This window comes from Chiloscyllium plagiosum, unplaced genomic scaffold, assembly GCF_037043375.1.
Source record: "Chiloscyllium plagiosum isolate Xiang-an unplaced genomic scaffold, Cpla_swu_hap1 HiC_scaffold_53X, whole genome shotgun sequence".
Lineage (NCBI taxonomy): Eukaryota > Metazoa > Chordata > Chondrichthyes > Orectolobiformes > Hemiscylliidae > Chiloscyllium > Chiloscyllium plagiosum.
The window spans coordinates 18,988,251-19,096,607 of NW_028270191.1; the positions used below are offsets into that span (position 1 = coordinate 18,988,251).

The 108,357-nt window shown below is 43.5% G+C and overlaps 3 protein-coding genes across 3 annotated transcripts in view; 1 reads left to right on the forward strand and 2 right to left on the reverse strand.

Moving 5' to 3' along the window:
* The window catches only part of wnt10b (wingless-type MMTV integration site family, member 10b), a 13,441-nt gene extending 12,238 nt beyond the window's left edge, over nucleotides 1-1,203 (reverse strand). The window contains exon 1 of the mRNA XM_043681834.2: nucleotides 968-1,203. The gene's annotated coding sequence lies outside the window, so the exon portion shown is untranslated. The remainder of the gene's footprint in view (nucleotides 1-967) is intronic.
* Nucleotides 1,204-11,642: 10,439 nt separating this feature from the next.
* On the reverse strand, nucleotides 11,643-27,042 carry LOC122543424 (protein Wnt-6-like). The gene is made up of 4 exons (XM_043682139.2): nucleotides 26,817-27,042; nucleotides 23,508-23,728; nucleotides 21,161-21,462; nucleotides 11,643-12,769 (listed from the first exon to the last, which is right to left on the reverse strand). Exons 1-4 carry the CDS (start codon nucleotides 26,891-26,893, stop codon nucleotides 12,308-12,310), a joined length of 1,062 nt encoding a protein of 353 aa, XP_043538074.1. The 5' UTR covers nucleotides 26,894-27,042; the 3' UTR covers nucleotides 11,643-12,307.
* Nucleotides 27,043-33,014: 5,972 nt separating this feature from the next.
* Nucleotides 33,015-68,378, forward strand: wnt1 (wingless-type MMTV integration site family, member 1). The gene is made up of 4 exons (XM_087985632.1): nucleotides 33,015-33,106; nucleotides 33,333-33,586; nucleotides 37,975-38,240; nucleotides 67,890-68,378. The coding sequence occupies exons 1-4, from the start codon at nucleotides 33,015-33,017 to the stop codon at nucleotides 68,376-68,378; spliced, it is 1,101 nt and encodes a 366-aa protein (XP_087841758.1).
* Nucleotides 68,379-108,357: the final 39,979 nt, after the last annotated feature.

Here is a 108,357-nt window from a genome sequence, read left to right on the forward strand (position 1 = left end):
TCATCAGGTGGTTGTGGAACAGGACAGAATTCTGTGACATAAGTCACAGAATTTACAGCAAAAAATTGCAGTGTCAGCCAACTGAAACGATATATTGAACAAATCTAGGTTCAATAGGCTTGTTCAATATATCATTTCAGCTGCATGACGCTGTAATCTTTTGCTATAATTTCTGTGTCTTGTGGTCTGTTCCCCAACCACCTGATGAAGGAGCAGCTAGTGCTTCCAAATAAACCTGTTGGACTATAACATGTTGTTGCGTGGAGTCCAACACCGGGCTCCACAGCATCAATAAATTCCAGGTCACTGTCGCATTATACAATCCCAGAGATGTGTGTTGGGGGAGGGGGGTGTCGGTTTGTATATAAAAAGAACTCTTCTCCACAACCCCCTCCCCCCGACAGGAATACCATTGTCACTATGGACCATAATTCATCCAATCGCTCCCAAGCACCTTCACATCACACCTGCAATTTGTGCCAATGTTGACATGGGGTCGCTATCTCGCCTGGTCCGTTTATGCGCACCCCCACCCCCCCCCCCCCCCCCCCCCACCCCCGCCCCCCAACTCTGTTCCTCCATTCAACAGGATCATGGTCGATCATCCAACTCAATCCCCGTCCCTGCTTTCTCCCCCGTAGCCTTGAATCGCTTTAAGCCCTACGAACTATATCTAACGCGTTCTTGAAAGCATTCAATGTTTTGTCCTCAACTGCTTCCTGCGACAGACAACTCCACAGGCTCCCCACTCTCTGGGTAAAGACATTTCTCCACATCTCAGTCCTAAAGTGACCCATCCAGTATCCCGAGACTATGACCTCTGGTTCTGAGCAGAATTCTGGCTCCCCTTCTGAATCCAGGCTGAACTTGCCTCCTCTCCACCAACTCTGCTCCCCTGTCCTCACTGTCTCCCACTGGCGAATTATCAACTGCCAACTCCCTCTCTCTCCATACAGCTGGTGCTTACCTCTGCTCAGGATGACGGTGTCCTGCAGGACCTTGCCCCCGTCCTCCAGAGTCGAACAGTTCCACCTCTGGTCCAGAGTTGATGCTGACACTCGTGAATAGCGACTTGGATTCCCTGCACGGCAGCGGCGGTCACATCAGGGACTCCGGACACACAGGCCCAAACTGGCGCTTGCTGAGACCCGGCAGGGTCAGGCACACTGCGTTGGCCGTCAGGATGGGCTCCAGGGGATCTTCCAAGCCCAGAATCTCGTTCCCGGCACCCTGAAGCAAACGACAAGGACAAGAAATGAACACTCGAACTAGAAATGAGCAGCCTATCCCCCAAAGGAGAGGCACTTTGACATCTCCCTGGCAGAGCACAGGGTGCCCATGTGTAAAGGTGTAAGAACGGAACCGCATTATCGCTCCCTTACCGGACAGTGTGAGCGAGATGGCGAGGAGGAGAGGGACAGGTCTGGAGATTCTTGGAGCAGCCATGCTGGGGGGAGTGAACCGGCGCAGAACAGTTCGGGCCGATGAGCGGGTACGAACCCCCGCCCCTTGCCCCGGTGCCCTTCCGTCCTGTCCTCCCTTCTTCCCCCGGACCGAGCTCTCAGATCCGTGCTGAGTTACGGTGCGATGCCGTGCTCACCGGGTCATGTTTGAACGCCCCCGTTCGGCTGTGGTTCACTGCCGCCGAGTCCGTCAGGATTTAAAACAAAAATCCCACTCAGAGACAGAGGGAGGGAGGGAAGGGGGAGGGAGGCGGGGGGGGGGGGGGGGGGGAAGGTGGGGAATCCCCACCTCAGTTCAAAGGCAGATTGAACCAAGATAGATCAGTCAGTCTCAAGTTGCTGCGCCAGGGACGCTGCGAAGCGCTCTCTCTGGTTCTGTGCTTCACATTGGCCCTGACTCTCACGCCGTACCCCCTGTTTCTCACCAGCCCCCCAATACACACCCTGTCTATTCTCGATCTCTCTCTCTCTCTCCTCCCGCTCTCTCTCCTCCCTGCCCCCACCTCTACCCCACAATCTCGTTTGCTTCTCTCTCTCCCTCTCGCTCCTGGATCAAACACTGAACTCTGTTTGAAACCAAAGACTTTGATCATCATAAATACTCAAGTGAAATCTTTGAAAATTGAACTTCATTTGAAGTGCATCTGCTCAAGGAGGGAGCCAGTGTGATGCTAGTAGTTTTTTTTTGCAGTATGCGGAGAGAGAGAGAGAGACAGACAGAAAGAGAGGTGCGAGTCTGATTACTGCTCTCCTCCTGCACCTCAAGTTTTAAACGCACCTCTCTCTCTCTCTCTCTCTCCGAATCATCGAGACTATGATCTCTCTCTCTCTCTCTCCTGTAAACGAGCAGCCTTTAATTCAATCAGAGGCGCTGGGGCAGACAATAAAGGCACCAATGGAAACGCATGGAAAACTTGGGGGAAAATCAGGTCCCGTTAATGGGCCATTAATCCTCCTTCAGCCCCATCCAAAATTCCAGCCACTTCTTAAGGTAGCTCCTGAAGCTTTTTCTGAGCAATTTGACATTCACGCCATCCACTACCAGTAATAGTTTTTAATCATAATTAGTAAATATTGACGGATGATGTTGACATTAATGCAGCATTGTGTAGTTAAAGATTGCTCATTCTGATCCTGTGCTTCAACGTCCCCCCACCCCAACACAACACACACACACACATTCTGCTCTCTTTATACACATCCCATTACTGACCCTATTTCAGGGGCAGCGCATTTCAAAACGCGCACAAAAAAAAGTACAGGACAGCTGTGGTTTCCGTTGACAGCCTCTGCAAATCAAAGCGATTCATTGCAGCCGAAGCCCTTTGAGAGCTCTCCCAGAAACGTGACAACGCACATCCAAGCCTTTTATATCGCCATGTATATACAATGGAGACGCCGAGAGAGACTGAAAGGGGGGGGGGGGGGTAACAATCGGGAAGTTGGCCAAAGTCAGCCGCCCAGAAGCAAGGGAAGGTGTAATGTTCGAGGGGGGGAACGGGGACCGAGGCGCTTTGCAAACCGCGGAAGAGTCCCCGGGGCAAACAAGAACCCGCCGGCGAGTTCCGAAACGGCAGAAGGAATCAAAATGTACCAGATGCTTTGCTCCTGTCTGGACACCTCCAGTGTCACTTGCAGAGATATCTCTAGCTAACTTGCGGCTGTGTGCAATGACAGGGTTAGTGCAGCCTGGTCAGTATTTGGCACCACCCCCACCCACTTCCTGGCTCATTTCAGACCGAACCCACTGAAGTCGCCGCCAGACATGATAAAGTTATCGTTTCCTTCAATCCAGGTGAAAAAAAACACTTAGTTAATGCACTGAGACTGCGGTCGGTCTACAGAACAGTCTATCCCAGCTGGATGTGAAAAAGGACCAGACTGCTGGAGGCTTCATCTCTCTCTCTCTGCTCGCTCTCAGGAGTATGACCGTGACTTTCTTCAGTACCTGGACGACCACCGCTCACAGATTGGCGCCAGGAGGGGGAAGAGACTCCTCCGAAAGTTGGGGTTGGCCTGAGCACATTAGAGCTTCGCTATTCCCTGTTCCTGGTACTTACTTGATCCCGAGATCCCAATCACAGCGTTCACCATTCCCAGGAAAGGTAGATGCAAAGGTAAAATGAGGCGGGGAGTGGTGGGTGGCTGGAGGGTATTTTTTTAAATCATTGACCGCGTTAGTAGCGGCGCCCAAAAAGGTGCGATTTTGAGATTGTGGCCAGCAAGATATGCAAACAGGCGCGCTAAAGACTCCAATATTGCTCAGCGCAGTGATAACAACGGACAGAAGGGATGCAGCACTCTTTGATGTGAGGTGGACAAAATCAGCAATAGATTGTGGCGTTATTTTTGCGTCGGGAATAAGCAATGTCTGCGCACAGTTTAAGGATCGTTTTGGTGCTTAGTGTGCCCTCACCGGCTGCTGGGCCGAGCCAATAAGCTGCCAGATATGTCATGTTTCATGAAGATTTGAGCAGCTTCTTCAATGTCCTGCTGTTTGCCGGCTGCATCTCCGAAAAACCACGTGATATCTTGAGAGCTGGGGATACAAACGTTATTTCTGTTCTTTTGGAATCTATAGCTTTGTACCGTGAGTCATTTTCTTCCGTAAATGTCCTCAATTCGAACTTTCTAGTCTCAAAGCATCGCAATGGTAAGGGGTCAAAGGGCTCAAAGTGCCATGTAGCCAATTGTCCCGAACTGATTCACGACTGACTGAGTTGTCAAACCCGTTGATCCCAGTCTGTGTGCAGGAAGAGGACAGTGCATAAAACACACGCACACGTAGACACACAGCACATAAAACACACACACACACAAATGCAAACACAGATGTATACACATAGGCACACAGATGTATACACATACACATGCACGCCCAAATACACTCAGACACACAAATGTACACACAAGTTACGCACGTACACACACACAGACAGACACACACACACACATACAGCCCAACCTTGCACATGCACTTCAACAAACCTCTTTCTCCAACCCCACTCTGTCATCAGCATAAATTCCATCTTTCCCCAGTTTTCTTCAGTTCAGACGAAGGGTCACTGGATACAAACATCTGTACTCAGAAACAGAAACTCTGTTTCTGAGTACAGATGTCAGTTTCTGTTTTTGTTACCTGGGTCTCTAACCTGGTCGCTCGGCAGTAGAGTCGCAGACGCCTACAGCACAGAAAAAGATCCTTTGGTCCGTCGAGTCTGCGCTGGTCAAAACAACCCCTCAACTATTCAAATCCGAAGAGAATATCTACATACTTTTTAAAATGTGATAAGGATTTCTGCTTGTATCATCCTCACAGGCAGTGACTTCCACATTCCCACATTCCCACAAAAAACCTCCCCATATCGCCTCTCAACCTCCTGCCCTTAGACCTCAAATCTATGCCCCTTGGTCAGTGACTCTCCAACAAGGGGAAAATTTTCTATCCTGTCTATGCCCCACATAAATTTCATACCTCTCAATCATGGTCCCCCTCAGTCCCCTCTGCTTCAAGGAGAACAACCCCGTTCTTTCCAATTTCTTTTCATAACTAAAATTCTCCAATCCTGCCAACATCCTGGTAAATACCCTCCAAAGCTTATCCAGTGCAATCATATCAATTCTGTAACGTGGATTCCAAAACTGCACACAGTACTGCAGCTGTGGCTTACCAACGTTTTATACAGTTCCAGCACCATCTCCCTGCTCTTAAACTCTATGTCTCGGCTAGTAAAGACAATCATCCCAAATGTCTTCTTAATCACTTTATCTACCTATCCCTCTACCTTAAGGAACTGGTGGACCCGCACACCAAGGTCTCTGTGATCCTAGGTGCATCGCAGGGTCCTGCAGCTCATCATGTTCTCCCCTGCTTTGTTTGTCCTACTTAAGTGCGCTACTTCACATTTATCCACCCCGACACAACTCCACCTGTTCCCCAGTGCCAATTAAAAATGCTTTTGACAGTTATCTCTGAGCTCGCTTTATTGAAGATTCAGCAGGTGAAAGCATGCACCAAATTTTAGTTTGCATTGGAATGTTTGCAAGGTGCATGTTTAATAAATAGAAAACCAAAAAGTGTCAGAGGTGTTGAGAGGGTAAATCGAGTCTTAGAGATGTACAGCACGGAAACAGACCCTTCGGTCCAACCCGTCCATGCCGACCAGATATCCCAACCCAATCTAGTCCCACTGCCAGCACCCGGCCCATATCCCTCCAAACCCTTCCTATTCATATACCCATCCAAATGCCTTTTAAATGTTGCAATTGTACCGGCCTGCACCACTTCCTCTGGCAGCTCATTCTATACACGTACCACCCTCTGTGTGAAAAAGTTGCCACTTCGGTCTCTTTTATATCTTTCCCCTCTCACCCTAAACCTATGTCCTCTAGTTCTGCCCCCCCCCCCCCCCCCCAGGGAAAATACTTTGTCTATTTACCCTATCTATGCCCCTCATGATTTTATAAACCTCTATAAGGTCACCCCTCAGCCTCCGACGCTCCAGGGAAAACAGCCCCAGCCTGTTCAATCTCTCCCTGTAGCTCAGATCCTCCAACCCTGGCAACATTCTTGTAAATCTTTTCTGAACTCTTTCAAGTTTCACAACATCCTTCCGATAGGAAGGAAACCAGAGTTGCACGCAATATTCCAAAAGTGGCGTGGCCTAACCAATGTCCTATAGAGCCGCAATATGATCTCCCAACTCCTGTACTCAATACTCTGACCAATAAAGAAAAGCATACCAAACGCCTTTTTCACTGTGAGCCTCATTCCTGATGAAGGGCTTATGCCCGAAACATCGACTCTCCTGCTCCTCGGATGGTGCCTGACCTGCTGTGCTTTTCCAGCACAACACTCTCGACTCTGATCTTCAGCATCTGCAGTCCTCACTTTCTCCCTGTAATCCATCTTGTCCAATTTCCACGCAACATTCGGGAGAAGTGTGGAACGCGGGGCCAATCCGTCGCGAAACTACAAGAGCTTATAGGTTTTTACTAACTTGAAAGATGTTCTTGCAGATGAACACGGATCAGTTTATACACACCATGCACTTCCACAGGCTTCTCTACACAGATGCGAACACATGACCTATACATACAATGAAACGCCATACCAGCCTATAAACACCGCAGAGACAGCCACATACCCAACACCCCATTATTCGTCTCCGGTATACGCTTAACTGCCCCCCCCCCCCCCATTCATCCTCTCCCCGTCCAGCTTCCCCAGTTTACCTCCCCAAACCCCCTCCCTTAGATCTCCCACATACACGTAACCTATCCCATACAGCTCTATGTGTTGAGAGTTCTAAGACTGAGCGTTGAAGAGGCTCACACTTCCACACCCAGTGGAAACCATTTCCAACCAGTATTATTTTGTAAATTTCTTGGGTTGCCCCCAGGTGCAGACGATGGAAATTCCCCAGCAACTGACAGCCATCAGCGGGATAAGCTCTGAGCCAACAAGTTGTGAAGGTAACGCGTTTGCAAATGATTTCAGTTCTGTAATATTCTGCTGTTGCTCCGAGTTCAGCGTGTTGTCAGACGTGCTTTGGAATCGCAAGTGGGGGAAGGTAGTGCTGTAATATTAGTGTCACTAAGTCATCATCCCGAAACCCAGACCAATGCTTTTGTTTTTTTTGGGGCGGGGGAGGGGGCGTGAGGGAGGAGAGGCGGGTGTATGGGTCCAAATCCCACCATCATAATAAAATCTGCAGTTGAAAAGCTGTTCTGTTGATAGTCATCATTGTTTTTTTAAAGTCTGATTTATTAATACCCTTTAGGGAAGGAAATTTGCATTTTTTTTAACCTGGTCTGGCCTACATGTGACTTCAGATCAATAACAATGTGGTTGACACTTTAACTGCCCTCTGGACAATTCGAGAAGGGCCACCGAGCCAGCGGTGCCCAGATCCCCTGAATAAAAATAACACTGAACTGCACGTAGATCTCAAATTATAACACAGCAATTGTAGCACGTAGCAGATACCCAGACGAAAATAAACCGAGAGAAGATCCATTCTGTTCATTGTCGAACGAAGTTACTGTTAACAGTGTTTTTTGTTATGATGCAAATGTTTAACATACTTGTGTCAGGCTACTTTCTCCACTGTTTAAGTGGAAGCATATTATTTTAAACATGTTCAAGCTTCGATTAAAATAAAGGAGAGAAGAACTTGGTAACAGCCTTTTAACCATTGCACTGTAGAAAGGACTCATGGTCTGTCCATTTTTGCACAGGTTTTAGCATTGGTTATCAGCAAGTAATTCATTCCTGTATCACACACAAGCAGGAGGCAATGCTAACAAACATGTTTTTCCAAATTTAAAATCCCTCAAATAAATAAACCATAATGAATGATTAAATGGGCTTCACTTTGGCATTTTAATGTTTTTTTGGAATAGTTCTTAAAGCAAGTATGGTTCTTAACGGGTTGGTGTAGATAGAGAAAGGTATTCACATGGATGAAATTATCTCAAACAATGGGCACATATACTACCACACACTAAAATCTGATGGGAAGGTGGTAGCGTAATGGTAATATCATTGGACTGATAGCCTGGAGGTCTAGGCTAGAGCGACGTGGGACCAAGACAACTAGAGGAATTTAAGATCTGTTAATAAACTTGGAACTGAAAGTCAGTGAAGGTGACCGTGACACGATCATTGTTTGTCATTAACAAAAAAAGTCCGCTTCACCAATATATCACCACAAATCTATGGCACTGAATGACATAGGGTTGGATGATGTGGAGTCTGTGTGGGTGGAATTGAGGAACCACAAAGGCAAAAAAACCATAATGGGAGTTATGTACAGACCTCCTAACAGTGGTCAGTACCAGAGGCGCAACATGTACCGGGAAATAGAAAAGGCATGTCAGAAAGGCAAGGTCACGGTGATCATGGGGGACTTCAATATGCAGGTGGACTGGGTAAATAATGTTGTCAGTGGATCCAAAGAAAGGGAATTCTTGGAATGCTTACAGGATGGCTTTTTGGAACAGCTTGTCATGGAGCCCACAAGGGAGCAGGCTATTTTGGACCTAGTGCTATGTAATGAACCAGACTTTATAAAAGATCTTAAAGTAAGGGAACACTTAGGAAGCAGCAATCATAATATGGTAGAGTTCAGTCTGCGGTTTGAAAGAGAGAAGGCAAAATCAGATGTAATGGTGTTACAGTTAAACAAAGGTAGTTATGAGGGCATGAGAGAGGAACTGACGAAAGTCGACTGGAAGCAGAGCCTAGCAGGAAAGACAGTAGAGCAAAAATGGCAGGAGTTTGTGGGTATAATTGAGGACACAGTACAGAGGTTCATCCCCAAGAAAAGAAAGATTATCCGGGGAGGGATTAGACAGCCATGGCTTACAAAGGAAGTCAGGAAATGTATCAAAGAACAAGAGAGATCCTATAAAGTGGCCAAGAACACTGGGAAATCAGAAGATTGGGAAGGCTACAAAAACAAACAGAGGATAACAAAGAGAGAAATAAGGAAGGAGAGGATCAAATATGAAGGTAGGCTAGCCAGTAATATTAGAAATGATAGTAAAAGTTTCTCTCTATACATAAGAAACAAATGACAGACACAAGTAGACATTGGGCCATTTCAAACTGATGCTGGAAGCCTAGTGATGGGAGATAAGGAAATAGCTGGAGAACTTAATAAGTACTTTGCATCAGTCTTCACAGTGGAAGACATGAGTAATATCCCAACAATTAAAGGGAGTCGGGGGCTGAGTTGAGCATGGTTGCCATTACAAAAGAAATGCTAGAAAAGCTAAAAGGTCTTAAAATTGACAAATCTCCTGGCCCCGATGGGCTACATCCTAGAGTTCTGAGGGAGGTGGCTGAGGAAATAGTGGAGGCGTTGGTTGAGATCTTTCAAAAGTCACTGGAGTCAGGGAAAGTCCCGGATGATTGAAAGACCGCTGTTGTAACCCCATTGTTCAAGAAAGGATCAAGACAAAAGATGGAAAATTATAGGCCAATTAGCCTAACCTAAGTTGTTGGTAAAATTCTAGAATCCATCGTTAGGGATGAGGTTTCTAAATTCTTGGAAGAGCAGGGTCAGATTAGAACAAGTCAACATGGATTTAGTAAGTGGAGGTCATGCCTGACAAACCTGTTAGAATTCTTTGAAGAGGTGATAAGTAGGTTAGACCAGGGAAACCCAGTAGATGTGGTCTATCTAGACTTCCAAAAGGCCTTTGATAAGGTGCCACACGGGAGGCTGCTGAGTAAGGTGAGGGCCCATGATGTTTGAGGTGAGCTACTGGCATGGATTGAGGATTGGCTGTCTGACAGAAGGCAGAGAGTTGGGATAAGAGGTTCTTTTCGGAATGGCAGCCGGTGATAAGTGGTGTCCCACAGGGTTCAGTGTTGGGGCCGCAGCTGTTCACGTTATATATTAATGATCTGGATGAAGGGACTGGGGGCATTCTAGCATAGTTTGCCGATGATACGAAGATAGGTGGACAGGCAGGTAGTACTGAGGAAGTGGGGAGGCTGCAGAAGGATCTAGACAGTTTGGGAGAGTGGTCCAGGAAATGGCTGATGAAGTTCAATGTGAGCAAGTGCGAGGTCTTGCACTTTGGAAAAAAGAATACAAGCATGGACTACTTTCTAAATGGTGAGAAAATTCATAAAGCCAAAGTACAAAGGGATCTGGGCGTGCTAGTCGAGGATTCTCTAAAGGTAAACATGTAGGTTGAATCCGTGATTAAGAAAGCGAATGCAATGTTGTCATTTATCTCAAGAGGGTTGGAATATAAAAGCAGCGATGTGCTACTGAGACTTTATAAAGCTCTGGTTAGGCCCCATTTGAAGTACTGTGTCCAGTTTTGGGCCCCACGCCTCAGGAGGGACATACTGGCACTGGAGCGTGTCCAGCGGAGATTCACACAGATGATCCCTGGAATGGTAGGTCTAACATACGAGGAACGGCTGAGGATCCTGGGATTGTACTCATTGGAGCTTAGAAGGTTAGGGAGATCTAATAGAAACTTACAAGATAATACATGGCTTGGAAAGGGTGGATGCTAAGAAATTGTTTCTGTTAGGCGGGCAGACTAGGACCCGTGGGCACAGCCTTAAAATTAGAGGGGGTCAATTCAGAACAGAAATGCGGAGACATTTCTTCAGCCAGAGAGTGGTGGGCCTGTGGAATTCATTGCCGCGGAGTGCAGTGGAGGCCGGGATGCTAAATGTCTTCAAGGCAGAAATTGATAAATTCTTGATGTCACAAGGAATTAAGGGCTACAGGGAGAATGCGGGTAAGTGGAGTTGAAATGCCCATCAGCTATGACTAAATGGCGAAGTGGACTCGATGGGCCGAATGGCCTTACCTCCACTCCTATGTCTTATGGTCTTATATCATTCTTACCTGGTCGAGCCAACATATAACTCCAGACCCAAAGAAATGTGATTGTAGGCATTAAGGAATGGTCTAGCCAGTGATGCTCATCTCCCACAAAAAGAGGAAAAAAAAATACACTCATATTAATAAATCTGCATGCATACGATCCCTCTACAAATGCTAAAGCGAAGGGAGTTACAGACCCAGGGATGGTAAAGCAGAAACACAGAATGTCAGAACTCTGAAAGGCTCTCATACTTAATCCTAAAAAGCTGTATGTACTTGTTAAGTCTGGAATACCTGCTGAGGACCACCATACCAAAGTAATGAGCCATCCATCATAATTGAAAACCGATCTCTAACCTTAATACTTCAAATATGCCTAAGGTACCCCATCAGACAGACTTCATTCTAAAGGCTAAAGGCCAGCCCCAAAGTCAATTGCCTCTCAAGCGTAAGGTGTCACCGGGTTACCAACCCATCACGACTTTGAACTTTTCTTTTCATGGTTTTAACAAAGTAGAATTGTTGGATTTCACTGTGCAGTATAAATATACACACACACAAACACTTGCATAAATATGTACGCATTAATGTACAAATCTATGCAAGTGCACACAACCACATCATATGCACTTGCTGATTCACATACATGGACGTACACACAAACACACATGCATATAGACACCCAATACACATGTACGCACACACAAAATCACACATTCACCTGATCACCCTCACTCTCTCAGGGCTCAGGCACGCAGACACATAGATTCTCCAGTCACACTCACCCAGGGGCTAAAACGAAACACTGAGATCTTTTCCATTCCATTTATTATGCAGAATATTTCCTGCACAGATATCCAGCAAATGAAAAATAAACCACTTGATCAGAGAAGCAAACGTTTTTAAATAACCAATTTTCACATCTCATGCTATTGAACATGAACTGGGCCAACATTAGGGAGCCCAATGCTGCAACGATTAATTAACTTGACCTCCTAACACACTGATCTGGGCAGCGTTTTATTAATGACCCACAGAGCAAAATCCCTCTACCTTTTCACAAACATACAAAAATAGCTCTATATGTGTTCAGTCAGAAATGATATATTTCTTCTAACTGTTTATAGCGCTTCTACGCTGCAGGCAACATGCACCTCCTGCCCCGTATCCCCTCCCACAATGGGGTGTACTCCACAAAATCGTTGAATGGTCACACTGTTGATCTGAAGAGTGGTCTGAGCACTTACAAAATTGCTCCTTTTCAAGACATTTTACAATCTTTCAGAGTAGCAAGGTGCGCTAATTTTCATACGTTATCCCTCACTCCGAATTCCTGCCTGGGGACTTTGCAGCGCAGATATGAGTAGTATATTCCACCTCATCCCATCCAAAATTCTTGCTCTTTGGATAACAAATGGTTTGCTTTGCAATTTCGGTTTAACGCAAGTTCGAGGAATACTGTCTTATGGGGAAGCATTCTGGCTACATGCAGATGCTGAGTTCTTTTCGGACAGCGCATTGTCTGCACTGCACCACACAGCACCAATGGAAGCGACATTGGCAGTTTTCCTGGAAACTCACTGTCTCCTCCCGGTGCCCCCGGCCACAGCACAGGAGATCACAGCCACTGACATCCATAGCTGTGCCATTGCACACCCTGCCCCGCGTCCCTGGAGAACCAGTGCGCCTGTTGGGGAGGCAGAAATCGGGGGATTCGGCAGAGTAAATCAGGTCCTGTTTATCTGGCTGTTTGATGTTGTGCCCCACTGGGATCAATGTCTTCCCATCATTGCCGCCCATCACCTTGAAGGCGCCATTGAAGCGGTCCAATAGGCGGTCGCCAACCTCGCGGAAATGGGGCATTTTCTTCCAGCAAGTCTTAACAGCACAGGAGCCGGACAGGCCATGGCATTTACACTCAGTTCGCATGTAATTCTTAATCATCTGAAGTTAAAGGCGATAGCGGAGAGAGAGAAACAAGACTTTAACAATATATTTCATGAACATTGTCATTGAAACAACACACAAAAACCGCATTGAACTGGTTGACTGGAAGGAGACAGAAGTTTGATCTGTACAAGAAATTGATCTTATGCAGCAATTAATTGACTTTGCGCTTGCTATGAAGAATGACATTCCATTGAAATGAGATACGTTTTATATGCTAGTCTTGTACGTGAGAGGGGAAATGCAACAGATGGTTATGCTAACAATTAAATGAAGACTCGCATTTATATAGCAGCTTTCATTTTTTTTCTGGCCATCTCAAAGTGTTTGACAGCCTCTCACGTTTTGAAGTGTAGTCACTGTAGTGATGTAGAAAACATGGCAGCAAGCTTTGCACACGGCACACTCCCCACACCAAGCAATGGCATAAGGAACAAATAGTCTATTTTGTTGATTCTGCTCCAACAGGTTGATGGTATTTGTGTTCCACACAAGGCTCCTGTAACCTTTTCTATCATGTAAAACTATGTAAAAAGTTAGCTTAAAAAAAAGTGATCTTGTAAAAGGTGAATAAAAAATTAACACTCTCAGGGTTTGTGTTTCATTTATTATGTTTATGTTGAATAAAAACATCCTGGTGCAAACGACACTTCTGCTTTGCTAATGTGTCAGTGTTAATTCAAAAGAACAATCCAGTTCGACTACACTGAGGCAGTTGGTCTCTGCATCATTATCAATATGCTCTTAGGCAACCGGTGGGACTTCAGAATTTGTTTTGTAAACACAGGAGACTTGACTATATAGTTGAGAATATTGCTACCCAGTGACAGAAAGTTTGGACCAGGTGTGACCTTCCATTTAAATAGCAAATAATACACTCCCGCTTTTAAGGGCCCTAATTGGTTCCTCAACATGTGCCACTGATAAATACAAGCACATGTACTTCGAGACAGAAGCATATCTATTCAGAAATTCAAACTCACTCAAATATTTGGATTAACACATATTAAACACTTATTTCGGCCAATGAAGTAACTTCGAGTTGAACTCACTATTGCAATTATGATTGTTGTAACTGAGGATTTTCATATAAATTCTTCTGTCTATGTTTGCAGTGAAGGCTACTCTTATATGTTTGTCACTGTAGCTGTGCCCTCTTCCTATCCCCATCAGTAAATATACTCCAGTGGCATCATTGGTGGGGGAATGGGATATTGATAATCCTAGTGTCGATGTATACAATGGATTTAATAATAAAGTACAAAAATAAGAATGATTTTACAATGGAACTGAATTACACTCGCCTCTCTTGGTTCAATGACACACATACTCTAATTCTGCTACATCTAAAAACTACTTTTGATCATCACTCTGCGTTTCCAACTTTTTTTTCAATTAAGTCTCCTAAATGTCAAGATTTGTTGTGGAAATTGTCAATCTGAACCGGTCAAGCTGTAATGACACCCTCCTGCCAGTGGTAGTGCTGCAGTGCTTTCTCGGGGGGCGGGGGGGTGAGGTGGAGGCGGGCATGGTTTAACAAAATGGGGCCAAGGACACAGAAGAAGCACTCAAGTTAGGCCTGTCAGATTGTTAATCAGCCGGGGAATATTTCCCATTACTTCACACAATTCTGTAAGGGAAGAGTGGAAAGATACAAAAGCAACGTCCATGCTACCCTGTCAGATATTTAATCTACCTGAAATTTCTTCCACTACTTCATGCTACTGTTCAATGAAAAAGTGTGACAATAAACAACTTATAGGAAGGTGTAATTAATTCGTGACAAGTTTATTCAGGCAGTTTTCATTATAAATGAGGTCATAGGAGCTTATAATGGGAAAATATAAATCAAGTAGATTGATCACTTTAAAACGGAGATTTAACTATTTCTGGAATTCCTGGTCAGTTACCCCTAGTCTCTAACCAAATTTTACCTGAAGACTACACTTGACTTACCATGACCAACTATCAGTACATGTAACTGTTCATACACATTCAAATTAACGTTTCAAAAATGTTGCATACAGTGTGAGAGAGGGATGAATGCTATGTGTTGGTACCATTGCAAACAGATATTTTCTTGACTTGCTATTTACAGTAAAATTATAAATGTATTATTATAATGAATAATAAATGCACATATAATGAATCTAGGCTTTTTGTTCTGCTGCCGTTATACGCAGTAATCGGAACTCTATTTCCTGTGAAATTCCATTGTACAAGAACATTTTAAAATTTCAAAAATTCCCTCTGGCAATTATTGCAAATGCAAATGTATGTGCTGAAAGAACAAGTTCTCTAAGAGATGTTTCTGTACTTTCCACAGAAACTAGTCTCAAACCATAATACTGTATTCTTAAGTACTGAAATGTTACATTCTGTGATCGCTTTCTGTGAATGCCGAATATAATGTGGAAGGAATGGCACACTCTTAAAAGAACACTTTTGCTCATGTGAAAAATGAATATTTCAAAATGATTTGTTCTAAAATAATGTTCACATGTCCTAAAAAGGTTTACAGGTTCTTAAACGTATGTGGTAAAATAATGTATTCAGTGTTCTGCAAAATGTGTTCTAAAAGATCGTGTTTTAAGAGAATGCATGAAAATGTATTTGAAAACACGTGTTTTAAGGATGTTATTTGTTCTTTTCTAAAATATACTTTTTCTGTAGTCCAAAAGATTGCAATTAAATGTCCAAAATATTTGCATGGCTGAATATGTGTTAATGTTCTAAAGTTATGAACTCCAAAAATATTTTTGTGATTCGTTGGGACTGAATAAAGGAAATCTTCACGAACACACTCAAAACTTTACGACACGTTGCGCCCAAAGGAATTCTGACCCCCACATGAGTTAACTACCTTAACAACCACACACTCAGAGTTGACAGCAAAAGATTGCTCCAGATAAACACATATCTTCAGCACAGTGCAGGCAATCGGCTCTTTTTAAAGTCCAACATTGCGAATATTTATATCAAATTACTGTACCAGTATTCAGTACTCTAGAGAATCATAAATTCTCTATGTTGGCTCATTTTGCAGACATGGGCACTGACCTGAGACAATGAATTTTCTGTGTCTCAATCTACATATCAGGTCCATCAGCAACTTCAATCTATCGTTCAATTGTTTCTATTCAGGTCTACTATGCATTTTGCAATAAGATTATCTAGGTTTGCTATACCTGTAATTGGAATTTGCTTCATTGAAAGTGTACTTTGTTGAAATATTTCATCAGGATTTGAACAGGTAAACAGTTAAACTATTTAGCACGACACAGATATTCAAGGCATGGATTGTGAACATGTAGTGCACCAGAATTCTGTTTAGCATTTGCAAAAGTAAAATCTTAATTACATATTGGACATTACATGACCCAAACGTTAAGTCACTTCCTGAGGGTGTTTTTTTTTACTGCAATTTTAGCATTTCACACAAGTTGCTACATGACAACGCTCCATTTAACTAATGATGCAGGATTTTTACGTACATTCCAATAAACAAAAAAAAGTCCACTGTACAAATTATGTTACCTTTTGTCATCTCTCACCAAACAGAAATTTGGCAAAATGCTTTGATGTTCAGTAATTACATTACCAATGAGCCCTCAACCTAGAAATTACTATTGCTGATATCTTCAGATCAAAGCACAAAAACATAAGCATTAGAAACCTGCTCTGCCATTCAGTAAGATCAAGGCTGATCTGATTGCAACCTATTTACCTCCAATAACTCTTAACTCCCTTGTCAATCAAAAGTCTGTCTAACTCAGCTTTAAATATATTCAATGACACACACTGTGATGACAATTTCAAGTTCGCGTTTACTAACTTAATTTAAATAGGTGACAGAGCTACAAAAACAGAAGTGACATATGAATGTAGCACAAATATTCCAGCACTACACTCGAGCTTGCTTTGTTTCAGTTCACCTTTTCCTCTTTGGTTTTAGCCTTGGAGGGCTTTGACAGTGGCAAGTGGTTTCCAGGCAACCTTAATCTAATGTTAGAATTAAGAAGTCTCAATGTTAATAGTCAACAGCCATGTACCGATATGAAAACAACACCCTGAAGCCTGAATAAGTGGTTCTGTGACTATTTATGTTGAAAATTAGTTCAGCAAGAAGATTGAAGAAGGTCCTTCTACTAGTACAAAAGAGCAATGATGAGGATTGAAAATGATACACAATTGGCACACTGGGGTAGTTTTTAATGTGTGTGCTTACTGCCTGGAGGGTGAACATGCAATCCTATGATTTAGAAGCAGAAGTAGGCAATTTGGCCCCGAGAGCCTGTTCAAAAAGATCATGGTTGATCTGTTTGTGGCCTCAACCTCACTTTCTTGTTTGGATGTGATAACCATTGACTCTCTCATTTAGCATTGCAGAGGCAGCTGAGAGATAAGGAAATCAGCTGGGGAGAATTACACCATCTGCATTTCTTTGAAGTTAATTTAAAGGAGCAGCATAAACATTTACAGTAACTGGTTTATCAACTGAAAAGCTATCAAGGAAATATAATTTGGAAACCATCAGTTCACAACCTGAAATGAATAATGAATGTACATATTCATTGACATCTTTTATTTATGGTACAGTAATGGTGAGACTGCCCTATCCAATTTTCTAATACAGCTTGTAAATACAGACCCCTGTCACTTGTGTTTTTCAGCTTGGAATCCAGTTCAGGCTGATTGGGGTTATCTTGTTTCTCAGTAGAGACTAAGTAATACAGTTACTGAGATCGCTGCCTTTTCACCTCTGGGACATGGTTTAAAGTCTACCCCAAAAGTAGCTTTACAGGTTTGCAGTTTAGGTCAGTTCCCTATAAATCAGATTGCCTTAAAAGTCATCAAGTTATAGAGTGATTCACTGTTTTAACTTTTAGTGAGTTCTACCACAGCTACGCAGAATATAAATACAGTTTTGCACAGTAGGGTTTGAATTAACAGTGATTGATATGCTTTTACACCATTTCTAGAACAATGCTGAAATGAACATTTAATAAAGTTGTTTAGTTTAACTTAAATCAGCATTGCAACTGTACTGAAGGTGAAAGGACATGGCAGTTACTAAACACAGGTATGGAATTGATAAAGTCACTGGCCCTGCTAAACACTGAAAGTATTGATGCTGGACGAATGTCCAGGTTCTCGTGGAAAGACGTTTTGACTAAATAGTCAGAGATTGCCCAATAATCTAGTTGATCTCTTGATGATAGGGGAATAATGAATAGTATGCATTATCAGCACCTTTCTATGCACACATTTCTGTATCTTTATATATAGAATGCCAATGCACCTCTGTATTAAGAAGAGATTATGCACTTTACTGGTGATTAAGCATTGAATACTGCCAGTGTAAGACAATGTACTGGAATATTATCATTGGTCCATATTCACTTTCAAATTGGATGCTTTGTTCCCTCACTATTGCCTGCTATGCTCTATGTGGGTATTAGGTCTGTTAAAGGTAAATGCATCTGACATGTCCATCTTTTATTGGTCATGTAACATGTTACTTACTCATTACCTTGTTCAAAATGATTCTATTCAAATACATTTAAAGAATGTGCTGACACTTGGTCCATTGGTGAAAAAAATCTTCCTCTTCAGCCTGTGTTGAGATTGATTAGTGCGTATATATTACACTTTGAACAGAATTATATTTATATTTTATGGAGAACTAAGGTTTAGTTTTGACATGGAAAAGCACGAAATGGACAAACTCAATATTTTGGGGGTAAAATGAGATAGCATGAATATATTAATATTTGCAAAGAAGTCATAGTTAACCAGGACATTTGAAATGCACTGTGCCAACTCTGCTTTTTCACTAGTAGAACCTGTGTTGCATTGCGCAAGCTAGCGTGACTGTTCTTCAAGGATGTCACCCAGTGCACTGCAGGACCTCTGCTGCTGGGACTGATAGCTCCTCTGTGACATTGACTTGGAGTTCTAAAAGAAAAGTTACTTTTAATCAAGTTGTTGGACATGTTGCAGCATACCTTGAGGGCAGGTGGGACCTTCTGGTCCAGATATAAGGACACTACCCCAATGCCACAAGGCTTGTACCAGTGACTTGGAGATCCACTATATTAAATGCTAACTGATCGTCCAAATTAAACAGAAGATAGCACTGACAGCTCCCAAGGGGCGCAGTAACAAAAGTCCAAACCACAAATTAAAATTAAAATGTTATTTTGGGGGATGATGATGATGATGATGCAGCTGTACAGGACATTGGTTAGGCCATTTTTGGAATATTGCATGCAAGTCTGGTGTCCTTCCTATCGGAAATATGTTGTAAAACTTGAAAGGGTTCAGAAAAGATTTACAAGGATGTTTCCAGGGTTTGAGGATTTGAGCTATAGGGAGAGGTTCAACAAGCTAGGGCTGTTTTCCCTGAAGCGTCAGAGGCTGAGGAGTGACCTTAATGAGGTTTATAAAATCATGAAGGGCATGATAAAGTCTTTTCCCTGGGGTGGGGGAGTCCAGAGCTAGAGGGCATAGGTTTAAGGTGAGAGGGGAAAGATATAAAAGAGACCTCAGGGACAACTTTTTCACACAGAGGGTGGTGCGTGTATGGAATGAGTTGCCAGAGGAAGTGGTGGAGGCTGGTATAATTACAGCATTTAAAAGGCATCTGGATAGGTATATAAATAGGAAGGGTTTAGAGGGATATGGGCCAAATGCTGGCAAATGAGACTAGATTAGGTTAGGATATCTGGTCAGCATGGACAAGTTGGACCGATGGGTCTGTTTCCATGCTGTACATCTCGCTGACTCTATGACTCTAGTGCTTAGTACCTCACCTGTTATTTAGTGCATGGCAGGAAATTACTTCAATGCAATCAATTCCCTCTTTTGTTCAGTTTAATCAGCCCACAGCATCAAAGTTACCAATTGTGATACTCATGATAATATTGACTGATTTCTGCAAAATCCATATTTGTTATGCAACCAAAAAACACAGCTCCATATGAATTTCTATTTCTGGTTAGTAATAGAACATCTGTACAGAATTGTCATCCACAATGTGTAGAAGCTGCATGCTTCATGTCAAAGCAAACAGGTTAGGACTGTAGGCAAGCTGGGATTGGCGTGAAACAAAGGTAATTTCATCAGGTGAGGAAGTCTTGAGGAGAGAGAAGAGTGGTTGGGAAGCAGTTTCATCTTAAATTTTGGAGGGAGGTTTGATCAAGCTCCGAAAGAGAGACAATTGCACCTTATTGAGGAGAGGCCAATTAAATTAGGGTTGTTAACTGCAGGATTGAGGTCATAAATTTCTGCTTCTCCCAGAGCTAGACCTTCAAATACTTTGCTCTAGAGACTAGTTAAGGCATAGATTGTCAGGTGAAAATCAGAGAAGGAGAGAACAGGGGATTTGGTTTGGTTTGGGCTAGCAGAGAGCCAGTATAGATATGACGGAGAGAATGGTTTCCTTAAGTTCTCTGAAGTCCCATGAAAAACAAAGAGCAAGACATATCCAAGTTCCAATGAAAGCACCATCTCCTCTTAGCCACATACCACCCTGACTTTCAAACCGACAAATGAACATACAAACTAGGACAAGAAATTGAGACTATGTTGCTGTTCCTTCATTGTTATTGCTCAAAGTCCTGGAACTCACTCCCAAACAACACTGTGAGTGTCTCTCTACCTGAACGACTACAACAGCTCAAGATGGTGGCTCATCACTACCCAGGGCAATTAGGGATGGACAACAAATGCTGGCCTGGCCAGGGAGTGAATTTTTAAAATAAAACTTGCCCATTTTCCCCTCCATCAAAGGGAGTTGTCTGGGGGGCTCTGATTTGTCAAAAGGATACATACAGTGGTCATAACAACAAGAAACAGCACCTATCCTACAGTGATGAAATCTGGATGTGAAACTATCCTTCAATGTTTAACTAGTTGAATCTTTTCTTTTAAAAAATCGAACCAACTGTGTGGAAGTAAGAATTCAAAACATTGCCAGTATTGCAAAGGCAGACTACTGTGGCAAGTCTGACTCTTTAATAAACAAAAAAACCCAGAAAGTGCTGGAAATATTTGGCAGGTCAGGTAGCCTCTGTGGAGAGAGAAACAGAATTAACCTTTCAGGTCAGTGAGCCTCTCACAGAACTGGACATGCTCCCACTGAATGGTGCCGAGTGGCAGTGTTCATTGATCTCGGACACAGCAGTAACTGGATGTTCCAGGAGTGCATTGAACAGTGGAATAAGTTGGCCTTTGGGCAGTCAGGACTCTACAGGCAAGCAAGAACAAGAGCATCTTCCTCTAGTGTTACTAATACTTAAGAAAGTTTGTTTCATAAGAAAATCACCCACACAGCAATTTGTGTGAAATAAAGTAGACCCGATTCTGATGGCACTTTGAACCTACCAAGCGCCCAGCCTCGTTATTGTGCAGGTTAATCAAGGATTTGATGTCGTTCTGTCCTTGCTTCCTCTCGGCATCCATGAACTGCTTGGACTTGGCGTAGCCGAACTCCACGTCATCTCCGCATCCGCCCCACTCCCAGGCTGTGGCCTCGGTGCCAGGAGTGGGCGAGCGGGGCAGTGGCACCCGGTTCAGGGTGCGCTCACACCCGCACTGCAGCAGCTCGCCCATGCTGCAGGCCTGGCTCACCGTGTAGAGCACCCCAGCCGAGGTGACAGCGGAAACGAAGGCAGTCTCCCTGATATCTGGTGAGAAGAAGAGGGCTAGTATATGGCAAGTGGCCAACTGTATAACAGCCACCACACAATATTAACCAGATACACAATGTATGGATTACATACAATGTATGAATGCCACCATAATCAAATGCATTCACACTGTAAAAGACCATTCAACTCAGGTTAATGCTGTGCTCCAGCTGCCTCTTGTCTCACCCATCACTTCCTATTCCTTTCTCTCCTTTGAACTGCACTGATACCATCTCCCATCACCCCCCCCCCCCCCCCCCCCCCGTCATCCACTATCAGTGCGTCCCACATTCACCCCTCTCTCCCTGGATTCATTTCGGCTCTGAGCATTGGGTTGTTGTCTGCCCACATGCAGACTGAGCCCAAAATCAAAACTTTGCCCAATTTCGCTGCCTGCCTGCCCTTGTCACACTCCAAGCGAAAACCTGTGCACCCGAGACCACACTTTTGGGGTTGGTACAAGGTAACAGTGGGAGTCCAGGAATGTAAATGCAACCTGTTCCTAAGTCTGGAATTTAAAAAAGCTGGTTTCACTAATAGTCATAAAGCAACTGGGTTTTCTGAAAAATTTATCTGGTTCATTAATGTCCTTTAGGGAAGGAAACTGCCGTCCTTCCATGGTCTGGCCTGCATATGACTCCAGACCCACAGCAAAGTGGTTGACTCTTAACTGCCCTCTGAAATGGCGCAGCAAGCCATTCAGTTGTATCAAACTGTAACAGCAAAAGACTGTGGAGTCTCAAGAACAGTTCAGGGATGGGCAACACAGGCTGGCCTTGCCAGTGCTAGCTACATCCCAAAACCGAATTTCAAAAGCAGACAGTTAACCTGGTTGGTCACCATTGGCTGGTCAGGTTTGCTTCCTTGCTGATCCTTCACAGCCTCCCTGAGCAGTTTATAACTGGGAACTGAATGAAGAGACCCAAAAAGAATTGGGTCCGGGTTTGGGAAAATGCAAATTGTTTTTAAAAATGCAATTAACAGTTTACATCCAGGAAGTGAATTACTTATTGAAATTGACTACGATGTGAACGTGTTCACACAGATAACACCAAACTGAAGGAAGGATTCCGATTGGGGAACTAGTGAGAGCGGATCCGGTAATGGGGGGGGGGGGGGGGGGGGGGGCGGGAGGCATGAATACACCACGAACATACTTGGAATACATTGGGAATGCACCAGGATGAAACTGGAATAATCAGAAATACATTGGGGAATACACTAAGAATACACTGGGAATGCACCAGAATTACACCGAGAACACTGAGGGGATACACCGGGATTACACTGGAATACATCGGCAATACAATGGGATTACACGGATGTGACATTGGGAATACACTAGGAATGCACCAGAAATGCTGGAGTCGAAACTGACGGCAGAAGTGAGCAATATCCTGGGAAGCTGGGGACGGAATGCCCAAGGCCAGCGAGCTCTGCCCTGCTGCAATCTGTCTGAGGACTGTGTGTGTGTAAAACCGCATCTTTGACAGTGGCTTGATACCTGAATAGACTGCGCTGTGTGTCCTGAATCAATTTGTATCGTGCGTAAATAAATACATAAATAAATAGATATCCTACAGCAGTGGGACTTGAGGCTGCGCACTGGAGGGCCATGATCCACAGTGTGCAGGAGCTTTGCTGAATTCCAGTCATGAGATATCCATCCAGGCTAAGCAGGGACCCTGCTTTCTGAGGAGACAAAGTACCTCCAGTGTTTTCTAACCCCTGTTTAAGCAGTTCATTCACACCCCTCGCTCCTTCTCTCTCTGCGGTTTGCTTTGATTGGCCAGGTGTTGCCTCGCCCTGCTACCTGACAATCTATTGGACAAGCTTGTTTCCTGTCTTGGTTTGGCGGTCCCTGTCTGCTTTATAGTCTCGCACGTCTGTCTGGGTTTCTCTCTCTGTGTTTGCCCCTACTCCCCAGGGTCTCCTGCAAACATGGGTGTGCATTCGATCCTCCAGTTGGTTGGAATAACGTTGGAATAGAATCCCCCTCCTATCCTCCTCAACCTAACACAGGCCAGAGTCAGAATCTCTACCTTGTTGCAGGATCTTGCTGAAGTATTTCTTGTGAGTGGTGCAGTTCCACTTGCGGAATCGGAACTGGTGCTGGCATTCCCGGATCCCAAGGCGGGCTCCCTTCGCCACCTCGCTGACGATCTCCGGTTGAGTCTGACACAGTTCAGCCTGCCTGCCTGCCAGCCGCTTGGCTTTCCTGCAGATGCTGTTGGGATCCATGACCAAGGGGCTTCCTACCGCCCTGCAGCGCGGGGGTCAAACCAGCGGCACAGCGTTACTTCAGAATAAAGCGAGACCTTCCACACACATTTCACTGACACACTTATTCACTGACACATATTTACCCTTAATCCACATTCACTCACACAGAAACACACGCTAACGCACTGGCATTCACACACACGCTCACTGACACACTGACACGTTCACATTTACTCAGACACAAACTGACACACAGACTGACACACATTCACTGACAAACACACACATTGATACACACATATGTACTCACATTCACATACATCACACTGACACTGACATTAACATTCTAACTCACTAACACTCACATTGATACACACTAACATTACTGATGCACTCACTGATACAGTGACACACGCACACTGACACATACTCATACAGACGGACACAGACTGACACATACACAAACACACACTGATACATACATTTATACAGACACACACTAACATATACATTCATGCTCATACTCTCCGTCTCATACTGACAAACACCGATACTCACGCATAGTCTCACACAATCAGTGGCATTCACACACACACACAAACTGACAAATACCCACTTACACAAACACACATACACTTACTGACACACACTCATGCACTGACTCTCACTCAGAACACAAACCCATTGACTTCATTCACATTCATTCATAGGCACACTCCCAAGAACTCTCAGTCATCACTGACACACAGAGTCACACTCTAACACACCCAAACACAATCACTGAAACACACACTGATGTATAAATTCGTGCAGACATACACTCACTGACACACATATTAACACATATATTTATACAGAAACATACATTCACAGACATACAATACAGTGACACACACGTGCATACACACACTCAATGGCACATACATTCATACAGACACACATACTGACACACTCATTAACACATACATTCATACAGTCACACACTGACACACTCACTCATTAACATGTACATTCATACAGACACACCCTCACTGACACACACACTGACTCCCACTGACACATACACGCACACTCACATTGACACGCCCCCCCACCCCACAGACACATACTGGCACGCACATACACTGACCACCTCCAAAACACACACTGACACACATTCGCACACACGCACTGAGACTTGCATATTCACAAACCGATATAATCACCCACACTCACAAACAAATTCATACAGTGACGCGGGCAAACATCTCCCTCTCTTATATTCACACACACACTCCCATAAACACTCAGACTCATACATGTCCAGTGAAACACATACACACACATTCACTCAGTGGGACTCATACAGTCACTACTACACACATACACACACAGACGTATTCACACTACATGCACATATTCACACACCGACACCTACACCCACAACCAGCCACACTCTAACTCTCCCTCTCTCATACTGACAAACACTGATACTCATGCACACTCTCGCACACACAGATACACACTCTCACTCACAGAGACAAACCCACTGACTTCACTCACACTCATTCACATACTCCCATAAACTCTCACAGGCACATACTGACACACATTGTTACACTCTACCACACTCAAACTTACACATTGACACACACACACTTCTACACAATCTCACACACAGATTCTCACACACGCACTCAGATTCTCACAATCTCGCTAATGTGCAGATATACTCCCTTGTACACTCATGCACATCCTCACACGTTCAAAAACAGACATACTCGCATTCTCACACAAACGCACATTCAGAGATACACTCTCACAGTCAGGCATACTCTCCCACACACTCACATTTTCACATAAACACACACTTAGAGAAACACAGACAGACTCGGAGACACACTCTCACACAAGCACACTGTCGGAGGCCCACACGTTCACACATTCTCACACAAACATACTCTCGGAAACACTCTCTCTCTCTCTCTCTCACACACACATGGAGACACTCTCTTACACGCATACACTCGGATATAGTCTCTCTCTCTCACACACTCATTCATGTTCTCAGGCACACATACACCCGTTGAGTTTTCAGAGGGGTTGTGCCACAACCGCGGTTGAAGTGTACAAGAAAACGCAACTGATTGAACTCCGAGGCAATTTGTACAGGAATGAGACGGGGAAGCCTTATCTCCCAAGTACACAGAGCGTGATGAATAAACGGCGAGGAGTTAGGAATCCGACTGATGAAGCGGTTCTGCTATTTGTGCGCTCGTTCGCTTCGAAACAGCGGGCCCTGAGCCAGGGAAAGAGCAACTATCTGGGGATTTCCCAGATACAGGTGCTGTTTGCAAATGAGAGTAAGCAAAGGCTGTCAACACAATGGAGCCCCTGCACCCTCACAGTTCATCTTGCTTCTGCTCCACTCTCTAATGCACTCTCTCCTCACTCCCTCTATCTCTCCCTCCTCAATCTCTCTGTTATATTCTCTCCTCACTTTCTCCATCATCCTCCCTCCTCACTTTCTCTATTATCCTCTCTCAATACTCCTTCTATGACCGCCCCTTCTCATTCCCTCTATCATATTCTCTCCTCACTCCCTCTATCATCCTTTCTTCACATTTACTCTATCACACCGTCTTCTTAATCACTATCTCCGCTCTTCTCTCTCCCCACACACTCTCTCCCATCTTGTTCTTTGCCCTCTCACTCCCTCATACCTCTCTCCCATTATCTCTCTCTCTCCCATTCTCTCTCCCTTCCTGTCTCTTCTCCGCCCCGTTCTTCCCTCCTTATCCCTCCTCTCTAGCTCTTTCACTGGTCTCTATCTCCCCTCTTCCCTCTCTTGCCCTCCCCTTCCACTTTCTTCCTCTTTCTCCGCTCCCCACTGTACTCTTTCCCCCTCCTCGCTCTCTCCTCTCCCTCTTTCTTCTCGCCCTGTTTCTCATCTGCTCCTCTCCCTCCTGTCCCTGACTCACTCTCTTCTCTCTCCCCTCGCTCTCTCCTGCTTTCCGTCTCTGCCTTCTGAAAACACCACTGCCTCCTCGGTTACAAGTCCCCTCAAGCCCCCCCCCACACCACCACCAGCCCGAACAACGCCTTGTCCGACAAGTATCCTCGGGAGCCCGAGACCCGACCCGACTCACCACCACAGGCTGATGATGTTAGCGGGGTACAGAAGACAGAAGAAAACTCGGAGCTGAGCTGCAGCGAAAGGCCACATCTCGGTGTCTGTCCAGCTCAGAGAGAGGCACTGGAACCCCTTCCTTCCCTCCCTCCCTCTCCTGTTCCGCTCAGTTCACCCGCGGATTTCCATCTCCCGCAAGGACTGGGAGAGGGGAGGGGGAGGGAGGGGGTTTCATTTCGCTTCTCTCTCTCTCTCTCTCTCTCTCTTTTGACTTGTGTGTGTCCGACTGGCTGGGACTGAAGGAAGGAGAATCCCGACTCCTCAAATGGGCATTAGGAATAAAACCACAGCTCCCACAATGACACCCCCTCCCCTCCCAGGGTAATACGGCGCCTGTCCCACTTCCAGTGCCGCTTGAGAAGCAGGTGAAGGGCCGTCATTTCGAGCATCCAGTTTCGGAATGATACACAAGACTGAGACCAGTAACCATTCAACACCCAAGCAATGTGTTTAACATCCATCACGTAATATATCTTCACTATGAATGCGCATATCGAGACCGATACATCAATTGACGTCTTATATATCTCCCAGTCCCCTTTCTTCATTTGTCTTGACTGTATTTCAAAAGCCTGTTTTCTTCCGTTCCTCAGTTTACTTTCCCCCCTGTTTTATGAAGAGAATCTCGCTCCAATAAATCCCACCGTCAGTCCACGAGGCTTTAGCGCCCACGATGCGCTCATGTCTGAGGGCTTTTTTGGGGAAGCGAGTTTGAACCCGGATCTTTGAGGAGCTGACATCTGACAAAGGAATTGAACAGTAAATCGGTTCATGTGCATGATTGCGCCAACCCATTTCAGATTCCGATGATAAATAGAGAGAAGGACTGAGAAATAACTTGAGCAATTTAGAGGAAAGTGATCAATGTTCCCAAAATCCGGGCCCTTTTCCCCTCTGAAATTCCTTATCCCCATCTAACCCTGAACACAGCATGATGGGTCACAGTCCTCCAGTAGGCTGTGAACAAGGGCTACTCAGTAGCTTGACAGAGGACAACGCTGGGCTGCCATCAGCACATGTATTATCCATAGGTCTGGGAGCAGTCTTATTTCAGATTTAAATGTTTTTAATCAAGCTGCTCAGGCGTGCTAGAATACACCTCTGGAGGGTCTTGTGTCCGTGTGTTCTGACTCTGAGGTAGGGACACTATTACCATACTATGCTACAAGAAGTCCAAAGCGATTACAATTGTATGCAATAGTCCATAAAGATGAGAATTGCGACTGAGCTAGCAGCACCCATCAATTCGGGGTAAAGTAATAGTGGTTATGTCACCGGACTACTAAGCCAGAAGCCTGGACTAATGATTCAGAGACATGTGTTCAACTTTCAAAATCAAAGATCTCAGAAATTTAAACTCAATTGAGATTTAACAACTTTGGAACGACTTTTATATTAGCAATGGTGACCATAAAACTAAGGAATTGGTGTAACTGAAAACTCATCTAGTTCACTGATGCCCCTTCGGTACGGAAATCTGCTATCCTCATCTAGTCTGGCCTCCATGTGACTCCAGACCCACAGCTGCGTGGTTGAACCTCACTTGCCTTCCGAAAGAGGCGCTCAGTCGGATTGACCAAGGCAGTTCACCGCCACTTTCTCAAGGGCAATGAAGGATGGGCAATTCATCCTGGCCCAGCCAGCGATAGTCACGTCCCAAAAGAAATCCGCAAACAACGCCGCTGCGCAACTTCGGAACAGTTCACGAACTGCAAATCTGTCCCTCACATCTCACTAGGCACCACGTCAGAACGGGTGCTTCTTTACAATAATAATGCAACATATAGCCGCCTGCCAGAACTCGGCAATAATTCTTCAATCTTGGCTTTATTGGCGCTATTAATCCTTTTTGAAACTTGTCGACGAATTTATTCAAATTTAATCCCATGTCTAAACCTTGCAGAGAACGAGGAGAACTGTCAATCCATCAATTGCCTGCCCAATACTATTATTTTCCTCCAGATCAATGGAGATGCGGAGTTATGTTAGTGAAGTGACAGGGGACCCTCCATTGTATTCGAGCAGATCACGTTGACCACCTGCCGAAGAAACTACAGCCATCGTACCCAGTGGGGACAGGCTCATGGAGGGAGCAAGGTATCAGGTGACAAGGTAACACTGCCTTAGCGTAAAGCGTGTTATACGAAGCGCAGTTTACAAGATTTGTTGTTAACAGGAAAGACAAGAACCACCTCACGTAACATTAAAGGGATTACTGAGGTGACGGCCCTTGAATTTACAGCAGCACTTGGAAAGACAACGGGTGTGCTGTCTGGATATTGTATGAGATTGTATATTAAACTACAGCAGTTTCCATTACATTGTGTTATATATGATATCATTCTTTATTATATTCTATCAGCGGGAAGGTATTAGCTAATTGTGCATTCATATTCAGATTGTGAATGTGACGAGGTATCCCTTTGAGACCACTCCTCAGCAGCCAAATCACTCTCCAGCAGCACAAAATCATACCTTATGTTTAGTAATAAACTATATGTGCATACGGCAGCGCTTTGTACAGGAAATAGCATCAGATGCCATCTCTAAATCGCACTCTACAATGGGCGGGCCATCAATAAACAGAGCGCTGCACACCAAGGACGTTCTGGCTGAAAGCGAATTGGACTTTCCCAGGGACTATACCGCAGGAGCGCCCCATAGACAAAGACATTACCGAGGTCTTTCTGCCAAGTGATAGCGAAATGGGGAAACAGTGCTCATTGCCAATTATTGAAGGATTTTAAATGTGTGCCTTGGGCTTTTTAGCACTGTCACGTGTATGGGTTATATCTGAATGTCCTTCAGGGTGATGTGAAACTTCACCACCGAGAGTGCATAACAATGGCCAAAGAGTCAGAAAAATTATAATTAGACTCCAATTGGTTCATCTATCACTTGGCGGCGGACATGTTGTGTTCACAAAGGTCATTAGGTAGAACACAAATCTTTTCTGGGACTAGTTCAGGATCTGAATTGTCTATTGTATACACACACAAATTCATGCAGAGTGCGTTTTAAATACTGCGTTTCTCTAAATAAACAGATTACTTCAGCAAAATCATTTCCTAATGCTCAAGGAATCTATTTTGAACACTTGCAAAAGCGACTAGGAATTTTATGTCACTTCATTGTTAAAAATCACACAACACCAGGTTATAGTCCAACAGATTTAATTGGAAGCACTAGCTTTCGGAGCGTCGCTCCTTCATCAGGTGGTTGTGATGAAGGAGCGTCACTCCGAAAGCGAGTGCTTCCAAATAAACCAGTTGGATTATAACCTGGTGTTGTGTGATTTTTAACTTTGTACACCCGCAGTCCAACACCGGCATCTCCAAATCATGCCACATCATGTTAGAGATACAGAGACTGGGGTTTGAACATATCGAAAATCTTTAAGGAAGTGAGGACTGCAGATGCTGGAGATCAGAGCTGAAAATGTGTTGCTAGAAAAGCGCAGCAGGTCAGGCAGCATCCAAGGAGAAGGAGAATCGACGTTTCGGGCATGAGCCCTTCATTCCTGAAGAAGGGCTTATGCCCGAAACGTCGATTCTCCTGCTCCTTCGATGCTGCCTGATCTGCTGAGCTTTTCCAGCAACACATTTTCAGCTCGGATAAATCTTTATACTTGTGCCAGATTCTGAAAACGCACGAACGTTTCTAAAACATCACACGCTCTGGAAATGTAGCAGATACACCTCAGCATGGTGCTAAAAACAAATCACTGTTCATTGGTGAAAAGTCTAATCGGACTGGATGCCAAACACGTGAAACTAACTCTAGTTTATCAAGGCTACGGCCAATATATTAAAACAGCACGTGAATTTTATATATTATTCTAAATATTCCAACGAGACTAAAGATGTGTTTCACAGACTACAAGGAAATCGTTTGCGCCTTGTTGCTGAATATATTTCTGCTGCTTTGAGAGTATCGGGTTTTGGAGCCATGTCAAACTCTACCGATTGAGGACGTTGCAATCATCTGAAGTTGCCTCGCACTTTCACTTCTGACGCCTCGGGAATGGCAAGCGTTGAAGCCATTTTCCTCGTGGGTAAGAAGCAATGTCACATTGAACTAAGGCCCCGGTGGAAACGGTCCCGGCGTCCTCTCCGTTGCTCTGACGGCTCGAGAGCGCCATCCCAAGGACAGTCATCATCAGGAACACCCCCCAACTTGTCTGAAGAGGCAATTTTCAAACCCCTCAGCAACAATATATCGATCTTTTAAATCACCCCATATTGCTAATCTGAGAACAAGTCTACTGGACAAATAGTGGTAGTATACTTTGTTTCTTCCTTTTCTCGGTTAAAAATCACACAACACCAGGTTAGAGTCCAACAGGTTTATTTGGATGTACTAGCTTTCGAGGTGCTGCTCCTTCATCAGATGGCTGTGGAGCAGGACCATAAGACACAGAATGTTTAGCAAAAGGTTACAGTGCCATGCAACTGAAATATATTAAACAAACTTAGATTGAGTCTTTCATCTTTTAGAATGCTTTTGCTAGTTTCGGTTCGTTAATATGCAAATCCCAGAACTTTTAAGTCACAATCAGTGATTCCTGAAGAAGGGCTATACCCGAAACGCTAATTTCTCCACCTCCTGACGCTGCCTGGCTTGCAGTTTTCTTCCAGCCTCCTGCCTGTCTCTTTTGGATTCCAGCATCTGCAGTTTTTTTGTGCCTCCAACTGCATTGAAATAGTAGCCGCCATGGATGATAATTCACACCGTTTCCAAACGATGATGGCTGCTCCGGTTGCTTTGACATTGACACCATCTCTAGTACATGAAATGATTCTAAGGACGCGACAGGAGCCGTTTTCACAGCGTGCCCAGCTGGTCCACCTTCAGGTAATTTCCCAGTTTTTGAGGGGCGGGGTGGGGTGGGAGTTGGGGGAGCGGTTTAATAAAGCGGAAAATTGAGAGTTTAAAACGTTGCCACTTGCTTTGAAGGGAGACTGGAGAAGCAGTGAAAGTCGCTGCCCCATAACGTTGGAGAAAATCCCAGAAACCAACCCAAAATCAATGATTCCCTTATTCCAGGGTTGGCAGGAGGTGTGTTCTTGTGGTACAGTGGTAGTGTACATACCTCTGAAGCAGGTGGGGTTTGAACCCAGACTTCCTGATCCAGAGGTGTGTTATACCATCTCTGAACGGGGTGGTTAGAACATATTTAAAATGTTGACCAGTTTATCAAGTGGGCGATTATATTTCGATGTCTATTCTAGTCTCTTCAGCTGCTGTGCCGTGATATTATGGGACTGAGGGAGAGGAATAGTTTCTCGGCTTGTTTGTCACTGCGCAACACACACTCAGATGCTTGAAAGCAAGCTGGCTGGGTCCGTGACAGCTCCCAACAAACTCACAGTCACCTTCAGCCAACTTCACTTTGCAAGCGAAAGAAAAACGAAATAAAGAGCAAACGGCGACGGAGGCGTCAGGAGCGGTTTCAGTGCTGGGCTCCGGGCGTCCCTCGCATCGAGTGTGTGTGTGAGCCACAGTTTGGAAAAAGCGACTTCAGGGAGCACCGCGAGAAGAGAGTGGTCCCCGCGAATGAGACAGCATCACTGTTCGCTTGACAGAAATGCCGACCCCTGCGAGGCAAGGAGTGAGGCCATTTGCTGGAGAATTGCGGACACGTTCCTACACACAGTAGCGGCTGGTTGACCGTCCTGGTAAGGACTTGAACAATCAGATTCGCTGGCTTCCATGGGCATTAAACCGCTTGAATGGGCTGTCTTCCAGCGAGCGGATGATAGACACTTTGATGGACAGCTCTCGGCTCGGATCGCGCAGGCGATAGGGGAAGAATGTGTCCCCTTCCTGCCATTGTTCCTCTAAACTGGGAGGTTTGTCCGCCACTTACAGCACCCCCCCCCCCCCACCCCAAATAAAAGCTCGTCCTACAAACTTATAAGAAGGCAGCAAATCCCGTGATGAAACTTCTGTGATCAGGGCACCCTGCACTCATTGGCGAAGGCTAGACCTGGTTGTACACAAACTTGCCATCTTTTCCACAATCGAATTCGTGTCTGTACTGGGCGGGGGGGTGGGGGGGGGTGGAGGTGGGGGTAAAAGGAGGCGACAAACTCAGCCCCACAGATACACTCCTTCTTGTTTGGTTGTGAATGATCGTTCCTGCTCGAACAGCAGCATGACATTAGTTCTGGGACTGAAGACTCTGTGGCTTTTGGCGTTCGGCTCCCTTTCCAACACGCTGGCGGTAAATAACAGTGGGAGATGGTGGTAAGTTTCACCCACCCACCCACCCACCCCCCAACTCCCGCCCCCACCCCCCTCCACTCGAACATAAGCCCGAATAAGTGTCTTTAACAAATGAAAGAGCCCACCAGCAGCAGGGACAGGTGCGAGAGCAGTTCTATCAATGCCATCCGAGTAGTGGGTCTATTTCTGGGCACCATTCTCCAAATTGCACGTTTTGTTATTTTGTTTGTGTGTGTGTGTGTTTCAGGGGCATTGTAAACATTGCTTCCTCCTCCAACTTGCTGACCGACTCCAAGTACGTCCAGCTGGTTTTGGACCCGAGCCTACAGCTGCTGAGTCGAAAGCAACGGAAACTGATTCGCCAGAACCCGGGCATTCTGCACAGCATCACCGGGGGAGTGCAGTCCGCCATCAGGGAGTGCAAGTGGCAATTTCGCAACCGACGCTGGAACTGTCCAACCAGCCAGAGCTCCAACATCTTTGGCAAAATCGTTAACCGAGGTAGGCTCGGCCAGGCCAGGGGCACCTAGGCCACTTTCAAATCGATGCCTCCCAGCTCAAGTGTAGCCCAGTCCAGGTCCAGATGGCGAAATAGACCCGTTGACCCATCAGATTGGGCCCATGTGCAGACATAAAACAAAAAAAAACCTCATGAGGTTCCCTGTTTAGTGTTGGTCAGTTCCGACCTGAAATCAGCCGACCCAAGGTGGATTGAACTGAGAGCCCATGGAACACAGTGTCCCGGACCCATTCCCGGCCAAGTTAGCCTATTTCCCCCCACCCCCTCCCCCCGCAGAACAGCCTGCCCAGGCAAAGGTATCGAACTGTGGCAGCATCCAACAGGCCGCAGCTCGACAGGTTACCAGGCCGGCTGGGATTGAGGAATCAAACTCTTCACCACAGGCCGAGATTCTTCATGAGGAGAATCTCCCCCTCCCCACACACACACACACACACACTCGCACACAGGTAACAGGCTAGTCTATTGTTGTCTCACTGAGTATTTACTAGGGCCAGCATCTTTATTGGGCTGAATGGCTGCATTCAGCCGGTCTGCGCTACGGTAGCCATCCCCCTCTGTCCTGACACTGTATCTCAGCTGCCGGGCGAAGGTTGGAATTTGCTTTCTCTGGGCGGCACGGTGTTAAATCGATGACAGGATCTGATAACCATTGCGTGCTGAACGTTAGGGACCGGCGTTACTAACCTTGATCTCGCTTGGGGCTGAATGGTTCCACCAGTTTCAATGCTGATGTGCAGCTCATTCGAGACCATTCTATCAGTCCTTGCCGATGTCCAGTTTGTTTCTTTTAAATATTCCTCCAGTGAATTAGTTCTCTTCCTCATTCCCTACGTTTAACTATTTTAACTAACAGTATTCTTTTTACTCGCCGGTGTTCTGATGCTTTCTGCTGTGGTTCTGGTTTTTGTGTGCACCTTTCTCTCTCTGTCTTTCCCTATTTCCTTTGGACACCTCTCCCCGCCCTGCCTCTCTGTTCGCTCTCATTATCTCGAATTCGCTGTACACATGACTCTCGCTGTGTTTACTCAACAGTTCGACGTACCGCCGTGTCCTCCGCATGTCTTCATCGCTCTAATAGGTTCTTCGCATTTGATGTGGAGTGAATGTCTGAGCGAGTGAGTGAATGGGTGCATGCGTGTGTGTACGTGAGTGAGTAAGTATATAAGTGACTGTATGTGAGAGAGCATGAGTGTATGAGCGTCTGAGACAAAGGGGGTCCGTTTGCGTGAGTGTGTATATGTACGCTTGAGTGTGCGTATCTGTGTGTGTGTATATCTGTGTGAGAGAAAGTGTGTGTGAAAGAGAGTGGGTGACTGTGTATGCGTGAGAGAAAGAGTATGTTGAGAGAATGACTGCGTGAGTGAGTGAGAGTAAGCGAGAGTGTATGAATGAGTGCATGACCATTGCCTCCCCAATATGATAGAGTGTCTATATGCATGTGAGAGAAAGAGATTGTGGAGTGAACGCATTGGTATGTGTGTGACAGAATGTGTGCATATGCATGTGAGAGAGTGAGTGTGTGAATGTGAGAGAGATTAAGTGTGTGTGTGAATGTGCGAATGAACTTGTGTGTGAAAGAATGTGTTTGTGCGAATGTGTGCCAGAAAGCGAGAATGAGCTTGTGTGAAGCTGTGTGTATGAATGTGTGAATGTTCGTGAGACTGAGTATGAGAATGTATGTATGTGAGTGTGTGTGTGTGAATGTAGGTGAGAGTATGAGTGAATGTGTGCTTATGAGAGTGTGTGTGAATGTATATGAGAGACAGAATGAGCGTGTGAGATACTGTGTGTGAATGTTTATAGGTGTGTGCACAAATTTGTGTGTGAGAGAGACAATGAGTGTTTGAATGTGTGTATGAGCATGTGAATATAAGTGTGGGGAAGTGAATGTATGAGAGTGTGTGTAAATGTGTGTTTGAATGTGTGAGAGTGTGTGTGAGACTGAGCATGTGAATGCGTGCATAAAAGTGTGTGAATGTGTGTGAGATAGTAGGTATGAATGCGCATGAGAGATTGAATGTGTCAATGTGTGTGTGTCAAAGACTGAATGGGTGTGAAATTGAGCAAATTAATATGTGCATGGGTGTGTATGTATGCATGAGAGAGGGTGTGAATGGGTCAGCATGTGTGTGATTGTGTGTTTATAGGTGTGTATGTGCAAATGCGTGTTTGCATGAATGTACACGTGTGTAAATGTGTTTGTGTGAATGAGTGCCTGACTAAGTGCATGACTGTGTGTGAGAATGTGTACAGTATTTGAATGTTAGAGAGTGCATGTGAATAGGTGTGAGACTGTGCATGTGTGTGCTTGTGTGTGTGCATGACTGAATGTGTGTTTAAATGTGTGTTTGAATGTTTGAGAAAGTGTGTGAATGTGTCTGAGGCTGAGCATGTGAATGTGCACGTGAGAGAGCATGTGTGAATGCGTGCACGTGAGAGAGCGTGTGTGAATGTGCATGGGAGAGAGCGTGCGTGAATGTGCACGAGAGTGTGTGTGAGAATTTGCACATGAGAGAGCATGTGAATGTGCACATGACAGAGTGTGTGTGAATGCGTGCACGTGAGAAAGCGTGAGTGAATGTGCACAAGAGCTTGTGAGAATGTGCACGAGAGAACGTGTGAGAATGTGCACGAGAGAGCGTGTGTGAATGTGCACATGAGAGAGCGTGTATGAATGTGCACGAGTGTGTGAATGCGTGCACGTGAGAGAGCGTGTGTGAATGTGCACATGAGAGCGCGTGTGTGAATGTGCACGAGTGTGTGAATGCATGCACGTGAGAGAGCGTGTGTGAATGTGCACATGAGAGAGCATGTATGAATGTGCACGAGTGTGTGAATGCGTGCACGTGAGAGAGCGTGTGTGAATGTGCACATGAGAGCGCGTGTGTGAATGTGCACGAGTGTGTGAATGCATGCACGTGAGAGAGCGTGTGAGAATGTCCACATGAGAGAGGATGAGTGAATGTGCACGAGAGAGCATGTGTGAATGTACACATGAGAGTGTGTGTGTGAATGCGTGCATGTGAGAGAGTGTGTGTGAATGGGCACGAGAGAGTGTGTGTGAATGCGTGCACATGAGAGAGCGTGTGAGAATGTGCACGAGAGAGCATGTGAGAATGTGCACGTGAGAGAGCCCGTGAGAATGTACACGTGAGAGAACGTGTGAGAATGTGTGTGAATGTGCACGTGAGAGTGTGTGTGTGAATGCACACACGTGAGAGTGTGTGAGAGGATGAGCAGGTATAAGTGAATGCGTGTTTATGTGCATGTGTGTTGGTGAATGTGTGCTTGTATGAATGTGTGTGTGTAAGAGAGACAGAATGTGCTTGTGTGAATGTGTGCCTGGGCTAGTATATGGGTGTGTGGGTGAGAGATGGACCACATGAATGTGTGTGAGAGTGAACATGAGTGTCTGAGATAGTGTGTGTGAGAGTGAGTGCATGAGAAAGTGTGAGACAATATGTGTGTGAATGCAAGCGATTGTGTGTGTGAGTGTGAGAGAATGTATGAATGTGAGTGTTTGAACGTAAGCGTGAGGGAGTGAATCTGCAATGAGTGAGAGTGTGTGGGAATGTGTGTGCGAATACATGTGACAGAGTGTGTGAATGTATGAGAGACTGCAACAGAGTGAGTGTGAGAGAAGAGATGTGTTTGTGGGAGTGTGTTTGAATGCGTGTGTGTGAATGTGTGTGAGACACTGAGTGTCTGTGTCTGTGTGAATGTGTCTGTGTGTGAGAATGTGTTTGAGGAAGTGCGTGTGAATATTTGAGACTCTGAGCATGTGGATGTGCACACGTGTGTCTGAGAGAGTGTGTTCGAACGTGTGAGAGAGTATGTGAATGAGAGACTAAGCATGTGAATATGCGCATGAAAGAATATGCGAATAGGTGCGTGTTATGTGAGAGATTGTGTGTGAGGATGAGCGTGTACAAGTGAATACCTGTTTGAATGTGGGTGTGTGAATGTCGGTGCGTGTTCCGCTCTCTCTCTCTCGCACATGTAGTATCTCATGCTCCCCATCCCTGTGTATCTTTTGTTTTTGTTTTGCTATCTCTGTCTCCAAATCTCAGTCTCTCACTCTATATCTTTACGCCCTTGCCTCCCACTGTGCCGTTCCTTCTCGGCCCCTCTCTTTCAGGCTGAGGGTGTTTCTGTGGGACTGCTTCAATTTCTCTCTCTCTCTGCTTCTGCACTCGGGTCTGTACCGCTCCTTCTATTCCTTCGGAGGAGAGACTTGGCTCTCCGATGTGTGGTTACCGAGGGGGGGGGGGGGGGGGGTCTCTCTCTCTCTCCCTGTCCGGTGTCTGGATCTCTCTCAGTCTCTATCCCTCCCTCTTAATTCTTTCCCGGTTTCTTGTCCCTGCAGGTTGCAGAGAAACCGCTTTTATCTTCGCCCTGACCAGCGCGGCGGTAACGCATTCCGTGTCCCGCTCCTGCTCCGAAGGCTCCATCGAGTCGTGTACCTGCGACTACCGGCGGCGGGGACCGGGCGGGCTCGACTGGCATTGGGGCGGCTGCAGCGACAACATCGACTTCGGCCGCGTCTTCGGCCGCGAGTTCGTGGACTCAAGCGAAAGGGGCCGGGATCTGCGCTATCTGACCAACCTGCACAATAACGAGGCGGGCAGACTGGTAATGCATGCCATGGTTTCCCTTTGCCCAGTGGGGCCAGGTGTAACTGTGTTTAAGACAGAACCTCGGCAGCGAAACATTTCCAGGAGGTGTTAGGAAGGCACTAGTTCCGGGCCAGTTCAAATCACAGGGATTGAAATCTGGGAGGCGTCCGAACTCCAGCTATGAGGGAACGAACACGATCCAGGTGTCGTTTCTCAAGGCTCTTCCATACAAATCCTAACCCACTAAGCAGCACTTACAGTAACAAGTGTTTGGTCCTTGGCTGAGCGGCCAGAGTTCGAGCCTGCTCACGCAGACAGGAAAGACCCAGCAGAGGGGCTGGTGCGGCTGTGGTCTGGGCACTGGCGAGGAGATGGGAACGCTCATGGGAGGGTTCTGCTTCACACCGGTCCCCCCATCACGAGCAGGCGGCTTGAAATTCCACATCTGGACAGAGAGCCTGGCTGTTCATTCAGCCAGTGCGCAGGGCCAAAGGGCTCCTGGCTCCAAAAGCCCCCTTCACTGGCCAAGGACATTCTCCCGGCAAGTGAGGTCTTTTTCAACAGACTAGTACAACTGTCCATGTCATGTCGGCATAAGCAGTTTGGAGACTCCCAGCTCACGTCAGTAGTAATGGTCCCTGTCAAGCCCCACTCAGAATCTTGTATGTTTCAATAAGAACACCCTTCATTCTTCCAAACTCTAATGAATAACAACCCAACCTGATTCGCTGTTCTTGATAAGTCAACCCCTTCATCCCAGGAATCAACCTCATGAATCTCTTTTGAACAGCCTCCAATGTTGGTATACTCTTTCTTAAATATGGAAACTAAAACTGCATGAGGTACTCCAGGTGCAGACGCACCAACACCCTGTAGTGGTAACAAGACTGTCCTATTTTTAAACTCCAACACTCCCCCCCCCCAGTAATAAAGGCCAAAATGACATTATCTGTCTTAACGACTTGCTGCACTTGCATGCTAATATTTTATACAAATGAGATGGTTCTTTCAAAGTTCCCCACAAATACATGACCCAGTTTAATTTGTGGCTCGATTCAATCAGTGGCCCGGTTCAATCCCTGTTACAGTTTAATCCATAGTCCAGACAACGGTGCTGAAAACACTCCTTTCCAAACTACACAGCCTTCAACACTAAAAACACCAGACACCTTTTTGCTTAAATAGATTTTAATGATGAATATATATGCATTGTTTAGGGGCAGCACAGTGGCTCAGTGTTTAACACTGCTGCCTCAAAAGCACCAGGAACCCGGATTCGATTCCAGCCTCGGGCGACTGTCTGTGAGGGTTTCTGCCGGGCGCTCCAGTTTCCTCCCACAATCGAAAAGTGTGCAGGTTCGGTGAATTGGCCATGCTAAATTGCCCATAGTGTCCAGGGATGTGTAGTTGAGATGCACTAGTCAGGGTAATAGAGTAGGGGATTGAGTCTGGGTGGGTTACTCTTTGGATGGTCGGTGTGGGCCTGTTTCCACACTGTAGGGATTCTATGATTAAAATAAGTAGGTGTAAAGTGATCTCTTATATTTTACAGCAATTTAGTTATCAGTTAACATCAATCTTCTGGTGAATAGGTTTGTAATAATACAACTTAGAGTCATAGAGATGTACAGCATGGAAACAGACCCTTCGGTCCATGCCAACCAGATATCCCAACCTAATCTCGTCCCACCTGCCAGCACCTAACCCATATCCCTCCAAACCCTTCCTCTTGATATACCCATTCAAATGCCTTTTAAATGTTGCAATTGTACCAGCCTCCACCACTTCCTCTGGCAGCTCATTCCATACACGTACCACACCCTCTGTGTGAAAAATTTGCCCCATAGGTCTCTTTTATATCTTTCCCCTCTCACACTAAACCTATGCCCTCTAGCTCTGGACTCCCCGACCCCAGGGAAAAGACTTTGCCTATTTACCCTATCCATGCCCCTCATAATTTTGTAAACCTCTATAAGGTTACCCCTCAGCCTCCGACGCTCCAGGGAAAACAGCCCCAGCCTGTTCAGCCTCTCCCTATAGCTCAAATCCTCCAACCCTGGCAACATCCTTGTAAATCTTTTCTGAACCCTTTCAAGTTTCACAACATCAGTCTCTTATGGGGAACCTTGTCAAACGCTTTACTGAAGTCCATATAGATCACATCTACCAGTCTGCCCTCATCAATCCTCTTTGTTACTTCCTCAAAAAACTCAATCAAGTTTGTGAGACATGATTTCCCACGCACAAAGCCATGTTGACTATCCCTAATCAGTCCTTGCCTTTCCAAATACATGTACATCCTGACCCTCAGGATTCCCTCCAACAACTTGCCCACCATCGATGTCAGGCTCACTGGTCTATAGTTCCCTGGCTTGTCTTTACCACCCTTCTTAAACAGTGGCACCACGTTTGCCAACCTCCAGTCTTCCGGCACCTCACCTGTGACTATCGATGATACAAATATCTCAGCAAGAGGCCCAGCAATCACTTCTCTAGCTTCCCACAGAGTTCTAGGGTACACCTGATCAGGTCCTGGGGATTTATCCACTTTTACCCGTTTCAAGACATCCACCACTTCCTCCTCTGTAATCTGGACATTTTGCAAGATGTCACCATCTAATTCCCTACAGTTCTGAAACAAGTGTTCTCTCCCTGCCAAATTGTAAACGGGAATCATCTCATATCTCTAATTTTGTTACCAATTGCACCGTTTTCTGTGGCACAGAATTCCACAGGCTCACTAATCTCTGAGTGATGACATTTCTCCTCATCTCAGACCTAAATGACCTACCCCATTTCCTTAGACTGTGACCCTTGGTTCTGGACTCCCCATTCATCTGGAACATCCTTCCTGTGTTTGCCCTGTCTTGTCATTGCTGGTCAAGATATAGGTCACAACTACGGCTTTGCTCGTGTTTCTGAAAGCGTTATTGTCAAAATTGCATTTTACGGTGTTGGTATTTTGCTGTTACTATGGTGTTTTATGATACATGATAAAAGGAGTGAAGACAGCCATTTGCAAAGTGTGCCATCTGTTTGAGAACGTGGTCCAGAATTGTGATGGACATAGGTAGCTCGGGTATAGCAGCAAAAGTGAGGGGTGGAAAAGTAAAAGAATTGGAGCAATGCAAAGTTTGGATACAAAGAAGAACAAGCGCACAAAGAAGCATGATGCAGCTTAACAAGCCCGATCAAGGACAAAAAGCATACTATCAGGCTGTGAACAAAAATGCGGCAAAATAGCAAGCTCACAAAAAATGGGCTTGAAATATAACATCTGAAAAGACAAACATGCGCACAATGCAACTTGAAGAGAAGCGAGCTGCAAAACATAGAACATAGAAAGTAGGAGCAGGACTAGGCCATTCAGCCTGTTGAATTTACTCCACCATTGAATATGATCATGGCTGATCATCCTACTCAGTATAGCTACAATCTCACCACTCTCTGGATTAAGAAATTTCTCCTCATCTGAAATAGTGAGTTCCATGATCTACAGTCCAATCATGGGAACTGTTTCAGAATTAATAGGATCTTGAAAGGTGACCACCAATATTTTAGTACTCTGGATGTAGATTATTGGGCCCTGGGGATTCATTGGCCTTTCATCCCATCAACGTCTTCAACACCATTTTCCTACTAATACTGATTTCTTTCACTTCTTGTCTCTGATGAGATTCTGTGTTCCCAACAATTTTTGGGATGTAATCTGTTTTCTCCTTTGTGAAAGTAGAACCAATGTATGTATTGAATTAAAACAAAGAACTGTGGGTGCTAGAAATCAAACAAAAACAGAAATTGCTGGAGAAACTCAACAGGTCTGGCAGCATTTGTGGAGGGAAAGCAGATTTAACAACTTGAGTGCAGTGATGCTTTTTCAGTACTATTTATTTGGTCTGCCATCTCTGTGTTCCTCATTATAATTTTCCCTGTTTGTGTCACGGATCTACTTTTATCTTAATTAATCTTTTTCCCTTCATGTACCTATGGAAGCTTTTACAAGAAGTTTGTATGTTCTCCGCAAGATTAGTCTCATAATTCCCCCTCTTTAAAAATCTCTTTGCTCTCCTTTGCTGAAATCTCTACTGCTCCCAATCCCTAGGTCTGCCATTTTGTATGTCCCTTCCTTGAATATAATACTATCCCTAATTTCCCTTGTGAGCCATAGATGGGCCATCTATTTCTTTTTCTTTTCGTGCCAGACAGGAATGAACAATTGTTGCAGTTCCTCTATGTACTCTTTCAATGTCTGTCATTGACTATCCATCATCATCCTTTTGAGTAACATTCCCCAATATACCATAGCTAACTCACACTTCATGTCATAAAAGGTTCCTTTGTTTAGATTTAGTATCGTAGTCTCAGAATCAACTATGTCACTCTCTACCTTAAATGAAGAATTCTACCATATTACAATCGATCTTCCCTAAAGGAGCTCGCACAGCGAGATTGCCAATTCTTCCTTTCTCTTGACACAAGATCCAGTGTAATATGGCCTGTTTTCTAGTTGGTTCCTCAACATAATTGATTCAGAAAATTATGGTACATTTGGTACACACTCCAGGAATTCTTCCTCTCCTGCATTGTCACTGATATGATTAAGGTCACCCAGAATTACAGCTTTATTGCTTGCATCTCTAATTTCCTGTTTAATGCCATCCCCAACATTACCACGACAGTTTCCATGTCCAAATATAATCCTTACTAATATTTTCTACCCCTTGGCATTGCTACTTGTGCAGATTCCATTTCACTGGAATAAATATCCATTCCCACAATTGCATTAACCTCTTTAACCAGCAATGCTACCCCACCTCCATTTCCTTTTCATCTGTCTTCTTAAAAACTGAATATCTTGGATATTCAGTTCCAATCTCTGATCACCCTGTAGCCACATAATCCCAACTATATGATACCCATTTATATCTATTTCTGTGACTAATTCAACCATTTTACTGCAAATGTTTTGTACATTGAGACATAAGGCCTTAGGCTTGTCTTTTTAACATTCTTAGTCCCATTCATTACTTTGCACTATGGCCCTGCTTCATTCTTGCATTTTAATTCTCTGCCTAAACCCTCTCTTATTTCCCATTCTGTCTTTTGTTTTTGCCCTTGTTTCTCTTTCTTCTGTCTCCTCTTCCGTCTTCCCACCCTCTCCCTATCTGCACTACAAATACTCTCCCAAGGATATCAGTGTCAGTCCTGCCCAGCTTTTCTGGTCCACCTCTCCCAGAACTAGTCCCGAAGTCAGAGGAATCTGAAACTCTCCCCCTTGCAACATCTCCCCAGCCACTTATTGGATTGATATATCCTGCTATTTCTACTCTGATCAGCATGTGGCACTGGTAGCAACCCTGAGATCACTACCTTTGAGGTCTGACTTTTTAACTTGGTCCCTAACTCCCCATATTCAGCTTTTAGGACCTCATCCCATTTTTTTTTACCTATGTCATTTGTATCGATGTATATCACAATCACTGGCTGTTCACCCTCCTGCTCCAGAATGTCCTGTAGCTGCTCCAAGACATCCTTGACCCTAGCACTCGGAAAGTAACACACCATCCTGGAATCTCATTTGTGCTAGAGAAACATCTATTTCCCTTACGTTTGAATCCCTTATGACTAATCCATTGGCTCTGTAATATTGGCTATACTGGAGAGGTTATAGAATAAATCAGGATATACTGATGTGTACAAAAGGCAGCATACTAATCATAGGTGAGTTTAATTTTGAAATAGATTGGGATGGTCGAATTGGCAGAGGAAGCCATGAGGAAAAGTTGACAAAGTGTATTTGAGACAGTTTCCTACAACAATATGTTGTGGATCCAACCAGGGATCAGGCTATTTTAGATCTGGCAATGTTTAGTGAGGCTGGTTTAATAAAATGATGTCAGAGTAAAAAACAACCTCAGAAATAGTGACCATAGTAGAATGTAGCATTCAGTTTGAGAGGGAGGAACTTGTTTCAGAAACAACTGTACTAAGCTTAAACATGGGCAATTATAAAGGAATGAGGGCCGAGCTCACTGGAATGGACCGGGAAAGGAGTTTAGCAGCAAAGATGGTTAAGGAACAATGGCAGACTTTTAAGAAAATAGTGCATGGCTCACAGTAAAGGCACATTCCAAGGAGGAAGGAGGAGTTTAGGAAAAAGGATAAAGGCAACTTTGGTTAACCGAGGAAGTTAAGGATAGCGTCAAATTGAAAGAAAAAGAACATAAAATGAGTTGAAGATTAGTAGCAAGCCAGAGGATTAGGAAAGTTTTTAAAACCCATGAAAGACAACAAAAAAAAAACAGGAAGAAAATAAACCTGAAGGGTAACTTGCAAGTATTATCAAGACAGACAGTAAGGGCTTCTTTAAACATATGCATCGGGGAGAGAAGCCAAAGTGAACAGAGGCCCCTTAGAGAACGAGGCGAGGGAACTGATAATGGGGAACCAGTAAATCGCAGAGGAGGTGAATAAATACTTTGCATCAGTCATCACAGTAGCAGACATTAATAGCATCTGAAAATCACTAAATAATCAAGGGAGGGGGCAAAAGGGGGAGAAGAAATAAACACAATAACTGTCATGAGAAAAAGTGCGAGGGAAACTAATGGCGTGAAAGATCAACTCGATCCTGTATCCTAGGCTGTTAATAAAGTAGCTACAGAGATAATGGATGTATTGGAAGTAATCTTCCAAGAATCTTAAGATTCTGGAAAATCCCAGAGGACTGAAAACTACCAAAGTAACATGTTTGTTTGAAAAGGGGATGCAAGAAATGGGTAACTATAGGCCAGTTAGCTTAAACTTTGTGATTGGGAAAAAATTGAAGTTTTTTTATAAAAGATGTAATAGCAGAGCATTTAGAAATACATAATATGATCAAGCAGAAGTCAGCATGATGTCATGAAGGGGAAATCATGCCTGACAAAATTACAAGAATTCTTTAAGGAGGTAACAAGCAGTATTAAAGGGGGAAGCGGTGGTTGCAATATATTTGGATTTTCAGAAGGCACATGATGAGATACCATACATTAAGCTGCTTCATAAGAACCCGTGGTGTTGGGGGCAGTATATAAGCATGGATAGAGGATTGATGACCTAATAGAAGACAGAGTGTTGGGATAAGGGGGCCAACTGTAACTAGTGTTATACTACAGAGATTAATGCTGGGGCCACAACCTGTTACAATATATATTAATGACTTGGATGAGGAAGATGAATGTACAATTGCCATGTTTACAGATGATACTAAAATAGGTGGGAAGGCAACCAGTAAGGATGACACAAAGTCTGCAGAAGGATATAGACAGGTTAAGGAATTGGGCAAAAATATGGCAGATGGAATTTAATGTGGGGAAATGTGAAGTTATGCACTTTGACAGGAAGAATAGAGGAGCTGCATATTATCTAAATTGAGTAAGATTGCAGAATGCTACAGAAGAGGGATTTGAGAATCCTCATCCATGAATCACAAAAAAAAAACTAGCATCCAAGTTCAGCAGGTAATGGGAAAGCAAATGGAATATCGTCGTTTATTTCAATGGGAATGGAGTATAAAAGTAGGGAGGCTTTGCTAAAACTATACAAAGCACTAAGTAAGTCACAGCTGGAATACTGCGAACAGTTTAGGCCCATTATCTGAGGAAAGATAGACTGGCATTGAAGGCAGTCCAGAGAATGTTCACTGGGCTGATAGCAGATATTGAGGGACTACCTTATGAGGACAATTTGAATAGGTTGGCTCTGTACTCACTGGGATTTAGAAGAAGGTGAAGCAACATTATTGAAACATAAGAGATTCTTAAGGGACCTGACAGGATAGATGCAGAAAGGTTGTTTCCCTTGTAGGACAAGAGGGCATAATCTCAGAATAAATTCTTGGACATTTAAGAAGAGATAAGGAGGAATTTCTTCTCTCAGAGGATAGTGAATCTGTGGAATTCTTTACTCCAGGGAGCTGTCAGGTCTGGGTTATTAAATATATTCAGGGTTAAGATAAACAGATAATTAATCAATAAGGGAACCAAGGATTATGGAGAAAGGACAGGAAATTAGAGTTGAGAATTATCAGATCAGCCATAATCTCATTGAATGGCAGAGCAGGCTCAATGGGCTGAATGGTCTATTTCTGCTCCTATGTCTTATGATTTCTATAGCGTTCACTCATTTATTTCTCCTTTCCATTGCAACAGAACTAACTGTGCTGCAATGAATTTGGCTTTTGCTACTTTCCTCAGAGAAGCCATTCACCTCCCCCCCCACAACAATATCCAAAGCAGTATATGTGTTTTGCTGGGGAATGGCTACAGTGGATTGCCTGCCTAGTTCCCTTACTCTACCCAGTGATCATCCTTTAGATTTGCCTGTGAAAATCAAACAATATCAATTACTCAAGGGCGCTTCTCTGAACCTCTGCACTATTGCCCTTACAAACGATCAACCCAAAATAAAGATCTTATAAATTATAAGCAATAAAAATGCTCACAATGAAGGTTTGGTTTGGGGGCAGGCAAAGGGGAAGCAAAGAAAGCAAATAGTTCACAATGGAAATTAAAACAAGGAAAAAGATAGCAGTTCAAGGGAAGCGAGGATATAGCCGAGGCGTTGAACAGGAATTTTGTTCTGGTCTTTACAGTGGAAGACACAAATAACATGCCAATAACTGATGGCAAGGAGGCTACAGCAGGGTGAGGACCTAGAAATTATCACTAAAGAGGTAATGTTGGGCTAATGGGGCTAAAGCTGGACAAGTCTCCTGGCCAAGATGGAATGCATCCCAGGGTACCAAAAGAGATGGGGAGGGGGGAATAGCAAATGTGCTTGTGGTAATTAGCCAAAATTTGCTCAACTCTAGGGTGGTTCCAGCAGATTGGAAAATAGCAAATGTGATGCCACTGTTTAAAAAAGGAGTTGGACAAAAGGTGGATAACTATAGGCCCATTATCTTAACTTCTATAGTGGTAAAAATGCTTGAATCTATAGTCAAGGAAGAAATAGCAAGACATCTGATAGAAATTGCCCCGCTGGGCAGATGCAGCAAAGGTTCATGAAAGGCAGATCAAGTTTAACTAATTTATTGGAATTGTTTGAGGACATTACAAGCACGGTGGACAACAGGGAGCTAGTGGATGTGGTGTATCTAGATTTCCAGAAGGCACTCAACAAGGTGCCACACAAAAGGCTGTATAAGATAAAGGTGCATGCGTTATAGTTAATGTATTAGCATGGATAGAAGATTGTTAATTAACTGAAAGCAAAGAGTGGGAATAAATGGGTGTTTTTCTGGTTGGCGATCAGTGGCTAGTGGTTTGCCTCAGGGATCAGTGCTGGGACTGCAATTGTTTACAATTTACAGAGATGATTAACGGTTGGGGACCAAGTGTAGTGTGTCAAAGTTTGCAGATGACACTAAGATGAATGGTAGAGCAAAGTGTGCAGAGGACCAGAAATTCTGCAGAGATATATAGATAGTTTAAGTGAGTGGGCAAGTGTCTGGCAGATGGAGAACAATGTTGGTACATGTGAGGTCATCCATTTTGGTCAGAAGAACAGCAAAATGGATTATTATTTAAACGGTGAAAAATTGCAGCATGCTGCTGTGCAGAGGGACCTGGGTGTTCTTGTACATGAATCTCAAAACGTTGGTTTGCAGGTGCAGCAGGTAATTGAGAGGGCAAATGGAATATTGCCCTTCACTGCTAGAGAGATGGGGTTTAAAAATAGGGAGGTTATGTTGCAGCTGTATAGGGTACTGGTGAGGCCACACCTGGAGTATTGCATGCAGTTTTGGTCTCCTTACTTGAGAAAGGATGTACCAGCACTGGAGGGGGTGCAGAGGAGGTTCACAGGGTTGATTCCAGAGTTGAGAGGGTTGGCTTATGAGGAGAGATTGAGTAGACTGGGATATACTGATTAGAATTTAGAAGAATGAGGGGGTATCTTTTAGAAACATATAAAATTATGAAGGGAATAGATAAGATTCAAGCAGTGAGGCTTTTCCACTGGTGGGTGAAACTAGAACGATGGGGCACAGCCTCAAAGTAAGGAGGAACTTCTTCACCCAAAGGCTTGTGAATCTGTAGAATTCTCTGTCAAGTGAAGCAGTTGAGGCTACCTCGTTGAATGTTTAGAAGGCAAAGATAGATAGATTTTTAAACAGTAAAGGAATTAAGGGTTATGGTGAGCGGGCGGGTAACTGGAGCTGAGTCCATGAAGATCAGCTGTGATCTTATTGAATGGTGGAGCAGGTTCGAAGGGCCAGATGGCCTATTCCTGCTCCTATTTCTTATGTTTTCACAAAGGAAGTAAAACAAGGGGGAAGTAGCCACAATGGGGTTTAAACAAGGAAAAGACTAATTGCTCATTATAGAGTTTAAATGAAGGGCAAGTAAGCCATTCATGTTGGATATTAAACAGCTCTCAATGGAGAGCTTCAGAAGGTGAAAGTAAATAGTTTATATCAGAGTTTGAAGAGCAAGCAATCAGTTTACAATAGAGATTAAACAAGGAGAAAGCAAACTGGATCGAGTAGAGTTTCAACAAAAAAAAGTAAACTGCTCACAATGGAAAGTTTCAACAGAGGGAAAGTAAATAGCTCTAATTGAATTTAAATAAGGGAAAGTAAACAGCTTACAATGGGGTCTAAACAGAAGAAACTAAACAGTTCACTATGCAGGTAAAAGAAAAGAAATTAAGCACAGTATCAACTTGAATCTAGGTTCGTGGGTGAGATAAAACTCACTATCCAACAGATAGAGTTTTTTTTTGACTCCTCAGACACACAGTTCATTCACATCTAATAGCACACGCTCCCTCTTTATATTTGTTCAGTCACTTAATTCAATAATTAAACAGTCAGCAATCGAACCCTTGCTATACCGTCAGATTCTCCAGTTCAAAATAAAACTTTTATGGACAAACAAACAACAGAACAGAAACTAATAAAAATGGACCAAGGATTATTTTCATATTCTGTGTCTTATCTGAAAATACAACCTTCCACAGCACATCCCCTTTTCTTTCAATAAAAATCATGTTTCTTCACAAAACCAGCTGAACATCAGAAAATACATCATTTTTATATCTCCTCATATCACCAGGTGTTCCTCTTTAAGGATCTTCAATAATTTATTAGAACAAATACCTTTAGTCACAAAACTATCCAATAATTGGCAAACTGCATTCACCCACTTTGTGCTGCAGATATCTTTGCCTTCTAACAGTTCCTTCACTTGCACAAGGTCCACCTTCAACCTTTTCTTGGTGACAACCTGTACCAAAGGAAGGATTACCCATGTATGATTCTACAGGCAATTGTTTTCTCAGAATTGCCCTTAAATGGGATTTCCTTCAGAATATTACAAAAACATGCCTCCTGCATTCATTGTTTCTACTAGTGTCAGTGTTTCAGCAGCTAAGGTACTTTTAACCATTCTTTTTTTATTTCTTGGCTTCCCAGGCCAACGGACAACATTTATCATCATTATTTCCCATTACCAATACGATGAAGCAAAAACAGAAATTGCTGGAGAAACTTGGCAGTTCTGAAGAAGGATCACTGGACTTGAAACGTTAACTCTGCTTTCTCTCCACAGCTGCTGCCAGCCTTGCTGAGTTTCTCCAGCAATTTCTACTTTTGTTTCAGATTTCCAGTTCTTTGTTTTATATTACTATTTGATAGACTCTGCCATACCAGAATAGCCACCTGGAGGTCTTGCATGTACACCAGGTGATAAAAAGGGCCCGGTTTCATATATTCTGGGTTCCATAAGACTTGAAAATTGAGTATGCATTTTTGCGTAAATGCGAACTTAATTTTGTTAATGTTTCATTTGTCCTCAAGACTTCTTCATCAGTCACATGCTTCATTGTAGCATTCAGTCCCAATATACCATAACTGTCCATTCAGACTAGACCTGATGCTCATCAGTTTATTTGTAAAATCAGACTTCTTAATTGGTTTATCTCATCCCTTGAATACACATCTTTTAAAGGCCAGTTGATTAGAGTTCAGAACTAACATATTCCTGCAAAAATGAAGGATGAGGATGGCAAGATGCAGGAGCCTTGGCTGACAAGAGAAATTGAGTTCAGTCAAAAAGAAAAAAGAGGCATACGTAAGGTTTAGGAAACTGAAGACAGACAGAGCTCCTGAAGAATACAAAGATAGTTGGAAAGAACTCAGACAAAGAATTAGGAGGGCTGAAATGGGCCATGAAATGTCTTTGGCAAACAGGACTGAGGAAACAGCATTATATCATATATAAGGGGCAAAAGGGTAGCGAGGGAAAGGGTGGCTCCATTCAAGGACAGAGGAGAGAATTTATGCGTGGAACCAGAGGAAGTGGGTGAGATCCTTGATGAACACTTTGCATTAATATTCACAAAAGAGAAGGACATGGGGGCTGGTGAGTCTCGGGAGAAATATGTTGATATTCTGCGGCATGTTAATATTAAAAAGGAGGTGGTGCTGGGTGTTTTAAAAAGCATTAAGGTAGACAAGTCCCCAGGACCTGATGGGATCGATCCCAGAATGCTGAGGGAAACAAGTGTGGAAATTGCTGGGACCCTGTACGAAATCTTTGTATCCTCTTTAGTCACAAGAGAGGACTCAGAGGAATAAAGAATGGCAACATCATTCATCTGTTTCAGAAGGGCAACTGGGATAATTCAGGAAATTACTGGCCTGGGAGCCTTATGTCAGTGGCAGAAAAACTATTCAAGAAGAGTCTTAGCGATAGGATTTACTCACTTTTGGAAATATATGGACTTTTTAGCGATAGGCAGCATGGCTTTGAATGGGGAAGGTCGTGTCTCAAAACCTTGATTGAGTTTTTTGAGGAAGTGACAAAAATTATTGATGAGGACAGGATGGTAGATGTTGTCAAATGGACTTGCGCAAGGCCTTCTGACAAGGTGTCTCATGGCCAGACTGATACAAACAGTGAAGTCACATGGGATCCACAATGAGTTGGTAAGGTAGATACAGAACTGGCTCAATCATAGAATACAGAGAGTAGCAGTGGAACGTGTTTTCCTGACTGGAGATCTGTGACCAGTGGTGTTCTGCAGGGATCAGTGTTGGTAGTTAGTATATGATTTGGAGGATAATGTAGGTGGATTGATTAATACGTTTGCAGAAGACATAAAGATTGGGGGAGCTGTGGACAGTGAAGAGGATTATCAGATGATACAGCAGGACATATATAGGCTGGAGACTTGGGCAGAGAAATGGCAGATGGAGTTTAATCCGGACAAATACAAGATGATGTACTTTGGAAGAGCTAATGCAGGAGGGAAGTATACACTAGATGGCAGAACTCTTAGAATTCTATAATCTACATACAGAGATCTGGGCATACAGGTCTACAGTTCCTTGAAAGTGGCAACATAAGTGGATAAGGTGGTCAAAAAGACATGTAGTATGTTTGCCTTCATCGATCAGAGCACAGAGTATAAAAATTGACAATTAATGTTGCAGGTGGATAGAACTTAGGCCGCAGTTGGAATATTGTGTGCAGTTATGGTTGCCACACTACCAGAAGGATGTGGAGGCTTTTGAAAGGGTACAGAAATGGTTTTTCAGCATGTTCCGTGGCTTAGAAGATATTAGCTATGAGTAGAGGTGGACAACCTTGGTTTCTATTCACTTGAATGTCAGAGGATGAGGGGTGACTTCAGAGAAGTTTACAAAATTATGTGAGGCATGGATAGAACGGATAATTGGAGTCTTTTTCCCAGTGTGGAAATGTCAATTGCTAGGGAACATAGGTTTATGGCAAAAGGGGGTAAGTTTAAAGGAGATGTGAGAGGCAAGACTTTTTACACAGACCGTGGTAAGTTGGTAAGTGCCCAGAAAGCGCTACCAGAGGAGGTGGTGGTGGCAGTTACAATAACAACTTTAAGAGTCATCTTGACAGATACATGATTAGGTAGGGAATAGAGAGATACAGAGCACGTAGAGGCAAACGGTTTTTAGTTTAAAAAGGCATCATGTGTTGGTGCAGTCTTGGTGGGCTGAAGGGCCTGTTCCTGTGCTTTACTGTTCTTTGTTCTTGTTTTCTTTCTACTCTACACACTATGGATATGCGTCCACTATCCAAAACTGCACAATTGAATTGTTCTATGACTGAAACATTCATCACTGGGCTGAAGTTCCTTGTTATGGTTTCTTCTGCCTGCTCAGTAGCACCGTTGTCTCCTTCTAAACTTTGTAATTTCAAAAACCTATTGTTCCATTTATGATAATGCATAATGATATTTTGAGTTACATCTAAAACCCCTCTTGGCCGTTCCCCTGGCACTCCTGGGTTCATTCTTCTGGTTTAGTCCCCCAATTCCTATTTCTGTTATAATTGTCAGAGGTACCTCTATTCTCACTCCTTTTAGTTTTGATTCTTCTTTTATATAGATGGCTAGTATCACAATGTAGCTACCATTGAATCTGCAATTATTCATTATTCTATTCTTTGTACTGTTGAATATCCTATCCCAGCCATGAAGATTGCTGAGAATGCATGTTTTCCCAGAGTTGTTTTGAGGCTTTGGACATCTGTTCCAAAAGCCATCTAAAAGATATCATTTCTGAATATCTAACAGTGGTTAACACTATCTATGTTCAACAATTTTGCACAATCCAAAAATGTAAGAGCAACCACTAAATTCAGGATCTCCGAATAAAACATTTCCAATCTTGCATGTAATCTGTTAAATTCTATCATATATTCTGTGCAATAACTGTCTGGCTGTCTAGATTAAGCAAAGTCTGACCAGCCTCTTTGCATTGAACAGATCACTTTCTAAAAAATAATTTCTGCTCATATATGTTAATAGATTATCCAAACTTTCCTCAGTGTCAAATTCTTGAGGCTCCAGCTCGAAGGATACTTTGCACCTGACCCTGCTTCACGTATAAAGTGACAATCCCAAACCATATCTTGCTTTTTCTTTTGTTCAGGATGTAGTTTTTGTCCATATTGTTAAATCAGCTTCACAGAACATCAGTGGAAAATCATACCCTGACACTTTACATTTCATTTCAGCCATTCTTCTCAAATGTACATCTTTTTATCTGAAATAGAACTTTTAATTTCACGTTTTCACCTTTAAGAAACCATCCTCTACTACCAATGTTAACTTGGAATTGAGCATGTTGGTGAAACAGAACTTAGGATACCTGTTCCTTGCAGATAGAGTGCTCACATCAAATAGCACTGATTTCTTTCTCCTTTATATTTACTCACTTAATAAAACAATTAATCCCATTAATCCTAGCCACCACCTGAACACTTACTTCACCATTACGCAGTTCACAATTGAGATTTCACAAGGGAAAAGTAAACAGCTCACAATGAAGATTTAAAATCTGCAAAAAACAATCATCTCTATCTGCTGCGTAATGAATGAAGTCAATCCCTTAGATTTATTTGGGCAGCAGGGATGGGTGCTGAAAGAAATATTTATCTCACACACAGTTTTTACGAACACTGTGTTACCACAACCTTAAAGAGAACTACAAGAGCTGATAGCAACTGAAGCCAATTACTTTTAACGGTTCTATGTGTAGTGGCTGTAATGACAAGTGAACCTCATAGAATATGAGTTCCCTGATTGGGGCTGTTAATCTAGTCCAAACAGAGAGCCCTGGCTGACAGATATAAACAGGAGTGTCAGAGGTTCTGTTCACTCGGAGAGCTGGCTCTGAGGGAGCTGGATCAGTGTCAAGGACTCTCCACATATGACAAGGTCTACCCCAGGTTGCCATTTATCTAAATGAGGTGTTAATAACAAGGAAGACCACTTAGAGAACTTGGACATAGTCCTTAGACGTTTCTCCAAGATGGACATGTTCCAGGCACACCAAGTGATGTACTTGGGCTGCAGCATTGACAAGACTGGGTTACACCTGTTGAAAGACAAAGTGAAGGTGATCAAAGTTGCCTGCTGCCATGTCTGTACTGAAGCTTAGGTCATTCCTTGGGCTGGTGAATTTTTATGCAAAGTTCAGACATAACCTGGCCTCCATCCTGGCACCTTTGTATTAACTCTTAAAAAAGGTTCAGCCTTGGAAATGGTTGAGTAGCCAAGACATCGCTTTCAGGGAAGTGAAGAAACAGCTATCATCCTCGAAGATGTTAGCTCATAATGATCCCAAGTGAGATCTGGTGTTGGCATCTGCGATGCCTCCCCATACGGCATCGGGATAGAATTAGCTCATAGTTGGCCCAATGGAGAGGAATATCCAATAGCGTATTCATCTAGGACATTGGCTAATACAGAGCATAAACACCCCCAGATAGAGAAGGTTTGGTGGTCATATTTGGAGTCAGGAAGTACCACCAAAACCTTTATGGATGTAAATTTGTCACAATGATGGACCACAAACTCTTGTTAGGTCTACTTAAAGAGGACAAGCCCATAGTGCCGCCCATAGTTTCAGGCCAAATTCAGCAGTGTGCTCTAATACCAAGTGCAAATAATTACAAGTTGGAACACTGTCTGGGAGGCCAAGTCGCAAATATGGATGCATTGAGCTGCCTCCCATTGGCAGATCCTGCACTGGTGGTACTATCAGTGGAAGAGTCTGTAATGGTTTTAAATTTTCTGGACACCCATACAGTCATCACTGACAATATCAGACTTTGGATACAGAAAGATCCTGTCCTGCCAAAACTGAAAAAGCTGGTGGTGATGGGTGAAACCAAAGAGCTGTCACAACCAGAATTGAAACCCTTTTGGGCACAGTACAGGATGGTATATTATTATGGGGAGCAAGAGTGATTGTCTTGAGCAAAGGTACTAGCTGAATTCCACCAGGGTCATCCAGGAGTTTCCAAAATAAAGATGTTGGTGAGAAGATGTCTGGTGGCTAAGGTTGAATGCAGACATGGCCGCATTGGTGGGGCAGTGCCCAGACAAGGACAAAAATTACAGCCAGCAGCTCCTCCACATACGTGGGAATGGCCGGGTAAACCCTGGACTTGGTTAAATGTTGATTATGCAGGTCCTTTCATGGGCTCAATGTTCCTAGTCATTGTGGTCACCCACTCAAAGTGACTGGACATGCATAGGGTGATCCAAGTCTATGTGTTTGTTGAATCCCATTTACTACCCCCTGAGATAACGAACAGAAAATGACATAATCAACCCAAGGAAACCCAAACACATAAATATAAAGTGGGCTATACCACCAATGCTTCATCCGGAGGCTCACTGAAGATGCTACCTAGTATGGTGACGAACCGTCTGAAAATGAACCTTCCAGCTCAGTGAGCAAACCTACATCCAGATGCATAGGGTTCATTCGTCATACAAGGGACGATACAAAAACTGGGTGCATCCTTTGCAATACATGGACTCCAGGAAGTACGGGTCACAGATGATGGGCTATCATTTACCAGCAGAGAATTTGAATATTTCCTAAAGTCGAATGAACTTGACATAAGGACAGTTCTATTCCATCCATCATCCAATGGTCTGGCAGAAAGAGCACTCCAAACCGTGAAGGTAGGCTTAAAGAAACAGCTGACAGCTGCACCAGATCCCAAACTGTCCCAGTTCCTATTTGATTATAGGACCACCCCTCATGCAACTGCAGAGTTGCTAATGGGGAGAAGACTCCACACCAGGTTAGGTCTGATCTTCTCAGACCTGGGGTGAGGGTGAAATGGCATTAAGAATGTCAATGCTGGACACAAGCCTCCGCTAAGTGAGAGAAACAATTTACTTCAGGGGACGAAGTTTTGTGTAGGAACCACAGGAATGGCCCTGCATGGGTAAGAAGCATGGTTGACACAAGGTCAAGTCCAGTGGTGTAGAAAGTTCGGATAGGTGCTGAACAAGCACGTGGACCATATGAAAGCTGCAAATGGTGAAGGGAGCAAAATGTGCCTGGCTTCTCAGAATAGTTGGAAACGCTGGCAGAATCTGTGGGTTCTCCCTCTCTGTCAAGCATTGAAGAGACCTCAGAATCTAAATGGACACAGCGGATGTTGCTGTCTTGATGTCTTTGGCGCCTGAAGAGAAGAATGTATTTCTTCCGAGATGCTCTGGGTGCAAGAGGCGAGCTACTGTACGTTACATGCCACCCGTATCAGAGGCAGAGTCAGAGGAATCTGACTTGGTGCTAAAACACCCCAGGCAAATCTACAAAAAAAAAACTGCCTACGTCCTCAGACTCAGAGGGGGAGGGATGTAATGTCTGCAATGAGGTCGGCCAGATGGATCTCAGAATATGAGTTCCCCGATTGGTCCAGATTAACAGCCCCAATCAGGGAGCCCTGGCTGGCAGATATAAACAGGAGTGTCAAAGGTTCTGTTCACACTGACAGCTGGCTCTGAGGGAACTGGATCAGTGTCAAGGGCTTTCTATAGGTAAATAAAGGGTGACTTGATGACGGGATACTGGCTTCTGGGGAGCTGTTTCACCATGTACAGCTGGCAGTTAACGTGATGACACAAAGTCAGAGGATAAAGATAAAGTTGGCAATTTAATTAAGCATAACATTAACTGAGGTCATTTGCACCTGAAACAGGACCATTTATCAATTGAACTCTCAAGTTAAGTGAGCCTGTTTCTCTTACAGTCTTTCTTATTTAATGTTGGCGCAAATATTAAGGATACGTTTTTGTTGATGGAAACCAAAAAGAAGCAGTATTGAGGAGTTTTCAAAAGTATCTTCTATATTGGTAACGTCTTTACTGAGGAGTTTCAAAACTATGGAACAGGTTCTCATGAGAGAGGCTACCTAACCAGAGTTAAGTATCATGAATGGTAGCGTGCCACCTAACTTGGGAGACATAGGTAGGTGCACTCAATAGACGCTCAGTGTGTTAACAAGCAGGATGGCAATAATTGAATTGATACAATTGACTCTTCATGACTGTCAAGGATAAATATGAGAGTAAGTGTTGCATGCTGAAAATGTACACTTTAAAGGAATGGTATGCATGTACAAGCCTTTATATACACATTAACGGGTGAGCAGATCTCAAAAGGCATAGTTGCAGAGACTTGCAATATCTCATGCTCAGAAATATTTTTTTAAAGAGTTCTGCGCAGAAAAACACTCCAACTCCAACATGTACATGTACATCTTCACGAAGCAGCCTTCACAAATTCAGCAGATCCTAAAGCATTTTTGAAGTGGAGTTACTGTGGTAATGTAGGAAAGGTGATTCACACACAGCAGACTCGCACAAACAGCAATGAAATAAATTACCAGAGAATCTGTTTTTAAGTGATATCAATTGAAGGGAGAAACATTGGCCAGGTCTCTGCTGCTTTGGCTCGAAAGTCTTTCATATTCACCTAAGAGGGCAGACCGAGCCTTGGTTTAACATCTTGTCACAACAGACCACACTACTGACATGGCAGCATCCACCAGCTAGTGTGGTCAGATATTTGGAGTAGGATTTGAAACTAGGAAGTTTTACCTCCAGTGGTTGAACGGAATTGAATTGAATTGAATTAGATCAATTGATCAAAAGCAACACCTAAATTCTAAGGAATAATTACTTGACTGATTCGAAGAAAGTAAAGATTTCCTAACCCATTGAAATGAATTTGTTGCTCACACATACCATAGATATGTTTTAATGAAAAGTGAATTTTCTTTATTGGCAAGTTAGACTTCTAGTGTACACAGAAAATAGACCATTTAATACCATCTTGAAGACAATAGATAGTTTAATCCATTTCTCTATTTTAGTAATGTCCATTTTACTTGCTGCTCACCTTTTATCTATAATATCACATTTAGATTGTAAAAATTTGTGCAGCTCATTTGCTCAAATTTCATATTCTTAAAGCAGCACTGATCTACAATAGTGGATCTGGGGAGGGAAAAAAGAAATACGCAGGATGCAAGTAGACAAACTGCCAATGTAGAACTGTTAAAAGGACATCTACAAACCAAAGAATGCATGAGGCTCAATAAAATATGCCAATAAAATGAAGAGGAACATTCAATGGAATTGATCAAAATAATTTATTGAAGATTGTTTCTGTTGCTATTATGGTTTTTCTATTAAACTGAAGACTTATGATTAGAAATAAGGAATCTCTTCTGAAGGGCTGTTCCAATCATTTGTTGCATTTTCAACAGAAGATCACAGAAGGCCTGGTGATAAAGCACATCACTTCATCCCTGGGGGTCTTTGATGTCTGTCTGACTTTAGAGAGATTAGGACAAACCATTGTTGAAATTCAGGGCCAATATCCTGAACATAATAACAGCCACAACATTTACAAAAGATGTGATTCAGTCTCAGAAATCCTGAGAAACGGCTCCACCACTGCCACCGAGCCCAAATCTTAAACTCAGTCTCAACTGACGAGACCCAACAAGGTAGTTGACCACTATAGGCATTTGTGCTGCCTCACTGCATTACGCCTTCCTTCCTTGCATAAAATATCACAAGGTGAAGTATACACACTTCCAACCCCTTCCTGATGTAAGTTGGAAATCACAGATGTTGTATATTTTTCCACAATGACGATCAGTAAGCCCAGAAACTTGAGTATTACTGAAGGAAGACACTTTTTTTTATCTTCCACTCATCAGGACATTCGTGGGAATATCAATGAAAAGAGGAAAAGTTTTGTACAGTTTTATGAGGGCTACTTTATTTTTTCATTTATTAATGGGATGTGGACTTCACTGCTGTGGTTCTGTTCGCCGAGCTGGAAGTTTTTGTTGCAAACGTTTCGTCCCCTGTCGAGGTGACATCCTCAGTGCTTGGGAGCCTCCTGTGAAGCGCTTCTGTGGTGTTTCCTCCGGCATTTATAGTGGCTTGTCCCTGCCGCTTCCGGTTGTCAGTTTCAGCTGTCTGCTGTAGTGGCCGGTATATTGGGTCCAGGTCGATGTGTTTGTTGATGGAGTTTGTGGACTTCACTGGCTGGGTCAGGATTTATTCCCCATTCCTAGATGCCCTTAAGGAGATGGTGAGCTGCATTCTTGAACCATTGCAGCCCATGTTCCATAGGCACACCCACAGTGCCGTTAGGGAGAGAAATCCAGGATTTTGATCCAGTGACACTGAAAGAATGACAATATATTTTCAAGTCAGGATGGTGAGTGGCTTTCAGAGGAAGTTTCAAGTGGTGGTGTTCCCATGTAAATGCTGCCCTTGTCCTTCTAGATGGAAGTGGTCCTAGGTTTGGAAGGTGCAGTCAAAGGATCCTTGGTGAATTGCTGCAGTGCATCTTGTAGATGGTACACACTGCTGCTACTATGCATTGGCGGTGGAGGGACTGAATGCGTATGGACGTGGTGCCAATCAAGCGGGCTGCTGTGTCTTGGATGGTATCAAGCTTGTTGAGTGTTGTTGGAGTTTCCTCATCCTGGCAAGTGGGGAGTATTTCATTACACTCCTGCCTTGTGTCTTGGCCAGTTTTTGGGGAGTCAGGAGGTGAGTTACTTGCTGCAGTATTTCTAGCCTCCCTCCTGCATTTGTAGCTACCATATTTATATGGCAGGTCCAGTTCAGTTTCTAATCAATGGTAACCCCCAAGATGTTGATAGTGGGGTAATTCAGTGATGATGTATATTAAGAGGCAATGGTTAGTTTCTCTCTTGTGGTGATGGTCATTCCCTGGCACTTGTCTAGCACAAACGTTACTTGCCACTTGTCTGAATATAGCGACATTTAATCATGAACTGCTTCAGTACATGAACAGTCATGAATGGTACTGAATGTTGTTTGCTGAATATTGCACATCTCTGCTTCTGATCTTCTGATGAAAGGGAGGTTGGGTAAGTGGAATTTGATTGGTAGAGGCATTTCCATGGAGAATGTGCCAGTTAGATCTTACTGCCTCTTTATATTTACATTCTTGTGAATTGCCCTGAGTGCAAGATGAAAAGCTTCAAAATGGGTGTCTTTTTCAGTAATCTGCAAGTTCAGTGCCACCAAATGACTATAAGCATAGAAACTTTGATCAACTTGAAGTGAGGAAGAACCTCAGTCAAAATGACTCTGAGTAGGTCCTTGTATTTTTAAAGTTTCAAGCTAATGGTTACACCAGCTGCAAGTTTTCTTTATGTTTATATCAAAATGCAAAAGGAATCTAAGGGAAAAGAAATTGATCCCTATTATGGGTACTAACAAGTGCATGGATTGCACCATTGCTCAGATTTAGTTCTGAAGAAAGGTGACTGAAATCTGTTATTTAAGCAGAGTTTCACGGCATATGGTTGCTCCGTTATGTTATAAAAAAGTAAAAATGTCAATTATCAGTTATATGTTTCTCTGCAGTACCAAGAAAGCCATGACCTAAACAGATGGAGCTGCTCCCCCATATTAGGTAGAGATTTATTTATGTAAATGGGAGATATGACAGGCTTCCTTAAAGTTATTTCTCATCATGCAGTGGATAAGTAAATAGTGTTCACTTATTTTCCCCTAACTTTACTGGAAATGTATTTTCAAATGCTGGGTACAGCAGACAAACCTCTTTCTCAATTCTTTCAGTATTTATGTTTTCCCAACTTGCCTCTTACTCATTGTGCAACAGAACAACATCTGATTCAACATAAAGAAACATCTCTTAATTATATCATTCCTAAAAAAAAACAAATACGGTCCCATTTAAAGTAACCGTCATAAAAAAAACAATTAGCAGCTTACCTCATATTTGCACCTTTGGCAAACTATTGCTTCATAATATATTAACAAAGCTCAACTGAACAAACAAGAAATGCAGCAATCAATAAATAACAAACAGGATTAGAAATGGCTAATCAAGAAACAATAGTCAAACCTTTACCAAATGATTGATAGCCAGTGAAATCAGTCAAAACATTACCTGAAATTTGTTTCAACAGCCATCTTTTTGGATCAGTGACTTGAGGAACATAGTGTGACATAGGATAGAAACTATATTTAGCAAATAAAGATTGCCCAATTTTTAAAATATACTCCCACATTTGCCTTTGCTATGTATGAAACCACTTGTTTAAGGGCTCCCTCCAGAGGCTTTCATTTGAGCACCTAGAAGTTGACGTAAAAGGGCTACGCTCAGTCATCACTGATTGGAGAATTTCTGTAAGGCGGTGGACTGGAATTTCCAGAATGCACACGTGCAACCCTTTGGATAGAATTCCCAGAATTGTGCCCCAGCCTACACCTCCCTTCTGATGATGCATAATCAACAAGATTCTTCTATAATGACTGTCAGCAAGAACAACCATTTTATGGATTGCAGTAGCACTTGCTGTTTGCATGCCATGCTCATATGTTCTTTTAACATTAGTTGTTAGAAGTAAAGCTTATTATGACAACCTTTGAAGGCAGCAGCAATTTTTATTTTGTAGTAGAATGACAAGACAAAGTAAGGATGAACTTTTGAGTCTGAGGTAATTTGGACAGGTAAAAGTATTGAAAGGGGTGTTTACTCTTGTAACCAATGCATTATGTGCACAGTCCCATTTTTTGCAGTTCTTTTTGTAGGGAAGGTAAACAATTTATGCATTTAATTTAACTTTTACATATGCACATGGAGTGCAATAGGCCATTTGATGCCGTAAGCAAGCTTCTCCATTCAATGAGATCATGACTAATCTGATTATTCCACATTCTTGCCAACCCCCGATAAACTTTCACCCCCTTGTTTAACAAAAATCCATCTACCATAAGCTTCAAAATATTCAAAGACTCTGCTTCCACCATCTTTCAAGGCAAGGAATTCCAAAGACCCACTAACCTCTGAGAGAAAAGAATATCTCTTGATCTTAAATATTTAGTTGATTAATTCACTTTAATTAAAAATTTCACAGGAGATCCAACAATTATAATTATACTATTGATACTATAGTGCATCTCTCCAATCACATATTTTAAAGATTTCACATGAGAAAGTATGGTCACAGAGGTGTCACACCACAAGGTGTCACCTCAAAGTTCCATAGAAAAAACGCTGACTGATATCTGTTAATATTTCATCCAATATCCAATTCATGGGTCCATAATCATGGGTGACTTTAATCTTAATACAAATTTGGAAATTCAAATTGGCAAAGGTGGTCATCAGGAACAATTCATTGAGTGTAATCAGGACAGTTTCCTAGGACAATATGCCTGGAACTTATCAGCAATTGGGCTATTTTGGATCTGGTGATGGGGTAGATTTAATAAATTACTTCAGAGTAAAATATCCTCAAGGAAACAGTGACCATAACTTAGGAGAATTTAGCATTCCATTTGAGAGCACAAAATTTGGATCAGAAACAGCAGCGCTAAACTTTAAAAAACTTAAACAAAGGGATGAGGGCAGAGTTGGCTGGAGTGGACTGGGAAGAGTTTAGCAGAAAAAATTGATGATGAACAATAACAAGCATTTAAGAAAATAGTTCATGGCTCTCAGCAAAGACATATTCCAATGAGGAAGAAGGATCCTAGAAAAGGAATAAACCAACTGTGGTTAACTAAGGAAATTCAGGTTCGTATCAAATTGAAAGAAAAAAAGCATACAACGTGGCAAAGATTGGTGGTCAACCTCACAGGATTGGAATAGTTTTAGAAACCAACAATAAAACAGGGAGAAAATAAACATGGAGGGTAAACTAGCACATAATATCAAAACAGAAAGATGAGGTTCTGTCAACATATAAAAAGGAAGAGAGAAACCAAAACAAACATGGGCCTCTTAGAGAGTGAAGCTGAGGAATTAATATTGGGGAATCAAGAAATGGCAAAGGAGTTGACTAAATACTTTGCATCAATTTTCACAGTAGAAGTTACTAGTAATTCCAAAAATGCGAAATAATCAAGGGGAAAAGTGAGGGAAGGAAATAAATACAATAACTATCATTAGAGAAAAACTACCAGGCCAGCACGGTGGCACAGTGGTTAGCACTACTGCCTCACAGCGCCAGAGTCCCAGGTTCAATTCCCGTCTCAGGCAACTGTCTGTGTGGAGTTTGCACAATCTCTTCGGAGGGTCGATGTGGATTTGTTGGGCCGAAGGGCCTGTTTCCACACTGTGGGTAATCTAATCTAATCAAGGAAGATAATGGGGCTAAAGTTGGATAGATCTCCTAGTCCTGATGGGTTGCATCCTAGGATATTAAAGGAAATAACTACAGAGATAATGGTTATAAAGATAGTAATCTTCCAAGAATCCTTAGATTCTGGAAAAATCCCAGAGGTTTAGAAAACTGCCAATGTAACACCTTTATTTAAAAAAACGGAAGGAGACAAAAAATAGATAATAGGTGAATTAGCTTAATGTCTGTCATTGGGGATATGTTAGAGTCTATAAAAGGATGTAATGACAGAGTATTTAGAAATATATAATACAATCAAGCAGAGTCAGCATGGCTTCATGAAAGGGATATCAAGTCAGGAAATGTTATTACAATTCTTTGAAGTTACAAGTTGGATAGATAAGAATGGAACCAGAAGATGTAATATGTTTAAATTTCCAGAAGGTATTTGATAAAGTACCACACATAAAACTACTTAATGAGGAAAGAGGCTGTGGTATTAAGGGTAGTATATTGGCACCAATAGAAAATTTGCTAATTGATGTAATACAAAGTTGGGACAGGGGATGTGTTTTCAAGATGGAAATCTGTAACTGGAGGGCCACAAGGATCAGTGTTGGGGTCACAATTACTTACAATGCACTATTGCTAAGTTTGCAAAAGCCACAAAAATAGTTGGGAAAGTAAGTATTGAGGATGAGACGGGTCTGCAGAGGGATATAGACAAGTTAAGTGAGTAGGTAAAACCGTAGCAGTTGAAATACAGTGTGGAAAATGTCAGGTCGTGCACTTTTGCAGAAAGAAGAGGAATATTGTCTAAATGGAGAAAGACTACAGAAAGCTACAACACAGAGGGATTTAGGGATCCTCCTGCATAAACCACAAAAAAGTAACACACAAGTTTAGCAGGTAATCGGGAAGGCAAATGGATTGTTGAACTTTATCTCAAAGGGAATGGAATGTTAAAGGAAGGAGGTCTTGCTAAATCTATACAAGGCACTAGTCAAACAGCTGGAGTACTGTGAACAGTTTTGGTCCCTTTAACTAAGGAAAGATGTTCTGGCATTGGAGGTAGTCCACAGAAGGTTTTTTAGGTTGATCCTGAGTATGGAGGAATTTTCTCAAGGACAGATTGATTGATTGGGCCTCTGGGGTTTAGGTGACCTCTTTAATACATACAAGTTTCATAGAGGAAAATGTGGGGAAGTTGTTTCTTAGTGCAACTTTCCAAACAAAAAAATTGGGCTAGATTTTCTGGAAGTGGTGGGGGAGGGGTCACTCTCACACAGATTACCATCCCATTGCTTTTTTATGAAAGAAATGAGCTCCGCTTTTCTGAAAGGGAATTCTGTTCAGAGTTCCTTTCGAAATGTGGAGCCATCCTTCCATTCCAACAAGCCCTTTATGGAGCAAAACAGTTGTCAGCTGGGAAGTGCCAGCTGTGGAAGGGTTAGGGTACTGGGATAAGATGGGTAGGGGATAGGATACCAGGTTAGTAGAGTGCCAGCTATGTCAGGTGATAGGTGGGTAGGATGGTTAGTGGGGAGGGGGCATAGTACCAATGGCCAGGGCATAAGGTAAGCAAAAGTTGACAAGTTTGGCGCTGGAGCATCCAAGGAGTAGGAGAGTCGACGTTTCGGGCATAAGCCTTTCATCAGGAAAGGCTGGTGAAGGGCTTATGCCCGAAACGTCGACTCTCCTGCTCCTTGGATGCTGTCTGACCTGCTGTGCTTTTCCAGTGCCAAACTTTTCAAATCTGATCTCCAGCATCTGCAGTTCTTACTTTCTCTCGTAAAGTAAGCAAGGTAAGTGCTGCAGTGTTTAGTGTAAGTCAGGGTGGTGGGAGAAATTGGACCTGGTAGGGAGCAGCGTGGTGGGTTTCAGGTCTGGGGCTTTCCTTTGCAGTGGCAGTGGGGAAAACGATTTGGGTCTAGTGGTGGTGGAAACGGGAGTGGGGGGAGCACAGAGGGAGTTTGGGTTGGGTCTGACGTCCCTGTCAGGGATGGGAAGGTTGCATTGGATCCAATGTGGGGAAACCAGCAGGAGAGAAAGGGGTTGGGCCAGTAGGCAGAGTCCGGGGGAGGTATAGTTGGATGCATGTGTAGTAAGCATGGGGTCATTTGAATTGTTACTCTGGAGACAGACTATGTATTTAATAGTCCATCCTTCCAGCCCATATCCCTCCAAACTTTTCCTATTCATGCACTTATCTAAATGTCTTCTCAACGTTGTAACTGTACCCGCATCCACCACTTTCTCAGGAAGTTCATTCCACATGCAAACCACCCTCTGTATAAAAACAATTGCTCTCATGTCTTTTTTAAATATCTCTCCTCTCACCTTAAAAATATGGCCCATAGTCTTGAAAGTCCCCCACCTGAGGGAAAAGGTACCTACCATTAACCCTATCTATACCCCTTGTGATATTTTAAACCTCTATAAGGTCACCTCTCAACCTCCTACACCCCAATGAAAAATGTCCCAGCTTTTCCAGCCTTTCCTTACAACTCAAACTTTCCATACCCTGCAACATCCCGGTAAATCTTTTCTGAACCCTCTCTAAATTAATAATATCATTCCTGTAACTGGGCGACCAGAGCTGGACAAACTTATCCTGAAGAGGCCTCACCAACGTCCTGCACAACCTCAACATGACTTCCGAACTTCTCTACTCAAAGAACTGAGCAATGAAGGCACGCATGCAAAATTCCTTTTTAACTAGCTTGTCTATATTTGATGCAAATTTCAAAGAATTATGTACCTGAATTCCTGGGTCCCTTTGTTCTACAACACTACCCAATGCCCTAGCATTAACTGTATAAGTCCTGCTCCTGTGTGTCGTATCAAAATGCAATACCTTGCATTTATCCAAATTGAACTCCATCTGCCATGTCATGGTAATGTCACGAGGCTAGTGAGAATCCTTCATCTCTGATGTTGTTACATTGCCATTAATAGGAACTGCATATAATTTGAGTAATTGGAAACACAGGTGATTATTGCTGGTAGATAATAGAAGCAAAGTATTTAATGGTGGGAAAAATGCCATTCAGTTGCAAGTGAAAGCACTTCAAGATATATATTATGTTTTATATAAAACAATTCTGGGGCTTCTTGTAGTGCAGTGGTACTTTCCCTACCTCCAAGCCAGGAGCCCCAGGTTTAAGCTCCACCTTCTCCAGAGGAGTGTAACAACAACTCTGAACAGATAGTGTGTAAAAAAAACAAATTAAAAAATCCTGGAAGTGAAAGCTAGCCTCAGTAATAGTGATCCTGAAACCATCCTTTTTTTTGTCATTTCAAAATCTGGTTCCCATCAACATTCAGCCCATTGTGTCCGTGCTAGACAACAAATATCGGACTCAACCACCCTTTCAGGCAGTGAGTTCCAGACTCTCAACATCCTCAGGTGACAGTCTCCTAATCTCTCCTTTTAGCCTTCAACCTCTTACCTGACATCCATGCCCCTTGTTATTGACCCCTCTACAAATGAAAAAAGTGTCTTCCGGTCCACCTTACATATGCCCTTCATCATTTTCTACACTTCTCTCAGGTCCCTCTCAATCTTAGCTACTCCAAGGAAAACAAGTCCAGATTATCCAATCTTTCCTCATAGCTCAGACCCTTCAGGCAGTATCCTGGTAAATCTCTTTGCATCCTCTCTGGAGTAATTAGATCCTTCCTAAAATATCGTGAGCAAAACTGAATGCAGTACTGGTTCACAAATGGGAAGAAAATCTGTTATTCTTACCTGGTATGGCCTACACATAGCAGCAACATGGTTGGCTCTTAACTGCTCTTTGAAATGACTGAGCAAGCCACTCAGTTCAAGGGCAATTAGGGATAGGCAACATTGTCAGTGACACACACATCCCATGAATGAATTTTTTTAAAAAAGAATGATTATAATCAATAGTACTACATCACAAACCAATGTTATATCATACATAATCTCCATATTTACTCCAGGTACAATAGAAAGAATTAATATACTGGAATTATTTGTGATTGGTTTCTGTTTTGAACTCATCTAGAGCTTATAATAATGTGTAATTCTTCAGCTTGAATGAGTTACTATCAACGCCAAAATAACCCAAGTTTTACTGGAATTTTCATCTGATTGCCAAACAGGGCTGAACCCTAACACTTCATCTGCCTCAAGTCCCACCAAAGATCTAATCGAGATAAACACTTTAGTGGAATGCTGCATTGTCAGAGGTACAAGCTTTTGCAAGCAAGGTCAAAACAAAACCCTGCATCCAGTTGAGAGGGGGAACAGTGTTCCCGTGACACTGTTTCAAAGCAGAGTGAGGGGAGTTCTCCCTGTCCAGACTGGCTGCTGCCTTTCCATTGCGACATAAGTCAATACTCAATGAGCAGCGAAGCAGATTGGGGCGTCGGAGGTCATGCAAGGTGCTATATAAATGCAAACGTTTCCTTTCACTGTTTAGAGGATGCACTACTAAAATGCCACTGCAGCTCTGCACGTGTAAGGTTTCCGTACATCTGCGCTTGTGTGGGGGGGTCCAGCCTACAGTTCCTCACCAAATCGAGAGCTGTTGAGTTCACAGCAGCTGAGACCTGAGTCTGTGTTCGGCAACACTCATTGGAGGAGCATGAATGCTGAGCGCCCTGCTTTCCAACAAGCAGATACTGATTACTATTTATCAATTTCACAGACAGTCCATGCCGAGATGAGACAGGAGTGTAAGTGCCATGGGATGTCTGGCTCTTGCACGGTTAAAACCTGTTGGATGCGGCTCCCCACCTTTCGGACGGTGGGTAATTTGCTGAAGGACCGGTTTGATGGAGCCTCCCGAGTGATCTACGGCAACAAGGGCAGTAACCGGGCTTCCCGAGCGGATATGCGGCACCTGGAGCCCGAGAACCCCGCTCACAAGCCGCACTCCCCCCAAGACCTGGTCTACTTCGAGAAGTCGCCCAACTTCTGCACTGCAAATAGCAAAATAGGCACCACAGGTACAACAGGCCGAGTTTGCAATAACACCTCCCTAGGTCTGGACGGCTGTGACTTACTGTGCTGTGGGAGGGGATTCCGTACCCTGACCGAGAGGGTCACCGAGAGATGTCACTGCACTTTCCATTGGTGCTGCCATGTCAGCTGCTTAAACTGTACAACGACACAAACGCTGCATGAGTGCCTCTGAGGGTCAGATAGCTTTCTCCCGGGGGTCAGAGTTAATTGGGCACGGGAGAACTGTCAGAGGGGTATGTTGGGGAGGGGGGGGAGGAACTGTCAGAGGGGTATGGGGGGGGAAGAACTGTCAGAGGGGTATGGGGGAAAAGAACTGTCAGAGGGGTATGGGGGGGGGGGAAGAACTGTCAGAGGGGTATGGGGAAAATAACTGTCAGAGGGGAATGGGGGTAAGAACTGTCAGAGGGGTATGGGGGGGAAGAGCTGTCAGAGGGGTATGGGGGGGGAAAGAACTGTCAGAGGGGTATGGGGGGGAAGAGCTGTCAGAGGGGTATGGGGGGGAAGAGCTGTCAGAGGGGTATGGGGGGGAAGAGCTGTCAGAGGGGTATGGAGGGGAAGAGCTGTCAGAGGGGTATGGGGGGGAAAGAACTGTCAGAGGGGTATGGGGGAAGAGCTGTCAGAGGGGTATGGGGGGAAGAACTGTCAGAGGGGTATGGGGGGGAAGAGCTGTCAGAGGGGTATGGGGGGGAAGAGCTGTCAGGGGTATGGGGGGAAGAACTGTCAGAGGGGTATGGGGGGAAGAACTGTCAGAGGGGTATGGGGGGGAAGAACTGTCAGAGGGGTATGGGGGGGAAGAGCTGTCAGAGGGGTATGGGGGGAGAAAGAACTGTCAGAGGGGTATGGGGGGAAAGAACTGTCAGAGGGGTATGGGGGGAAGAACTGTCAGAGGGGTATGGGGGGGAAAGATCTGTCAGAGGGGTATGGGGGGGAAAGATCTGTCAGAGGGGTATGGGGGGAAAGAACTGTCAGAGGGGTATGGGGGGAAAGAACTGTCAGAGGGGTATGGGGGGGAAGAACTGTCAGAGGGGTATGGGGGGAAGAGCTGTCAGAGGGGTATGGGGGGAGAAAGAACTGTCAGAGGGGTATGGGGGGAGAAAGAACTGTCAGAGGGGTATGGGGGGAAAGAACTGTCAGAGGGGTATGGGGGGAAAGAACTGTCAGAGGGGTATGGGGGGGGAAAGAGCTGTCAGAGGGGTATGGGGGGAAAGAGCTGTCAGAGGGGTATGGGGGGGAAAGAGCTGTCAGAGGGGTATGGGGGGGAAAGAGCTGTCAGAGGGGTATGGGGGGGAAAGAGCTGTCAGAGGGGTATGGGGGGGGAAAGAGCTGTCAGAGGGGTATGGGGGGGGGGGGGGGGAAAGAACTGTCAGAGGGGTATTGCGGGGGGGAAGAACTGTCAGAGGGGCGCTTTGTAGAAACATCCCATAATGGGACAACGTTTGAGCGTGGAAGAGCTGATTGGCAAAGAAGTGTAACTAAGTTGCCCGTGGGGCAGAGAGACCCCAGACGGGGTTCCTATGTGTGCGAAGGATTTTCTAATAACAATCGAGTGTGCGAGTTGAACAAGAACTTTGCACTCGGCCATGCCAAACGCATTGACGCTCTTTACGGAATGTGTGGGACAAAAGGGTTTGTTTTCGATAAGCTCTGTAAAGGACAAAAGAAAACTACTCAGGGACCGGAGGGTGCCATAAACACCCGGATCTTTCCTGAAAAGGAAAGCGTTGTGCAAAGCTATCTATGTTAAACGTATAATTTATTTGGAAATGTGCCCCACATGTTCTAAAGAGTGAGGAACCTCTTTTGGTCGCAAAGAAACAAGCGCGCACACCATCGAAGGTGCTGTGGTGTCTGGGTGAATACCCCTGCTGGTTTCAGTCGAAGGCAGGGGCGCAGATAGCAGCATGGGGAATTTAGGTAAATGAGTGAAAGCAATCTCGATAAAATAATTAGGACACGAGTCACAATTGAATGGCGGAGCTTATTTAAGGGGCCTGACTGGTCTCCTCTTGCTCCTGCTTTCATATTATTGCAAAAAAAGGGGAAGTCTCAATACTATTGACTGGACTGCAAAGATAATTCCAAAACAAAAGACACCAAAAGTCTTTTTTTAAAAAAGTGTTCTACTTACTTATGCACCCCACAATTTCTGAAATCCGTTTTCATACTTTGCCACAGACATGAAAACTGAAGTCCCAGTTTAACCCCCCTCCCCACTTCTGTCGCAAACCTTACCTGGTTTTGAATTTCAAGGTTGATAGGGGGTCGAGTTTCTGCTTTGAGCACAAATCAGTAAACCACACACAAATTGCGCCTAACACTACGTCCGTTTGCAAAGTGCTCCTTTTCCTGAGTTACTGCTCAAACTAATTCGCAGACCAATGTAAAAATCTGCCACGAACCAGCGCAATTAGCCAACTTTTTAACACATCATTTTAAACAAAAATCTGCTGTTTCAATTTAACCTTGAACTATTTAAGAGGAGTGCATTTTAATTAATGCAACTGAAAATGAATTTATGGCAAAAAAGACAGCAAGTTAATCGCAGTGTCAACCCACCGCCTCTGAACAGTCCGATTTTGAATGACTGGAAAATTACTTTTCAAAATAAATAAACCATTTGCTCGACATCTTGGGTGCAATAGTCAGTTTGAGGAAATTGAAACAAAAGTTATAACTGAAAGCTTTTGAGATGTGCTTACTTGTGTGCTTGAGGCTAAAGGAACCAAAGTAAGTTTAGAATCTTCACGATGGCCTGCAAATGACCACAATTAGCAGAAACTCGCAGTGCTGATTCATTCAGCATGGGACTATGGCCAGTTTCGGAGCTGTGGCTAGCTTCTAACGCAATGATTTTTACATTGGCGCAAAAGCACAGGAACGTTCGCTGAATGCAAGTTGCTATCAAAATTCCGCAAGCTTTTGATCGAGCTACACCGATTAAAATTAGATGTCGACAGAGCAGAATGGGGGTGGGGGGAATGAACTGTCCCCAGTCTCGAAAGGATCGAGAACAAGAGAGGGCACAGATTTAAATTAATTGACAAAAGCAGCACAATCATTCAGAGTGTGGCGTATGGGATGCGCTGCCTGTGAGCATGATGGATGCAGATCCAATTGAAAGGAAATGTCAAAGGGAATTAGACTCTAGTTCTTACGGGGAGAAGTAAGAGAATGACACGAAGTGAAATCCTTATTCGCAGAGTTGGTGCAGAAATGGTGATTTTTGGGCAAATTGCACTTGTGTAAGATCAGCAGCACTGAGTGGAAACTCTTGATAACTTTAGAAGGGATGCAAGCACTATACAACCGAGGGAACAGCACAGAGATAGCAGATAGACTGTAACCCAAAGGGAAGAACATTGGACAATATTGAGAACAGTATACAGACATACCACATACTACATCATAACGCAGGTCTGCAGACACAAAACTATTGGATGAGGAAGCGTATTTGGAGTATATACAGCGCACTGGCAGAGTAAATCTATCTGCATTTAGGATAAACTCTGACAGAAGTGAATGTTTCACCCCCAAGAATTCACAGCCTGTTCACCACTAAGTTTTATTTACGTGCGGCATGCTATCACTTTATTTTTTAAAAAATCTTCACTTTTCTTTAATTCCATAATTTTGCAATATCCAGGAGTCATGTCGTAAGGACTTGGTTTTCTTACATTGGACATATAAGTTTATGGCAGCTGTATGTGACTCCATTTTTAACGTCAATTAAGACAAAGACATTCATGGCTGAGGGAGGTGGGTTTACGTAAGTCTTCATGCTGGTTAACATGCACCTCTGACTGCAAGAAGGGAAAATTAAGTGGTACTTTCCCAGATCTTAACCATACAAATTAGCACAACTATAAAGTGATCTGAACTACAGGCAAAGTCACAATTCCTTTTTTTTTGCTGGGGAGAGCAGGTACTATGGACTCGTTCCTTTCTAAGGTAATTGAAATGTGGGCAAAGCATTCAATTAATAAATGGGTAGAAGATTCATGGGGATTTTCTTCCCATACCAGAGTTCTTTGCATTCTGCTGACCACAGGGTTTTGAATCATCTAAGTACAGAAGCACAGTAGATGAAAAAAAGTTGTGCATTGACAGGAAGGGCATCACTTCATAATTTAATTCCCCTTTAAGACAGAAGATAGCCTCTTTCTCCATCTAATTCTCTTGTATTACTTGGAAAAACCAATGATCCAAGTTTTCCCTAATTTCCTTTGAATGGGGACTCAAGTGATCTTCTGGTTATTCATTAAAATGCTAAACTAAGTGGAAATAAGCGACAGTTATCTAATAGTGGAAGAGGAAAGATTTTCAGTCCTAAGTCTTTTGAGAAATCCTAGTTTTCCCCTTACATAACTAACAAGTGTTTATAATATCAGAAATATATAATACAATAATCACAAAGCAAACTAGTTACCAAATGTACAAAGAATGTCTAGCGAAAATCAAAGATTTTTGTAGTGATTCTTATCTTTTGAATTGTGTCTTCTCTTTTGTAAATATTGTGCACTGGAATATTTCTGGAACAATTTGTAAATAAAATATTTATTAATGAACTGAGTAGGAGCAGTTCTATAGCACAGGTTGAAAGGTCTTATGTTCAAACTTGTTTCTTTGGTTGTTTCATTGACTTGTTTGTTTAAAAACCATTTTATAGTGAATCAAATTGTAATAAACATTTATTTTCCCATTGTAATTGTGTTTAATTCTTTAAATTTGTGAACTTTACTTACTGCAAGTGTCAGAGCTCCCCATGTGTGCCTGTTTAGCATTGTATACACCTATGTGTCTATGCTTGTAGCCATATCTCCAAGCCACCTCTATCCATGTATGTGGCTGTGTAACTGACCCAGTTCCCCAGGTATCTGTGTACTAAAATGATAGAATAAGCAGGTTCAAATTAACTCAACAGGTCTTAGAGATAAACAGATAAAGCTTTAAAAACACCTTTCAGCTGTGTTCAGTTCATCATGATCAAATCAGACAAATCAAATGTTTGTATCGTCAACAAGAGACAACGTTTTGTGACAGTATCAGCTTTGTTGCATGGAACGACCTCAGGGTTTCCATCAGTCTCATTCGATGTTGGACAGTATCTTGAGGAGTTAACTTAGATTACAACCAGAGCGTTCAACCTGATGGATAACCTAAGAATTAATGGCAGTTTCTACCCTTTAAAACAAAACTTCAGGCAGGTTGGACAACCCCTGGTGGGGCAGTGTAAACGAAACAAAATCAAATGATCAATGGAAACTTACAGAACTGGAATGAAAATTTATCAAAATCAAATCACAACCACATTATCAAGGGTGATGGTGATCACCCCAGCCCCTGCTGTACCAACGGATCTCTAAAGGGAATGGCAGTTTCTATAATCTTGGAAAGTACTGATATAAAGATAATTGGGTGGTAATTAGAATATTAAAAAGGGATTTAGGGTTTGAGTGACATTTTGAAGAAGAAAGAAAGATTGGCCAGGAGAACGAAACAGTAAAAAGAGCACACTGGACTGTGGGTAAATTCAGAAACACATCTTGAAGGCAACATAAAAAGTTACTATCAGAATCAAAGATCTTAGAGGGATCCTAAGAATGAAGGATCAGACACATCTGTCTGGAAATGAAACATGATGACGTACAGGCTTTGAGGGGCTGAACAGCCTATTTTTATGTCCACACTAATGTGCCAGCCAATTTGCAGACAGCAAGGTCCCACAAAGAACAAAGAGATAAATGCCCGAATAATCTGTTTTTAGTAGTTTTAGCTCAGGGATCAATGTTGGCCAAGTCCATTCCTACTCTTCTTCAAATAGGGTTGTAGGATCTTTTACGGTACCTTGGCTTAATTTTTAATATTCATTTGTGGAATGTGGGCATCGCTGGCTGGCCAGCATTTATTGCTCATCCCTAGAAGCCCTTGACAAGGTGGGAGGGAGCTGCCTTCTTGAATCGCTCTAGTCCACCTGCTGGGGGTTGACCCACAATGCCCTTAGGGAGGAAATTCCAGGATTTTGACCCAGTGACGGAATGGTGATATATTTCCAACCAGGATGGTGAGTGGCTTGGAGGGCAACTTGAAGGTGATGGTATTCCCATGTATCTGCTGCCCTTGTCTTTCTAGGTGGAAATGGTTGTGGGTTTGGAAGGTGCTGTCTGAGGATCTTTGGTGATTTCTACAGTGCATCTTGTAGATAGTAGACACTGAAGATACCGAGTATCAGTGGTGGAAGGATGGTTGTGGATGTGGTGCCAATCAAGTGGGCTATTTTGTCTTGATAGTGTCAAACTGAGTGTTATTGGAGCTGCACCAATTCAGCAGGTGGGGAGTATTCCATCACACTCCTGACTTGAACCTTGTAGATGATGGACAGGTTTTGGTGAGTAAGGAGATGAACTACTCACCTCCGACCTGCTCTTGTAGCTACTATATTTAAATGATGAGTACAGTTGAGTTTCTAGGTAATGATAACCCCCCAGGATGTTGATAGTGGGGGATTCAGTGATGGTAACACCATTGAATGTCAAGCGGTGGTCATTAGATTGTTCTTGGATATGATCATTGCCTGGCATTTGTGTGGTGTGAGTGTTACCTGTCAGCCTAAGCCTGGATATTGTCCAGGTCTTGCTGCATTTGAACATGGACTCCTTCAGTATCTGAAGAATTGCGAATAGTGCTGAACATTTGTGCAGTCATTGGTGAACATCCCCATTTCTGACCTTATGATGGAAGGACCATCATTGATGAAGCAGCTGAAGATGACTGGGCCTAGGACACTACCATGAGTTATCTTGGAGCTGAGATGACTGACCTCCAACAACCATGGCCGTCTTCCTATATGCCAAGTATGACTCCAACTAGCGAAGAGTTTGTCCCCAATACCCATTGATTACAGTTTTGCAAATGCTCCTTGATGCCACACTCAGTCAAATGTGGCCTTGATGCCAAGGACTCTCACTCTCCCCTCTGGAATTCAGATCTTTTGTCCATGTTTGAACCAAGACTGTAATGTGGTCAGGAGCTGAGTGGCCCTGGTGGAACCCAAACTGGGCATCACTGAGCAGGTTATTGCTGAACAGGTGCTGCTTGATAGCACTGTGGATGGCACCTTCCATCATTTCACTGATGAATGCCTTGCCTTGAAAGGCAGAATCACTAACAGTGCAGCACTCTTTCTGTACTGCTCCTAGACAAAGTACTCAAGTTTCAGGGTTAGGGGTTAAGATCATGAACTTTTGACTCAAAGGTGAGTCTGCTACGCATGGAGCCAAGACTTCTCAATCATGGGATAGGAAGCAGGACACACAGCAATGATGAGAGACAGGTTTGGCAAGGAACCAGTAATGTTCAGTCGAAAATATGTCAGCAGCAAATAGTCTCACGTATAAAATTTTATTTAACAGCTCCAGTGCAAGTTAGGCAAAGAGACTAGATTAGCTCAAACTACTTCAGGATGATAATAGCAATCAGCAGAAGACAGGTCAGTCAATTGCAAATTATTTTCTGTGTCTCAGCGAGCTGAGGACAAAGCAGGTGGAATGGATTCATTCCTTCAGTTCTCTGTTCCATCCTTTGCTATTTCCTGGCTTCCCTGTTTGATCTAATTTTCTGTGGTTTGTTGAATCTTCCCAATACTTTACAGATGAGCTCTGTGTGACAGGTTCTCCTACATAAAAGGGGGACACAGTCAGGACCAACATGGGACCCTGAATGTGGATGGAATTCAGGATGAGCAGAGACCATTTTTTTTCCATTCACAAATTGTAGACATCAGTGGCAAGGCCAGTATTAATTTTTCCATCTCTAATTGCTCTTGAGAAGGTGGTGGTGAGCTGCCTTAAATAAAACTGAGTGGCTTGCTAAGCCATTCCAGTTAAAAATCAAGCACATTGCTGGGAATCTGGAGCCACGAGCAGGCCAAACCAGCCAAGGGAAATGCAGGCTAAGCCAGATAAGGATGATAGAATTTCCTTCCCTAAGGAATATTATTGAACCTGATGGGTTTTTACAACCATCCTGTTTAACAGATTGATATCCATTTGTTGAATTCGGCAGAAAGAAACTTTCTGATCTCGAAATATTTATTGTAAACCAATGGTGTACTACAAATACCATCTTTCCCTTTAGGACCTTGTCAAGGACCTTTCCCTTTCCTTGTCTTGAAACCAATTCTCCACTGGGGAAGAACCACTATTTTAGAAAGCCACATCAAGTAAACAAATTACCCAAATAACAAATTACAACAAACACTGCCCACTAGGGGCAGCGTAACAATAACAACAATAAAAGAAACCAGGAGGTCTGCCCCTCTCCCATGACTATATTCATGCCTGGGTATCACTGGAGAGGGAGCACATGGTGTCCACCAACTCTCTCAATGCCTTTAGAGAGAGGTGGACACTACAGGGGGTCATGTCTCCCCTTCCAACTCCCTTTTTATTTAGCCCCTTCCCCCTCTCCTTACCTCGACCTCACCTTTGATGGTTTGCATTGCCTTCAGTAGGCTTTGCAAATAAAGTTTTCAATTGGAAACATGGGTGATTTATTAGTGGTGGTTAACAAAGAAACACCATTGAGTGATTTAGTGATGGGGAAGAAAAATATTTAGTTGTTTGTAACTGCATTGCTAGATATAATAAGACAAAACAGGAGAAAACACAAGAGGGGACTAAATCTAAATGTTGCTGGTGGAGGCAATAATGCAACCTCGCCCCTACAGAGTCCACCTCTCTCTAGAAGCTTCAAAGGTACTGGTGGACACCACGTGCTCCCTCTCCAAGGACTGCTGAGCAGAAGCCGCAGAACAGAGGCAGGAAAGAACCCATCTCTTCTTTAAAATTTTAAAACCCCCCACCATATGAACCAATCAACAAGAACTGTCTCCCAACGACAGCGTCAAAACAACAAAAAGGTAAAAGGGATGGAAAACAAGGGAGGGGACGAAATTAAAATGAAGTCAGTGGAGGAAATAATGCATCCCAACCCTGATGATGCCCACTTCTCTCTCTCTCTCTCTCTGAAAGCTTTCAGGGTACTGATTGACCCTACTACTCGCTCCCTCTCCATTGACACCCGGGCATGACAGTAACCATGGAATAAAGGTAGGCAGTCAGAAATCACAACCCCCTCTATTGCCTGGCTCTCAGCTCTTTCATATAATTTTAAAACCCACTGCCAAGTTATCCAATTTCCCAATTAACTAATAACAAACACTGACCACTAGAGGCAGTGTAACAATAACAGAAATCAAAAGAGATCAGAAACAAGGGAAGGACTAAATCAAAGTAGAAACTGCCATTGCCTTTAGAGATCCGTTGGTACAGCAGTAACTGCAATGCCCAGCTCTCTCTGAAAGCCTCAGGGTCACTGGTGGACACCAGATGGTCCCTCTCCAAGGACACCCAGGCACAAACATAGTTGCAGAAGAGGGGCAGGCAGTCAAGAACTATGATCCCCTTCATGGCCCACTGCCTAAACCCATTGATGGCCACTTTAGCCAGCCCTGGGAGGAGGCTCACAAAGAAGTTCTGTGATTTGCCCACAGCTCTCTGCACCGGGTGCCCAAAGATCAGGTGTGTGAGGCTGAACTGCAACAAAACGAAGAACAAAAGGTTCCTTAAATAATTAAACAGGGGGTGCAACCTTCTACAACCAACATATGTGTGGTCCACAAACATGACAGTCCTGCAAAATAAACAGTTGGGCTCGGAGTCCATGATCGACCTCAGCCTACTATTACGTGGAACTGCTGTGTGCAACATTTTCCACCCCAGATCTCCAATGGAAGCGGGAGGATTCCTGTGTAAAAAGCCTTCCACTAGGGAACCTCACCACATGGCAGTAAAACAGAATGCCAGGGCATGTCCTGGTAATAGGTAAAGGAGAAGAAGCAACAGCCTATAGAGGAATCGCCAACATGCCGTACAGAAAGACATAAAGTCCTGCTCTCAGTTCATTCTAGAGTTGATTTGTTTCAGCCTTAAAGGGATTTGCACTTCTAACACTGACAAATCCAACAGTTCCATGGTCACCAACTGATGTAAAATAACAATTACGTTTCTGTATCCCTAATAAAATTATCACAAGTCAACATACTCAATGATTTCTGCCTTTAAGGATTTACTTACAAAATTATAACATGCCTTCTACTCATACATATAATGCAAGTACATTTATGGACCAGTGGTGTTCCACAGGGATCAGTTCTGGGACCTCTGCTGTTTGTGATTTTTATAAATGACTTGGATGAGGAAAAGGAAGGGTGGGTTAGTAAGTTTGCCAATGACATGAAGGTTGGTGGAGTGGTGGATAGTGTGGAGGGCCGTTGAAGGTTGCAACCGGACATTGACAGGATACAGAACTGGGCTGATAGTGGCAGATGGAATTCAAGCTGGAAAAGTGTGAAGTGATTCACTTTGGAAGGTCAAATTTGAAAGCAGATTACAAGGTTAAAGGCAGGATTCTTGGCAGTGTGAAGGAACAGAGGGATCTTGGGGTCCATCTCCATAGATCCCTCAAAGTTGTCACCCAAGTTAATAGGGTTGTTAAGGCGGCGTATGGTGTGTTGGCTTCCATTAGCAGGGGGATTGAGTTTAAAACCCACAAGGTTATGCTGCAGCTCTATAGAGCCCTGGTTAGACCACACTTGGAATATTGTGTTCAGTTCTGGTCGCCTCAATATAGGAAAGATGTGGAAGTTTTCGAGAGGGTGCAGTGGAGATGTACCAGGATGCTGCCTGGACTGGAGGGCATATATTGTGAAGTAAGGTTGAGGGAACTGGGGCTTTTCTCATTGGAGTGAAGAAGGATGAGAGGTGACTTGATAGAGGTATACAAGATGATGAGGGGCATAAATAGTGGATAGCCAGAGACATTTTCCCAGGGCAGAACTGGCTATCATGAGGGGGCTTAATTTTAAGGTGATTGGAGGAAGGTTTAGGTGAGATGTCAGAGGTAGGTTCTTTACATAGAGTGTGGTGGGTGTGTGGAATGCACTGCCAGCGGTGGTAGTAGAGTCAGATACATTAGGGACATTTGGGTGACTCTTGGATAGGCACATGGATGATAGTACAAAGAAGGGTATGTGGTTATCTGATCTTATAGTAGATTAGATTAGATTACATTACAGTGTGGAAACAGGCCCTTCGGCCCAACAAGTCCACACCGACCCGCCGAAGCGTAACCCACCCATACCCCTACATTTACCCCTTACCTAACACTACGGGCAATTTAGCATGGCCAATTCACCTGACCTGCACATCTTTGGACTGTGGGAGGAAACAGGAGCACCCGGAGGAAACCCACACAGACACGGGGAGAACGTGCAAACTCCACACAGTCAGTCGCCTGAGGCGGAAATTGAACCCGGGTCTCTGGCGCTGTGAGGCAGCAGTGCTAACCACTGTGCCACCATGCCGCCCATAGTAGGATAAAAGGTCGGCACAACATCGAGGGCCGAAGGGCCTGAACTGTGCTGTCCTGTTCTAGGTTCTAAATAAACAAGATGAAGCCTCTGGATGAGCTTAAAGAGTTGACCAAATCCCCAAGAGCAGATGGTATCTATCGTAGGACACTGCGAGATTTGTGATATGCAAGAGTTATGAAATGCTGGAAAACTATTCGATTGTAAAAATCTTAACACAGATACCATAGTTAAAACAAAGAAGCAAATAGTAACCTCAAAACTCCTGATTCATCTTACTTATGTAAACAATTGGTAATACAATGGCATGCATCACCAGGCAAAAATTCAGGGAGAATATTATGTCTAATGATCGATAATACAGTTCAGAAGGGAAACAAGTAAGAAAACAAGTTTACTTGTTTTGGGGAAGTTATATCCTAAATGAACAATGGAAAGCCAATATATATTGATTTGCAAAAAACTTCACACAGTCGAGTGGAGATTACCGATGCCATGCTTTATGCATATATAAAGGCTTAATTGGATTGTAGGCCTTCAAATCTCACTATTGACAACATATGGTGTCAGGTTACCATCATTTAATATTTCTATTATTTAGTTCCTTTCATGAGTGGAGGTTCCAGTCTTGGACTGGGGTGGATCAAGTTAAAAATCACACAGGTTATAGTGCAACAGGTTTAATTAGAAGCACTACCTTTCGGAGTGCTGCTCCTTCGTCAGATAGCTAGTGGAGCAGGACCATAGGGCACAGAATTTATAGTAAAAGATCAAAGTGTCATACAACTGATGCGATGTATTGAACAAACCTAGATTGCTGTAATGTCTTTAATCACTTAGAATGGATTGGAGGTTTCAATTAATTAATTTGCAAGTCCCAGAACTTCTTTTAAGTCACATTCCTGAAATAGCTTAAGGTTTTATTGAGAAAAGGTGACATCTCAGCTCAGACAATGCATTAAAGGTGTGAGGTTAGAGTCTGTCTGTATTCCATCCTTGAGTCAGATAGGTTCCATTTCTAAAGTAGGAATTTATAAAATGTCACATGGACTGACTGCCTGCAGGTTGTGTGCTTTTTGAGAGAGACGGAGTATATGCCTGTGAGAGGTGTGAGTGAGAGTGTGGGGTTGTGTGTGTGTCTGAGAGAGGATGTCTATGAGAGAGGGTCTGTGTGAGTGTGATCATGTGTAAGAGTCTGTCTGTGTGTAGTGTAGTGGGGTCACCTGTAGTATGACATAAACCCAAGATCGCGGTTGAGGCCATCCTCATGGGTAGCGAACTTAGCTATCATGACTCTGCTCAGTGACTCTGCATTGTTGCGTATCCTGAAGTCTGCCTTGGAGGATGGTCACTCGAAGATCCGAGGCCAAATGCCCTTGATCGCTGAAGTGTTCCCTGACTGGGAGGTAACATTCCTGTTTGGCGATTGTTATACAGTGTCCATTCATCCATTGTTGTAGTGTCTGCTTGGTCTTGCCAATGTACCATGCCTCAGGGCATCCTTCCTGCAGCGTATGAGATAGACAACATTGGCCAAGTCACATGAGTACCTGCCAAGTACATGGTGGGCGGTGACCCCATGTGGAATGGCAGTATCCATGTCGACACTCTGACACATCTTGCAATGGTTGCCATGACAGGGTTGTATGGTGTTGTGGTTGATGTTGTCCTGAAGGTTGGGCAGTTTGTTGCGAACAATGGTCTGCTTGGCGGTTGTGTAAAGGCGAGAAGTGGAAGTGTAGGCAAGGTGCTTATCCTCATCGATAACATGTTGCAGGCTGCAAAGAACATGGCATAGTTTCTCTGCTTCCGGGAAGTACTGGACAGTGAAGGGTACCCTATTGGTTATATCCCGTCTCTGTCTCCGAGGGGGTCATTATGGTTTCTCGCTGTGGCACGTCAGAAGTGGCAATTGATGAATTGGGCATCGTATCCTGTTCTTATGAGGGTATCCTTCAGCACCTTCTCCTTCAGGTGTCTGTCGCATTCCTCCTCATCTGAACAGGTCCAGTGTATGCATAGGACTTGTCCATACGGGATAGCATTTTAATATGTTTCAGTTGCAGCATCATGGGCTTGTGGTAAAGTGAAGTACTGAGGTGTCCATCCTTGATGGAGGTGCATGTGTCCAAGAATGAGACTGATTCTAAAGAATAGTCCGTGGTGAGTCTGATAGTGGGATGAAATTTGTTGCTATCACTGTGTAGTTGTTTCAGTGACTCTTCGCCATGGGATCAAAGGAAGAAAATGTCATCAATATATCTGGTGTATAGTGTTGCTTGGAGGCCCTGTGCAGAAAAGATGGCTTGTTCAAACCTGTGCATGAAAATGTTGGCATATTGGGGTGCAAATGTGGTACTCATGGCTGTTCCACGTGTCTAGATGAAGAACTGGTTGTCAAAGGTGAAGATGTTGTGTTCGATGATGAAGCAGATGAGTTGTAGGACGGTGCTCGGAGATTGGCAGTTGTTGGTATTGAGTACTGAGGCAGTTGCAGTGATGCCATCATCGTTGGATATGTGTAGAGTGCTGAAACATCCATTGTGATGAGGAATACTCCGGGTTCGACTGGTCCGTTGGTGCTGTGTTTCTATAAGAAATCTGTAGTGTTGTGACAGAAGCTGGGGGTCCCCTGTACAATGGGTTTCAAGATGCCCTCGACATAGCCAGAGAAGTTCTCACACAGGGTCCCATTGCCTGGTAGGATGGGACATCCTGGTGTATTGGCTTTGTGTATCTTTGGAAGGCAGTAAAAGTCCCCTATGTGAGAAGTATGTGGGATGAGAGTGTGTAGGGTACTCTGAAGGAATGGATCAAAGGTCTTGATCAATCTGTTTAGTTCTTTGGTTGGATTGGCCGGTAGTTGCCTGTAGTATTCAGTTGTTCAGTTGTGGGTACATTTCCTTGCAGTAATCTGTTCTATTCTGAATGACGATGTCTCCTCCTTTGTCTGTAGGTTTGATGACAATGTTGCAATTGATTTTGAGAGCATAGATGGTGTTGTGTTGTGATTGGGTGACGTTTTGCTCTACCTTGTGGGTGCGGCTGATGAATCTGGCATTTACACATTTCCTGATGGTTTGAGCATACGTATCTAACGCAGGGCAGCAGCTCATCGATTCCTTCTTTGGTCGCTCCACTATGGATCTCTCTGAAGACTGTTCTGGTTCATCGGTTGTCTCATTGGGCTCGTGTCTGACATAGAGTCAGAGAGATGTACAGCACTGAAACAGACCCTTCGGTCCAACCCGTCCATGCCGACCAGATATCCCAACCCAATCTAGTCCCACCTGCCAGCACCCGGCCCATATCCCTCCAAACCCTTCCTATTCATATACCCATCCAGATGCTTCTTAAATGTTGCAATTGTACCAGCCTTCACCACATCCTCTGGCAGCTCATTCCATACATGTACCACCCTCTGCGTGAAAAAGTTGCCCCATATGTCTCTTTTATATCTTTTCCCTCTCACTCTAAACCTATGCCCTCTAGTTCTGGACTCCCCAACCTTAGGGAAAAGACCTTGTCTATTTATCCTATCCATGCCCCTCATAATTTTGTAAACCTCTATAAGGTCACCCCTCAGCCTCCGATGCTTCAGGGAAAACAGCCCCAGCCTGTTCAGCCTCTCCCTGTAGCTCAGATCCTCCAACCCTGGTAACATCCTTGTAAATCTTTTCTGAACTCTTTCAAGTTTCACAACATCTGTCCGATAGGAAGGAGACCAGAATTGCACGCAATACTCCAAAAGTGGCCTGACCAATGTCCTGTACAGCCGCAACATGACCTCCCAACTCCTGTACTCAATACTCTGACCAATAAAGGAAAGCATACCAAACGCCTTGTTCACTTTCCTATCTACCTGTGACTCCACTTTCAAGGAGCTATGAACCTGCAGCCCAAGGTCTCTTTGTTCAGCAACACTCCCTAGGACCATACCATTAAGTGTATAAGTCCTGCTAAGATTTGCTTTCCCAAAATGCAGCACCTCGCATTTATCTGAATTAAACTCCATCTGCCACTTCTCAGCCCATTGGCCCATCTGTTCAAGATCCTGTTGTAATCTCAGGTAACTCTCTTCGCTGTCCACTACACCTCCAATTTTAGTGTCATCTGCAAACTTACTAACTGTACCTCTTATGCTCACATCCAAATTATTTATGTAAATGACAAAAAGTATCTTGGAAGAATTCCCAGAGTCTCATATGTCTGATGAATTCTTCACTGTGTGCCATAAGACCAACAAGGTCCATTTTGGTGGTGGGGCAGAAATTGAGCCCTTGGCTGAGAACTTCAATCTCTTCCAGTTGAAGGGTGTGGTCTGATAAGTTGACAATTGATTTCCCCGTGATGGTACCATTTTCAACTGTGGTGCCGGAGAGGCTCGGTTACTGCTGGTGGTGATGCCAAGTTTCTCCAGCTTCTTGTTCTTGGTGCGCATGTGTAGTTCTGTCACCTTGTCTGCTTGGTAGTGTCTCGCAACTGTACTGCTGTATCTTGAGCACAAGCTCAGAAAATGGATTCTATCTTGATTTCAAGATTATGGCAATTGCTGTAGAGTTGGTGTACGAGATGATTGAGGAGTTTGCGAGAGCTGTGATGGCAAATTCTGTCAGCGTAGTCTGTGTCGTAGGTCGACTTGAGTGCGTTCAGGATCCAGAGTCCTTTTGGGATCTTTGTGCTTTCTTGCATTTCTGCAGAAACTTCATGGCTGTGTCAATATGTGCGATCTTCTTGGAGATCCTCTCCGCTTTGAGTCGGCAGTTGGTGGTGTTGATGGTAGCCATGATGTGGAGGTGCCAGTGTTGGACTGGGGTGGACTGAGCTCCTTTCAAGATTGTAAATATGAAGCATTTTTCTTCACAAATGAGCAGAAGTCCTGTTTGTTCAGAAAAATAGTCTTTTCATTTGCAAAAGAAGGCAGATGAGGTCCAGGGAACATTTTGCAAATTCAAATTCAAATAACTCAAACATTTTTTTTTAAGATATTTGTATTGAAAAACTTCTAAAATTATAAAGTTACAAAAATATGAATATATATTATAACAACAATAAACAATAAAACAACTACTACACTACACTACAAAAGAACTCACAACTACACTCATTACACATCAATAAATAAATAAATAAGTAAATAACACTGCTCAGCGTAACAAGACCATAGCTCTCAACCTACGTTTGATCGAAATTCTTCCTCTCAGGACATTAGGCTTATTAAACCAAACTACCGTGGCTAGACAAAAGCCCTAATTAAAATGGGGGACAGATCTGAGTCCAAATAATTCAAAAAGGACTGCAATGTCTTATAAAAATTGTCCGTTTTCTGGTGCACCATATTTGTAAGAAAGTCCAAAGGAATGTCTTCCATAATTAACTTATGCCACCCCGACAGAGCTGGGGTGGGGGGGGGGGGTTCTCAGATACCCAGCACATCAGAATGTTCTTCCTCGCACAAAAAGTGAGGATGCTAAAAAGCCTTCTCCCATGTATAGGTAAGGGAGATAAATTCGGCAAACCCAGGAGAAGAGAGACAGGGTCCACCTTGACTTCGGTCCCCAAGACCCTCTCTATTATTCCTGCTACAGCACTCCAGTATACACGGAGCCTGTGGCAAGATCACAAACGATGGGTGTGAGGGTACCTATATTTATTTTACATTTGGGGCACATTGAAGGTGCTCCCTGCTTAAATTTTGCAAGACCATCTGGGGCCAGATGAGCCCAATGAAGAATCTTTAACTGCATAGCAGGGGTCCTGCTACATATCAAACTCTACCTCACATTCTTACAAATGTCCTCCCATGTTTTGGGAGTGATCTCCACCCCTACCTCTCTCTCCCAGACCTTCCATAATCGCTCAATGTCACCCGAGGAACCTCCCCCCAACAAATGATAGACAGTACTCACTGAAAGAGTGATCCTAGCCTGAAGCACCTTCTTTTCCGTATCAGATCTATAACACTCAGTCAAAAGCATGGTCTCCTATCGGACAAAATCTCTGATCTGAAAAATACGGAAGAGGACCTGACTCGATAATCCTTACTTACGAGTTATTTGATCAAATGATGTTAATGTTTCATCTTCAAACAGGTCTCCCAAACAAGAGACTCCCCTATCTGCCCAGGACGTAAACCCGGGATCCACTGTTCCTGGTTGGAAATGTGGCATACCGACTATGGGAGTATGGAAAGATGTTTTAGACATATTACCCTCCATCTGTCTCATTGCCCTCCATGCTTTGACAGTGTTAATAACTATTGGATTGCGGCAGTGTTCTGCAACTATCCTCACTTTGTCCATAAACAACAGGTTAATAAGAGGACACTCTGCCTGGGAGGCCTCAATGTCCAACCACATCGACGCTGAGTCCTCACAGGCCCAATCACTCTCAAAAAATAGAAGGGAGCTCAACTGACATCTTGTGACATCCAGGAGATCCACTCCTCCCAACCCCTGGAGCATTTGCAATTTTGTAAGCTTGATAAGGGGCCACTTATAGCGCCAAATAAAAGAACTAAATCATTTAATTTCTGAAATGTTTGTCTCAGAAAAAGCAAGGGAAGCATCTGCAGAGGGTATAATAAGCGAGAAAGAACATGCATTTCAAGAAGAGCAACTCAACCTAACCATGATGTTGGAAGGGCCACTAACTGAGCCATATCTGACACAGCACTACGAATAACATTTTGAAGGAATTTTCCGACCCAGTACAGTCAGTTCTTCCGTAACATGATGCGTTCTTGTGCAACCCCATGTTATAGAAAAACCACGCTTTAGAAACAGCGCTTAAAGTACTGTCGATGTAATTGATGTAACACACGTTTCAAAAGTTCATGCTGCAGAAACAGTGGCCTTAATTCATCAATCACGTTACAGTGAATTCACATTGACGAAACATGCGTTACAACAGAATGACCTAAACATAGAAGGCAAAAACTCAACCCATTTAGGTATCAAACCTGAGCACAATCCTGTGTAGATAATCACATCAAAGAATGAATGACCACGGTCATTTTCACAACTAGTTTTGACACTAATCAATAGAATAGAAAGGCAATATTCCTGACACATCAGGTAATCAATATTGAAAATATCAATGTCTTTGTAAATAGCTTGAGTAAGATTTGGCACTCCATGGGTAACATGGTGTAATGGGGGAGATGATGGACTTGTGGTATTATTGCTGGGTCTATTAATCTAGAGACGTAGGCTCAAATCCTGCATGGCAAATGGTGGAATTTGAATTCAATAAGCATCTGGAATTAAGAGTCTCATGACACCACTGTCAAGTGTCAGAAAAACACAGCTGGTTCACCACCATCCTTACCTGGTCTTCCCTACAGGTGAATCCAAACCCACAGCAATATAGTTGACTCTTAATTGCCCTCTGAAATGGCCTAGCAAACCAACTGGAGCAACCACTAGAAAGTCTCAAAACTGAAATGAAACCACCTGGCATTGACCTAGGCACAAGAAATGACAATAACAAAAATAGCCCTTCTAACATGTGAAGCTAGTGCTCCCCATTGAGAGAGGTGTCTCACAGACGAATCAAGCCTAACATTGCATGATTCTTGAGTATGAAACCACCGTCACCATCCCTGGAGATATGTCCCATCCCACCAGCTGGACAGACCACAGCAGAGGTGGCGACACAGTGATATATATTTGGGAGGGAGTTGCCCCGAGAGTCCTCACATGGACTCTGGACACCATGAAGTCTCATGGCACCAGATCAAACATGCGCAAAGAAACCCCTGCTGATTACCATGCACCATCTCCCTCAACTGATGAATCACTACCCTTCCATATTGAACAACATGTGGGAGAAGTGCTGATGGTGGAAAGGATGCAGAATATACACTGGATGGGAGATGTCAATGTCCACCACAAAGAGTGGCTTGGCAGCAGCAGTAAAGGATATTGCTGCCATGCTAGGTCTGCAGCAGGTGGTGAAGAAACCAACATGAGGGAGAAAACATACTCAAACTCACCCTCATCAATCTGCCATGACAGTATCAGTAAGAGCGCCCACTTGTGGAGATGAAGTCTCACCTTCACAATAAGAACACCTGACATTGTGTTGTGTGGCACTATCACTGAGCTAAATGGGGCAGAATTTGAACAGATTGAACAACTCAAGACTGGGCATCCATGAGGTGCTGTGGGCCATCAACAGCAGCAGAACTGTACTCCAGCATAATCTGCAACCTCATGGCCGGCATATCCTCCACTCAACCATTACCATCAAGCCAGGGGATCAACTTTGGTTCAATGGAGAGTGTAGGAGGGCATACCAGGAGCAGCAGCCAGGCATACCTGAAGATGAGGTGTCAACCTGGTGAAGCTACAAAAGAGGACTACTTATGTGGCTAACAGTAATAAGCAGTAAATGATAGACAGAGCTAAGCGATTCCACAACTAATGGGTTAGATCTAAGCTATGCAGTTCTGCCACATCCAGTTGTGAATGATGGTGGACAATTAAACAACTCACTGGAGGAGGAGGCTCCACAAGTATCCACATCCTCAATGACGGAAGAGTCTAGCACATCAGAGCAAAAGACAAGGCCGAAGCATTGGCAGCAATCCTCAGTCAGAAGCCCCAAGTGGATGATCTACCTCGGCCCCCTCTAGTGATCCCCAGCATTACAGATACCAGCCTTCAGCGAATTCAAATCACTCCATCTAATATCAAAGAATCACTGGAACTGCAAAGGCTTTGGGCCCTGACAACATTCTAGCAATAGTACTGAAAACTTGTGCTCCAGAACTTGTTGCTCCCTTCGCCTAGCTCTTCCAGTACAGTTACAACACTGATGATGTGGAAAGTTGCCTAGGTATGTCCTGTACATAAAAAGCAGGACAAATCCAACTTAGCCAATTACTGCCACATCAGTCTACTCTTGATCATCAGTAAAGTGATGGAAGATGTCATCCACAGTGCTATCAAGCAGCACCTGCTCAGCAATAACCTGCTCAGTGACGCCCAGCTTGGGTTCTGCCAGGACTACTCTGTTCCTGATCTCACTACAGCCTTGGTTCAAACATGGACAAAAGAGCTGAATTCCAGAGAAGAGGTAAGAGTGACTACCCTTTGACATCAAGGCTGCATTTAACCAAGTGTGGCATCAAGGAGCCCTAGTAAACTGGAGTCAATGGGAATCACAGGGAAAATTCTCTGTTGGTTGGAGTCATGCCTAGCACATGGGAAGATAGTTGTGGTTGTTGGAGGTCAGTCATCACAACTCCAGGACATCTCTGCAGGAGGTTCTCAGGGTAGTGTCCAAGGCCCAACCACCTTCAGCTGCTTCATCAACAACCTTCCCTCTGTCAAAAGTGGGGATATTGCACAATGTACAGCACCATTCATGACTCCTCAGATGCTGAAGCAGTCCATGTTCAAATGCAGCAAAACATTGGCACTATCCAGGCTTAGGCTGAAAAATGGCAAGAAACATTTACAGCACACAAATGCTAGGTAATGACTATTTCCAAAAAGATAGTCTAATCACTGTTCCTGAACATTCAATGAATGGCATTACCATCATGGAATCCTCCACAAAGGTGGCTCAGTGGTTGGCACTGCTGTCTGACAGCATCAGGGATCTGAGTTTGATTCCAGCCTCGGGCAATTGTCTGTGTGGAGTTTGGACATTCTCCCCGTGTCTGCATGGGTTTCCTCCGGGTGCTCTGGTTTCCTCCCACAATCCAAAGATGTGCAGGCCAGGTGAATTGGCCGTGATTGCTCATAGTATTCAGGGGTAAATGTAGAATTCAGGAAATGGGTTTGGGTGGGATACTCTTCAGAGGGCCGGTGTCGACTTGTTGGGCCAAAGGGCATGTTTCCACACTGTAGGAATTCTATGATTCTGTAGGGATTATAACCAACCCCAAGGGGTTATCATTGACAAGAAACTCAATGGGACCAACCATATAAATATAAATAGACCAATATGTCAGAGGCTAGGAATACTGCAGCAAGTAACTCACCTCCTGACTCCTTAAAGCCTGTCCACCATCAACAAGGCACAAGTCAGGAGTGTGATGCAATATTCCTCATTTGCCTGGATGAGTGCAGCCCCAACAACACTCAAGAAGCTTAACACAATCCAGGACAAAGCAGCTTATTTGATTGGGACATCCACAAGCATCCACTCCATCCACCACCATTGCTCAGTATTAGCAGTGTGGACCATCTACAAGATGCACTGCAGAAATACACCGAAGTTCCTTCGACAGTTATAAACCCACAACCATTTCCATCTTGAAGGACAAAGGCAGCAGATTCATGGGATCACCACAACCTGAAAGTTCCCCTCTAAGCCACTCACCATAGTGTTTTGGAAAGATATTGCCATTCCTTCATTGTTATTGGGTCAAAATCCTGGAATTCTCACCTAACAGTGAGTCTCCCTACACCACATGGACCGCAGTGGTTCAAGATGGCAGCTCAGTACCACTGTTGCAAAGGCAACTATGGACAGGCAATAAATGCTGGCCCAGGCATATCCCATGAGTGAATTTTTAAAAAATCTCAGTATCATATATATTAATGTGACATATACTTCAATATGTTATAAATTACAGAATAGATTGTTTGCCAGAGAGTTCACACTATCATTACTAACTAGATTTTTATGGAAAAAATTAGCATGAAGTTGAATGTCTAAATTGTTGAAGCTCATCACTTCAGAGTTGGTGGCTGGACCTGCTAGATTTAATCAGTACCAGACCCATGTTCCATGCCTAATGCATGAGTTACATTATATTAATTTATTTCAGTTTCTGGTATTGATTAATGTTGCAGAGAGAGAAAAAATACATTGACCCAATACGCAAAAATCCTTCCATTTGATGAGATGGAGAGTCTGTTGGACCTATAAAGGGGCAATTTATCCCCTACATAATTAATTACAGAAGAAACATTGTCTTATGTGAAAAACATGATTCAAATTGAAAACATTTGCTTGTCAAGCATGAGTCCAACATACCAACTTTGTGAAATGGTTCAGTGAAATGACCTGATGAAATGCATTATATATGCTGGTGTGCCAAGGTAAGATAAAGCTCACCAAAGCTCAAAACCCATACTATAGTGGATGTAAGAAATGAGCAGTTTGAGTGCTGTGTTCAGACTTTATGTATGTCTGCACAAAGAACTGGTTGGGGTGGGTGGCGAATGGAGAACTCTGGACAGGTTAATATCTTTTGCCAATTGTTGCTGGATTGCTCTCAGTTTCTGCTGAGCATCATACTGGCAGTAATGGCTTCCCAAAAGTATAGACATATGTGTGTTGGGTGGGTCAGTAGTAACTGCCACCCAGGCTTAGAATTTCCAGTTTAAACCACAAACACAGATGAGTTCCAAAAGAGCCTTTAATGCAGCAAACAGGGAATTTAGAAAACAAAAGCGACTCTCCCTTATTTTAAGTGGGGTGTAATTTAGTCCTTAACGCCAATGTGCGTGCATCTGGAGCCATGAGGATGAACTTTCGTCCCCTCCATCTCTGCATGTCCCCTGCACCCCATCCCATTCCAATTGCAAGCCACAGCTGGAAACCACAGGACTCATTTCAAACTCTTAAAAAAAGAGGATTCAAGCTATTTCAAACAACAGCACTTTTGCTGTCCATCTCTGGTTGCCCTGAAGACACTAGGATTCCACCATGTGGGACTGAAGTTCCTTGGAGGCCCAGACTGATTAGGGATGTCAGGTTACTTAGTCCGAAGAACATTAATCAACCAGCTGGAGTTTTATGCCAATTTGTCAATTTCTGGTGCTAACCTTCTAGATTTCTAGATTGAACTTTAAATCACAGCCATTGAATTACAAATGTTTAAAGCAATTCACTGTGTTGTGATGATGTTGGGGCTTTAAGAAGTGCATTTTGGCTGGTTTCATTTTGAGAGAGACTAGGGGACAAGTGATGAGCAGTCTGTGAGAAGATAAACAATTTATGAGGCCTTGGGTTTATTTTTAAAGGTTGGAACAATAGAAGCAGCCTGAGTGGGTATGTCAAGCTCTCTCAGCATTTGGTGCTGGGGTCTCAGCAGGGTTGGAAGGTAGTGAATCTCTCCCCCTGCTACATTCTCTCTCTCTCTGAGGATTTTCTCCAAATCGTCTTTTGATGTTCTTTTCTCCTGGATTGGAGAACTGCATGCCAGACAATCTGCTTTTGAAATTTCCCTTTTGCTAAGGATGTGTTTATGGGATGTTACTATATTGGAACAGTTACTGTTTAGTAGTGAAATAATCTATTATTCTGTTAAGTTTTCCAATAGAGTTGTTATTCCAAGTTCCTCTTTCTTTTGTTGACTATAGTGTTTGAATAAATTGTATTTTGCTTAACGTTGAATAGTTTGACCAACTGAATTGCATCTGAAATACAGATCCTCACATTTATCTTTAAAATAAGAAAAAGATAAGGCGTAAGCTACCTTCTTAATATATTTTGAAGGGGTATGGTCTAGTCTGGTCCATAAGAACAGTCTTAAATATTAAATGATTCCGTCACTCCTAATATAAAGACCTTACTGCTTCAAGAATCTTCATGAAGAGTTTGGTGCTGACCCTGACTTTGTAACCAAAGCAGTCAATTCAGCCGAGGCCCTGATCAATGACTATCTGTTTGAGTGCTGATCACTGGAAAATAAAGTGAGTTCTTTCCTGTCTTTAATTCTCAATTTTTAAAAAATCTCCCAGTACTGAATTTTTAATCTGCCTTGAAGGTTTGGATTTAGTAATTAGAATTAATTCCACATAACTATCCCATAAGAAAGAATAAATCCTTTCCCTTTCAAATGTTATTTAAGGCTTGTGATTTTACGCTCTTTTCTCCAGCTCAGTTATATTAGATTAGATTCCCTACAGTATGGAAACAGATCATTTGGCCCAACAAGTCCACACTGACCCTCTGAAGAGTAACCCACCCAGACCCCTTTCCCTCTGACTAATGCACCTAACACTGGGCAATTTAGCCTGGCCAATTCACCTAACCGCCACATCTTTGGATTGTGGGAGGAAACCGGAGCACCCGGAGGAAACCCACACAGACAGTCACCCGAGGCTGGAATCGAACCAGAGGCCCTGGTGCTGTGAGGCAGGAGTGGTTAATTGTCTGGTTAATTTGAATACTATGCATTTCACTGAAAATTTAAAAAATTTGGCCGGAAATTATTTTTGATGGGATAACTGACCAACAGTTTATATGTCATCCATTTTAACAGAGGTGGTAACTGTAATTTGTTGTCTCCTCTTCTCTGCTCTCTAATAATAGTAGCTACATTCAAATGTTAAATATCTTACAATCGCTTGTGATGTGGCTTGGAGGTGATTTCAATCACTTCTCAAATTCTGCCTAAATCTTTAATTGATATTTCACTGTATGATAAGATGTGTCATTCATTGAGGCTGTCCAGCATGATGTTAAAAATAATTGCTGTATCGATCCCTTTTGGTGCCCAACGTTTGCAGGGAAGTCTAGGGTGCAACACAGCAATGCGAGAATAGGGGGTGGGTAGAGGAGACATAAAATATTGCAGGAGATCAAGTGTCCAATGTTCAATTTGGAAGCACTTGATAGCAAAAGATAGAACTGCAGCAAATCTTTACACACTTTTATAAGCCTTTATTAATAGAGATTCATAATATAAACATAAATCTCCTAACCTACCAACCCCAGTTTAAATCCGCTTGTATTTATTGGTGCACAGCAAATCCCTAATTAATGTCCACTGTCCTCAATTATATATGCTAAATAGCTAGTGGTTTTATACCAGTTTTTGCTTGAACCATCATAGCACCATTGTGATATTTTCCTCACTCAGATCTGCCTCAGATTAACTAAACATCAGCTAACTAGTGTAATTCCAAGGATAATGGAATAGATATGCACAAACTCTATTTGCATCTCAATGAGATAGAATAGTCTAGATTTTGAGGTCAGTAGCAAAGCAAGAAAGATTCCCACAAAGCTCTAACAACCTCTGTGGTGGCAATTACTCCTTTTCCAAAGCCAGTTCAAATTGGGTGCCAAATCATGACTGTAGTGATTGTAACGAGGTCAGCCAGGGGGAAACTCATAGAATATGAGTTCCCTGATTGAGGCTGTTAACCTGGTCAAATCAGGGAACCTTGGCTGACAGATATAAACAGGAGGGTCAGAGGTTCTGTTCACTCAGAAAGCTGGCTTTGAGGAAGTTAGATCAGTGTCAAAGTCTTTCCACCTGTAAATAAAGGGTGACTTGGTAACAGGATACTGGCCTCTGGGGAGTTATTTCAATGGCAATGTCTTGAAGCACAGCAGCAATTATGTCATCAAGCAGCAAGATGATCAATCAGATTGAAGTATTCTCACAGATGGCAAAACATAAAGCTAAAGGAACTTAAAAAACCTTCACTTAGAATTTAAGTTTTCAGATCAATATTATAAGAGCTAAACTGGCCTTTGAAAGAACAAATTACATTTTTAAAAGTTTGGAATTTTTAATCATTGTAGAGAAAGTTAACATTATGCAAACATTCAATAAGTTTTTCAGACTATCAATTTATGAAGTTGATTAGATTAGATTAGATTAGATTAGATTAGATTAGATTACTTACAGTGTGGAAACAGGCCCTTCGGCCCAACAAGTCCACACCGAAGCGCAACCTACCCATACCCCTACATTTACCCCTTCACCTAACACTGTGGGCAATTTAGCATGGCCAATTCACCTGACCTGCACATCTTTGGACTGTGGGAGGAAACCGGAGCACCCGGAGGAAACCCACGCAGACACGGAGAGAATGTGCGAACTCCACACAGTCAGTCACCTGAGGCGGGAATTGAACCCGGGTCTCTGGCGCTGTGAGGCAGCAGTGCTTACCACTTGTTGGTACATGACTAAAAGTTGGAACATAAAGTTGGTACATGACTAAAAACCCAGTTACACCTCATCTAAAAAAGGTGTAACTTAATCCCAGGATTTTTTTTTGAGAAGAAAAACACCCAGAAAAATCACATTCAAATTCTTGTAAATCACTTTGTAATGAAAGTTGCAGTCTGTAGGAATATCTCCAGCGCACTCTATGGAGGATCACAGACTCATTGATAACAGCTTCTGGATTTCTGCATTAATCCATGTGCATACAGGCTCCCAAGGTTTCTATCAGTTTCAGTGCCATAACAACAGTCATTAATTGTCATTTCACTGTAAAATCTGGGTTATAAGATCAAATACCATCAACATCTCCCAGCACATGCTTCAGAGGTGGATGTGATCTTATATATATTGACAAGACCTGCATCACTCACAGTACTTTTGCTCCAAATTGGTATAGCACAGGTGCAGCAACTCTGATTCTACAAAAATTAATAATGACTAAAGGCCAGGCTCATTTCCTCACCTTGATATTAATTAGACCACACCGGTAAACCTCACCTCATGGATAATGTACAGTTATTGTGACGAATTAACATTTCCCCATGCTTGCCACTAAGTCATACCAGATGTGTGTTATGATTATGATGGAAAATGCGGGCATCCCATAATGATAGGTTTAACATCTTATCATATGCAACCATGACTCAACAATCCAACCACATGTGCTGCAGGGCAATTCTGCTGAATTAAAGATACATTTGAAAAAAAATGTTTGCACAGAAAACAGCAAACCTATCACAATGATATCTATTGAATTACTGAGTCTATAATTGAGTCTCATAATTATTATTCTATAAAATGAAGACCTACAAAATCTTTACTTTTGGGTGCTTTCTATGACCCTCTTGATTTGTTTCATTTCGTAATGCTTCTGACAAATTTCCCAGAGCAGTTATCATCTCTGCAGTTACCAGAAACCACACTCAGGAATCTAATGATGTGTCACATGTGGCATATGTTTCCCATCCACAGACAAGGCATTTTATTGTGAGATGGGTGCTTTATAGACAATCTCAGTCCTGTAGCAAAGTGGACTGTTGCCTCCATTGAGGAAATGGTTGGACCACAATGACCTTTTATGGATAAAATTATCATGCTTTGATAGTCATCCAAATTTAGTTGTTATTGCTTTCGCATCCATTAAAGCCCCCAGGAGTAGGTTGAGAGATCATGACAAGTGGCGATATTGCCACAGCACTAACCAGGCAAATTTCTTTTTGGGCTTAGCTGAGATACAGAGTGTTGAAGCCTACAGAAGAGATGAATCGAGAAGACTTGGGATGGGCTCAATTCTTAACCATTTAGCTTTTACCTAGATTACTGAATATGAGCTATATTAAACTTTGGCAACAATCTTAACTCATCATTCCTTAAAAAAGGCACATAAATTTAAGCCGAATCCTAGTTGGACTGGTTTGGTCAGGGAACGTTCCAACTTCTTGTCAAGTGGCAGCCTCTTCCACAACAAGAGATACAAACAAAAGCCCAACCAACAAAATTAGTAGACAGGAGTCGAGCTTCCACTTTTACCATCAACTTTCATTGCAATGTTTGAATCTGGCTCTGAGTTCCATGTGTTTGAATCAAGATCAGCCCAATATCTAAACCAAAACTACTTTGTTTTCACCTCAGTTAGAACAAGGATTCTGATACAGGTCTGAGGAAAAGCATCTTGGTTGTATTTAATACTGAGGGAGGTTGATCTTTGAAGAGGTGAATATCCACTGTCAGGTAGATTATGAGTATTAGATTAGATTCCCTACAGTGTGGAAACAGGCCCTTTGGCCCAACAAGTCCACACTGACCTGAAGAGTAACCCCACTCCGGCCTATCACCCTCACCTTAACCTCCTTCCACCTATCGTATTTCCAATGCCCCTCCCCCAAGTCCCTCCTCCCTACCTTTTATCTTAGCCTGCTGGACACACTTTCCTCATTCCTGAAGAAGGGCTTATGCCCGAAACGTCGATTCTCCTGTTCCTTGGATGCTGTCTGACCTGCTGTGCTTTTCCAGCAACATATTTTCAGCTCTGATCTCCAGCATCTGCAGTCCTCACTTTCTCCTTGAAGAGTAACCCACCCAGACCCCTTTCCCTCTAACTAATGCACCTAACACTATGGACAACTTAGCCTGGCCAATCTACCTAACCCGCACATCTTTGGACTGTGGGAGGAAACAGGAGCACCCGGAGGAAACCCACACAGACACGGGAAGAATGTGCAAACTCCACACAGTTGCCTGAGGCTGGAATCAAACCTGGATCCCTGGTGCTGTGAGGCAGCAGTGCTAACCACTGAGTAACCATGCCGCCCTTAATGTCATGCGTGTGGTGGAGGCCTTAACTCTAATAAATATTAGGATCTCATTCCTTTGTAATCCTGTGATCATGTACATATAAAACTGTTTAAAGAACATTTGCTTTCATTAGAAGGATTTAGTTAAAAACCACACAACACCAGGTTATAGTCCAACAGGTTTATTTGGAAGTGCTAGCTTTCAGAGCGCTCCTCCTTCATCAGGTGGTAATAGAGTATAAGATCGTAAGACACAGAATCTATAGCAAAAGTTTACAGTGTGATGTAACTGAAATTATATATTGAAAAAGACCTGGATTATTTGTTAAATCTCTCATCTTTTAGAATGAACATGTTGGTTTCAGTTCTTTCATATGTAAATCGCAGAACATTTAAAACTTACATTCTCAAGTGAACTTTAACAATTGGTGTTATGTCAGCCCAGATAATGCATTTAAGGTGTGAGGTGCCCTGTATGAGACTGTCTGTGCCATAAAGTTTAGACTGATTCTAATCTAAAAAATTGATTTACAGAATCTTACATGGATTAATGTAGTTTTTGAGCAAAATAAAGTGCAATTCGGCAAGTACAAATTCACCCCACAAACTTGTACGTGGGTGTGTGTGCGGGGGTGGGGGGGGGGGGGGGGGGGGGGGGGGTGGGGGAGCTTATGAGTGTTTGTGAGAGACTGTGTGTACGTGTGTGAGTGTAAAGGGGTATAAGTCTATGAGAGAGTGAGTGTGGGTGCATACATGTGAGCGTATGAGGGAGAGCTTATGAATGAGACAGAGTGTGTGTGTGTGTGTGTTGCGTGTTGCAGTGGGGTCACCCATAGTGTGAAATGAACCCAAGGTCCCGGTTGAGGTCATTCCCATGGGTACTGAACTTGGCTATCAGCCTCTGCTCGGCCACTTTGCGTTGTTGCCTGTCCCAAAGTCCACCTTAGAGGACGGTCACCCAAAGGTCCGAGGTCGAATGTCCCAGGCCGCTGAAGTGTTCTCCGATTGGGAGGGAACACTCCTGTCTGTTGACTGTTGTGCGGTGTCCATTCATTTGTTGCCATAGCCTCTGTTTGGTCTCACCAATGTACCATGCCTCAGGACATCCTTGCCTGCACCATATGAGATAGACAACATTGGCTGAGTCGCATGAGTACCTGCCAAGTACATGATGGGAGGAGTCCCCACGCGTAATGGTGGTATACGTGTAGACACTCTGACATGTGTTGCGGTGTCTGCCGTGACATGGTTGTATGGTGATGTCCTGAAAGCCGGGCAGTTTGCTACGGACAATGATCTGTTTGAGCTTTGGTGGCTGTTTAAAGATGAGAAGTGGAGACTTGGGGAAGGTCTTGGTGAGGTGCTCATCCTCATTGATAATGTGCTGTAGGCTGTGGAGAACATGGCGTAGTTTTTCGGCTCCTGGGAAGTACTGGACAATGAAGGGTACCCTGTCGGTTGCAGTTTGCATCTGTCTCCTGAAGAAGTCATTACAGTTTCTCACTGTTCCCCTCTCCTTCCGCCACCAACTTTGTGTACAAGTTCTCTACGCAAGGGATTGGGGTATTATCCAGCTGTTAGAAGTCATTTACCATTTGTTTAAAATACCCACAAAGGTGTACCGACCTGTCGGGCTTCAAAACCGGCATAACCACTGCTACACATTCCACAAACTGGATGGGTTTGATGATTTCTTCGTTTTCAAGCCTCCTGATTTCTGGCTCTACTTTTGCCTGTAAGGCAAATGGCACTGGACGGGCCTTGCAGAATCATGGAATTGCTTCCTGGACAATATGCAAGATGGCCTTGGTGCCTTTGATCGTCCCATGACTTTCCTTAAAAAAACCTCCAGGTATTTAATTAAGACCTCACTCGGGCAGCCATTTTCTAATTGGAAAATGTTGGGCCAATCAAGATGAATCTTTCTCAACCAATTCCACCCCATCAAGCTTGGGCCCGAGCCTTTTACTACAATCAGTAGGAATTGCAGCAACTGCTTCTCATATGAGACCGGAACCAAAGTTGCCCCCTTAATCTGTAAAGGTTCCCCGGTATATGTTCTCAGTCTGACCAAGGTGCTGTGCAAACATAAGGTTGGAGTCCAGAGTGAATTTTGTTCAAGACTGGTTCTGCGATCACTGATACAGCTGCGATGGTATCAACCTCCATTAGAGCTGGGTGACCATTTTACCAGATGTTTATTTTGATCGGTTCAGATTTGAATGTCACTAAGCAATTTAACTGTTCCAGACCAGATGGAGGTGGGCTTTCCAGGGTGTGCACTCTCCTGGAAACTGGCCTATGAGTTCTTTGACTCAGGTCAGGCCTCTTAGGTCTCCTTTGCTGTCTTGAATCCGCATACTGGCAATAACTACAATGGCTTCCCAGCCCAGATCCTGAAGGACATTTTAGCCACTTGGCCGAGGCTCAACTTTGTTTCGGGGTTTTGTTGTAAGCTGGCCTAGGGTCCCTCGCTCAGGATATGTCCTGAATGAGGCTGTGTGAGAAGGATGCCAGTTAAGTGATTAAGTGATTAGGGTAGGTTGGGGTGAGTGGGGAAAATCAGTTCTGGGGTAGAGGAGGGGGCAGTGTCCAGTCCCACAAGGTGGGAAGGTTGGGGGGGGGGGGGTAAGAGGGCAATCTTAAGTCTTGGAGCAGGGGCGTGATGTTGGGTCCCTGGGTGGGGGCACCGGTGAGCTGTTGTGGGCTCCCGGTGGTGGTGATGGCTGGGCAGGTGGGGATTTGAAGTGTCTTGGTTGCTGGTGGTGGTGGGTGGCTCTCCTTGAGTGGAGATGGGGCATGTCAGATCTGGTGGTGGTGGGTTGGGTCAGGGACCAGGGAATGAAAGTTGTTGGGGAGGTGTAATCAGGAGTTGTGCAAGGTATGTTGGGTGAGGGGGTCAGTTTAAAAGTTAACCAGGAGTTAAATCAGGTTTTTAAATTGTCCGATTTGAATAGATACTTTTGGAAGATTTCAGGCATAGGGAAATCATCAATCATTAATTCCCTTGGAGTCTGCAACATCAAAGATTCTACAGGGTCCTGATACACAACTCCCATCTATGCTGCAGAAGTGACTGCCTGGGCATTGGAAAATCCAGACCTTATGGCACACCATGTCAGTCCAGGCTGATAAAGTGAATTCCTGCCAAATTGTACCTTTCAGCTTTGAATCAGTAGCCCTGTAGGGTGCAGCGATGTGATCAGGTTTTCTACCTCTGCCATCCTTTCAGGCAGTGAGTTCCAGACACCTACCACACTGTGGGTGACAAACGTTCTCCTCAATGCCTCTCTTAATCTTTCACTAATAACTGTACATCTATGCAGGCTAGTTATTACCCTGTTAAGGGAAGTGGGCCCTTCCTATCCACTCCATCCAGGCCCCAATATTTTACAATTTGGTCTTCCCTCGAGCACCTCTGTTCGAAAGAAAACAACTACAGCATATCAAACCCCTTACTAAGAACTAAAATTTTCCATTACGCAGTGAATTATTCACCACAGAATTTTCAGATTCTGACCCGTTCTTGTACCCATAGTATGTACTGCATATACTTGATCCAGTTGAGTTTCTGATCAATGCTAAACCCCTTGCCCAAAGAATGGGCGATTCAGTGATAGCAATGTCATTGAACAACAAGGGGCCACGTTTAGATTCTCTCTTGTTTAACATTGGTTATCGCCTGCTATTTGTGTGGTGCAAATGTCATTTGTTACTCGATAGCCTGGATGTTGTCCAAGTTTTGCTACATGTTGACACTGACTAATTAAATGACTGGAGTATCTGCCTACAACTCTTAGAAATGTAGTTCATATCACACAGCTCTGGAACAAGATTAATTGTCATTTTGAATAACTTGTACTGTGTAAAAAACAGAGTAAGAAAAAATTCATTGAACAATAGACTGTGATTTTATTTTGCTGCTTCTCTCCACTGCAGAAGCCATTGATTGATGATGGGTTAAGTCCCACAGTTGAACAGTCATGGGACAGGATGGAGTTTCAAATATAACTTGACTAAATAATGAGCACTGTTAGCTTCAGAGAGAGAAAAAGTGTTGTCTATAGAAGTGTTATCTGCACAACTTCCTAGTAAGTGGTTATCTGTCCCATGGGAGGACTCTTTCAAATTATCCAAAACACATAGGAAAACAAATGTTCAATGTTTTTAGTATTATATTCATTGCAGCTTGATCTACTTAAATGTTATGAAAGAGAGAACACAAAACTCTGAACTTCATCAGATTAACAGGACAGGGTCCAGGTGATGGAACTCAAGAATGCTTCTCGTGCAAATCTCCAGGTTTCTATGAATAGGAGGAGATGCCACTCTGGAAGTACAGTAGGTAGAGTGTTAGTAGCCACAGTAATATGATGCAAGCCTGAATGGCCAAATGGATTTCATCAACAAACTCAGACAGTACAGAGAAAAATCACATGCCCTGTTGAGCTGCTATGACCTTCCCACTTGGAAGATCATCAAGATGCTGTCCCAGCAAACATGCCATCTGCTGCTTTAAATATCCAACATCCTGGGGAACAGCCAGAACCCTGCAGCATTACAGTATGAACAACTCAGGAAGGACACAGCCATCACCAAATGCTGCACGCTATTCAAAGTTTTATTCAAACAAGGCCTGAATGCACAGACTATGCCTTCCAGGCATAGGAGGTTTCAGTAGAGAGACCAAGAGTGGGGCTAAACCTCCGGATTAGCAGCTACTAACAGTAACCAACACTGCCTTCAACATAGGGAAACATCCCGAGATACTTGGGAAGTAAGCAAGCAAAGATTAGCATTGAGTGGACAGGAGGGTCCATTTGTTGCCACAATGCAATGGGTCAACTGCAAAATTACAAGTCTTTAAGTTTACCCCTCCAGCCATCTGACTTGAAGGTGGGAACCTAGTCCATATACTCAATCAGAATTGCTCTATTTTTATAACATTATATCACTTTTTGACCATTTCAATCCTTGACCTAACAATACATGTTTCAAAGAGAAACCATGAAGGGTCTGGACAAAGTGAATAAGTAGAAACCATTCCTATTCATAAAAAGATTGAGAATGTAAGGGCACAAATTTAAAGTAATTGGCAAAAGAAACAAAAGTAATATAAGGAAAAATTTTCTCACATGGTGAGTTGTTAAATCTGGAATATGCTGCCTGAGAGTGTGGTAGAGGCAGGTTCAATCAAAGCATTCAAAGGGAATTAGACTGCTCTCTGGAAAGGAACAATGCACAGGGTTGTGGGGAGAAGGCAGAATCACCAAGAGATTTGCTTATTCGAGGAGCCAGTTTTCCTTCAGTGGCCCAAATAGCCTCCTTGTGTGCTGAAAAAATTCTGTGATTTTGAGAAATTAAAAACAAAATGTATTTATCGTGAGTTCATACCAAGCCTTTATATGGTCCATTTCATAGAGTGATAGAGTCATACAGCACAGAAACAGACACTTCAGCGCAGCCTATCCATGCCGACCAGGTTTCCTAAACTGAACTAATCCCATTTGCCTGCATTTGGCCCATATCCCTCTAAACCTTTTCTATCAATGCACCTGTCCAAATATCTTTTAAATGTTGTAATTGTACCCACCTCTATCACTTCCTCTGGCAGTCAGTTTCATACACACACCACCCTCTGTGTGAAAATTCTGCCCCTCAGGTCCCTTTTAAATCTTGACCCTTTCACCTTAAACCTAAGCCCTGAGAAAAGACTTTGGCTATTCACCCAATCCATGCCCCTCATGACTTTATAAACCTCTATAAGGTCACCCCTCAGCCTCCTACTCTTCAGGAAAAAATGTCCCAGCCTATCCATAGACCTCAAACTCTCCAGTCCCGGTAACATCCTTGTAAATCTTTATTGCATCCTTTTCCAGTTTAATACCACTCTTCATACAGCTGGGCAACCAGAATTGTACGCAGTCCTCAAAATGTGACCTTGTCAATGGTAGGGGAGTTCCTCGTGGCTGTATTCTGGTGGTTCCTTCGACTAGGCTGCTTCAGCAGCTGTTGAAAACAAGGAGGGTCCAAGCCCGGGGTTCCAATGGCCTGGGTTTTCCTGGAGGCTTCTGCAGCATCTTTGCAGCGGTATGGTTGGTCTGGACCAGCCTGGGACTCCGTTTGGCAGCTGTTTTCAGCGGCATTGGTCTGGATCGCCTTGTGGCAGCTTCAGTCAGTCTGTGGCTCCATGTGGCGTTTCCTTCAGCATCATGGTAGGTCAGCCCAGGATTCCAGCGGGGGAGTGAGCCCCCAGGCCCAGAGCTGTGAAATGGACTAAGTGGAATTTGTCTTATATTCTTTACTTTTCCTTGATTATATTATCATGGAAGGACTATTATTCTGAAATTTTATTTCTTTATTTTTCTCATTTATAACTATGACTTCTGAAGGTTTGTAATGCAGGACTTTTTCTTTATTTATTTTTCTAAGATTTTTTCCCAACTCTACAGGTAAAAAAAAAAGTCCCAGCGTATCCATAGAACTCAAACCCAAGAATTTGTACTCAAGAATTTATACCTTTGTACCCAAGATGGTACCATAAATGGTGACTTGTAAACTTTTCACTGTATTCATATGAGTATGTGACAATAAAGCTAATTCAATTCAAAGTCTTGTACAGCTGTCACATGACATCCCAACTCCTTGTCTAACACCTATATTTTCTTTTGAAGCTCTCAGAAGGTCAACTTGTTCTATTGTTCAACCCAAGACTTCAGAGGAGGCTTCCACATGGAGCAAATAGCTCAACTTGGGCTGCACCTTGTATGATGGAAGAGTAATTTGTCTGCTAATGTACTGCATTGATCACGAGACTGTGAATGTGTCAGAGAGCTCTTTCCAACTTCATTTCCAGGTGAAGATAGTCTGGAACATGGCATTTGTCAGGTGATCATTTCCCAACAAGAGTGAAACTTTATGGAATTTGTCCCTTTGGTGCACCTCCCTCATTCTCAGGGCTGGCTGCTAAGGTGTTTAGCACAGGAGTTTACGTGAAAATACACAAAGTTCTTGCATTTCAAACTCTAATCAAAGATGATTGCCCTCTGAATTCCTCTTGAAGAGGAATAGAACATTTGGGATCCAGACCTTTTAAATAGAGGTAGAGTGTAGAAATCAAGCAAGTTATGGCAAATGCTTATAAATTCCTGGCTTAGCCTTAAATGGAAGATTGTAACTAATTCTAGGCACTTTAGGAAGGATGTGAAGGCTTTAGAGATGGCGCTGAAAAGGTCTGAGAGAACGGCTATGTCAGGAATGGAATGGCGGATCTGGGGCTGTTCTCCTTGGAGAAGAGAAGGTTGAGAGGAGTCTTGATTGAGGTGCTCAAAATCATGAGGGGGCTGGACAGAATAGATAGACAGAAACTGTGCCCAGAGAATGAGAGGACACTGTTTTAAGGTGATTGGCAAAAGAAGCAACAGTGACAGGAGAATAAAGTTTTATGCAGTGAGAGGTTAGGATCTGGAATACATAGCCTGAGAGTATATGGTAGAGGCAAGTTCAATAATGGCTTTCAAAAGAGAATTAATAAGCATCTGGAGAGAGAAAGCCGTAGAGTTGTGGAGAGAAGGCAGGGGAATAGGACTGGCTTGACTGTTCTGGTGTGGGCTCAACAGTTCAATTAGTTTCCTTCTGTGCAGTACCTGTTCTATGATTCTATTCTATTAGCAGTCAGCAGCAGGTTTTTAATAGTGACTGGTTGTTTCATCTTTCAACTGACAGCCAATGAATGCTGACGCCATACTCCCTGTGCATTCAATCCAAGTACAGGGGGACTTCATCAACAGGAAATAGGGAGACCTTATTGGAAAAGTTGGATGTTTTAGGATTTATTGTTCCAACCCCCTATCAGTCACAGATCCCCAAACTCCGGCTGGAATTCTTCTAATTGTTCAGCATTTGAACATGAGAGGACTTACGAGTCATAGAGATGTACAGCACGGAAACAGACCCTTTGGTCCAACTTGTCCATGCCGACCAGGTATCACAACCCAATCTAGTCCCACCTGCCAGCACCCGGCTCATATCCAAACCCTTCCTATTCATATACTTATCCGAATGCCTTTTAAATGTTGCAATTGTACTAGCCTCCACCACTTCCACTAGCAGCTTATTCCATACAAGCACCACCTTCTGACTTGGAAGAAAGTACCAAGATTGTGGCAGATGATAGGAGCAAACCTGTGGATATCATACCCTTCAACTGTCTACTTCATTCACTGAAGAAACTCAAATCTTTGATTTGGCAATAAAGCTCAAGTTACACTTTTCCAGAAGCCAAACGTTATTTGAAACAAAATCTACTTCCACAAAGCAACTATGTCTGTCTTTTGTCCCCTCCTTGTTTTATGGATTTCCATTTGTGAGACTTCCATCTAAGCATATGGGCAAATACTGCAGTGGTGTGCCATTGCAGTGTGCAAGATGGCCGACCAGGAGGCTCTCCTCCTCTTACTGCCTGCATATTGGGAGGATTTACGAGCTGACAATCAACATGTTTAGCCACAATAGAAACGCACTTTCCATGGCCAACAAGTGCTAGTGTGGGACTCTAACCCAGAGCTCCTGGCTCAGAGGTACAGGGATGCTATCCACTGTGCCACAAATTCCTCATACACCAAGTCAAGAGAGCAAAATTCATGATACTCTTCCAGAAGCAACTGAGGAAGAGTTAGGGAATTGGCATTTTAACTGAGTTTGGGCATTTGCTTGCATAATTTGAACAACACATTCCCTCAAAAATAGAATGCTCATCAGCATCAATCTACCATCGACAGTGGCTAATTGTGTTGCTCTTCATAAATCACACTTCATCACCATAAATGCATTGTTTAATTGTGTGTGTGTGCGCGCGCGCACTGGGGGTAGAATATAGAGGGCACAAATGGGTTAATCTAATTCAGGAGCAAAAAGAGGAGAAAGAGGACATGTCAGAAAGGATGATGGGAAATTCCAGGCAATCCCATCAGACACTGGGATAAATTTGTCCACGGAGGGGAGTCTATTCTAGTGAAGTCATTTGAGTGGATGGGATAGCACTGCGTGGCAGCTCCTCTCTGAATAAGCTATTGTTTGTAAGGATTGGAATCAGTGTTAATTACATCAATTAGTTACAATGGATGTGTAATAAATAGCGACTTAGTGTCTGACTTCCTGCTGAGCCTGCTAGATTAATTCAGGCCCTGAGCTGGAGCTGAAAGCAGTGATGGACAATTCATTAAGCCTGAAATGCCGCACATCCTACCCGTGAAGATTTGCATTAGACACCCGTGGCTGTGCAGAATTGTCTTGATTGTTTCCACTGGCTATTTGTCGTGCATTTAAGCTGCGAGTCTTTTAACAGAAAGTAGGTGCGCACTGGTTCAAAAATGTGCGGTGCCTGGGGATTAGCAATGGCCCTGCCACGGTTGCTATGGCTGGGTATCTCAGGAGCGTTAGAATGCAGAGTGATGTGCAGGGAAGCAGTGGGGCTGGGACATACAAGGTAAGCTGTTCTCTTGCCGTTAAAATGGGCTGAGAGAGTTAATTACAAGTGGCTAAAGGGCCTTGCAGAGAAACAATAACCACGTTGCCATTGACATTTTGCCTCTAGTGCGGCTAAATTGCTTCCGTGGATTATTCCAGCTTGGTTGTAAAAGACACTCTGCAAGTGAAAATGTGGTCAGGCGTTTGGAAAGAGGGAATGTCGATCTTTCCCACAGTCCCATATCCTCCCCTGTGACATGAGGTGACCGCAGGCAACCTGGTGGGTGAGGGGGTGGGGTGCTACAATTGAGAGAATGTGGAATCTGTACATTATTTCAGGCAGGCCCTGATTCACTACTAATGGAGTCTGCCTCAGACAGTGTTGTGCAATCAATCAGTTATTTGTGCGTCAAATTAATCAAAATCAGACTACATGCCTCCAACATTCCCCCTAGAGGAGTGATGATGCAGCCTGTTAAACACAGCTAATCCGATATAATGCAATGCATAACAATGATAAATGGGACTGCTTTAACTTGAGCAAGATCTCAATTAAATGTTACTGGACACTAAAATTTAAAGTCTCTAATTTTAACAACAAGCTTCTCGCCTCTAAATTTTATGTCCCAAGAATGCTGGCTGAAAGGGAGGTCCACCTCCAAGGTCACAGGCCTCACTTTAGCACCCCTCCCTTTTGGCTGCACTACAAATCTTGACAGAAGAACAAACTATGTGGAACAAATGGGAATGACTGCACCCAAGCACAGAATCTTACTCCCGCTTTGTGTGTAACTGCACACTCAGGATACAGCAGGGACCCTATCGTCGATCACTTCCCAAGCTGAAGGGGTCGGAGGCCAAGAGTTGACTCTGGCTGAATTGATGTAACCCAGCTCAGACAATAAGCCATTGGATAGCTTATCTATTGATTGGCTAACAAATTTACTGTTGTTCTTTTCACTTATTTGGTGTTGGGTTGGGAGTATTGCTGGCTGGGTCACTCATTCCTATTGTCCTTGACAAGGTAGTGATGAGTTATTTGCTTGACTACTGCAGTCCATTTGGTGTAGTTATGCCAACAGAATTTTTCTTTTCTTAAAATGTTGCAGTTTGATAGGACAAGGTGGCTTGCTTAGCCATTCTTTTTAAAGAGGGCAGTTAAGAGTCAACTAAACTTCCGTAGGTCTGGAGTCACATGCAGACCAGACTGCGTAAAGACAGCAGATTTGCTTTCCCGAAGAGCATTAGTGAATCAGAAAGTATTTTTTTAAAATACAAAAAGCCAGTATTCTCATTACCATGGTTACTGAGTGGGGCGAGTCCAATGTTTTTTTTCTGATTAGAGTTTGGGATTCCACCATTGCATTACCATGTCAGGCTGTGCACCTGTGTATGAGAAGGTTCATTGCTCAGAGTACTTGCTACAGAACTGATCTGAGTCTAGAACAAATGACTGTTTTGGTTTTCACCAAATCCAACTTTTGAGCAGACCAAGCAATCAGCAGCAAAACAATAACCTGTGCTTGTATAAAAACCTTTCTAACACTGTGAAAATGTTCCAAAGTGCTTCTGAGGAACATTCTCAAATGGATATGCCACCGCCATTGCCTGCCACCAACTCACTATTAGATAGCAATTCTAAAATAGCCAAATATAAGCGGAGTTTGATGTTATGCAGAGGAAATCTTCAGAGCACAACACAACTACAAAATAATATGCTCTGCCATGAGCATGGTGTCCCAGTATTACGAGTAAAAAGAATTACATTTTGATTTTCTAATCCCATATTGAGTTTGGCATCAATCAACAACTGTTACAAGCCCATCAATCCCTCAGTACCACCCTCAATGTTGAACAGTGAATTTTACCAGGAGTTTGCAACTGTTGGCTATTGCAATTGATGTAATCTATGGTGTACACACTTACTTGCATGTACCTGTCATTTACAACCCCACCCACCCCCGACCACCTCACTGATTTATCCCCAGTTTTTCCCATGCTGAAGATGTGGGCAGTTAGTTGCAACAGCCCC

What these genes read in the sequence shown, in the direction of transcription:
- wnt1 (XM_087985632.1), top strand. Translation starts at nt 33,015, where the DNA reads ATGACATTAGTTCTGGGACTGAAGACTCTGTGGCTTTTGGCGTTCGGC. An exon ending in TGGCAAAATCGTTAACCGAG is followed by an intron (nt 33,587 to 37,974) that starts GTAGGCTCGGCC and finishes TTGTCCCTGCAG; the next exon opens with GTTGCAGAGAAACCGCTTTT. An exon ending in ATAACGAGGCGGGCAGACTG is followed by an intron (nt 38,241 to 67,889) that starts GTAATGCATGCC and finishes TCAATTTCACAG; the next exon opens with ACAGTCCATGCCGAGATGAG.
- LOC122543424 (XM_043682139.2), bottom strand. Translation starts at nt 26,893, where the DNA reads ATGTGGCCTTTCGCTGCAGCTCAGCTCCGAGTTTTCTTCTGTCTTCTG. An exon ending in CAGCAAGATCCTGCAACAAG is followed by an intron (nt 21,463 to 23,507) that starts GTAGAGATTCTG and finishes TCTTCTCACCAG; the next exon opens with ATATCAGGGAGACTGCCTTC. An exon ending in ATAACGAGGCTGGGCGCTTG is followed by an intron (nt 12,770 to 21,160) that starts GTAGGTTCAAAG and finishes CTTTAACTTCAG; the next exon opens with ATGATTAAGAATTACATGCG.